Raw genomic sequence first — 109,378 nt, 5'->3', positions numbered from 1 at the left:
TGGCACAGATGAATATTATTGGCTGGCAGTGAAAAACAAATTAAACTAACTGGTATCCAGTGCAAAGTCAATGCTAATTAAACAGTGGTGAATTAGCCTGGGCCTTTCACATTTCTTTGCCTCACTGGCAAATCAGTGCAGAGAATCTTGAATCTCCATAGTGGAACCCTGTGGCTCAGCCTGTGGTTTTGACTTTTCTTTAATTAGTCAGTATTGGCAGTTGTTCAGATGTTGAGCTTACTGGGAGGAAAGTTTTACTGCCTGCCTACGCCTCTCCTGTGCCAAAGAAGTGAGCCTAGTAACTTCACTCTCACTTCCTGTGCGGCCTACCCTGCCAAAAACCTCCCATTATTGATCAAGAAAGCAGAAAGAAATCTACTTTTGTCAGCCCTAAAACACCACACTACGTATTTGTACACTGTTCTGTTTGGGAGATGTAATTTTTGTAACAGGGTGTTTTCTACTGTGCTGAACATTTATAAATTTTAGAATCATTTGACAAAAGTTTACAGACAATCATCTTTTTTATTTGAAGGAAGACAGAATCTTAAGATCAGGAGAGCATGATTCCACTGACTGACTTAATTAATGCTATAATTGCGATTGGGTGAGAGGTTAGTAATAAACCAGAAGAAGCTAATATTTTAGTTGAGCTGTTGTTTGAAAAACTGTTTTCTTTTTATTTATGCTTCTAGGGAGAATCTTGAAAGATGGTAGCAAGATCAGAAGACCTTTATCCAGTAAGATGGGATGAAATATGCTCTCTTTGCAACCTTTCCTGCTGACACTCAACTAGCAGCTCCTCTTTGCAGTCTTCCTGGAGGGTCCTTACAAGAGCAGTATTTATTGCAATGGTACTGGAAATTGTATGGATTATGTACTGAGTGAGTACCTGAAGTATGCCCTTAGGATCAAGTTAGTAAATTCTTGTCTTTATCAAAACAGTTAAGCTATACACAAAACCGTTAACTTTTTATTGACTCTTTATAGCTATTTTCATGTGAATTGATTCATAATTCTACAACTGGAAAGGGCGTAACACACTGCTCACAAAACATCATCTGTCTCTTTTTCTGCTGTGATCACACACATCCAGTCACGCAGACATGCTTATTGTCTGTGGTCCAGTCTAATACAGGTCCAGACTGGATTGTACTAAAACATCTTCTACAGTGGAAGAGTTGTACTTTTTAACCATAACCTAGTTACTGGCTATATGTCTGAATGTTTATGGAGGATTGATTCCATATGACCTTTATTACACAAATTACTTTGTTGTGGAAAAATGGCAATAGTGGACCATCAGGATTTATTTTTATTTAATATTTATATTTCCAAATTTATTTAACTTTTATATTAACTTCAATCATTTAACATTGAAAAACTAAATTATTTAATATTTTTATTTTATCAACATATGATATAATTACAATCTTGGTTAAGAAGGACTATCTGATTCCTGTTTATTGCGTTCATGTTCATCTTTATGAGCAAGTAAAAAAAAGTTTCTGAGAAACAAAGTTGATTCTTTTCTGAAAATAAGACACTTTCTTGTTCAGAAGGATGCAATTTAAAGCTAATAAAATCTGTGAAAATTATCTATGTTATTAGCAGCTTTTCAGCAATCACATAAAACAGAGGTCAAACTGGCAAGGCAAGCAATGTCTTTATTTCATTTATAAGAAATGTTGTCAATGTTATTGTTGCATCGAACAAGCACAGCATATCAAGCCAGAGCCTAGCTCTTCAAAGGTGCCGCCCTCGATTCAGATCGTCCTCTTGGGAGGACACATTGCAGAGAGTTTGGCAGCAAACACAGAGGATTCAAGGCCTTCAGGTGTGAGAAAAAAGAGCAATTGGGAAACCACATTGTTATCCCCCATAACACAGGTTTTAAACACTACTTTAGCTCAACTGTGCTTGTCCAGTTGGCATTTACACTCTACTGTGCTTGTGTATTTACACTTCTTTCAAACTTTGTATGCATTGCTAGATAACCTGGATAAAGGTTTTAACCTAACAACAATATAACAACAATAATAATAATAATATGTGATTTATATATGTATACATATTTTACATGGCTACACAGGACTAACTGTTAAACAAATAACACTAAACAATCCATTTCCTTATTAGTATAAATGGTCTGTGTAGTTGATTTGCTTTATCATTCTGAAGCATTTTATAGTCATTATGAAACAGAAAAGTGTCCAAAGCCTGACAGAAAGCATTTGAGAAATACTAAGCATCATGGTCCTTATCCATGAGTGACATCACTATTAGGACACTATGGCTAGCCCCTTTATTCTCTCAGAGAATGCCTGGTCTTTGTTTCTTCAAGCTATAGATATATATAAGATCACTTTATTGGCCCTATACAATTTCTTGTATTAGGCATTTGTCTTTTCGCATACCCCAGCTTGCTCTCCATGAGACACACAGACGGGGAGAGAAGCTGGGGGTCAGAGCGCAGGGTCTGCCATTCATACAGCACCCCATTCATACAGCAGTTGGGGTAAAGGGCCTTGCTCAGGGGCCCAACAGAGTAGGATTCCTCTGCCGGCCGCGAGATATGAACCAGCAACCTTCCAGCCACAGGCACAGATCCTGAGCCACCGCACCGCCCAGCTTATAGCATGTAAGTATGAAAACAGAAGAAAATGTTGAGTTAATTAGGATCCATTGAAACAGTAATGGCCAAGGACCCTCACTGAGAGCTCATGGATGCCTCACAAAAGCATGAACAACAGAACGCCTCCTGTTCTGTCATTACATCTTCCCTCATCAGTGGAAATCCTTGAATGATATATTGGTTGCCCTAAGGTACTGCTTATATTTTTTATGAATTTTCAACAAGTCTGCATTTGTCTGTTAATCATCCTTGACCAGCTATTAATCCACATTTTCGGGAATTTCTTCAATTGCAAGAACTGTATAGGTGGCATTCCTCTGAATTTTCCAATTAAGATTTTAAATTTTAGAATGCACAAGGAGTTGCAAGGGGAATATACACAGTACCGATTTAGTAAAAGCCTTTGAGAAGAAGAAGGTTTGGAGTCTGGGTTGGAAAGTGCTCAGGGAAGGTGACCCTATGATCATCTTGGAGACAGAGCTCCAGAGCTCTGGGGTGTAGCAAGAGAAGACCCTGTAAGTCAGTCGACACGAAATCAGATAGGAAGCGAATGCAAGGACATGGTAGTAACGTGATCACTTGGTCGAGATGTTACAGTCTTGGGATACTGTGATTTGTAATCTCTAACTAACACCCAGAGCCCTCCCACTCTTATTGAAATGCATTACTTATAGCAACGTGAATCCAAAAATATTATTTTAACATCAAAGCTTTATTAATGACTGATCCACAAGAATACCTAGCCATTTATGGCAATTACTGAAGAGGTCAATAAAAGATACAAGATAGGTGTATGGGCCCCGTAGGCAGACCTTTGGACTGCTCTGCATTTAAAAAAAGTTTTAAAAAAACTTCATCTTTGACTTTTCATGCTCAATGTGTTTATATTCATTTAAGAGAAACTTTCCATAGCTGGGAAATAATCCTGAAGATACCACAGCTGTCAGACCTTGTTTGGTCATAAGAAAGTGTTTTTTAGGAGCTGAATATTACATTTCTACACTGTACTTTGGGAGCAGGTTTTGGATGAGGAACTGCAATTTAAACAACAATAGAAAGATTTGTGTTGATTTATGTTCACTTGATCTTAAAATTACAATTTTGGCTTGTAAGGCTCCAATTATTGGTAATCTTTGTTTCTCCTCCTCATGCCTTCATTTGTCAGGAAACGTACATATTTTACGGTATCACTGGCTGCAACAAAAACCTTTCAGCATCTACATGCGTGTCATCTTAGAACTTAAAAAATAAGAATGTTTAAAAACGAGAGGATGACATTCCGTCCATCTAGCCTGATTGGTGGTTAGTCATTAATTGATACAAGGATCTTATCCAGCCATTTCTTGAAAGAAACTAGGGTATTGGGTTTAACAATATGGCTGGGTAGCTTGTTCCATACTCCCAAAACTCGTACGATAAAGAAGCACCTCCCGTTTATGTTATTAAAAACACTTTCTCCTTTCACTTGTGACCTCTGAAGAAATCCACTGGGTTGATTGTAAGTACCCTTGAGGATATTGAATATTGTTTATCAGGTCTCCTTGTAGTCTTCTCAGGTTCAGGACTAAAATAATTCAGTTCCTTCGGTCTGTCAATGTAGGACATTACCTTGAATGCTGGAATGTGTCTGGTTGCTCTTCTCTTGACTGATTCCAGCACAGGAATATATTCTATGAAGTGGTGACCAGAATTTTAAGCACTATTCAAAATGAATCCCTACTAGTGCATTATACCATTTTATCAGTACACTTTTGTAATTACAGTACACTTTTTGTAATACTAGCATTACCTTTTTGCTTTCCCACATTGTCAAGATTAGATGTAAATGTTTTGGTAACATAAACACCTTTTTTTTGTAGTAGCCTCTTAGCTTAGAATTTTATATTTATATTTTATAGTTTTCGTTTTTGCTATCTGTATGTAAAAAAATGCATGTGCGTATATCTAAACCTCATTTGCCAGGTCTTTGTCCAGTCTTGAATTTTATGTTTCTGGATGGCATTACTCTTAAACATTGTTTGCTAATTATAATTTGATATTATCTACAAATCATGACTAACTAAATAACTACAGGTCAACGAGCATTACATTAGATATTTTCCAGTACCTTAGTACTATGCCATTGTAAACAGCTGTTGGATGAGTTGTTTCCTTGAGTACAACCGGTACTGTAAGATAGCACTGGGCCCTGGGTATTTATTACTCTTGAGTGCTTAAACTACCCAAACACTTCTCCCTTTGCTTTGCTGTTCCTATCCAAATGTCTGGAAGTTTTCCATGTTTGTCCCCAATATATCTTATTACTGGCTGGGCTCCACAGCAACCCAGCACTGGATAAAGCAGTTAGAAAATGGATGAATGGTTCTCTTACCTATTTTTTCAGTCCATAGTCCATAGGCCTCATTGGCCAGTGCAGCTCTGACATTAAAAGCAGCTTTGGGGTTAGTCACAATCAGCCAGCACAAAGGCAGGTATGTGCTAGTACTGCAGTGGACACAACACTACATTGCTTTTTGTTTAAAAATATAGAGAATAATAGAAGTCCTAATTATAAAAATGAACCTTCAAGAAAAAAAAGAACAAGTAAAATAGTAATAACCGTAGAAAGAGAATATGCCGCAGGCAGAAGATGCAGGACAAGACTGATGTGACAGCATCAAACTGGGACCTACAGAAGAGAAGGCAAAATGCTGTTCATCTGTCCTATCACGTCTCAGGTGAAATCACTCTAGCTAAGCAAAGACATTAAAGGCACAAAAGATCAGCAAAAGAACACTAATCAAATAGCAAAAAAAAATGAACTAACTTATCTTGTGTTTCACATAACAAAAAAAATATAGATGTTAAAGGCAGAATTTGTTTCAAATATAATACACAAACTAAGAATAGAAAACAAATATGAGAAATCTAATATTCCGATAATCATCTGCAGACCCATCCAAAAAAAAAGTTGTAGTTTGGATATAAATGTTAAAGATTATCAGAAGAAGTGCATTCTTGTGGGATGCAAAAGACAATGTTTTCATTTCTAGATTCACTTTCCATGCTTTATAAAATCAGTTGGGCCGGGTTCTCTCCTCATATCTGAGCTTTAAAATTCTTCGTCATCCAAGCTCATCCCACAAGTGCTCAATAGGGCTTAACACATCAATGAGATGAGTTAGTTCTCCAGCATACCAGGGACACAAGTTTTTTTTTTCTTTTGATAAGCAGGACATACTGGTTTCTTTCTGTGACTTTCTAGTTTTTCATCTGGTTTGACATTTAGTAGAGGTGTATAGCCTCATTACCTCTCCAAGTCAGAATGAGAAGCTTCTTCTAATATCTTCTACTCCTCTGATGTCTTTCTGCTGTCAACTTCCATGAAAAACAGAAGTAGAACATCTAAAAATAATTATCTATTTTGCTCTTGAAAATTTTCAGCATTACAAAGGAATGATTCACATACTAGTAATGAACCCAATGCGCATGCCCTCATCATTGAGATGATTTTTATTTGACCTACTCACCATTTATTGACACATGACAGCTAGACAGCAGTCAATAACATTCCACTGGGGCAGCCAAAAGTCCCTGAGGGTTGTATCAACTCATTAGCACTTACTGTACTAATCCAGTAAAACATGAACAACCTCTTAACCTTTTGAAAAAAGAAATGAAGTTTGTATGTTGTGCAGAAAGTTTAAATGATTTAAAAAAATCAGGATGAAGTCATTTTAGGTCATTCTTCTTCAGCTGTTTAAAAGGAAATGTAACTACAGTGCAGTATAACCAATTGGCCATATCCAAAACACACTATTGCATTGAGACATCTGTTCACTTTCAGTGTTAGTGAATATACAGTAAAATGTGTTCAAAAACCCTTCCATGGTAGACAAAGCTGACCTGAATATCATAAGAGACTTACAGCACCTTCCCTAGCCAGAACAATCCCCAGATATCATTGTTACTGAAAGCTGGTGCCACATGCAGAGTGCACAGGTCCATCGCACACACCATTGCCCTTATCACAATGTCAGCTAAAGGTAATCCTGCTAGAAGAATAGAATTGTGTTGCAAATATTTCATACCCTGTGAAATAACAGCCAAAGCTAATTTTTCAAACTATTTGTGTGGAACTCCTAATATTTAGGTCTGTGACTGAAAACACTCTCTGAGCAGGCAGGCAGGTAAATACTGGTCATTTTTAAGATCCTTATGTTTTGCATAAGGATCAACTGCAAATTTACTTTAAATTTTTTGATGAGAATACCCACTGGCCCACTTATAATCAGTCACAACTATGGAGAGGTGACAGTCAATCACAGATACTATCATTTGACAATACTATCACACAGTGGATGTGCTTATACAGTAAGTGACCGTGGCTCAGTCCTGTTTGTTTTGGCAAGAGAACTACAGTGAAAGCTGTCTGTGTTTCCGTGTGCTAAGAAAGGAAAGACAGTTTAGTCAACGAGAACAAGGCTTTCTTTCTATGAGTAGGATAAACTTTCTATTAATAGCCCATTTATCCCCACGAACTTTTAGAAGGCACATCGCACTGCATTAATGACAATTCAATCAAGAAACAATTCCATTAACTATTGCACTGACCTCCATCAAATGTAAAGTGAGAACAGGTACTCCTGAAGGCTTAATTGCACTGTTTGCGTAAGGATTTGACTCAGAAAGGTATTATACAGATACATTATAAAAGAAAGTAAAGAAGAGTCACAAATGGTAGATGATATGATGATCTTTTGAATGGGCTAGGTTGTTAATGTTAGCGTGTAACATTAATAAACAGATCCAGAAACCATTTTCTTCCCTAAAGGGATTGAATCTACTTCCCTCCCTTAAAAAAATTGTGGGGTACCCTTAGCTTTCCTAGGTCTAACAGCCCAGGAGCACCACCTAGCAGCTCAGCAGCAATTGGAGCCCATCCACCCATTTTCTATCCTCTCCTGCACTGCACTGTCGTGGGAGTTCAAGCCAATCTCAGCAAGTAACAGCCAAGCAAGGGCAGAGCACACCATAGATGGGATGAGGTAAGTATACATAATACATAGAAAACAGACCAGTACACAATGAAAACAGCATTTTAAATTGTGAAGAAAACAGAAATAGAAAACATTCATGGAGCATAGCTGCAAGGTGGTAATGAGGATACATTTTTTCTCCCCAAGGACAAGATGCCTGTCCATTGCAGGCCACAGAGAGAAAGCAACAATTAAAAATAACCATTCAAACCTGGAGCTCCCAGAGAACAATTATGTGAATATGGGAAGAACGTGCAAACTACACAGATGCTCTGGACCAGAATTAAACCTTACAGTCTTGAAACGTGAGGCAGAATGGCTGACCGATATTGACCACTAGGCCTATTAAAAATACTGCACTTTGTCAGAGCAAAATATCTTGTGTAGAAACAAATCATTAAAAGAGTTCAGTAGAACTGCAAACCGTTTTTATGGATATTTGCCTTTTCTTGTAACATTAGCTTAACACAAATAAACTGCTGACCCCAGACTAAGTCATCTGAAACTACCAAATCCACCCTTGCAAATATGCACACAAGACACTCTGAACTCTGAAATACAGGTCAGTTAATGGAATCAGAAGAGAGCCAAGAATTAGTCAAAAACGGGCTGTGAAACTCCTATCACACTGCAAAATAAATACTGTTGACTGAAGATGCTTTCCGTTCACCTTTCAAAGTGAACCCCAACTGACCGCAAACGGATATCAAAAACGTAATAAAAATGCTGATTTTGAACTTTGTCAATAACAAAAGCCCAACCATCATCCAATGCAAATGGAGAACCTTTAATCGGGGGATATACTTTTGTGAATAACATTGTAAGATGTTTCTCTGTACTATTACTTGCAAACACACCACTCTGCAGCAAAACTACAATTAACACAGAACAAACTCCCTGTGACAGAAGCTAGACTTCTTCCTTTCAGTCTGTCAAACAAACCTGTAAGTACATGAAAAATCCGGAAAGGAAACAGCACTACAGGGAATTGCAGAAGTTACAAGAGAGCAATGAAAAAATGTTTCAAAATCCTCAGGTCCCGCTTGGCCATGTATATTTTTCTGCTCACCTGCCTTCAAGATGTGCCATCTGCGTCGAAGGGGCTGACACTACCCCCTCCTCCCCAGGTCGAGAGGCCAGTGCTCCCGGAGGTTGTATGAGAAGGGTAATGCGTCATAGCTGATGTCCCTCCCCCTTACAGTCCGCAACAAGCCAGAGAACATTTCTTCAGAAAGTTTTTGCTTCCCCTACTTTGAACAAAACAGACCTCATATATGAAACCCACATCCTAGGCACATCCTAGACAGAGCTACAGGAGCTCGTGTCCCTGCATCAAAACCTTTCACAAACACTTCATTTACATCTGAAATGAGGGTTTTTTCATTAAGAATCCACAACAAGACTTCAGCACTGAAGCCTGCCAATAAACGATAGAGATGGCTTGCAGCTTGATTCAGGATTGTGCTTAACTAATGCAACATTGCAGAAAAAAATGAGCAAACTTTTTCTGTTACCTCACATCTAGTTATTTCAGAAATTTCTGAGTCTGAGCTATGATACTACATTTGAGATTTTTCCTCACAATTACTCTTTGCACAACACGACTGGAGAAATTTCTTATAGCTCAGCATTTCCAAAGATGCTGCTGCCTATGCAGAGAAGCTAACTTTTTTAAACGGCATATAATGATTTTTAACAGGAGCTGAAAGCAGTTCATACACTCCATTTTAAACTTCAAGGGAGGCAGTTTAAACTCACACGCTAAACCAAGCAAATGTAAAAATTTCAATTTGGAGAAGTATTGCATTTTTTTGGAAGTACCATCTCTTGCACAGCTCTACAGTTAACTTTTTGTATAACAGATACATCAATTTTCTAATCACTTTATCAAATACAATGTGGCAGGGGGGCCAGAGCCGATCCCAGCAAGTAACAGCTTACACCCTGGACAGGACACCAGTCCATTGCAGGGTAGGTAGAGACGACACACACTTACAGCACCACCAATTTTACAGAAGTTAATTAACCTAACCTAGTCTTTGGACTGGTGTGAGGAAACCGGACCACTAGGATGGAAACCACATGAACATGGGGAAACGATACAACAAAATTCTACATGCCAGGAACTGAACCCTGTGCAACAGCACTGCAAGGCAGCAACACAGTCCACTGTGAAGTCACTCCTCCCTTATAATTCGATACTGCACGCATAAAGAACGCAGCAAGTTATATATGTACAAGATAGGCAACATAATAGCTATATATATCCAATATGGATGAAGCTTTCCTAAATCAGTCTATGCGTGTCAATGATCAGAAGTTTTACATCTTGGCTTTACAGTATCATGAAAGATATAAACGAAAAGTCAGAAACAGGTACACATCTCTTTTCCATACATCTTGTGCTGGTGTTGTTACTCATGGCTGTGTCCCATCACTGAGAATATGATCACCATTGTACTAAGAAGTGCAGTGAAGTTAACAGTGACACATGAAACAGTTTGTAAAAACAAAACCCACGAGGCATCCCAGGTTGCAGCATACCCAGACATTGTGTACTCCCACTGGATGGTTTTGGAGGCACTGTGTATGGGGAAATACTTAAAAAAATGTTTAATGTGTTATCTTAATGTATTTCCTTAATATTGCAAATAATTCCCAGCATTTATAGAACTTTACAGCCCAAAGGATCCCAAAGCTCTCCTCACGTATGACCTGGAGGATGACTTATAGCAGACGTTTTAACAGTCAAGCAGGTGAACTTCATGGGGTAAATGAAGACAGAACATTGGTAGAGCAGATAATGCAAGCCCACTACACCAGGGTCAGCTCCCCATTAGGCTTACATCTAGTGCCGCAGGATTTTTAACGATCAAGTACTCTGAAACGTGGCTTAACTTCCTATTGAAATGACAGCTTCTACAGTGGAGTGTCCAGTTACCATACTGGGATACTGATCTGGAAATTCTGGTCCAGGGAGAAGTGGTCAATCAACACCACGTCAAACAGCAACCTAGTTTTTCTTACTAAACCAAGCTGACATTTTGCATGTGCAGTTAAAAAAAAATTCAATGCTTTTCCTTATAAAAAGTCATGAGAAAGATTTGCTTGGTTGCAATGCATATAAAACGTGAAATAGAACATTAACTGAACAGAAATGTCCCCTATGCCATACAGTTTCTTTTTCAAAGGGTGGTTTAGCAAAATCCACTAATTTACATTTATGCTACCTACAAGACATCTATCTTCTGTAACCACTTTGCTCCTACAAAGCCAGGACAGATTACCTTTGGTATAATGATTTTGACCAAAAAGGCAAAATGTATGGAGGTAACAATACCAGAACATATCTTTTTAGCATACATAAAGTAAAACCAACACTACAATTTTTTAACAATATTTAATGGTTTATATGCAATTTTACTCTAAGGCCCTCCCTCCTCCTCATACAACATACTGAAATTCAAGCCCCTCATGGATAAAAAACAGGGATATTAAGAAAACACATAACCTAAAAATAATAAAAACAAATTAATTCCAGTTTTCATTTCTGTTAAAATGTTAAAAACAACTAAAAAACAACATAAAAGTATAACCTGCTAAAATGCAATGACCCTCTCTTCCCTCCTTTGCCTTTTTTAGTCTTGAGTCCACAAACTCTTAAAATTAAAGTGGAACTACCACCAAGCAGTATCAGACTTTGGTAGGGTTAGGGAAGAGAAAACTGAGCATCCCTCTTATCAAGCTCAGACAGATAAGGATTATTATAGGAGAAAGTGAAAAACCAGCCTGTGGTCATCATAAAGTTATGATGTGGCTACAATATGACGAGGGCATGGTTTAGAAAAAGCTCAACTAACTTACATCCTGTCGGGGCCTTTGCTGCTTTCTGAGCACTTACACACTCTCACAGAACAAAAGCTTAGAAATGTCATCCAAGTACAGGTATCAGCTCTACAAGTGCTGTTTGGGTAGGGCCTTAGTTGTTGACAGTTCTGACTTATTTAAAAAATCTTCTAAATTCGGTTTGTAGCTCTGTATTTCATGTGTTTCTGTTTCACCCCAGTGCTTCGACATCTATCGATTTATCTTTCCTGTGCTTCTCACAGCAAGGCAGTCATGCTGCTTTCAGCACGGTATCCCAAGGAAAAGGCTCTCGGAAAGTAACACTGGGCCAGAAATTCTGCCTCCCGTTCTCACGGTCCTGGCCTTCTCTGTTCTTCCATTTCTTTCTCCGTTTTAAATCTCAAATTTGTACTAGGGACTTCTTCAGGTGTGCAGCTGCAGGTGCCAGCCAATCAGTTTGAGGCACTGCTATTGGACGAACTTGACGTGGATGGGATGGCGCTCCCTGGGGTGCCAGTAGTGGCCACAGACTTGCGGATATGAGGCATCAAGTAAGGATCACTCGCCAGCTGTAAGACATCTATCCTGTCCTCTTTTCTATATGCTAGACAGCGGCGGATGAATGCCTGTGTATTGAAAACAAAGGTTCCAGTCAGTAAAGCATGCATCAACTTCAGCTACAAGATCAGCTTTGGTTCTCATAACAAAAAGCCTTAAAATGAAGCCACTTGTTTACTTTGTCTGAGCATTTCTTAAAAATCAAGAGGAAATCTAAACAAAATATTTTTGCACAAATAGTTCAAAAGGGTTAACTCAAACATTCTTAAATCCACAAAGACGTACAGGCACATTAACCTCCCCTAGACTGTCACATTATGACTGTCTCCTGAAAAAGAGAATTGTACAATATGTCTGGATTAGCTCAAACGATCATGTTTAGTATGTACACTAATCAATCTTTAGAATTAATTCACATAAGACACTCTGCATCATCTTGATATAAAACCTAAAATCAAATATGGGTTGAACAGGTAAAAATAAAATCCAATGATCAATGTATGTTCAAGTTAAAAAAGCAAATATATAGTCAAATCAAGGGTTAAATGTTTTCTTAAAAATTAAACCAACATCTAACTTTCTAAATGCTGGGACAAATTGGGTGAGGCTAAATGTACCGGGGTTTTTTTTATTGGCAAATGCTTCACAGCAGCATTTTGTACAGATGTACCTGCCACAATGCTACCACCTACTGGTTAAATGCAGATGCAAAATATGCATGAAGATAACGCATCACAAAGAAGTGTAGTTATTCTCCTATATATTTTTAAGTGGGGGAATTAACCTGTATTTATTATTTTATAGCAAACATGCTGACAACTCCCCACTTGAAGATAAAGATGAGAGACTTATGGCCAGATAACGAGGAGAAACAGATCCTTTTTTTTACTGTGAGACAATCCGATCTGCATGAAGAAGAGAGCAGCCATATGCCTGCCTCACCCACAAGATTACCTTTGCTTCTGGGGAGATTACTGGTTTAGGTGGAAACTGTACTTCTGTGGCCTTCAGAATGGTGTTCTCCTGAAGAATGTCTTGTTGTGACTGGTTGTGACCAAAAGGCTGTTGAAGACAAACTGAATTAAGAACATGGCATTTTGTATATGTCCTATTACAGTGGCAAAGTCCTGTGGTAGTTAATGCCGATTCCTAGCAGCTGTTGGATCAGAGTAGACTCGCAGTCTAGCTTAACCGGCATCGCTAAAATGGTCCCTATATGTACGTATGAATGAATATGTATATGTGACGTACTGGAGTCCTGTCCAGGGACTACACCCGACCTGTATTCTGTGTTACTTTTTCAATCACACAACCCTTTTTAGCTCAGAACATTTGGAATTCCTGCAGAGATACTTCTTTGAAATATTCACAAACTAAAGACATTAACAGAGAAAGTGTGTAAATTACATTTCAAACAACAAACTGGTATCACAAAACATAAAGCAGATATAAATGACAAAAGATGCCTCCTATGGGAGGAAGCTGCAGTCAAAAGCTGAAAAGACTCCAGATGAACAGCCTACTGGGAGCTCTTACCTTCCTCCCATACAGACACTGGTAGAAGATGACACCCACTGACCAAACATCCACCTTGTTGGAGATCTTTGGAGGCTCTTTCCCCACCACAAAACACTCAGGGGGAAGATACCTGGATAGAAGACAGTAAAGAAAACTGTACCCAACGTCTGGTGCTTACAGAGGTTTAACTTTATGCACATCAGTAATGGCTCAGGTGACTGTCCATTTTAAAAGAAGATGTGGCAGAGTATTTTTCATTGAATTTAAACAATGCTCCATTTTTTACAAAAATTTTGGATCTGAAAAGCCTGACATTATGGTATTTCTAATCATCATTACAAGTTTCTCTAGTAAAAAAAAATACCAGTAGGTTCCAGCGCCTTGTGATGTCAGTTCCATGCCATCCACTGAGTTATAGCTGTCATCATCCATTATCTTGGACAAACCAAAATCTGTGATTTTAATCTCCCCACATGCCGTCCCGTTGACAAGGAGAATATTACCTGTCCAAATGAAAAATCTATGATTACTCACGTCAACACATGACACAATCCACTGCACTTCAAAGCTAGACCAAATTCAGAAGAAGACCTCTTCTGAAGAAGAAAAAGGTGGCATGCTTATATGATGCTACACATACCTGGTTTGAGGTCATAGTGAATGATGGGGGGCTTGATCTCATTGAGGTACTTTAGTGCGTTAACGATTTGCATGATGATGGAACGAGCCTCCTTCTCGGTCATTAGCTTGTGCTGTTTCAAGTAGAAATCCAAGTCGTTCCCCTCACAGTACTCCAAAACTGTACAAAACCTGCCAATGTAGAACCATAAGATTGCAACCATGTTTCTGAAATTTGTCACAAGTTTTTAAACAGGGGCAACAGGTATGACAGGTCGACTGTATGGTCTAAATATTTGGAACCTGGGTTTCACTGAACAGGGAATTTAGAAAGTAGACCTCAAAAAAAAAACCACAGAGTAAACTACTAGGATTACAGTGTTAACAAAAAAAGCAAAAGATCCTAAAATAATATAAATATCCAAAAATAGAAAATTAGAAATGATATCTCTAAAAATGCCAGTAAGTATTCAAAAAAATCAAACTTCATGGGAAAAAAAACAGTAACTGATTTCAGGAATTCAAAGAAATGGTTAAAGTAGGGAGCTGTGTCAGCATGCATAGGCTGTAGAGGAACAAGTAAAGGTTTATTCCATGCTGTAAAGAGACGAAAAGGAATAACGTTTCAGCTGTGGGGCCTTATGCAGGCATGGAAGGTGTTTACACTTCAAGAAGGCTCAACATCTTCTCTTTACAGCACTGCATAAACCTTAGTCGTTCTTTGTATTAATAGAAATGGGAGGAGAACACTTACGAGTCTGTGTCGAGTGAGAAATAGTCATAGAGCTTGACTATTCGAGGATGGTCCAGCTCTTTGTGGATTCTGTATTCCCTGCAGGCATGTCTGAAATCACAGGACACTGCATCAGGAGCACAACAGACCCTAAAGAAAGCTGCATTACAGTGTCCCAAGCACGCTTAAATACTTGCCAAAGATGTTTGCACATTCAAATACAATGCAGACACCTTTATTAGTTATTGTGTAATTACTTATTACAGGATATGGTAAAGAACTGTAAAGTTAATAACAACGAAGAAGCACAGGAGAAGAGTGAAATTGAAATAAAAACATTCCCACAAGAGAAAAAGAGCTCTAACATTTGTGTAAGTTAACTTATCAGTGAAATGCGGATGAACAAATAAGCATACTTATGGTAGTTTTCTTTCTTTTCGTCTCTCCAGTTCTTGTTTAACTGGTGAATTTTAACAGCAACATATCTCTGTTCTGTAAGGTCAAAGGCCTGGAAATCACAAAAAATAAAGAACGCTAAAGTTATTAAACCCAAAGTCCAGGTTTCAAAGTACTGATTGTCACACATAATAGGTCATTAAAGAACTAAGTGTAATTGGCTTTTTTCTACAAGCCTCCGTTTTCTCATGCTGCATCATGTCTTTATCCGGTGTGGTGTTGCCTTTTGTGTGGACTGTGAAAAGGCTTTTCATAAAAAGAAAAAGGGCTGATGAGCTGTCTGGCAAAACACTGAAAAGCAAACTAACAATTACAGAAGAAAAAAAACATTTTCAAAACATAGTTCCAAAATACATCAGCAGTTTCATAAAACCATCTGCAAGATACATAGCAGGATATTCAATGACATTCCAAAAGACTTCAATTAAACATAAAAATCATTTGTATCATATTTATTTTCCCCATCTAGTCAGTCTGAGACAAAGGACCATCCTTACCTTATAGACCTCACTGAACCCGCCTCTTCCTAGCAAATGTAGTAACAGGTATCTGTCATTTAATGTCGGGTGATCTTTGAACCTGGAATAACAGTGTGACAGTGAAGCAGGTGCGAGACTCTCAAAGCACAAGATCTGCACTTATTCAGCAGAGGTCTTCATTATCCTACCAAATTAACACTGCTCTCCTGTCTTGTTCTGTTGACAAGCTGCAGGAACCACCAAACCTACTGCTTGTCATCCACATGAAAAGTGTGTTTGAGTTACAGCACTAGAGTACAGGCGTGATCTGAGTCAATTACAATGACCCTTGGGTCCTCAGAAACAGGAGGTGCGACAAAAGACAGCTCTCTTGTCATCCTACGATATGTAAATCCAAAATCAAACCAATGCCACTACAAATAGTAATGATCTGAGCTAATTAAAAAAAAATGCATTCAAAGAATTTAGTACAGAAGTTACCAAGTATTTCTGTTTTCACAATTATTAATATTAAACTGACTATATTTCACTTTTCTTAAACTGGGTAGCTTATGTTAACCATGTAGACAAGGTTTATCAATGAACCTCCAGCCAGATGCAGTGTAACCCCTGGCTGACGTGTGGTCCAGTCTATGTTGGAGCTTTGGTGAAGCCAAAATAAGTGTGGATTAGACTGGCCATTTGTGTTAGATGGGCCAGACGGCACCCAGTTGTTTGCAATCATATATTGTTATGACCTACGGTTCTAGTCAGTGGGTTGTCTAACTGGCAAAGGGCTCCATGTTTCAGATAAGCTTTCTGGATAAAGATCTCAGTGACTTACTGAGAATTATCTTCATTGTGTATCCTTTTGAGCTCCCGAATGTGCAGGTTTCGTACTCTCTCTAACCGTTCCAGCTCTGCCTGTATCTCAGCTTCTTCCTGTGAGAAACACACAGCTCCTGTAATTGCAGCTCAAAAACTCTAGCAGCCTTCCTTGTACAAAGCTCTGTACAAAGGACTTTTATCAGACAAAGCCTTATGCAAAAACATCTACTAACAGCAATCTAATTGTTTTACCATCGGGAAAATCAGATTTATAACTACTGTTACATGATGCCCTAGTTTTAATTCAGCAGCAGGTCATAACATCTTTTAAAAAGCTCAGAAGAAAACACATCCAAAAACATACCTTTATGTAACTTGTCTGATTTCCCTTACTGTCTAAAGAATGATGTCACGTGACAACACCTGGTTTATTTGTACAAAATTGTTGAAAATCTAATTGTATAAAACAAAAACATCTAATATCTCATGAATATTCTTGATTTTGAGCGAGAATACGACTGTTGAAAAAACGCATTCCATCAATAAATTAAACATTGAAATTGACTTTACCTTTTTGAGGTGTCCAAGCCTCAACTTAAAAATCTCCTCTTGCTCATGGTATTCGGCAAGTGTTAACCTGAAAAGAAAAACTGAGCATTAAGACCATCCCTGCAAGCACGTCATGATTCTTTTATGCACAATGCTGAAGAGGCTTGATTTCGACTTCCACTTATGGCCAACTTCTCACATATTGGTCACGTCTAGAGAAAGGTCAGCTCTAGGATAAAGGGAATATTGTCTAAGGGACGTATAGTTTTCAAAAGAAAACATACGTTTCACTCTCAGCACCATTGGCCTTGTTTTTGCGTTTATTCTGCTCCAGGTTGGGTGGTGGTGTCTGGCCCATGGCCGGAGGTTTCCGTTTTGCCAACATCTTCCGCTGCCTCTCGATTTCTTCACGCTGGGTGTTTATTCGCTCCTGTTGTCTGAAGGAGAGAGTAAGTCACTTAAACTCACAGTTTAATGAACCTTTTAATATTCCTCTAATCATTGAACAGTTACATATTGAGAATTCAGATAATGTAGGTTCAATGTGTCATTTTTGTTTTTTTAAGACAACTTAACTGTCTTGGAATTAAGTTGTAAGTACTTTGAGATTCTCAACTGGGAAGAGAGGTCATGTGCAAGTTGCTGTATTGTTAACACCTCAGTCATATGGTCCTTGTTCTAAACTCTTACTTGATGAGGTTCTGAAAGGCGTATCCATCAGTCCACTGCTCTGTGAAAGAGGCTCCGTGCCGCACTGTGGTGAAATGCCCAAGTCTCAAACGGTCCTGCATGCTCTTGTCTCGACATGCCATTTTTTCCTGTTTGGACTGAAAAAAGGGGTTAGAGACATGCCTTTTTAAACCTGACTCTTGATACTAATTCAAGTTGGATATGCATACAGGAAGAGAAAATTAGTTTTTTGTGGTTTTACTGGTAAGAATTAGAATCAGATAAACATCTGAATAACGTAGTCGTCTAGATTCACTCACCTTCTCAATTAGTAGCTTTTTGCTCATGGTCACACACTTGTTTAACCGTTCCTTGTACTTTTCCAGCATCTTCTGTTGCTCATCAATCTGCCGTCGTAGATCACAGTTTGCCTGAAATGGTATCAAGGTCTTAGTTGTACAGACCATATGAACCAAAACTGTGGATTGCAGTGTGCAATTGAGCTTCCTGAAACTGTACTACTTTGTGGCTCTTTAAGAAGGCTGCTGCATGCTCAAGACAGAGATCAAACCATGAGAAATGCAAAGTAATGAAATGACCTGTTCATAATGGTATAGCTCTAACACATCTACACTTCCAAGAAAGTTTGTGAATCCCCAATATAACTATGGGAATTATAGTTTCTTACTGGATTTTCAGTGAAGACTTGAGATTAAAGACCTTCCATATGTGTATGTGAATGTAATACCATACTAATAAAAACATACATCTCACCCCGGATAAGGAGTAGTATTTAGAATCTTACCCGCAATAAGTCATCTATTCTTCCCTCTTTTTTCTCCAGATCAGAGTTCTTGTTGTTTTCCAAAGCTTTAAGCTTTTCGATTGTGAGGTCCGACTGCAAAAAGCCACAATCTGAATTTTAAACTTTTCTCAACAGTGCTCAGTGCTGACCTGGATTATGATATAAATACAGCTACAGCAAATACAGAGAAACAGGACAAAAGACTAGAAACTATCAGAGTAACGTTCAAAGATTTTGACAGTGATTGCCAGCAAAAGCCAGAAGTGTGCAGCAGCCCTGTACCTGTGTTGCTTTATGCAGAGTGGAGATGGGCTTCTGGGAGCTGGAGGAATGGTCAGTGTTGGCAGAGCCTGTAGATGATGGACTGCCCTGCTGGACCTGCACAACAGAAATAATAGGGTTATTCCATGTTGAAAAGAGGAGAAAGGAAATACAAAGTTTCGGCTGTGGAGCCTTCTTTCTAGATCCAATATAATTCTAACTGTTCACTACCTCAAGCTAAATTGTGTTGTGATAACTTGGTATGTTGGGTTTTCACCGTCAATATTTCTAATCTTGCTAGATTATGTGAGTGTATGTTCAAATCTGAGCACAATCCTTACAGGCAATTAGAGAAAAAGCTCAGAATTGCTTCTCCAAATATATGACTAGAACTTGACTATATATTAAACTGACAAGAGAATATTCACAAACGTTGAAGAGCATTACACAAGTAAAGAAACTGCGTCACATCCAATTTGTCATGTCACTCATCATGATCAAGTTGAGAACACCAGCATTAAACCTTGGAATACACACATGGAGCTGAACTATGACCAGATGAGCTAGCAACTGCATGCACTTCTTGTGACTGAAACACTTTCTCCATAGCAATGCTAAAATCTCATGTTGTCCAATAAAACTGGTTAAGATGCAAACATCGTATTTAGGTTAGGCTAGGATTAGGTAAGGTGCAGTCCAAATGAATATTTCCTCATCTGAACATATTTGAGTTGTTGATTTTATATAATAACAAATATTTAAGGCTAACATTTGTAAGTCACTAAATCTTACTCATTACATACAATAACATAACTATGCTGATGTTTCAATTTTACTTACAATACAGTATTTCGCTTTCTTTCTATGTTTAACACAACAATCTTTCCATGAAGCACAATGGAGTACCACTAGGTACAGTATAAAATGCTGAATGACTGCAGAAACATTTTTTTTCATACTACAAAAGGCAGGAGAATGTTTTTGGGGGTTTAAGTATAAGTTATAATTGTATACATGTAAATACAGCTTGAAAAAAAAAACTTCTAAAAACAATGTTCTAAAATGCAAGAATATTCGGCAGGGAGTCGGGTGCTCACCGAGGCGGGGGGGTTAGATAAGGAATGTTGAGGAGAAGAGCGTGCCACTGGTGGGACACTCCTACCGGGGCTGGTACCAGGGCCACTGCCACCCGCAAACTAGCAAAGAAACAGAGGCAGGGAAAATAAACAGATTGCAATCACACAACAAACACGTTTTTCCTTTTCTCAAAGTTAAGGATACATTGGTTATGAAAATTGGCAGCATTCCTTACCTCAAAGTAATCGCTAATTTTATGCCCTCTTGTTCCACATTTCCCTAAAAGCCAAAGGAAGTATTTAGTTAGCCAATCATGTCTGCACATACAGTACGTGATACAAAAGACAAATCATACCATATCGTGTTTAGATCACAACAAAAGGAAATAATTAGTGTAGGACATCCATAGGATGAGTAAACCCTCCATCAACATGCCACTTAATTTGCGTGGAATTCAGGCATAATAAATGCAACAGAGAAACTTGATTGATTTGGATTGACCATATTTTAATAAATTTAGAATCCCCACATATTTTTTTGTTATACGCACTCAAGGTGGAATACCCATTTGTGTGATATTTATGCCTTGGCTAACAGTTGTGAACTCTGTGACCCACCCTTCTTCGAGACACTTGTCTTTTAACACATCATAGGCACCACAGCCCTGTCCCGGAGGTTCAGCCCTGACAGGAGAAGGGGCACGACCCTCACCGACAGCACCACATGCTTGCAAGCGCCCAGAATGCTGAAACAGTCGCCATGTTGTCAATGGAGCTGGCTGACTAATCCCACATAACCTTCAGTGTCTCCTCTTGGGAAATCAAAGTTATAGTTGGCTGTGGTCAACTATAAGCTCAGAGCCATATTTTAACAATCAGGAGAAGATGATGTCACCTTGACTGGTGTCATATGGATCTCCTTTTCTTTTCCGATTCCTCTGATCATTGGATTTTTTCTCAGGTGTCTGTATTGAAGAAGATGCAACATTAGTGCATGTCAAGGCGTTGCTAGTTCAAGCCAATTATGATCCAGTATAATTCTAACTGTTCACTATTTCAAGCTAAATTGTGTTGTGATAAATTGTTATGTTGGGTTTTCACCGTCAATATTTCTAATCTTGCTGGATTATGTAAGTGTATGTTCAAACCTGAGCACAATCCTTACAGGCAATCAGAGAAAAGGCTCAGAATTACTTCTCCAAATATATGACTAGAACTTGACTATATATTTAACTGACAAGAGAATATTCACAAACGTTGAAGTGGCAGGGTGTAAAAAACACCACAGTGTACACAGCTTTGGGTGTGGTTTTTCCTACCATTCAGGTATAGAAAAAAAAACTGGGGCTTTCAAATAATAGTATAAAAGGGGAAAAGAACTGGTGAATTGAATTAAAACAAATTAATTCCTGAAGTTTCAAGGTCATTCACACAGAATCATAATCCATAATCCTCTGCAATAGTTTCTTCAATTATTCAATGTTCTTTAGCTTAAGTTTTATTTGTCACTGCCATGTCTTTTCATTTCTTCTTTACTGACCTCTAGCTCCTTGTCACTGAGAGATCCCACGCTGCACAAACTCTGGTTGGAAGACTCATTATTACCTGATCCCTGCAATACATCAAGATTGCACCTAAGCCACTTGAACACCATGGTAAGTGGTAGAAGAGCTGGACCAAAAGTTATACAAAAATTCAGCTACACCAGTCTATAGAACTAACATGGCTAAAGAATATATATTCAGGTTCAAACATTGATATCTTCCTTATACTGCTGGAAGAATTGTGTTATGTTTTTTTCAGAAATAGAGGACAAAAACACACATGGGCAAAAAGGGACAATGTTACCTAACCTAATGTTTCATTAAATCTTCTAATCAAGAACCACCTCCATTCTACAAAAGCAAAGCATGTATATTCAAACTTTCCTGTAGCACCTGCTCTGAGTTTTAGCTTAGCCTACTGTTCACTGCCTGTAAACTGATAATCCTGATACACTCACAAACACCAACACATTTCTAGCTCTTTTGCCCTGTAACATTACATTCAAATGTTCCGGTTTCAGCAAATTTATAAACTTATGGTAAATGTTATTTAACTGTCACTTGCTCACAAGAATACACTTTTAATTTTACCATAGCTTAACTATTTGACTTGCTGTAAAAATGATCAATACAAAAACTTTAATCAAAATAATTGAGTGATACACTGATAAAAATCCTAAATTAATAATTTCTTTTACCTCTCTTCTTGAACAAATACCAATGGTAAGTTACACCAAAAAAGAAATATCTATTGTACATGAAATGTTCTTCATTGTAGCTGCTGAATTCCAGTTAGAGCATTACAGCAGATTTTTACACAGATTAGTCAGTCAGTGAGGTAATAATGTGAAATAGTCAAATTTAAGTGGACTGCTCCTGCTAACCTCAGAACCTTACAAAAACAATACATTTTTATAATTTCAAAACTAAAATACTGGACTGGCGAAACTGTTAACAGTGAGTAGATTGTAAGAAGGAGACCCAAAGAAGAATTATGTTTGGAGGGATATCTGCCACTCAAAGTTTTCTCTGCTTCTGAAAATAGGGTGAGAAGCAAAATTAAGGCACCTAAGCCATCCAACACATATATAATTTAACGGTTTGATTAAATAGTCATTTGAGTGACTCTCACACTGGTGCAAGGCGTAGTTCAGAAGAAGATGGTTTTATTTTTGGTCACTGGCACTCTAGAACAATGCTGAGGCTTTTGTTTGTAGAATGAGGATACATGGGTGTACTTTTGCACTTATTTGGAAAAAAAATCTGAAAAGATGTAATAACTTGACACTTGCCAGCCGTGTGAAACAAACCATAACTAATCACTTTCTTTTCTAGATACATATTTTAGAGATAATTCAACTTTAGTATCTTGTAATTTTGGCATTTCCAATATAACAAAATAAAAAAAAAGTAGATTCACCATAACCACAATATTTTTACACTACATTGTGATTATTTTTACTCCATAGACCTTCTACCTCATCAGTTCCATTTATGAATAAAGTGGCCTAAAGTGTTTGTTATATTTTAGGCACCTTTACAGTCTTCTGAGGTCTTTTAATTTAAAATAAAGGCTGCTGTGCCACACTGCAGACTTTATATTACAGAAACATACAACAGCTGTCATTCCACATTTTCTGAGCAAACCTGAATCTAAACATGCATTACATGTAGCACACTGAAAAAACATTTACAGTACTGGAGCTGATGAAACACAGGGTAGGAAATATCACACATGTACACTGACACCTGAGATACAGTAAATATGCTTGAAGAAATTCACTCTTTTCATTAAAGACCTCTGAAAACAGTGCATCTTTTAGATCAATCAATTGATGGAGAGAAACATTCCAGAAAAGTGTGTAGATTCTGCAGTTATCTCTTGCAAACCCCTGTAATTTGTGCTTCAGCACAAATTTGATCATTTCCTTTATTCTCCATGATACAATCTAAAAACAAAAGCTAAAAAAATACCAGATGCAACAACATGGGGGGAAATACTGCTTGCATCACATCTTCCAATAGTTTAAAAATGAATCAAACCAAGTAAAGTCTCAGGATGTTTTAAGGTTCTATGTCAGTAAACTAAAATGATTTTTTCTACACTGCTCCACAGCAGGCAGCCAGTGTGACCACAGTAATAAGTGCAAATGCTCCAGCACTCTCATGAGTCACTATGATGCAAACACGCCATAGTGATGCTGGATGATATCTTCAGGGATCAAGATACCCCACTTCAAAAACATCAATGATTCAATCTACACCAATACACTTCCATGAAGCTGAAACGAATCACGTGGCAACATTTTAGTTTCCACCATTTTCTTCAGAGCAGCCCTGCATTCAACACTAGATGAGCCTGGCACTCAGCCCAAAGTGCTAGCTTCAAAGTGGCATTCCTATTTGTACTTTATACAGAGAAAAGAAAGGCTTCTCTCATCAGAATAATTCCCAAACTTGTATGCAAAAACAAAGTATTAATTCGATTTTATAAAAAATGCATGGCTGGACATCACAGCTGATTTATTAATTTCAAGATTTGAAATTAACATAAGATATGATTGCTAGATTTTAAGCAAATTCCTCCTTGGACTATTTCAACACGTCTCAATATACCAACTACGAAATAATCACAAGCATTTTTATAGATGGATGTGTTAATGTTTTACATGGAAGCTGTGCTAGCTTATGGATAAATACTACACCATGCAAAGAGGCATTACAAAAAACATCCATAAATATTTTAAATTTGTTAATTTTTTTGATTGACTTCGATTACAGTTAGACATTTTCAGGTGCTCTTACTGTTTATAAAACAATGAATTCCGCTTCCAAATATTGGATTATCAGCACAATTAAATGTCATTTACACAGTGTCTCTCACCAAAAATAAGAACCGCATCAGCAGTTAATGCCCTAGTAGCCTCAACTGACAGAAGCCATAAAGACTGCAAATTATTCTTATGTGGAATATGGTAAGAGAAGAGTGGGTTTGGAAATGGGTAGAAAATTAACAAAACAAAGCTGAATTTTGGTAAGCAGGTTTCTATTCATACAGTGAAGCAATGCCTTGAGCTCTATCTGGTCTAAACCTCAAAGCACCAGATTTCAACTGAAGGCACCCAAGTCAAAGCCGTCTCCGTCACAGGGCTACTCAACTATGGCACTTAAGGGCAACGGAATCTCTAGCCTCTTGTTTTTTTCTTTTCACTTAGGTTGGACTATTTTACATTTGTGCATCACACATGTCATTTAAGTGATTTAAAACAAATTATGCTGTACAGCATTACCAACCTTGGTGACCCCAACCCCTGTGAACCTGGCTTCCAACAGCTCCTGCCGCCTAGGGTCCAGGCTGTGCAATTCTTCCATCATTTCTACAGAGGGAGAGTAACAGGTGGACATATAATGGCTACATAAGAAAAATGGAACATCAGGATCAAGGTCCATCAGCGCATCCTCAAGAGAAACAAGATAAATTACGAAAAAGCACTTTTAAGTGGTTTGGAGAGTGAGCATCCCCATTTGTTATGATCACTAAAGCAACGTGTGATGTTGCACCCCACAGAACAATATGCATCTAAAATAACTAAAAACAGTTTATCAAAGGTAAATCATAAAGACAACAGAGGTGTATACGATAGAATGCAAATACAAAAACACAAAGGTTTCTTGAGAATTGTGACTCATTTTTTCCTCCATCAAATCCTATACTCACTCCCACAGGTTTCCAAAACATCATTTACCGTAAAAAAAAAAAATCCTCTAAAACCACCTGGTTCTGGCACTGTGAAAAAAACACTTCAGTATAAATGCTACCTTGATGATATACAGCTTTTTCACCAGAGGAAAAAACCCCCATAAGTGTCAGAGATTCAAAAAACAACAGCTTCCCAGGTCACATGAAATGATAAACCATGAAACAACATACAGCAATTAAAATAATAGAAAAGATCATTAGCTAATAATTTTGTTTTAAAAAATAAATGATAATTCCAATAGCACTGTGTCATTGACTCAAACTGCAGTGAAAATAAATGACCATTTTCACTTATTTTTGAAAAAATCATGTTTAACAGTTTCTCCCATGTGCATCAATCCATATGCACAGAATGTAGTTCTAAATATTATTGAGTGGTTTAAGATTATTTTATTTTGATTTCACACCAAAGATTCAAAGCCATTGAAATTCCTTCACTATTAAGCACACTCTTCAGAAATTGCACTTCGGAAGGTCTTGCAAACAAGTTAAAGCGTCATACTTTAAATACAAGTCACCTTTCCAAAATGCGAGGCCTTTATAGCATAAGTGTAGATTTTAATACAACAGTAAAATATTATACAATACGTTCTCATTCGTCAAAGTACAATATAGCATCTACAACTGCGTGAATGACTCAAAATTCTTAATTGATGTGTCGTATACCTCATTTTGGGTTATCTCAAGCACACGATTTGTATTTATGGAACTTAGACACACATTAAGAAAAAGTCTAATGTACAAACAGAGATTATAGGAAACGGATAAATTCCAACTCATTTGAATTATTTTAAAAACATTTCAAAGTACTACGCGTACCAGGGCTGATGATGCTATTATATGTTTTTCCCCCAGAAAACAACAAACACATCCCCATCCCAGCTTAGGGCGATGCTGTAAATCCCCACTTCATGTACCTGCGGCGGTGTAGTTTTTCTCGGGCCCCGGGGGTCAGGGTAACTCGCTGGGAGTCGACTCCGAGCCTCCTGCGGCCCTCCTCAGCTACCCCCGACACTCCCAACGAGGCCTCGTCCCAATCCCCGTCCTTTGCCTTTGCAGGGCTCGAAAACACAGCACAGGTTGCTCGGTACAGCCGCCGCGGCCCTGATCCTGAGAGGTGGCGGGACTCTCGCTGCGGCCTAGAAATCCTCGGGCTTTCCCGACCCCGCTTTACCGCTAACCCTGCGCGGGCAGCTCCGGGGTATTTACTTTTCCTTCTGAGGAAAACCCGACTGCTCTCTTTACTCACACTATACAAAATAAACTCCGTCCTCTCACCTATTTCATTAGGGATGGGCTGCAGAAAACGATTAGGTTTTTTGTTGTTTTTCGAGGTGAGTCTGAGCCTGTATCACAGAGCAACCGCTATAAAGTATGTATAGCAAACACGCAAGATACAACCCATCTATCGAGGGTCCCGTGTTCCGCTGCGGAAGTGATCGTGTTCCGATAAATTCAGGTCAATCCGGATTGATTCGGTTCGGTTATCTTTTTTAACAATGTAAACAATAATCGGTAAATCTCATTCTTTCTCGTGAGATCGTGCTCCCGTTTTTTCCCACCCCGCCTATAGCCTCTGATCTGCACCAATGAAAGAGCTGAGACACAAATTTGGCCCAACATAACTGGGACAGTATAGCCCGATTAGAACTTAATAGCGGACACGTTATGTATACATATTGCACACCTTGCCTCATATTTATAATGAAGTAAACACGTTATCTATAGATATGTTTACATAATTTGATCTTTTAAGACTTACATTCTTAAAATATTTATCTGTGGACACATGCATTTATTTTTTACAAGTAATAGGTTTATTCCATGCTGAAAAAAAGAAGAGAGAAAAAACACAACGTTTCGGCCGTGGAGCCTTCTTCAGGTGTTGACACACATTTCCAAATGCCAGTTCAGAATTTTTTTTAATTAGATGTCTAAAATGATGCAATGTGAATATATTGTTTTAATAATAAGTGGATCTTTTATTAAATTGTTTATGCAGTTATAAATACTGCTCCTCCCCAATTGAATAATGACATTTAGCATCTTTGGAGATTTCTGGAACCACGTATAGCAGAATATGTTTCATGTGTGCCAACTATAGCCCTTTTGTATTTTAAATATGGTTCTTATTATTCTAGGAATAAGTGAAAATATTTAACTGGATATACCTGAGAATTAACTTTGAGGACTACAAGGTTTCTTCCTCCCGCAGCGACTTTCCATGGGAATATCCTCATCTAAAAAGTCTGCAAATAATCACATTCTGTCAATTTATGAAAGTGCTTCCTCATAAAAATGACAAAAGACAAAAAAATGTAAATCATTTGGTTCACACACTTGTATTTTTCTGTTAGGAGCCATAAATTGCATGAAGGACATGAGGGAAGAATTAAATATATTCCATTACACTGCAGATTTGTCTGTCAAGTACAAGTCCTTTACTCTACAATTTGTAAAAATGTCAGTTCATTTCTCTGCACTTATCTTGATGAAATTGTGGTAGGAGGGAGAAAAACAAAGAAAACGAAATGTGCTGTGGATTACCGAATGATTTTAACAGTTTCCATGGGGCTCATTTCATAATCCAGGTTTATGCTATCTGTGGTGGCTAAACCTTGAAAGGAGATTGCTTGAGCTCCATCACCCAGACATCACACATTTGAGTCTGCATCAAGTCAATTGCCAACTCCTATTCCCCAAGCAGCAGTGAACAGCTGGATAAGTGGACATTGGAAGTAGTGGGATTCATTGGCAGGTCTCTCTCAGCTCTTCACAATCCCTACAGCCTCCTCGTCGCTTGCAGACTATGGATCCTCTAGGCAGTGCTAGTTCAGGGCTGTGTCTCCACTGATGTTAAAAGGCTAGTGGGTTAAAGTTGAGTGTGCCTACACTTACTATGCATGATCGCGGGCTTTGTAGCTGTGGGCTCAGACAAGATTAAACATAAAAACTAGTAAGGTACATAACAAAAAATAGTCAGTTTTAAATGTAAAGAAAAGAATAAACAAATAGCATAAAGGAAGTCTCTTTTATATAATTTTTATTCCAAAATAATAATTATTTTAAAAACAACACTAAAATTGTTGATGGTAAACCAATGGCAGCATGGTCACACAATATCAGTACAGACTACCTGTGCTGTCACTTGAATTGTGCATGTTATCTCATTTGTAACTTCCAATATTCAAATTCATCATGACAAAAAATCATTGAACCATCTTCTAATCACTTTAAAAAGCAGGTAATGGTTTATCCCATGTGGAAAAGAAACAGACAACGTTTCAGCTGTGGAGCCTTCTTCACTGAAGACTCCATGGCCAAAACATTGTGTCTCTTTTCCTTTCAGGGTGCAATAAAGCTTTACATGTTCCTTTGCAGCTTACGCATACTGTCATGGCTACCTACTTGAACATTTTAAAAAGCATCTGTTTTTTTGCAAGAGACAGACAGTTTGTTCCAAAGGATAAATAATTGACTCCATGAACTTAAAAGCAACTTTTTTATACCCTAATTCAGAAACAGCACCTTGTGCCTAAAGTAAAGGCATCAGTGTACAAGAACAGCAACATTGTGAAAACATTCCCCATATACTATCCCCATAGTACAGGCCCAGTTCTAATCCAGCTATTCCAGTCAACCTGACCTCACTGCTTAGCCCTGAGTGCCATTATTCAATGGCGATGGCTTGGAGTATTTGCACTGGATCCAGACACGGTACATGGTCAGCTGTTTGCCACGGTTGACTTGCAAGCGGCGGTCCACCAGGTTCTGCACTTTCTCCAACCCTGCACTGGTGAAAATAGCATCCAGCTCATCTGGAACATACAAGCACACAGGAGCAACAAGTCAATGGCACCTTGAAACGAAAAACAACCATCCCGTTTCTAGAACAGCCTGCACATTTGCAATCTAGAACCTCAGTTGAACAGCCCAACAAGCTCAATTGTTCTGGAATTCCATTATTTGAATTAATGTTCAGGTGACTTCAGAGTCCAGCAGACTTTGCAGTATTGTGAGAGAAGACAAAATGTTTAGAACTGAAAAAAACCTGCCTTGACTATTTCGTAATATATAAGGAGCCTTCTCTCTCACTACCTCTACTTGTCTCTTACTAGTTGCCTAGATAAGAAATGCAGTGGACCTGCAGTTAATAAGACTGTTCTGCACTCCTTGTTTGGTAAAAGTCCTTTCTGTACATTAAAAGTTATTTCTCTGTACATCAAGGTGTCGACCTTAGACACTCACATTACCATATGTATATAAGGGTGGCATGGTAACACAAAGCATTGCTGCTTTGCTGTGCTCAATTTCAGTTGTGCTATCTGTTGCTTGCCAAAATAGGCTCCGGCTTCAAATGCAACCCTGTATTGGATAAAGCGATGAGAAAATGGATGGATATATACAGATTGTGGAAAGCTACCTGTTAAGAAATAATTATTTCATTTAAAATTAATACTCATTCATACAAATGTTCTTTTTTTCGCTTTGATACAAAGATTTGCAAAATATGAAATTAAAAAGCAACATTATGCATCACTAATATTTATTAGTTATCTCTTGCATGTCTTTCTTCTACTTATTTGTGCCATTAGGAAGACACTCTATACCTTGTGTGAAGAAGTACACTCGAGTTCCATCTCCTCTGACATAGAAGTTATCAGACAAACACCTTCCTACAATAAAGACAAAACAGCATTTGCACAATATTAAAAATATTCTCACAGGTGAAAAACATCATATAAATGGATTTATTTCATGTACCACACTGGGTGCTTTTTATAAGATCTCTTTTCCATGAAGAAATGTATACATTGGCAAAACTAAAAGGCAATTTAAACAAAGCTCAGCATAAAACCGGAGTTCCATTACATCCCATAACCTGACTTACCAGTGTCGTCTCACTTTATAAAGTGAGACTATTAGACTAATATATATAGACTATTACAGATATAAACTTTTTTAGACTAATCATGCAATTTTAGACATGTGGCTATTGAAAAAGACAACATCTTGTAGAATGGTAGTGATATTAATAGTAATTGTAAAGATGGAAGCATTTCGGATTTTTCATCTGTAATGCCTTATGGTTAAAACACAGAATTAGACTAAAAGTAATGTACTGTGTACTAAATGCATGGTGCCTATGTTTGATGTTACATAACATTTTATAATCTCCTTGAATAAACAAAAATTGCTAATAATAAGGTTAATTGGATTATTCTAAATATATTGGGTCACACGTATTTTCCCTTACATATGTCTAATTGGTTTAATTAAAATATATTTAAGAAAGGAAGGATTAATTTTTAAAGCAAGGCTTACTCTCCTATGTAATTCATGTAACAAACAAATGTTTGATTACTTAAAATCTTTTTTTAGCCACACATGCATGCCCTGATAAAGGACAGAAATGTTGACAGCAGCTCATAACTTTATTTTAGTGAAAATAGAGTGTGCATCCATCTCATCTTATTTCTCTTCCTTCAAAAGGTAAGGGAAACAAGCCTATACGTTTTGGCTTGTGTGAATCAGACTGCATTCTTGAGACATAACCTCAACTGGAAATATGAGAATTTGAGAGGCAGCCCCCCTGTCAGAATTAGAAAACCCTGAGATCAAACATCATTTGCAAGTGTGTGCTTGGGTCACATGATGCACTGGTCAAATCAACAAACGAAACCTAAAACCAGCCATGTGTAAATTAAAAAGTCAGAATCAGTAGTCTCTTTCTTTTAAAACACCAATTTAAAGACAGCCATTTACCACTTTAGCTACCTCAGTATCAAACCCCTAAACAAACCTGAGAGAACTAAAGTTAAAAGACAGATGCTCTGTAAAGGATATCTTTGAGGCACCTGCTTATTTTAACACAGGCACTCTTAAGACCACGCCTTCTAATTTGGAATTAGACTGACAAATAGTCAACAACAAAAACACTCAGACTCACAGGCAAACATCCAGAAAAAGAGACTCTACAACTAAACCAGCCTTTGCAGGTTTTAGATAACTGGATTCCAGGAGGGTTTAGTGTCTGGTTTGTTTCTACTTGACATATCAAATAAACACTTAACCTATTTTTTTCCCCAACACTTACAGGATGTTTCTTTCTTCTCTTTGACAGACAATAACCCAAAACATTCACTTAATTAAAAGTGCTGCTACCTATAAACTGCTTTGGGGTCATGTTTGAAATATTATAATTAAATCAAAATCAGGCTGTCCAGGAATTCAGTTTAAAACCTCTGGTGTAGAGGTCCCTAAGAGTAGCTGAACATTAACTCAACATTCCCCAATTCAGGGACCAGAGGGCAAAGGTGTAAACGATAAGGAAAAATGTTTAGAGTAATGGAGAAAATGAATTATTTCTTTGAGGATAGTGCGTGTCTGTAACATGCTGCCAAGTATTGTCATTGAAGCTAATTCCAAGGCATCCTTAAAGAAACGGCAGGACGTAATCCTCAGATCAATAACAAAAGAAACACGATGGGTCAAATCACCTCCTCATGTTGGCAAACTCTTGGCAAACATGCTACGGGTTTTATTAGAGTAATCTCACAGTGACTTCAAACATCTCACAGAGAGCACAATCAGTTCAACACTCAAACAATGCAACTGTTGTATTTTACAAGTAAAGTTTGACTCAATCATGGATTTGTACAAAGGGACTAAGATACTGAAACAAAATCCACAGATGTATATTTTGTAAAAAAGCTGAAAGATAAGTACCTTTCTTGAAGCGTAGTTGAGCCATATCGTATCGCCCATAGTCCCGCAACATGATCATTCCTCCTGGCTTTAGAAGTTCACAGAGTCTGGATATGGACTTCTGCATTCTGGGAGAACAGAAAGGGGAAAAACAAACCTGGGTTTTAAACATTCAGACAACCCCCTTCGAAGAGATACAGGCAACAGACAACTGTATTGTACAATTTCTGACTACATTATATTACCCAAATACCGTATCTACCTTAATTACGATGGATTTCTTATTTTAACTCACACACATGGTGCACTAGTAAATGTAGTGGGTTTCATTGTTTGTACTGTTTGTAGAGGAACCAACTACAAGGAGCCTGCAATGTGAACTGGGACTAAGTTAATCAAACCTCCAAGATCTGCATCATAAAAACATATACTGATCCAAATTACTAAAGTCTAAAAAGGTAAAAGTAGAGTGGCATAAAAATGGAAATTTAATAAAACCCAATAAAGCATAACAGCTGACTAGGTCGGATGAGCAGACTTTCAGATAAGAAATGCAGTGGACCTGCAGTTAATAAGACTGTTCTGCACTCCTTGTTTGGTAAAAGTCCTTTCTGTACATTAAAAGTTATTTCTCTGTACATCAAGGTGTCGACCTTAGACACTCACATTACCATATGTATATAAGGGTGGCATGGTAACACAAAGCATTGCTGCTTTGCTGTGCTCAATTTCAGTTGTGCTATCTGTTGCTTGCCAAAATAGGCTCCGGCTTCAAATGCAACCCTGTATTGGATAAAGCGATGAGAAAATGGATGGATATATACAGATTGTGGAAAGCTACCTGTTAAGAAATAATTATTTCATTTAAAATTAATACTCATTCATACAAATGTTCTTTTTTTCGCTTTGATACAAAGATTTGCAAAATATGAAATTAAAAAGCAACATTATGCATCACTAATATTTATTAGTTATCTCTTGCATGTCTTTCTTCTACTTATTTGGGTTTTAAACATTCAGACAACCCCCTTCGAAGAGATACAGGCAACAGACAACTGTATTGTACAATTTCTGACTACATTATATTACCCAAATACCGTATCTACCTTAATTACGATGGATTTCAAAGAGCATGTCTCAAACATGCTCTTTGAGACAGATGGCAAGAATTGCCCAAACCAACTCACTTGTCAGGGTGAACTGCAGACAGAACGAAAATGAGTACAATGATATCCAGACTCTCTTTTGGCATGGGGAACCTGGCAGCCTCATCACACAGGTCATGCACGAAGGCGAGGCAGCGTGTGGGGTTGTACTCCTCATTAGCCTATGGTGAGGAAGCAAGTCCTTGTTGAATTATTTCAGGAGGGGACATTTTCTACATTGAAAGTCCAGCCTTTGAAAGTGGGCAGGTTTCTCCAGTGTTTCTCACCTTAACCAGCTCCACAGCAGTAGTGGAAAAATCACAGCAATACACGAACAGCCCAGGGTCACTGCAGAAAAAATGGCAACAAAAAACAGGAAACAAAATGCACTGTGAAGATAAAACACCACCAACGAGCAACCCAATGTGGTGCAGAGAGGAAAAGTAATGAGAAGAAAAGTAAACAAAGTGTGTAAAAGCTTTCGTTTAGTTATTATATATGTGGGAATTGAATTAAGTGGAAAAAAATAAATGACTATTAAAACTGTGAGTTCTTTGTCTGTTTTATGAGGGATTGGAATTCATTAAACAAAGGGTGTGAAAGATCCTCTTAAATGGAATATGCGTTACACAAGACTCATAACTGATAGAAAGGGTGGGGTACGGCCACAAGATCAGCACCAATGACATTGTGACAGGTTGTCAATACTCCTGTTTGTCCTTACTCCTCAGATTCTGATTCTCAAACCAGCAATTTAAGGTACAAGTTAAAGCAGATTCCATAACATACAGATAAAACAATCAATCAATATTTATAAATATCAATATTAATCAACAATGAATTACAAAATTGTTTGAGCCCACTTAAGAAGTTTGCCTCCAAATGTAACTTGCAATCCAAAACATAGACATAATCAATCAGCCAATCTAGATCATGTGACTGCTAGTGGCTAAATGATCTACTGTAAGAGTCTCATCCATCTGTTTTTTGAAAGACGCCAGTGTATCAGATTTAACAATATGCCTGAATAGCATTTTACAGACTCTCCCTGGGTAACTTTGTAGCTACAAATTGATGTTTCTTAGTCAATCAATCTTCTTGACACGCATAATGGACAACAGAAAAAACTCATCTGACTGTATAAAGCTCTATTACATATTCTCATTTTTTTAGTATCAGTCCACGACAGAATAATACAAGAATCTTAGCTTTTTCATTCAACAAAAATGACTGTGCTTGTGGTTTGAACACCCTGAAATCAAGCAAAGATTGTCATAAAAGGACATAATATAAAAAATTTCAGTTTTCTTCACTATTCATCCGTTCCTGCTTTGTCTCAAAGTTTAACATACAGTTTATCTGATTAATGCATAGAGTCAAAAAGGAAAAGTGGACTGACTTACCTGTTTGTCTTTAAAATGGGAAATACTGTATTTCCTACGCCACAGCCAACCTGCACACAACCAGCCACAAACATCTTGTTACACACAGAACCTTAGCTTCTGCCCATATAATCCTGCAGTATCTGAAGACACCTGTCTATCTTTCTCTACCCACGGACTCCTTCTGTTTAAGATCGGGTTCAAACACGCCACAAAATCAAATATGAAGCAAGAAGTAATTCCAATACTGACTTGGTCAGTTTTCATATTGCGATGAAGATAAATGGTTTATTTATCAAAACTAACTGTTCTCATCAAGTTTAAAAAAAAATTCTGCCTAGGGAAAAATAGTACAGTTTTCCCATAATATCCCGGTATAATAAGTTTAATATTATATTAAATAATAAGTTATTATTAATAAGTTAATAAAGAAATCTGGAGGTCTGGAGACAAAGAAAGAAATGAGATGCATGACCTTTCATCCAATTTAGAATAAACTAACAGTAGAAAGAGATTTCAATGTTAATTTTTATTACTTCTAGAACATAAGAACAAAGTTGACAAATGAAAGGAGGCGATTTGGCCCATTTGGTAGTTTGAACTTAATTGATCCAGCCATTTCTTAAATTAAACCAAAGTATCAGCTTAAACCCAATTTGTTCCATATTTGCACAAACCTGGCACTACTGATAACTAAAACATCATAAAATGTCAAACTTCAATTTCAGCGGATTGGAGTGGATCATAAGAAATAAAATAGTTACCTCCAAAATACGGAAAGTGGCAGATGACCCTGGGAAATCGCTGCTATTCAGGCTCATGGAAGCAGAATCAGAGGAGCTCTGTTCACAGTTAGACTGGCACCTTACAGGATGACAGTGGATAAAGGTCTTTGGTAGGGATCTTCCACCTTGGCACTGTACTTGAGTGCCTGTCAACAGTCCTGAACAGTCCTGTTGTGGGCAGTTCTTTGTTGTGTGGGAACACTGTGCTTGTTTCGGAGCCAGTTCAGGGAATTCTGTAAAGAGCCAGTGGCGGTCCTTGAAGAAGCGGTTCTCGTGGATCTTGTAGAAATCATTCCAGTATTCATTTGCACAGCTTTCATAATCCTCTGCTGACAGAAATCAGTGAAATGAGTGCCCACAATAAAGGCTCTGAAGGTCTTCCTTTAGCATTGAGGCTACAGAGAGGACCATTTACAATTTCAAATTGATAAAGATGTGTGTAACATAGACAAAGTGGCAGAGGTCTATCACTTTTAAATAAGCTGCTATACTGTGCTGAATCTGGCAGTCAGGGGTAAGGGATTTTTTATTCTAAAGCACAATGAAAAAACAATGAATTTTAGCAGATCTAATTGGTGTTATCAACTGTTCTTATTACTGAGGTAACATATCTTTATTATATCACAGTGTCAAATTCCATTCCAGAGGCTCGACAGGCAAGTCTGAATGGAAGCAAATATAAATCAGCACAATAAACTGTTTTCTCATCCCTTTGAAGGCTCATGTTAACAGCAATGCAGTATACTTGTCAAGAAAACACCAGACCTAAAAGACAGTGCCATGCACTAATGAAAACAGAAAATAAAAAATGTATAGCAACAGGGAAATAAAAGAGTCTAGGACATCACACCACCACAGACTTCTCACAAACCTTGCTCCTCTGGGGGAAGTGGCTGGCTGTTCTCCAGGACCTTCTGTTTAGCGGTCTCTTCCTGTTGCTCTGTCCACTCCACGTTATCCCTGAGAAAGAGCAGAAAAGACACATTAGCTCTGTGTGACATTAACAGTCCAAATCTCCTCTGATTTCCCAAACTTTGGTAGCCTTTAAATACCACTTTGGTTTGCTTAACCTTCTACCATGAATAAGGTTACAGTTTTCATAAGTTTCCTTCTAAAGAAATATTTAATCTTGAAATTAACAAGAGTACAAGCGTTATTAGTTAAACTTTAGCTTAAACATAACTTTTTTTCAAAGGGCTTTACATTCAAAACAAATACTAGCTCCGAAAAGCTCAAGTTCAAGTAGTGCAGTTGTAAAAAGTTAGCAATTCATCATGATACGGTAATATGTATTTCCCCTATAAAACATCGATAACCTGCCAATCAAGCTGTAATATTTTTTAAGTATACCTATAAATAATGTACGATCACGTTCTGTACTCTGAAAAAGCAATGCGAGTTTGTATTTATCACGAATCACTATAAAGCGCAAATTTAACTGGGTATAAAAAAATCGTTATATGACTGAATGTTTCATCTAAGTGACACCACAACAAGTAAAGCAGCCAGACATTCGTCAAGTCGTCGCTGATCATCCAGCACTTGAACGGTTGTCGGTGAGAAAAGATGTACGTAATAAAACATAGAAACATGAAAATGAAATAAAGAAATAAAATGCAGAACATAAAAATCAAATTAATAATAAGATAAAAAGTCAGAAAAAAAGAAGGAGAGGACAAAGACGCAGCGCCCCCCTTGTACGTCAGGTAAGCGTGGTCGCATTCGACCCTACTGTATATCAACATGCACTTGAGAATACAAAGATAAAAATATTCAATATATCACGTCAAGTTCAGCATATTTTAGAAACGACACTATAGTAAGATGGTAGCAAAAAAGACAACAAACTTTTTTCACGCCAAAAATCGTAACTCCTTTCACAAATTCATACTGCCTCGCACAGGCTGCCAACTGTCCCTGAAACATTACTGTCACCTATGTTAAGTACAACCCATTAACACTCGTACCAGGCGTTGTGCTGGAAAACTCGACTGGGATCAGTCAGGTACCGTGTTCCGAACTGCGGCCTCTTCCAGTCCCCAGAAAGATTTGTCGGACTCAACCCCGACTTGGAACCACCAGAACACAATTCAACGTCTCCCAGAGCCGCCATGATGGTCCGGCTTCCGGAACTAGGAAGCGACAGCGGCGCGGAAACACGTCACTAGATGAAGGACTTTGCAGGGGCACGTTTTTTTATTTGAACAATAACAACAACAAAACAAAATCCAATACAAACAAGAGTATTTTTTATTTATTTATGCATAACAGAATAACAAAAATGACAATACAAACAAGAGTACATATAACAGTTCAAGACAAAAAGATCGTCAGGGGTACATATTACAAGATAAATTCGAGTTATGAAAAAAGATTAAACAAATTAAATAAAAATAATGTCCGCACCGCTTTCATATTTTTGCACTTTGAAATGTTGTGCAAATACCCTCTTACATCCATTTTACAATGCTCAAACAAAGGGTTCTTCCCAGACCACTTCATTTTATGTATATACTGTAATAACGTGCCATTATAATAATTAAATTTATTACAAACGATGTTTTAATATTGTTTTCGAAGGGGACAAACAAGAGTACACATAACATGTCAAAAGACATCATCAGGGGTACATATTACAATATTCATATTATGAAAACAGATTAAACAAAGACAAAGTCCACACCTGCTTTCGTATTTTTGCATTTTGAAATACTCTGCAAATAGGCCTTTACGTCTATTTTAAACTGTTCAAACGTAGGACTCCATTTCACTTTGTGTATAGAATAACATGCCAGTATAATAATGAAGTCAATTACAAACTATATTTTTGTATAATTTCCAATGGGATTGAAATTTAACATAACATATATTTATTTAAAACTAATATCAATAGGTTCCTCTTTTTAAATAAAAGTTTTCAAATCAATCCAAAAGGTTTTTACCAAAGGACATAACCAAAATAAATGTTAAATAGTTTCAGGGCTACTTTCACAAAAAACACAGCTATCATCTATATTAACTTTAAAGTACTGCACAACAAGGGTCTCTATTGGGTAAATATGATTGATTATTTTACATGAAACCTCCTTAACCTTATTAGTTATATTATTACATATCGTCCTATTTTTCCCCCAATTAAACCATTTTCCAAATAAGGAATTGCAATATACTCTAACTGAGTCCCAGTAGTAAGAAGCAGGGGAAGCAGGAGGCTGCCAGTCGCTCGCCTTTTGCCATCTGGCTCAGATCCCTCTCAGTGGCAGCACCCTCCACGACCAGCTGGCCATGTTCAGCCACCAGCGGTTTAAAGCCCTGACTGCCAAGATACAGCACAGCCTGCTGGGATGCAAGATACTTGCCACCATTGTCTTGAAGAAGGGAGGCAGCCTGGGGACTGTGGTCATCCTGGGCACCGGTGAGTGAGAGGGAGGGACACAACAGATGATGAACAAGTACAAAAACTGTCTTACACCTTGAACCCACTGCAATTTGCATACCGACAGAACAGACCAACTGAGGACACATTACCCTCTCACACCTACATAAGAAAGGAACGTTTATGAGAATGCTGTTTGTTGTTCAACACCATTGTACTCTCAAGGCTCTTCACCAAGCTCCAGGACATAAGCTCCCTTCTCTGCAACTGGATCCTGGATTTTCTGACGCGACGTCCGCAGGTGGTAAGGGCAGGCGCCAATTCATTCTACACCCTGACTCTGAACATCGGCGCCCCCCAAGGCTGTGTGCTCAGCGCTCTCCTCTACTCCTTATTCACCCACGATTGTGCGGTCAAAAGCAAAACAAACTCCATCATTAAGTTTGCCAACGACACAACGGTCATTGGCTTGATCACGAATGGTGACGAGACAGCGTACAGGGGGGAGGTTGCCCAGGCTGCATGGTGCCAGGACAACAACCTCTTTCTGAACACCAATAAGACTAAGGAGTTGATCGTGGACTACAGAACACATCAGAGAGCAGAACACACACCCATTTACATCAGCGGGTCTGCAGTGGAGAGAGTCAGCAGTTTTAAGTTCCAAGGTGTTAACATCAAAGAAGACCTAACCTGGTCCCACCACACCAACCACATAGCCAAGACAGCACGGAAATCCCTATTCTTTTTTCACAGACGTAAGAAGTTCGGCATGCTGTCACATATCCTGACCAACTTCTATAGGTGCACCACTGAAAGCATCCTAACTGACTGTATTACTGCCTGGTATGGGAGCTGCTCTGCCTTAGAGCGCAAAGTACTGCAGGGGGTGGTGAAATCAGCACAGCTCATCACTGGCTGCGTGCTACTGGACATCGAGGCAATCTATTCTGTTAGATGCCTCAAGAAGGCCAGGTTTATTCTCAAGGACCCCAGGCGCCCAAACCACAATCTGTTTTCTTTACTACCGTCTGGAAAATGATACCGCAGCATACAAAGACCAACAGATTTCAAAACAGCTTTTTTCCTCAGGCAATAAGACTGCTGAACAGCCAATCACAGCAGCCACTAGCGATTACACAAACGACCACTGACAGTCACTCCACTTTAAACTGATAAGGTGCACCCACATCTTTCCTGATACTTCACATTCTCAGGATATAAATGACAGTGCTAAATAACTCCTATTCCTACCATATCTCTTTGCGTTATTTATTGTGTAAATCTTGTCAATTGTAATTTATTGTATTCTTCTCTGTAACCTTAATTCTGTCAACTTCTGTCTTCCTCTCCTTGGCAAGTTTGTGGGAAAAGCATTTCTACCGTTGCATGCTGTATTGTTGTGCATTGATAAATAAGCCTTGATTGATTATGGAGTGTTAACTTGAGGATACACAGGAGCTAGACTGACTAGCTACACTGACTACCTAGACTAGCAGTGGCTCTCAAACTGTGTTCTGTGGTCCATGCTTTTATAAGTCTTTTCCTCTGTATCTGGTCTTCCTTTATATATTAAAAAAGTGAACTGATGGCTGTTGGAAAGTGTCTGTTCCATAAGTAATATCCCTATAAAAGATTTGATTAAATATCTTGGTTTATCTTGGAATATTTTAAGATTTTCAAAAATCCAAAAAAGAGATGTGATTTTTAAATTCTCTACCATAGTACAATAAAAAACAACTTTATTCATGGTTGTTATTTGTCGAATACAGGCAGAAGGAGGCCTAAATGCTTCAAGTTGTAGAGCATCTAATACTATCTTAAAGATAAAACTGATGCAGAATTATTTACAAAATTAAGAAAAGTAGGTGGTATATATTTCTCCTAATTTAATCTTTCAGGAAGTACAGGGTAAAGAGTTTTTACTTGAATGCAATTTGGATGCAGGGAAACTTCTCCTGAAACTTAACAGCTTCCATGAAGAAGTTCTCCTCACGTGGTCTCTTATGGATAAACATACCTACCCCCCCCATAGAGAGACCATTTAGAATGAAAGAGAAATACAGTAACTTTTATAAATAAACCCGTGCTTTGAAAACTGGGTTTAAAATAGTATAAGCGGGGTCAACAAATTAACTGGTATGGATGATGAAATGTAGAATCAAGCAGATTTTATGAATAGATATAATGTTTGTGATAAGTCTGATAACAATCCGTCGTAACCAGAGCTACTCCTAGAGAGGTATTGATGCTTTTAAGAAACTAACAGTAGCCCATCAGAAACTATGGAAGAATTTACAACCTTTATTAGACTACAAGGAAAACAATTTAGTTATACTTGTACTAATAAATACTTCAGATCCCTCTCGCAATCTCACAATATCTTGTCAAACTATTTTGGAGCACCTCTTTGGGGAAAGTGAGTGGAATCAAACATGACTATTGTCAAACAGATTTTGTATGAATAATAAGGTTAAGGCGTCATTACAAAATTGTACATTGAATCGACCCGGTAAAGATAAACAGTGTGCATAGATTTAAAAGTAATATAGATGATAATTGTCTTTCTCAAAGCAGCCCAGAAACCTTACGTTTGTTTTTGTTTTGTTCTGTTGTTAAAACACTCTGAACAGATCGGCAAAATGGTGTAAAGAAGGCTTCTAATTCTGACATTTCCTGTAGACAAATTGATGTTATTTTACTGCTCAATATTGCTGAACCGAATCTAAAATATAATGTATCATTGGCTTAATCATTATACTTGCTCGTTATTAGATGTAGAAATAGCCTAAAGATGAGAAATAATCGAAAATTGAATAATTAGACCGTATGTCGTAGTAGCAGATTGTACTTCTCGCCTAACTGATGTGGTCGAGCAACTCCACAATCGCCATACAATCCGTCCGTTCTCATGCTCTGACTTTCAGGTTGGGCAGTGGAATGGATTCCAGGGCAAACTCGTTCTTGTTTGATTATCCGTGTGAAATCTCGCCCAAAGACCGGTACTTGTATTTGTATTGTATTCTTTGTTCTTGTTAATGCTTACTTTAAAAAATGTAAAAAAACAATTCAAAAGTGACGCGTTGTTCTGACTTCCAGCTGCTTCCGCGTAGAGCCGGCGACCCCCATTGACCCCAGCGCCGTGATCTTTTCATAAAACGTTTTCATATTTTTTTTTTCATAATTTCTACTTAAGCTTTTGGAGAAGAGTATAGAGTGTCGGCGGGAGAAAACCCGGAGTGGATCAGCCTTTCCACCGGATCCGGACTTCCGGCTACGGAAAACCCGGAGTGGATCTTCCTTTCCGCCGAATCCGGACTTCCGGCTACGGAAAACCCGGAGTGGATCGGCCTTCCACTGGATCCGGACTGCCGGCTAAGGTAAACCCGGAGTGGATCGACCTTCCACTGGATCCGGACTGCCGGCTAAGGAAAACCCGGAGTGGATCGGCCTTCCACTGGATCCGGACTGCCGGCTAAGGAAAACCCGGAGTGGATCGGCCTTCCACTGGATCCGGACTGCCGGCTAAGGTAAACCCGGAGTGGATCGGCCTTCCACTGGATCCGGACTGCCGGCTAAGGAAAACCCGGAGTGGATCAGCCTTTCACTGGATCCGGACTGCCGGCTAAGGTAAACCCGGAGTGGATCGGCCTTCCACTGGATCCGGACTGTGAGCAGCTTTTGTCCAATCGGCGCTGAGATTTCAGCAGGAGGCGGGAGACAGGCTCTTGTCCAGTCACACAGCTTCAGTCCCGGGACTTTTCCGAATTCCGGCGGGCGGTGACACTTCCGAGAAATGTCCACTGGGTGGCGACAGAGATACACGAGTCCACGGAGCTGAGTCTCAAAGCGCTATCGGAAAGACTTGAAATCGGAAAGAAATACATTTGTTACATTTTAATCCCATTGAAAGGAAGATGAAAATATCGTTTGTATTTTTTAAAATTATTATACTTGCGCAACATAATTATTAACGGAATGGAGTGAGAGGAGACCATGTTTGGACAGTTAAAAACAGATGTTTTATTTCAGAATGTCTTTCTGAAATGTGTCTGTTTCTGTGTTGTAAGAACGTTAAAGCATGGACGGACCTTATCTGCATTTACCTTGTTGAATCTTTTTTTCCATAAAATGTACATGTATTATTGCATGTACCCTGACAATACGATTGCTACGTTACGTTTTCTTGTAGTTTTTGGTCTCATAAAGAATACAAAAGACGTGGGTATTATAGTCTGTAAAGACCAAGATGAAAGATGTAAACTGAATTTTACGCCTATTTTAGATAAAACTAAAAAAGATTTCAGTCTTGGTTAGTGAGGGACCTATCGTTGGCAGGTCGGGTTCTACTGTCGAAAGCAGAGGGTATATCTCTCTTTGTGTACGCCTCGCTTTCACTGAATGTGACTTCGCATCTTATTGATGAGTTTGACAAACATATACAACTTTATTTGGAAGAATAAACCTCATTATATTAGGAAACACCTTCTGAGTAAACCAAAAAACCAAGGTGGCTTGAATGTTATAGACTTTTATATGTCAAATATAACTTTTAAAATAAATTGGATTAGGAAATTTATTAATAATAAAAATAGTATTTGGAATTTTATTCCAAACATAATTTTTCAGAATGTTGGGAATCTTGACTTTTTGTTAAAATGTAACTTTGAGATAAAGAAAATCCCAATTAAGTTATCTAATTTTCATAAGCAAGTTCTATTATACTGGACTTTATTATACAAACACAACTTCTCACCACACACATATTATATTTGGAATAATAAAGACATTAAGTTTAAAAATAAAAGTTTATTTTTACATAGTTGGTTTAATAACAAATTTTATTTAGTGGCTCAACTGTTGAATGAAGATGGTAGATTGCTTACTTATGAATTCCTGGAGAGATTTCAGTTCCCTGTTACTCCTAAGGAATATGCAATAGTTTTTGATGCCATTCTGGAAGGTGTAGTGGGCTTATTAAAAGCAAATCAAAGTGTTAATAGGACTGACCTCCTTCTGGGTCCTACAACTGATTTATTCTTGGATGGCGTGGAAATAAAGGATAAGAAGTGTAACAATACTCATATTAGAAATCTTTGTAAACCCCATCTTATCCCTTCTTGTTTGTCTTTTTGGAATGCAATGTTTGAAAATATAAACTGGAAGTTAGTTTGGACAATTCCTGATAGATTTTGTATTACAAATAAAGTTAAAGAGATATTGTTTAAAATCATTCATAAGTTTTATCCAGTGAAATTAGTACTCTTTAAATTTAAGCATGAGCAGGATGATCTGTGTGTTTTTTGTTGGGCGGAAAAGGAATCTTTGGTGCATTTATTTGTTAGGTGTAGGTTTGTAAAGTTGTTTTGGACGGATTTACAGAGTTTTGTTTGCAGGGAGTTAAAGGTGTTTTTTAGATTGAAGGATTTTGACATTTTATTGTACTGTTTAGTAGAAAATTTGGAAAAAGAGCATTTATTTATAGTCAATTTATTAATCATTCTTGGTAAATTTCACATCCATAAATCCAAATGGTCTAATAATACTCCCCTTTTTAGTTCTTTTGAGGTGGAGTTGAAACACTATTTAAATTCTATTAAAAATGTGAGAAATAATAAAGCACGGAAAACATATGATATATGTAAAAAAATACAAGTTAATCATATAACTTACTTATTTCCTCTGGCGGTTAACTGTTTATTTTTCTATTTGTGTTTGTTTACTTATACCTAATTTTGATCCTCGTAATTGTATTTGTATTTGTAAATTATTTACAAGTTTAATAAAAAATTCTTTAAAAAAATGTGTTTCGCTGATTTGATTGAACATTAGAATTGAATATATTAATACAATTTCAGCGTATTGATCGTGTCTTGTATTTCTATGTCTCTCTTATGTGTATGTTTTCTTTTATTTCACGTGTCTGCGGCGCTGGTTAATCGACCCGGCACATAAAGCAAACCCACTGTCCTCGTGTTTCTTAGCTCCCGTCTTGTTTGCAAACTTTTCTCCTGTGTTTATTTTACTTTGTCAATAAAACGTGGTTGCCGTGGCAACGGAGCTGTAAAAGTTGTTGCGATCTGATCTCCAGGGGGTAAGTAAGTACCCCAGGAAACCGGACCTTAAAGATAAGTAGACCTTATCTTTATTTGCTTGTATAATGTACCCCGGTGATCTGTGATGTACTCTTGTGTGCATTGAATAGCATTTTTACTATTTGTTAAAGCAGAGAAAACACAATAATGTCGAATTAATCAGGAACGTGAGGTGGCTCGCCAGTAAACAAACTCTCCAGCGACATCTGGATTTCAATAACTCTCTGCCCTGCAATACGGTTTTCCAGGAGTCCGCAGTGCTTAACGAGCAGAGAGCGGAACCACAGCATCCTGAGCCGTGGCTCCACACCGACCTCGGGCGACGGACCGGCTGTCGCGCTAATCACGCATCAGATCCGGATACGTCTCCGTTAAGTGACGTTGAATGAGCGGCGCAGGGCTTGTCCAATCACCGCCGTTGGCTAGAATAGGCGGGATTTCCTTTTAGTTTGGGTGAGTGACACCGTTCTTAGCCAATCACCACGGCCTTCCGTGTTCTTCCACGGAAATACCGCCCTCAAGTTGAGTGACTCGGCTCTGAACCAATCAGCACCGAGATTTCGGCAGGAGGCGGGGCAGATACGACTTTCGTCCAATCACAATTTCAATTCCGGGACATTACCTAATTACGGCGGGCGGTGACACTTCCGAGAAATGTCCACTGGGCGGCGACAGAGATACACGACTCTATGGCGGTGAGTCTCAAAGCGCTGTCGAAGACTTGTTGTGCAGATATTGATTTTTTTTTCAGAAGTGTAAATATATTATACTATGTACCCCTGATGACATTATTGATTTGCTATATATACTCTTGTTTTGTGTCGTATCTATTTTTATTGCTACATGAGTTAAAAAAGAACTGCACTTCTGAGAAATGTCCACTGGGCGGCGACAGAGATACACGAGTCTATGGCGGCGAATCTTAAAGCGCCTCCGTACAGATCCTCGTTGTGCTGAGATTGAAAATCAAAACAGATGGTAACTGTGACTTTTGTGACAGCAACTCTGAAAGCTAAAGTAAAGAAGGAAACTAATATTGACATTACTTTTAAAGAAGTAAAATAATGCTACATTTAAACCCATTGAAAGTAATATGAAAATATCATTTGTATTAAAAAAAATATTATACTTCCACGATATAATAATTAACGAAATGCTGTGAGAGGAGACCCATGTTTGAACACTTTAAAACGGATGTAAATGCGTCTGTACAGACAATTTGAAACATGTACGGACCTCATCTGCTTTTGTTTACTATTAAACAAGATTACTTGTTTAATCTTTTTGCATAAAATGTACATGTATTATTGTATGTACCCCTGACTATACTCTGTTATATGTATTCTTGTTTTTATGGCATGTATTGTTGTTATAATTAAAAAGAAAAAAGACGCGAATCGATTACGTCAAAAGGAAGTCGCCCACAGGGCTTGTGGGAAATGTAGTCTCCGTAGTGCTCTATAGCGCACTACAGAACACGTGCGCTGCCCACGCGTTCCGCAGATTTGATTGAGCATCAGAATTAATTATACAATTTCAGCGTATTTGTCGTGTCGCGGATTTCTATGGCAGGAGCTGTTTCTTGCTCTCCGGAGTGAAGCTGCTCTGGGAAGAGACGAGCAAATCTTCAGACTCTTTGTAAATGCGACATCATGACAGCTGTGCCGACCTGCTCTTTATTGACCTGTTGAACCTGTTTGAGTAAAGAGCAGGAGTATTGTGTACCCCTGATTGTGTTATGTGTACTCGAGTGTGTATTTTTCTTTCTGTTTTCTGTTCTGTTTATTTCACAAGACGGACCCGGGCAGCAGCATGTGTCTGCAGCGCTCATCCTGCCTGCATGTTTGCAAACTTTTCTCCTGTGTTTATTTTACTTTGTTAAATAAAACGTGGTTGCTGGGGAAACGGTGCTGCAGAAGTTGTTGCGATCTGACCTCCGGGAGGGAGACAGCTGGCAAAGCCGAAACTTTAGTCTAAAAGGCGCTGGCTGGAGTATTTTGTGGACATTTTGCGGAAGAAAAGGAAGAAGCGGTGAGTCGCAGGCTGTGTGACAGGACTGTCGGGGAAATGTAAGCTCTGGGCTGAGCGAGTCCGTCGGCGCCTCCTCCTGCAGGAGTGAGGAGTCTCCGGTCTCCGGTCGCGTCCTGATCTGCATGTGGAGGTGAAAGGCTGAGAGACGGCGCACATGCTCTGCACATGTTCTCATGTGTCTGGTTTCCTGGAGTGCTGTCTGTGTGGAGTTTGCATGCTCTGCTCATGTTCTCAAGGGTTTCCTGCCGCTTCTGCAGTCCAGTGTTGGTGAGTCTGTCGGGTTGATTGTGTTGTGGTGTGAGTGTGCCCTAAAGGGGGTTTTAATAGTATGGGGTTTGTTTGTTCACTTGTATGCAGACCACTGGAGAGACTGGTTGTTTTTTGCCAGGCAGAGTAATGGCTGCATATTCAATTCCAGCTACTGATGTTGCCAAACCAGCAAGTGGGATTGAGTGTGAGTGGGTGTGGCACTCCAGTTGAGTGGGGGACAATAGCTCATCCCCAGGATGTGAATTATTTGGAGGAGTTGTGAGACTGCCATGGACAAGGTCATTGGAGATCCTTTGTGTTTCAGACCTGCTGTAAAATGTGTTATCTGGTAGAGAGTGATCAAGATGTATCTGAGGGGATTTTCTTTTGGAATTGGTAACAGTTTGGAGACCTTTCCAGACAGATAAACAGTCTTCGGACTGCTGTGCTATGTGTTGTTTGTCTTGTGAAGTTTCTGTTTTACACCTATTGTTTTAACTTCAATAAAACTGGCCTTTTGGTTTCTATGAGTGCTGACTTGCTATGGTGTATTTTTTCTCTCTGTGAACAACACGTCCTACGGCCAACACTACCCACACAGGAGGTGTGTGTGTGACAGCTCCTCAGCTGCAGCAGGAGTCCAAGTGTGCACAGGTTTCTTGTTGGGGTTTGTTGTTTGAAGTTTCTGTTTGTATGTAGGAAGCAATTGTGCCATCGCGTGGTCCGAGTTATAGCACGGGACGAGAGCTCCCGAAGAGCAATGCCTCCTGCCCGATTCGACGTCTAAAATCATCACAGAACGGAGAGGAGCCTCTGACACAGCCCCCAGTACTGGGTGTGTAGAAAGAATCCTATTGTACAGTTTTGGTGTGAAATGGCCTCCAGTTCTTGTAACATGATGGGTTTCTCTGGACTGCAGTCCCAGTGCACTCCGCTTTGGATTTGCAGTGGTGTTTTCTACAATGGGAAAACCCTTTGTTTGTACAGAATGGAAATGGCAGTCTGCATGTTTTAATAATCTAATGTGATCATGTACTACAGCTTAAACACTGAGCCAGGTGACGTTTGATTCTAAAAGATTTCTCTATCATTTCAGCGGCGCCTCGTCTGCGGCAGCCCGGCAGCTCCTCCTCCCTTCCAGCTGAGACTCTTCCCTCTCCAGAGGTGGGTTAGTGCTCTCAGGTCATCTTCTCTCACACAGCTGCGGGGCAGAAACGCTACTTCCACTGGGCAGAGAGCAGACGGGCAGTGGGAAGGGCAGCCCTGTGTTTGGGGATCAGGGCTGTCCCTGCTGAGGGATGCTTTCAGAGCCAAAGCAACTGGCTGCGTTATGAACTTTATGGTGTGATCCAAATAAGACATAAAAAGACAGAGAATGAGAAAGAAATAGTATTGCATGTATCTAATCAAAATAGTCTCTTTCAGACAAAACAAATATTGAACAAAAACTTAGTTGCAACACTACACTTTCTTCTAGGCTGACATTACCGATAGTTTGTGCTGTCTTCCTTTCAGTCTGCAGGGTGTGCATCGTTTTCCTCAGCTTCCTACACGAGGAATCAGTTTCTCCTGCCCTGGTTTCACTCCTTTATATCTCACAATCTTCTGCAGCTCCTGGAGGCTGACGGCATGTTTGCTGTTTCTGAAAAATTGCTGACTGGCTCATCAGCACAATTGCTGATTCAAAATCCTTTACTCACATGTTGCCTTAGCCTCTGTATCAGAGAGATGTGTGCTTTTCTGGGTTGGGTAGATCGATAGTGTGCTTTTGCTCAGTTGCTCTGCTCAATGCGTGCTCTTTTAACTCCGGCTGGGTACGAGCACCTCACTCTCCACACGGCTTTCCAAGGCTCTGTCATCGTGTGTGAGGATATTGTGTAGCTCCTGAAACAGTTCCCCCATTTGAGCCCTGGATTTACTGGGTACTTGAATACCTGAATCTTGCCGTCAGTCCTGATCACCTTGTTTGTGTTCTGCAAGGACAAGGCACCTCCCCAGCACTGAACACAGACTGATACTGGCGGGTTGATTGTGTTGTGGAAAAATGGGCTGTGGTGTGAGTTTGTGTCTGTGGGGGTGAGGCGTCCCCTGCAGCGCGAACAAACATGCAGACTCCACACAGACAGCACCCCTGGAATCAAACCCAGGGCTCCGGTGCTATGAGGCAGCGATGCTAACCACTGTGCCGCAGTGTTGCCCCCTTTGAAAATGTCTGACTTCCGTTTAATTTGAGGTCACAAGCTTATAAATGGTCTCACAACGTTTGTCTCATCTCAGGTTTCTCTGACCAGTCCCAAGGACCTGTAGTCACTGACAGCTTCTGCAGTCTGACGGTTCATTTCAGCAGGCTGGAGGGATGGCGCAATTATCCTCAAATCAGTGAGTATTGTTTTGCTCTTGTAACATGAAACATCAAAGAGAAGTCAACAGACTATTCCGTGAAACTGTTCAGACTGGCCCGTGGTGATTTTCTGGGTCCTTTAGTAAGCTGACCGGGACTGTGTCATCGACACACTTTGTGAGAAGCCAGTCTATGTGTTTGCTCTTGTGATCATTCGTGAACGAATGTAAGAGAGTGTAAGAGAGGGAGAAGATTCGGCCCTGGAGTGATCCAGTTTTCTATTTAACAACCTCAAACTGCAGGAGAGAAATGCTTCATTTCTAAGATGGAAATATAATCAGAAAGTATAATTAGCCATTTGTGTATATCATGTCAAAAAATGTTATATATATAAAAAGAATTTAGTAGAGACATTTGCTTAATAAGGCAGTAGAATAAATGTTGTGATGCTGGTGTGATGGTGCTCTCCAACAAACTGATACAAATGGACAGAGAGACAAAGTGAGAAAGAAAATGTATACATAACAGACATATATGCAGAATACAATACAGTGCTGTAAAGTACAGTACCCTAGAGTGAAGATGGAAATCATTCATTCTGGTGCAGAAGAAGTGAATCTGCTCTCAATTGTTTTCCTGTACAATTGGAACACGTTGTGAATTCTACATAATTCACAGGAAACAAAATAAACAACTCATTCACTCCCCTGCTGTCCGTGACCCAGAGCTCAGTAATCATTTCACTACTGAAGATCATGCAGTTTTTAATGCTTTTCATTTTAACATCCTACTTGTTAATATTTCCTCTTAGATGAGAATATTCTCTTCGGCGTGTCTTTACAACTCTTCTCTTATTGCTCCTCTTGTCAGTAATCCGGTGTGAAAGCTCTCTCTGTCGGAATCAATGTCTTACCTCTCCGTCTTGTGTTTCAGGTCTCCTCTGGCTGCTGACCCTGCCGTCAGGACAGAACACATCCCGCACTGACCACACTGCTGGGTTTACTGTACGTGACAATAAAGAGCTTGAGCAACACATCTAATGTGATCTCTGCACGCTTCCCGAGGAGGGTCCAGCAACGTTCTATATAGTGCACATCACCATCGGGATGAAAAACAAAAATCCCCAGTGGGAGTCCAGTCTTTCCCTGCTACGCAAATTGCTTTTCGTTAGGTGAGGTCGCAAGTTCTTATTGGAGAATGTTGTAGAGTTTCTTAATGCAATAGGGCGAGTAAGACTGAAGTTCCCCCCGTGTTGGCCGATCAGTGGAACGAAACTGAAAAAAGCTCCTTGAAACTGTGATTCATACACTTATACACTGGCTCAGCATGGTGCTCACCTGCTGTCCTTGGGTGTCTGCTGAAATTTGATTTTTTTTCAAGAGCACTGTGACCCAGAGCTCAATAATCATTTCAGCTACTGAAGATCATTCAGTTTTTAATGCTTTTCATTTTAACATCCTACTTGTTAGTATTTCCTTTTAGGTGAGAATACTCTGGTACTTTTCTGGGTCTTAGTTGAGTGAGCTTTATTAGAATAATTGAACAATACTTTCACCTCCACATAACACTCATAGATTTTTCAAGGGTTAAATATGGGAGCCACGTTTCTTACATGTTTCCTTTTGTAAGTTGATTCACAAAGCTTTCACCGCCTCCACTCCAGTAAATCACTTTGTTTAGCAAGTGATCAGGTGGAACAGTTTAATTTCTTCCTGCAAATAATGCCTTTTCCTTTTTCATGCCATTCAAGTCTCCGTCCTAGTTAGAGTCATTGTGATGTAGAACGGCAGTGGTCCAGTTGAAAGGTTCAAGGTTTCACTGTGTTTTAGAGTGCAGATAAAGAAGATAATAGGAGAGGAAACTGGAAAAGCCGTGACTCTGTCATTCCATTCAATTCAATTTATTTTCATATAGCACCTTTCACAACAAGGTTGCCCCAAGGCGCTTAACAATGCAGGTAAATATACATTTTGTGAATACAGAACTGAAGACAATGGAGGAAAGGACTCAAAGACTCAGTAAGGAGAATAAAATCCTCTAGGGGTCCAAGGTCAACTGGCTGCCCAACCCCTTTGGGCATGCTAACATTATATCATTAAAAAAAAAGAAAGAAATGAATGCGGGTATTAATCCATCCATCCATCCATCACGTTATCTGTATGTCAGTACCCCATGCAGGTCTCTGCAGACCAGCAGAATCCTCCTAAACGACAGCTGTATCCATGATGCCCCTCTTGGATCCATGTCACTGATGCAGCATTCAACTCACATGGTGCCCAGCCCATGACAGACAGTATTTTTCCTCTGCAGCATCCCTGCGAGGCAGGACAGGTGCCTGACCTCTGAGAGCCTTGTAAGTAAGTAGAAGGAGTTTGAAGTCCGCCCTGTACCCGAGAGGAAGCATGGGGGTTATGTGGTCATTCTTTCTGCTCCAAGTAACAATTCTAGCTGCTGCATTCTGTAAGTATTCAAACTCTTTGCTGTGACAAATTAACGTACTTTAGGCAGACAAAACGACCTTAAAAAGCCACATGATTTTTAAGTAGTCTGTCTGTGTGTAGTAACAGTGGTTCACATTATTTCAGAACGTATACTCCCGTCTCTGTAACTTTCCTCAGTCAGCTAGTGAACATTCTGTATTTACACCACGAATGCACTACTTTGTCTCACGCGCGGTCACACTGGCCGTCCACAGGCACGGGCAGGAGCAGGGAACACGAGGCCGCTCTGTAGTGCCCCTGTGGCTCTCCAGCAGAGGGGAGCACTTTGCTCAACAGCCCTGAGCCAAAGGACCCAGTGATAAAGCTGAAAATCTGGCAAGTCCCCCAGTCTCCCTGGGGCGCTGAAGAGGATTTCATCTGATGCTGAGGTTCCTGTAACTCAACACAAAATTGAACACGGCGAGTTATGAGTTTGTGAAGAAGTGACAGCGGAACAATGTCAAACAGGAAGTTAACCTACAGGAAAGAATGAATTGAATCTCTGATATTCAAGCACGCAGTGTGACGTCCACTGTCTATTCAAATCTACTCTGCAAGTCTTACAATTCTTTTTCATACACCGTCTCCTGGTTATTGTTTTGTGAGTGCTTGAACTGTTTCTCAGTAGAAATAAGACCGATAACTCACTGCTTCAGGATGCACACTATCGTCGATGAAACCTGTGGTGTAAGCAAGCGAAAAGAGACAGATCCTTCTAAAACACAGAGGCCATCGGGATGGCAGAAACACTCTGCAACAGGTAGGAGCTGTGGAGCCGTGATTCCCCCGAGCCAGAGCCCTCGTCCTCCCTCGACAGCGAACTGAGCTCCAGCGACTGGAGCAGCTACCTGCCGTCGTGGGACCTCCTGCAGATTGGGAACGGGTAAGGCAATTCGACACGAGCCCACTCCTCTTCCCACTGCTTACACCCCTATAACAAATAGTTTCAGGGTATTCAAGTACAGGATAAAGAGATGACAGGTGTTCCCAATTGGCTGAGGATACAACTCTCTCTCTGAGAAAGCACACAGAGGTGGACAAAGCAATTAAATGCGTTTACAAGTCATTTCCTCTGTTTCTGGTCTTTCTTTACATATCAGAAAAGTGAACTGGTGGCTGTTGGAAAGTGTCTGCTCCGTACGTAATATACATGTAAAAGATGTGATTAAATATCTTGGTATTAAGATTTTCAAAAAGGTGATTTTGTGATTTGATGTTCTCTACCTTAGTAAAATAAAATAAAAAAACTTTATTCATGGTTGCTATTTGTCAAACACAGGCAGAAGGAGGCCTAAATGCTACAGGGTTTAGAGCATCTAATACCGATACCGACAGTATTATTTACAAAATTAAGCAAAGTAGGTGATGTATGTTTCCCTAATTTAATCATTCAGGAACTAGGTATTGATGCTTTTAAGAAACTAACAGTAGCCCATCAGAAACTATGGAAGAATTTACAACCTTTATTAGACTACAAGGAAAACAATTTAGTTATACTTGTACTAATAAATACTTCAGATCCCTCTCGCAATCTCACAATATCTTGTCAAACTATTTTGGAGCACCTCTTTGGGGAAAGTGAGTGGAATCAAACATGACTATTGTCAAACAGATTTTGTATGAATAATAAGGTTAAGGCGTCAGTACAAAATTGTACATTGAATCGACCCGGTAAAGATACACAGTGTGCATAGATTTAAAAGTAATATAGATGATAATTGTCTATCTCAAAGCAGCCCAGAAAGCTTACGTTTTTGTTTTGTTCTGTTGTTAAAACACTCTGAACAGATCGGCAAAATGGTGTAAAGAAGGCTTCTAATTCTGACATTTCCTGTAGACAAATTGATGTTATTTTACTGCTCAATACTGCTGAACCGAATCTAAAATATAATGCATCATTGGCTTAATCATTATACTTGCTCGTTATTAGATGTAGAAATAGCCTAAAGATGAGAAATAATCGAAAATTGAATAATTAGACCGTATGTCGTAGTAGCAGATTGTACTTCTCGCCTACTTGATGTGGTCGAGCAACACCACAATCGCCATACAATCCGTCCGTTCTCATGCTCTGACTTTCAGGTTGGGCAGTGGAATGGATTCCAGGGCAAACTCGTTCTTGTTTGATTATCCGTGTGAAATCTCGCCCAATATAACAGGTAAGCTCATGCACTGAAATGATGCGCTTCCAAATTAAAGCGACACGCATTTGAATAATTCAAAATACACACGAGGGAACGTCTCCAAACCATGTCTAAGTATCACAACATGAAAGCTGTGCGAAACTTATCTTTATTTGACTGTATAATGTACTCCGGTGATCTGTAACGTAGTCTTGCGTGCATCGTAAAGGATCCGGACTTCCGGCTACGGAAAAGCCGGAGTGGATCAGCCTTTCCACCGGACCCGGACTTCCGGCTACAAAAAACCCGGAGTGGATCGGCCTTTCCACCGGACCCGGACTTCCGGCTACGGAAAACCCGGAGTGGATCGGCCTTTCCACCGGACCCGGACTTCCGGCTAAGGAAAACCCGGAGTGGATCGGCCTTCCACTGGATCCGGACTGCCGGCTAAGGTAAACCCGGAGTGGATCGGCCGTTCCACTGGATCCGGACTGCCGGCTACGGAAAACCCGGAGTGGATCGGCCTTCCACTGGATCCGGACTGTGAGCAGCTTTTGTCCAATCGGCGCTGAGATTTCAGCAGGAGGCGGGAGACAGGCTCTTGTCCAGTCACACAGCTTCAGTCCCGGGACTTTTCCGAATTCCGGCGGGCGGTGACACTTCCGAGAAATGTCCACTGGGTGGCGACAGAGATACACGGAGCTGAGTCTCAAAGCGCTATCGGAAAGACTTGAAATCGGAAAGAAATACATTTGTTACGTTTTAATCCCATTGAAAAGGAAGATGAAAATATCGTTTGTATTTTAAAACATTATTATACTTGCGCAACATAATTATTAAGGGAATGGTGTGAGAGGAGACCGTGTTTGAACAGTTTAAGACGGATGTAAAGACATTTTATTTCAGAATGTCTTTCTGAAATGTGTCTGTTTCTGTGTTTGTAAGAACGTTGAAGCATGGACGGGCCTTATCTGCATTTACCTTGTTGAATCTTTTTTTCCATAAAATGTACATGTATTATTGCATGTACCCTGACAATACGACTGCTACGTTACGTTTTCTTGTAGTTTTTGGTCTCATAAAAAATACAAAAGTATGAGTCGATGACGTCAAAATGGTGTCGCCCACAGGGCTTATGGGTAATGTAGTCTCTGTAGTTCACTGGGCTGCCCTGCCCATGTGTTTCGCTGATTTCATTGAACATTAGAATGAATTATATTAATACAATTTCAGCGTATTTATCGTGTCTTGTATTTCTTTGTCTCTCTTATGTGTTCCCTTGTGTGTATGTTTTCTTGTATTTCACTTGTCTGCGGCGCTGGTTAATCGACCCGGCACATAAAGCAAACCCACTGTCCTCGTGTTTCTTAGCTCCCGTCTTGTTTGCAAACTTTTCTCCTGTGTTTATTTTACTTTGTCAATAAAACGTGGTTGCCGGGGAAACGGTGCTGCAGAAGTTGTTGCGAGCTGACCTCTAGGAGGTAAACAGTCGGCTTTTGTAATCTAATCAGCGAGCAAAGCAGAAACGTTAGTCTAAAAAGCGCTGGCTGGAGTATTTTGTGGACATTATGCAGAAGAAAAGGAAGAAACGGTGAGTCGCAGGCTGTCGGTAAATATCAGCGCTGGACACCAGCCTCACACCGCTGGGCTCACTGCACCATGAGCGAGTCCGTCGGCGCCTCCTCCTGCTGGGGTGTGTTTCTGCAGGAGTGAGGAGTCTCCGGTCTCCGGTCGCGTCATGATCTGCAAGTGGAGGTGAGAGACGGCGGCGCAGTGGGTGGCAGCGCTGGGAGCCTGGATTTAGTTCCTGGGGTGCTGTCTGTGTGGAGTTTGCATGCTCTGCCTGTGTTCTCATGGGTCCTGTTCATGGGGTGCTGTCTGTGTGGAGTTTGCATGCTCTCCTTATGTTCTCGTGGGTCCGGTTTCCTTGGGTGCTGTGTGTGTGGAGTTTGCATGCTCTGCTCATGTTCTCGTGGCTCCAGTTTTCTGGGGTGCAAAATTCTGTTTATTTCACAAGACGGACCCGGGCAGCAGCATGTGTCTGCAGCGCTCATCCTGCCTGCATGTTTGCAAACTTTTCTCCTGTGTTTATTTTACTTTGTTAAATAAAACGTGGTTGCTGGGGAAACGGTGCTGCAGAAGTTGTTGCGATCTGACCTCCGGGAGGGAGACAGCTGGCAAAGCCGAAACTTTAGTCTAAAAGGCGCTGGCTGGAGTATTTTGTGGACATTTTGCGGAAGAAAAGGAAGAAGCGGTGAGTCGCAGGCTGTGTGACAGGACTGTCGGGGAAATGTAAGCTCTGGGCTGAGCGAGTCCGTCGGCGCCTCCTCCTGCAGGAGTGAGGAGTCTCCGGTCTCCGGTCGCGTCCTGATCTGCATGTGGAGGTGAAAGGCTGAGAGACGGCGCACATGCTCTGCACATGTTCTCATGTGTCTGGTTTCCTGGAGTGCTGTCTGTGTGGAGTTTGCATGCTCTGCTCATGTTCTCAAGGGTTTCCTGCCGCTTCTGCAGTCCAGTGTTGGTGAGTCTGTCAGGTTGATTGTGTTGTGGTGTGAGTGTGCCCTAAAGGGGTTTTAATAGTATGGGGTTTGTGTGTTCACTTGTATGCAGACCACTGGAGAGACCGGTTGTTTTTTGCCAGGCAGACTAATGGCTGCATATTCAATTCCAGCTACTGATGTTGCCAAACCAGCAAGTGGGACAGTGTTTGAAAACCCTTTCAATGAAAGGTTTGTAGAACAGTGTTGCTATTGTTCTGTTTAATTCGAGGTCACCAAGCTTATAAATGGTCTCACAACGTTTGTCTCTTTTCGGGTTTCTCCGACCCGGAGAGTGAACAAAGAAGTGATAAGGGCCCATAACACCTAAGCTCGGCACAGTGTCCAGGTGTGAATGTGATGGGATGTGTGGCGGTTTGGTAGGAAGCCAGTCTGACTCTAATGCGGGACATTGTGCTCAGTAAGGAGGGCCGGTTATCAGATATTCAAGTTACGACAGAGTTCCTTCCCCAGGTTACTGTTCACACTGAAGCTCCGGTACCTGTTGGGGTCGAGTCTGTCTCCATTCTTACAGACGGGCGTGATCAGTCCTTGATTCCAGGCCTCAGGGAAACAGCCGGCCGTCAGGACGAGGTTGGGGAGTTTGAGCAGGCTTTGCTGCAGGCCTGAGCTGCAGTTGGATCAAGCGTTGTTGACTGTGTCTTGGCTACAGGCCTTTTGTGGTCTGAGAGTTGTCTGTTTGTGTATGTGCTTATCTTCTTTAGGGTGTGCATGTAGTGTCTAACCATCTCACAGTATCTGAGGCGCAGTTCAGAGTGGTGTGGTGTTGTTTTAGTTCTGGTAGTTCTCTTCAGTTGTTTCTGCACTCTGTATCAAACCATTTGATATTGTTTCTGAGTGTGTTTCATATGAATGTAGTCATTTTGATTTTAAGGCTAGTTTCTCAAAAACATGGTTTAAATTTATGCCCGATTTGTTGGTTTGATTCAGAGCGTTTTGAAATGTAAGGGATCAAGTAATGGGTTTATTTGCTGCTGAAAAGAGAAGAAAGAAAAAAAAAAGAAATGAGACAATTAGCTTGTAATGAGTTTATAACAACAGTAATTAGATTCCTGCAAGCACTCTTTTCATTGTCCAACAACTGAAAGCTTTTAGGTATAAAGGAAGGGTCCTCTAATATTTGATGTGTGAGATTGTCGTTCTATTGGAGATGTTAGTGAGTCTGAGGATTCGTGTTAATATGACAATACTGCTACTACTATTAATAATACAGCATGGCAAGACTTCTTTCAGTCATTTCCCACCCCTCCACCTCAGTGAATCACACATGTTAAACTTCCATCTCGTGTTCCAGATCAGACATGAGCAATCCTATATTACAAATACTTACCACCAGACAATTTAACCAGACAATAATTTAAGCAATTATTAATTCAACAGAAGCAGCAGGACGAGTAAAGTGCCCCTCTGATGGCCGGTCAGTGGAATTAAACTGGAAAATTTCTTAGAACTGATTATTTTTACAATAATGTGCCAATGGCGCCGCTTGGTGGTCATTCAGCAAAAAATTTTTTTAATTAAAATACCGTTAGTAATGTTCGTATTAATAAGTTATTTTAATTTTAAAAATATTTAAGCATTTTCAACAGCAAATAATACATTGCATTGCAAACAAGAGTAATGAATGAATTGTACATGGATACAAAATACAAAATAAATACAATAAACCAAAAATTAAAATGACGTTCAAAAGGCGCGAGTCGATGACGTCAGAAGGAAGTCGCCCACGGGGCGTATGGGTAATGTAGTTTCTGTAGTTCTCTGGCCCGCACTGCCCACGTGTTTCGGTGATTTGATTGAACATCAGAATTAATTATATTGTACCATTTCAGCGTGTTTGTCGTGTCATGGATTTCTATGACTGTCTTATGGGTTCTCTTGTGTGTCATGTTTATTTTAGTGGGTGGCAGTGCTGGGGCCCTGAACTGTAATCATTCGTGTTTAGTATTTGTTACTGTGACCCTCCTGGGAGGAGGGGACCTTTGTAAGATTCCTGTCCTGGCAAGCAGCAGGTGAGAGTTTGCTGTCCGACTCAATTACACCTCCGCTACCTCATTTCACCTCTTTCACCAGCCTGTAAAGGGGGTTGTGATAGTATGGGGTCTTTCTCTTTAACAACCTCAAACCGCAGGAAAGAAATGCTTCATTTATAAGATTGAAATATAACCAGAAAGTATAAAAATAGCTATTTGTGTGTATCATGTCAGAAATATTTGTTTTTATTTTAAAAGAATTTAGAAGAGAAATATGATTAATAAGGCAGTAGAATCCATTTAAACTGTCATTTTCCTGTTTAGGTTGGAAAGTTAAATTTGATCAAGTCCACTTGAGTGCCTAAGCAACTGTTTGGGTAGTTTGGCTGGTGTGGTGGTGCTCTCCAAATACCTGATCCAAACGGACAGAGAGACAAAGTGAGAAAGAAAAGGTGTAAATAACAGACATATCATATGCAGAATACAGTAATGTGCTGTTCAGCACAGTGACCTAGAGTGAAGATGGAAATCAGTCATTCTAGTGCTCTCAATGGTTTTCCATTACAAACGGACCAGGGCTTCCTGAGACACAGGCAGTTGGAGTTATATAGAGTTAGAGGTTGTTTTCACGGCACCAGCCGACTAAAGCAGAGACCTCCTTCCACTCCAGAATTTTTTTTTTATTTGGGTGGGATCATCTGGAGTCTTGATTCCTTTCACGGAGTCAGCAGTAGATACACAGCTGTTAGCATAGGAGGAGTACAGAAGAGGTGACAGCAGTGCTGGGGACCCTCTGGCACAACCAGAGGTGTGAAATTGAAATTGTTTGGAAGGAATGGGAAGCTAAAGGCAGAGTCACAATCTCTGATTCATGTAATCAAAACAGTAAGTTCTTTCCTCGGGCAGCTTCGTTAGAACATTTTAAATAGATGTAAAAGTGTATTTACAGACTATATCAGCCCTTATCTTTATTTACCTGGTTTAATCTTTTTTTCAGAAGTGTAAATATATTATACTATGTACCCCTGATGGAATTATTGATGTGCTATAAATATACTCTTGTTTGTATTGTATCTATTTTTATTGCTACGATAAAAAGTTAAAAAGAACTGCACTTTCGAGAAATGTCCACTGGGCGGCGACAGAGATACACGAGTCTATGGCGGCGAGTCCAATAGCGCCTCCGTACAGATCCTCGTTGTGCAGAGATTGAAAATCAATACAGATGATAACTGTGACGTTTGTGACAGCAACTCTGAAAGATAACGTAAAGAAGGAAACTAATATTGACATTACTTTTAAAGAAGTTAAATAATACTACATTTTAAACCTATTGAAAGTAATATGAAAATATCGTTTGTATTTAAAAAAATATGATACTTCCACGATATAATAATTAACGAAATGCTGTGAGAGGAGACCCATGTTTAAACACTTTAAAACGGATGTAAATGCGTCTGTACAGACAATTTGAAACATGTACGGACCTCATCTGCTTTTGTTTACTATTAAACAAGATTACTTGTTTAATCTTTTTCCATAACATGTACATGTATTATCGTATGTACCCCTGACTATACTCTGTGTTATATGTATTCTTGTTTTTATGGCATGTATTGTTGTTATAATTAAAAATAAAAAGACGCGACTCGATTACGTCAAAAGGAAGTCGCCACAGGGCTTGTGGGAAATGTAGTCTCTATAGTGCTCTGGACTGCGCTCCACACGTGTTCCGCAGATTTGATTGAGCATCAGAATTAATTATACAATGTCAGTGTATTTACCGTGTCGCGGATTTCTATGTCTGTCTTACAAGACGGACTCGGCAGGAGCTGTTTCTTGCTCTCCGGAGTGAAGCTGCTCTGGGAAGAGACGAGCAAATCTTTAGACTCTTTGTAAATGAGACATCATGACAGCTGTGCCGACCTGCTCTTTATTGACCTGTTGAACCTGTTTGTGTAAAGAGCAGGAGTCTTGTGTACCCCTGATTGTGTTATGTGTACTCTAGTGTGTTTGCAGCGCTCGTCCTGCCTGGTTTATTAACTCGACACAGAAACAAAACCCACTGCCGTCGTGTCTGTGGGTTTCTGAGCTCTCTTGTCTTGTTTGCAAACTTTTCTCCTGTGTTTATTTTACTTTGTTAAATAAAACGTGGTTGCCGGGGCAACGGAGCTGCAGTAGTTGTTGCCCGAGCGGGTCTGACCTCCAGCAGGTCAACAGGCGGCTTTTTTAATCTAATCTGCGAGAAAAACAGAAACTTAAGAAACTGGAGTCTAAAAAGCGCTGGCTGGAGTATTTTGTGGAAGAAACGGTGACTCGCAGGCTGTGGGACAGGACTATCAGGGACACATCAGCGCTGGACACCAGCCTCACACCGCTGGGCTCACTGCGCCATGAGCGAGTCCCTCGGCGCCTCCTCCTGCTGGGGTGTGTTACTGCAGGAGTGAGGAGTCTCCGGTCTCCGGTCGCGTCATGATCTGCATGTGGAGGTGAGAGACGGCGGCGCAGTGGGTGGCAGCGCTGGGAGCCTGGATTTAGTTCCTGGGGTGCTGTCTGTGTGGAGTTTGCATGCTCTGCCTGTGTTCTCATGGGTCCTGTTCATGGGGTGCTGTCTGTGTGGAGTTTGCATGCTCTGCCTGTGTTCTCATGGGTCCTGTTCATGGGGTGCTGTCTGTGTGGAGTCTGCATGCTCTGCCCCGTTGTCATGGGTCTGGTTTCCTGGGCTGCTGTCTGTGTGGAGTCTGCATGCTCTGCCCCAGTTCTCATGGGTCTGGTTTCCTGGGGTGCTGTCTGTGTGGAGTCTGCATGCTCTGCCCCTGTAATCATGGGTCTGGTTTCCTGGGGTGCTGTTTGTGTGGTGTCTGCATGCTTTGCCCCTGTAATCATGGTTCTGGTGTCCTGGGGTGCTGTCTTTGTGGAGTCTGCATGCTCTGCCCCTGTTCTCATGGGTTCAGTTTCCTGGGATACTGTCTGTGTGGAGTCTGCATGCTCTGCCCCTGTTCTCATGGGTTCAGTTTCCTGGGGTGTTGTCTGTGTGGAGTCTGCATGCTCTGCCCCTGTAATCATGGGTCTGGTGTCCTGGGGTGCTGTCTGTGTGGAGTCTGCATGCTCTGCCCCTGTTCTCATGGGTCTGGTTTCCTGGGGTGCTGTGTGTGTGGAGTTTGCATGCTCTGCCCCTGTTCTCATGGGTCTGGTTTCCTGGGGTGCTGTCTGTGTGGAGTCTGCATGCTCTGCCCCTGTTCTCATGGGTTCAGTTTCCTGGGGTGCTGTCTGTGTGGAGCCTGCATGCTCTGCCCCCTGTTCTCATGGGTCTGGTTTCCTGGGGTGGAGTCTGCATGCTCTGCCCCTGTTCTCAGGGGTCTGGTTTCCTGGGGTGCTGTCTATGTGGAGTCTGCATGCTCTGCACCTTTTCGCATGGGACTGGTTCCTGGGGTGCTGTCTGTGTGGAGTCTGCATGCTCTGCCCCTGTTCTCATGGGTCTGGTTTCCTGGGGTGCTGTCTGTGTGGAGTCTACATGCTCTGCCCCTGTTTTCATGGGTCTGGTTTCCTGGGGTGCTGTCTGTATGGAGTCTGCATACTCTGCCCCTGTTCTCATTGGGTCTGGTTCCTGGGGTGCTGTCTGTGTGGAGTCTGCATGCTCTGCCCCTGTTCTCATGGGTCTGGTTTCCTGGGGTGCTGTCTGTGTGAAGTCTGCATGCTCTGCCCCTGTTCTCATGGGTCTGGTTCCTTGGGTGCTGTGTGTGTGGAGTTTGCAGGCATTGCCTGTGTTCTCATGGGTCTGGTTCCTGGGGTGCTGTCTGTGTGGAGCTGATTAAAACAGTGACCTCCTTCCTCTACAGATTTTGTTTTTATTCCGGTGGGATCATCTGCAGACTTGATTCCTTTCACAGCAGTAGATACACAGTTGTTAGCATAGGAGGAGTAAAGAAGAGGTGACAGCAGTGCTGGGGACCCTGGTATCTCTTCCACTGAGGACCCTCTGGCACAACCAGAGGTGTGAAATTGCCTCCATTCTTTGTAAAATTAAAGGTTTCTCTGGACTCCAGTCCCCTCCCGCTTCGCTTTGGATATGCTGTGCTGTTCTCTACAACAGAAGACCCTTTGTTTGGAAGGAATGGGAAGCTAAAAGCAGAGTCACAATCTCTGATGCATCTAATCAAAACAGTAAGTTCTTTAAAACAACTAAAAAAAACTGTCATAAAGTAAAAACGAATTTGCAAGTCAAGGTGCACCACTTAAACCCCCAGGAAAACAAAATCCCCACCTGATCGTATCCCAGTTGAGGAGAAAGCCAGGGCTGCAATGCCAACCAGTCCGTCAATCCAGGTGTCCCGACACACGAGTAAAAACCTTTCCTGTTCATCACCTGTCAGGTTTCAAGTCAGAAGGATGAGCGTCTCCAGGCCGGTCTCTGCAGCTGAGGCTCTGAGGAGCTCCTGACAGACATTAGTGGAGCTTCGCTTTCAACACCACTGTGGTCAGTAAAGGTTTAATATTCTTAAACACTGAGAGCTGGAGTTTCTCTGAATGTTATCTGATCACAGCAGCCATGTTTCATTCACACCAGAACTCACAACACACACTAACAGTGCAAGTTAACGTGACCGTAAAAATACGCATTGTATTACATAATATATTTGTAAAGCAGCCCGAAGGTGCTGATTTCACAGGCATCTGTCTAATGTGCTGTAGAGTGGGCCTGCTGGACAATGGGTGGACGAGTCGCCCCTTCCTGCAGATGCAGTACTTTGACACCAGAGGAGTGCAAACATTTGTAGAAAAGTCATTTTCAGATGCGTTGTGTTTTCTTGAGAGAGGGAGTCTTCATTATCCCCGAGGTGGACGTGTTTCACGGCAGCAGGCAATATATAGAAAAGCACACAAACTAACAACACACAGGGACATGCCCAAGAGTCATCTGTTGAGATCACACACTGTATTATTATTATTGAGAGACAGACTCACTGTTCCTCAGGCTGGGACAGGAGATCACACACTGGATTATTATTGAGAGATGGGCTCACTCTCTGTTCCTCAGGCTGGGACAGGAGATCACACACTGTATTATTATTAGTGAGAGACAGGCTCACTGTTCCTTAGGCTGGGACAGGAGATCACACACTGTATTATTATTATTGAGAGACAGGCTCACTGTCTGTTCCTCAGGCTGGGACAGGAGATCACACACTGTATTATTATTATTGAGAGACAGGCTCACTGTCTGTTCCTCAGGCTGGGACAGGAGATCACACACTGTATTATTATTATTATTGAGAGACAGGCTCAGTGTCTGTTCCTCAGGCTGGGACAGGAGATCACACACTGTATTATTATTATTATTATTGAGAGACAGGCTCACTGTCTGCTCCTCAGGCTGAGACAGGAGATCACACACTGTATTATTATTATTGAGAGACAGGCTCACTGTCTCTTCCTCAGGCTGGGACAGGAGATCACACACTGTATTATTATTGAGAGACAGGCTCACTGTCTGTTCCTCAGGCTGGGACAGGAGATCACACACTGTATTATTATTATTGAGAGACAGGCTCACTGTCTGTTCCTCAGGCTGGGACAGGAGATCACACACTGTATTATTATTATTGAGAGACAGGCTCACTGTCTGTTCCTCAGGCTGGGACAGGAGATCACACACTGTATTATTATTATTATTATTATTATTATTGAGAGACAGGCTCACTGTCTGTTCCTCAGGCTGGGACAGGAGATCACACACTGTATTATTATTATTATTATTATTATTGAGAGACAGGCTCACTGTCTGTTCCTCAGGCTGAGACAGGAGATCACACACTGTATTATTATTATTGAGAGACAGGCTCACTGTTCCTCAGGCTGGGACAGGAGATCACACACTGTATTATTTCTCTCCCAGCAGGACTCGACATTGTTCTGATTCTGACAGGTTTGCGTTATGATCTGTTTTATTGGTGAATAATGTTCGTCTTGTTCCAGAATATTTCTCACCGTGCGGCAGAAAGTGTATCTCTCTTTCCTTTTTTTCTTTCGGCAATGGGAGCACAGCCTGTCCTCTCTGGACATTCGGGTCTTTGTCAGCCAGTTGCTCTGGCCTGATTGTGTCTCTGAACCTGTACTTGACAGGGTCTGTATCTCTTTGCTGTTTCTTAGCCTGGTCAAATATCCAGCTAGTGTTTATTGTGTGGATTGGCTGTTTAGGATTCTGTAGCATTCCAGTTTGGAGGATGTTTTTTCTCTTTTCGATGGAGCATCTACAGGCTGTTTGTCCCATTTAGTGTAAACTTGCTCACTGAGGGGATCCCACACTTCACTGCAGTATAGGGTAAAGGGTTTCGATTGCACTTTTGAATATTCAGAGCCAATTGTATTTGGGGGACTGATGTTGTAGAGCCTCTTTTTACTGCCATGGAAAGCCCTGTGTGCCTTCTCCTTCAGTGACTTCACTGCCAGGAACACTCCCAGATGAACTGATTGTCCGTTAGAAGTATGTGTAGTAGGTTGTGTTTCAAAGTGTTGTTGTTCACTGTGAAGTTGTAACTGTTTTCCTGAGATCTGGATCTGTTCTGGGAACCAATGAGTCTGGTCTCACGCAGAAGGGCTATCAGTGTCCAGGTCTGACAGTCCTGCTCCAGCAGTGCCAGGCTCTGCTGTTCTGGGTCCAGATGGGCTGGCAGTGCCCAGGTGTGACAGTCCTGCTCCAGCAGTGCCAGGCTGTTCTGGGTCCAGATGGGCTGGCAGTGCCCAGGTGTGACAGTCCTGCTCCAGCAGTGCCAGGCTCTGCTGTTCTGGGTCCAGATTGACTGGCAGTGCCCAGGTGTGACAGTCCTGCTCCAGCAGTGCCAGGCTCTGCTGTTCTGGGTCCAGATGGGCTGGCAGTGCCCAGGTGTGACAGTGCTGCTCCAGCGGTGCCAGGCTCTGCTGTTCTGGGTCCAGATGGGCCATAAGAGCCCAGGTGTGAATGTTATGGGATGTGTGGCGGTTTGGTAGGAAGCCAGTCTGACTCTAATGCAGGACATTGTGCTCAGTAAGGAGGGCCGGTTATCAGATATTCAAGATACGACAGAGTTCCTTCCCCAGGTTACTGTTCACACTGAAGCCCCGGTACCTGTTGGGGTCGAGTCTGTCTCCATTCTTACAGACAGGCGTGATCAGTCCTTGATTCCCGGCCTCAGGGAAACAGCCGGCCGTCAGGACAAGGTTGAGGAGTTTGAGCAGGCTTTGCTGCAGGTCTGAACTGCAGTTGGGTCAGGCGTTGTTGACTGTGTCTTGGCCACAGTTCTTTCATGGTCTGAGAGTTGTCTGTTTGTGTATGTGCTTATCTTCTTTAGGGTGTGCATGTAGTGTCTAACCATCTCACAGTATCTGAGGCGCAGTTCAGAGTGGTGTGGTGTTGTTTTAGTTCTGGTAGTTCTCTTCAGTTGTTTCTGCACTCTGTATCAAACCATTTGATATTGTTTCTGAGTGTGTTTCATATGAATTTAGTCATTTTGATTTTAAGGCTAGTTTCTCAAAAACATGGTTTAAATTTATGAACGATTTGTTGGTTTGATACAGAGCGTTTTGAAATGTAAGGGATCAAGTAATGGGTTTATTCCCTGCTATAAAGAGACGAAAGAAAACAATGTTTTGGCTGTGGAGCCTTCTTTGAGTTTTGAAATGTAGTTTATTTTGTTTGAAGTTTGTCTTTAGGGCTCTTTGGCATTCGTGGCTGTTTGGAGTCCATCTACGCCTGGTGCAGGTCATGCAGCTGGCTGGGCTGTGTCAGTGTGTCCCTGTGCTGCTGTGTTCTCTTGATCCGAGTGGGGCCTGACAGTGAAGGCACTCTTACAGCACAGTCCACCACACTGATGCCCAGAGCTGAGCTGAGCTGACAGTGAACTTACTTGGAGTAGTTTTGTTTGCACCAGGTGGCAAAATCTTCTCTAGTTGGCCCATGACCCTACACATCTGCCTGCAAGAAACTAATAACAGTTGTCTGCAAATGTGTCTTACTTGACTGGTAATAACGTACAAATTGTATACTGAACAAAGAGAAAGAAAGACAATATAGATCCTTGGGAAGCATTTGTGCAAGAATGCAGCTTTAGACGAAGTATGGTTGACTCTTAGGCCCTGAGTTCTGTCTGTAAGGAAATCAGCAACCCAACTGACAAGATTAAGAGCAGCACCAAAATTAGACAGTGTGGTTGCCAGTAAATATGGTTGCAATACTATGATTTAATTATCTACTTTATAATTTAATTCATCTTTAGTGTCCTGAAGCTAATTTGTTGTTTTCATCAAAACCTTAAACATAAAACATACATGACAATAATAAAATACAACAACGGTACATTACCATAATGCATAATATCATAAGATTAAAATTAAATCAGACAATTAGCTTGTAAAAAGTTCATAGCAGTAATTGGATTCCTGCAAGCAATATTTTAATTGTTCAACATCTGAAAGCTTTTATGTATAAAAGAAGGATCTTCTAATATTTGTTGTGTGAGATTATTAAGATGTCGCTCTGTTGTATATTTTGAGAATATTGCAAATACCACCAGACAATGTAACATTTTCTCATAATTCATCCATCATGAAACTTAAAATAGTTTTCAAATCCACAGTGCACAGGCTTCATTTTCCATAATTCATCACATCTTCCCGTAAAGAAAAGCGCGATATAAGTGAAAGCAATTATTATGAATTCAATAGACGCAGTAGGAGAAGTGCCCCCTCTGTTGGCCGATCCGTGGAATTAAACTGGAAAAATACATTTTGATTCTTTCAGAAATAGTGCAATGGCGCCACCTTGTGGCCATTAAGCAAATTTTCACCTTCAAAACTTTTTAAATTGAAAATACCGTTAACAGAATGTAAGTTTAATAGTTTTTAGTTCTTAAATTTTATTTATTAATAGTTCATTTTAAAAAATATGTAAGCATTATAGAACACAATACAAACAAGAGTACAGATAACATTTCAAGACAAAAGCATCACAGGGGTACATATTATAAAATAAATACAAATTATAAAAAGGTGAAACAAATTGAAGTCTGCACCACTTTCATATTTTTACAATTTGAAACAGTCTGCAGATTCTCCTTTACATCCATATTAAAATGCTCAAACATAGGATTTTTCCCAGACTATTTCATTTTGTGTACATGATAATGTGCCATTCTAATAAAGTTACAAACGATATTTTTGTATTGTTTTCGATGGGGCTGAGATTGAACATGCCATCTATTTCTTCAAAGCAAATATAAATATTGGTCTATTTTTTAATATAATTTGCAACTTAGTCCAGAAAGGTTTTACCATGGGACATAACCAAAATAAATATAGAAAAGTTACTAATGTCACAATAAAACACATTTATCACTTATCTCAATTTTAAATCACTGGAAACAAGGGTCTCATCTGGGTAAGTATGATTAATTATTTTGTATGAAACCTCCTTAACCTTATTAGTTATACAATATTTATTCGGCAGCATCCACATTTGCTTTTCCAATCAACCCATTTTACAAATGAGGAATTCCAATATACTGTAACAGCGAGGATATTGTCATCTTGCAACAGAGATCTTAATTTATTACATCCACAAATATTCATATAATTGTTTAGTCTCCAAGTAACGCTCCTAGATTTTTTTCAAGACTAACTATGAGCTGGACTTTAGTTTGTAAAAATACTCTTCACCTTATTGTTAGAATTGAGGAGAAGCTTACGGGGATCTTTAAAACTTATAAACATGTAGCCCGTTAACTATGTTGAATTACAAAGTGTCTATTTCTGCTCATCATAAGCGTTTGCAATTTAATTTTCAGCAGAGTGTATTTGATGAAAAATGTAATCAAACAAAAACTGATTTGCAGCTCACAGTGCAGCTCTTAAAACACTCTTCACACTTTAAAAGCGTCAGAATCGAGGAGAAGCTCACAGGTGTACTTAAAACTTATACACATGTAGCCTGTCAACTATATTGAATTAACAGGATCTCTGGAACATCAGCATGTCATGCGATTGAGTTTATCTGGGAGAAGGATCTGGCTGAACAGCGGAATAGGGTCTGAAAAGATGTACTGTACACAGTGTCTATTTCTGTACATCATCAACTTAAGCAATTTAATTTTCTGCACAGAGTGCATTTGATGTGCGGGAAACAGTCTAATGCAGCCATCTGTAACAGACTTGTGCTTGTGTTGGAAAGAGGGGAGCTGTCTGTTTTTCATGTAGGATTTGGAAATGCTCCCGGTTAGTGCAATATCGGTTTATGGTATTAAAAACTTTCAAGTTTAAATGCAGTGGTCACCTCTTAGGATCCCAAGAGCTTTTGATCTCTTTAACTAGTTTCCAGGAAATTCAAGAAAAGATAATTACCTGAATTTGTGCAAAAAGTGGAAAAATATAAGGAAGAAGGAACATGGGATAAATTAAACTTTAACATCCACTTAGTGATTCATTGTCTCGTGTGGCTGGTATAAGAGACGCACTGAAATTGATTGCAAAAAGGATTTGTAAGTTGGTGATGAAACAGTACCAATTATTTTTCAAGTACATACATTTCTGAATTATGTGTAGTAAGATGCTACATATGTTCTATCAGTCGGTGGTAGCGAGTGCCATTTTCTACGCAGTGGTGTGCTGGGGCTCTGGGATTAGAGCAGTGGATTCTAAAAGGCTGAACAAGCTCATCAGAAGAGCAAGCTCTGTCATTGGGTCTGACCTGGACCCCTTGGAGGTAGTGGCTGAGAGGAGAACGATGTCCAAAATGGAGGCCATCATGGACAACTTCTCCCATCCACTCTATGACAGGCTTGCAGAAATGAAGAGCACGTTCAGCAATAGACTGATTCATCCACGGTGCAACAGGGAGCGCTACAGGAGGTCGTTCTTGCCTTCTGCCATAAGACTGTACAACACATCCACCTTGCGTCTGGGCAGAGGCAACATTGACAGTGATCTATTCTCTTTCTTTTTCCCCGTTTACAACCGTTTTTTGTGCAATATATGCCAGGGACCTGTGCATTACATCTATATTTATATTCATATGTGTGATACGATTTTTCTGTGTACTGTTCTGTTCTAGTTTGTTCTTTCTGTGTCCGGACTGTGAGTAACTCTTGTATTGTATGTATTGTACTATTATTATGTAATTCGTTACACTGTGGCTGTGTTGTCTGTGTTAAGCTGCTGTTGCACTGCAATTTCCCTCATGGGATCAATAAAGTATCTATCTATCTAAAGCCATCTGAGGTTCTCCTGAGGAACACGATTGTGCTGTTCCATTACTGTTCACAGTGTCATATTTATTTTTTTATTGTTCTTCTGCACACTTCAGGACTAATTCTGGTTGTACATAGTGCATGATTTAAAGTCCAGAACTTTGTTCATTGGTTGTGCTCTTTTGCATGTGAAACCTGCCTACTTGTGTCCATCTTTAATGAAACAAGAAGGCACAGCCAGGTCTTGACTGAGTTTTTATTGTGCTGATTTGTAGCCTCAGTCCTGCAGAACTAAGTAGAACAGTACAGGGGGAGAGCTGCTCCTTTCGGAATAACCTTCCCAGGATTTTACAGTGGCACAAGTAGGCAAACTTGTTTGAACAGGAAAAATTGTCTTTTTGGGTGGTGCAGGCAGGCCATGATGGTGATTATCCAAGTTACTCTTGGAAATACTATGATGCCTTTTTTCAGACCCTTTGAATGCCTGTTTGTGCCAAAATGCTTTCCCACTGGTGTGTAGTCCTGATGGTCCCAGGAGGTCAGTGAGCATAGTACCTTCTGTTCCAGAGATGATACCTTCAAGTTTAAAGACAAAACTGCAGTTAAAACTCTTATCTAACTTTCACACTCTTGATAATTCAATTGGACTTGTAAACATATTGTTCTTGTAACCTTGTATAACACACCTTAAGACTGAGTACCACCTACAGTGGTAGCATGTTTATTGGTTTTAAACATGTCTAGGGGATCAAGGCTGAGGAGAAGGAAGAGTTGAGGGGTGGATAAACACCAGATAAACTGGGAGTGTTTGTTACAGATTTCACAGGAATTTTACTGCATTATCTCCAAACAACAAGGCAAAAATGTCCGACAATATTCTGTCATCTTAATAGTTATAGATCCTTCAGCATGAGCTAATGCCTTCTGGTTTTACCATGGTATAGCAGGATGTGTGAATGAAGCATCCAGCTGTATTTTCATGGCTTTGCTCTAAAACCACAGCTACTGCCCAGGGTTTTCAGTAAAGTCTCACCCCAGTCACTTTGAGCAGAAGTGAAGCCTCTGGAACCTCAAATTTTGGACAATCACTTCAATTTTTTTAAATCAGTTTCTGCATAGTCCAAGTCTAGCAATTATAATTTGGACCTTATTAACAACAGTAATTTCTTTAGCCAGTCCTAATGCTCATTAAGAGATTTGTCTTATGGTTGAGTAGGCAGTGAGGATCATGATAGCTCACTCAATACTCTTCTTCCACTGTTCATTCTGGTTTACTTGTGAGTCTGTTGGTTGAGACCTGCTAATTTTATTGGATGGTTTACATTGACGTAAGAATGAAATGTGCCTGCACTAGAGGAGCCCTGGGGTCCTAGAGGATGAAGGCTGCCTCCCAACGTAGATTGGAAACTCAGGCAAGAGAACCAGCAGAAAATAGGCCAGAGCTCCAGGGCGAAGGCCAGGAACCACAGTGCAGACTGGAGTGCAGGTTTGGAACTGGGAGCTGTAGTGCAGAGTGAAGGCCTGGAGAAAGAGCAAACTGGAACAGGAGATGCAGTGTAGAGTGATATTGCCAAGTTAAAATTGAACCCAGGCTTGAATACGTGAGGAACTCTGTTGTACCTTAATTTTTACAGTCATCCACTTTTGTATATTTTGTTTGCTTTTTACATAAGCTATCGCACATAATATTTTTAATGCAAACACACTCTTTAATTGTATGTTTAAAATTCACAATATGTATAAATACATTACTTCTCTCTGAAAAAAGGTAACCTACTTACATCTAGCATTTTCAAATTTCATGGTGCAAAACCTACCGCTATCAGAAAACAACTTAAACTTGATAGGTTAGTCTAGTCATGAACATTCTGAGCAAAACCATTTCTCCTGTATTTTAAGGAAGGTTGTGTGGGACTGGGCAAAAGAGAACAGTGGAAGAAGGTACATTTTAATATGTACAGTGCCTTGCGAAAGTATTCGGCCCCCTTGAACTTTTCAACCTTTTGCCACATTTCAGGCTTCAAACATAAAGATATAAATTTTTTATTTTATGTGAAGAATCACCAACAAGTGGGACACAATTGTGAAGTGGAACGAAATCTATTGGATTTTTGAAACTTTTTTAACTAATAAAAAAATGAAAAGTGGGGCGTGCAAAATTATTCGGCCCCTTTACTTTCAGTGCAGCAAACTCACTCCAGAAGTTCAGCGAGGATCCCTGAATGATCCAATGTTGTCCTAAATGACTAATGGTGATAAATAGAATCCACCTGTGTGTAATCAAGTCTCTGTATAAATGCACCTGCTCTGTGATAGTCTCAAGGTTCTGTTGAAAGCGCAGAGAGCATCATGAAGACCAAGGAACACACCAGGCAGGTCCGTAATACTGTTGTGGAGAAGTTTAAAGCCGGATTTGGATACAAAAAGATTTCCCAAGCTTCAAACATCCCAAGGAGCACTGTGCAAGCGATCATCTTGAAATGGAAGGAGTATCAGACCACTGCAAATCTACCAAGACCTGGCCGTCCCTCTAAACTTTCAGCTCAGACAAGGAGAAGACTGATCAGAGATGCAGCCAAGAGGCCCATGATCACTCTGGATGAACTGCAGAGAACTACAGCTGAGGTGGGAGAGTCTGTCCATAGGACAACAATCAGTCTTACACTGCACAAATCTGGCCTTTATGGAAGAGTGGCAAGAAGAAAGCCATTTCTCAAAGATATCCATAAAAAGTCTCGTCTAAAGTTTGCCACAAGCCACCTGGGAGACACCCCAAACATGTGGAAGAAGGTGCTCTGGTCAGATGAAACCAAAATCGAACTTTTTGGCCACAATTCAAAACGATATGTTTGGCGTAAAAGCAACACAGCTCATCACCCTCAACACACCATCCCCACTGTCAAACATGGTGGTGGCAGCATCATGGTTTGGGCCTGCTTTTCTTCAGCAGGGACAGGGAAGATGGTTAAAATTGAGGGGAAGATGGATGCAGCCAAATACAGGACCATTCTGGATGAAAACCTGTTGGAGTCTGCAAAAGACCTGAAACTGGGACGGAGATTTATCTTCCAACAAGACAATGATCCCAAACATACAGCAAAATCTACAAAGGAATGGTTCACAAATAAACGTATCCAGGTGTTTGAATGGCCAAGTCAAAGTCCAGACCTGAATCCAATCGAGAATCTGTGGAAAGAGCTGAAAACTGCTGTTCACAAACGCTCTCCATCCAACCTCACTGAGCTCGAGCTGTTTTGCAAGGAAGAATGGGCAAGAATTTCAGTCTCTCGATGTGCAAAACTGATAGAGACATACCCCAAGCGACTTGCAGCTGTAATCGCAGCAAAAGGTGGCTCTACAAAGTATTAACGCAAGGGGGCCGAATAATTTTGCACGCCCCACTTTTCATTTTTTTATTAGTTAAAAAAGTTTCAAAAATCCAATAGATTTCGTTCCACTTCACAATTGTGTCCCACTTGTTGGTGATTCTTCACATAAAATAAAAAAATTATATCTTTATGTTTGAAGCCTGAAATGTGGCAAAAGGTTGAAAAGTTCAAGGGGGCCGAATACTTTCGCAAGGCACTGTAAGTGGAGTTGAGTATTTTTTCCCCCAACTGCTTTCTCATACTTTTTTGTACTCTGAAGACAAACATTTGAGGTAAAGCAGTTGCCACATTGTCAACGATTGGTTGAGCTCTGTGGGCTTTGCCCTAGCTTTTGAAATCACTTCCACAAAAAAAATCACTTTTCTTCCACCCAATAGGTACAGGAGATCTAAATTAAACTGCAGTAATTAAACTGGGTCTCAATTCCTCCTTACTGATGTCAGCCTTCATTGAGGTGCACATGTGAAGCTGCTACAGATCCAGAAGACGATATTGATCTTGGCCACCTTGTGGATTTTGTAAAGAGTAGTGAGATTCTGCTAAGGTCAGACTGGAAAGGCAATGGAAAAGCTTCATTTCTAAAACAGTCAGTTAACTATATAAACAAAACAAACATTTAACCAATGATAGTTACCATTTTAAAGGACTGATGGCTTGTTTCAGCATAGGCAGGCAGTTAAACTCCAGATTATATCCTGGAAAGACATGGGTGTGAACTTCTACTTGTGACACTTAATCTCATCTGGCACTGCCACCACATGCTGGTTGTAGTTGCAGGTAGTAGGTATGTATTACTAGTACCACAGCAGCTAAAAAATCATGTTTTAAACTAGTAAGTGCTTGAGGAGGAAGCTGTCCACGTTTTTTGGTTGTAAAGGAACAAGAAAGTTAATTGCAAAGTGAACAATAGATTGGTTTCCACTGCTGAGCCTTAAAACCGGAAGATAATTTTAATATTGCCTATAGAGCACTATTCCAGTAGGAATGTGTCCAGCGTTCACCTCCACTTCCCCCCCAGTTTAATTACAGTACTGTGCCCATGGATTAACACTTGCAGTGTTACATGTTGCACCCAAGTAAGATGGTAAGATTTATAACTTTTATAAACCTAGAATAGTACACTTGCCTATGGAAAAAAAGACAATAGTAACAGATTAAAAAACTACACCATTGATGAATCAATCACTTAAAATGCCATTATAGTTCAAAACTTGGCACAAACTAGTATGTGTTGTAAACCGTATGACACAGTTATAACCTGTGCAGTTCAATCTGTGATTCAGGGAAACTAGTACATTTACTCACCTTTTCCATGCTCTACACGAGATGCAAGTGTTACTAAAGAACAGTTTGCACCAGGAAGAAAGCTCTGCATCACGTTTTGCAAAAATGACAGGTAGAAGCACTGAAGATGAACCACCTCCCAGGGTTTGATGCTGTACATGAGGTAAGGAAAATGGATACTATTGATGGGCCATTTGAAGTTTAGTATTCAAAGCCATAGTCCATCCTTCTCAAGGGTAGAGGTACACCTATATCTGTATTTTATGGTTGTTTACACAATCTAATTAAGGAAAATAACATCAGTTATTTTGGTTATATAGCTTTTGAGCTGTAAGTAGTTAATCACATAAGCATATTACCCAGCCCTTTATTGAGAGAATCCAGGGCGTCTGCCTCCGTGACATGGCTAAGCACTGTTTGAGACTCCCACAATGGCAGGAGTACAGCACCTCCTGTTCTCCAGAGCACGCTTCACAGGGGTCCTCCTTCCCAAATCCAGGTCCATTGCAGCTGGGAAATGAAGGACAAGGGTTTTAAACAGCTCTGGTTAACACTGCTCATGAGGTGCCAATTCTTTAAAAACATGGGAAACCTGAAGAGTAAGTTTGTCGGGTCAAGATTGGGTATCTATGCTCTAGAGCAGCAGTTCCAAGTCTTGGTGACCTGCACACCAGTCAGTTTACTACAATTACAAGTTACTACAAGTGAACTAATCCAAGAGCCCCCACTCACAGTCAACTACAGTAATACAGCTGAAATGTGTTTTTTTCTTCTCTTTTCAGCATGGAATATGCCTATTACTTGTTCCTTTGCAGACTGCGCATGCTGATGCAGGTACCCACCTACAATATCAATTAGTCCACCAGAAATGGCTTCATGCAGCTTAGCTGCTTTCTGCCAGGTAATCAAGAAAAGTAAACTAGTTATATTTTACCTATGAAATATAATTATGCTATTATACGAATGCAAACTAAATGGTCATAATCAAGGGTTTGATGAAACACCCTTGTAAAAACTCATTTAAATCAATATTTAGCAACAATACAAACAGTTGCTGCTCCAGTCCAGGAGTGGTCGTCCCCTTTAACCCCAGAGAGTGAAAAGCCAACTGGTTCAGCCCTGTAAACTTAAAGCAAATCTCAAGAACATATTCTACCCCCCCAGAGCAGCCTGTACTTACTCCTGTTCTGAACCACTGAATGGAAACAGGAGCAAAGGGAGTCCTCTGTTTTATACCCTGAGCAGGGCTGGCACCTCCCCCATGGAATGTAGCAAAAACAGAGAATGGTAAAGCATCCACAGGTGACAGTCGTAGTGGCTGTGAAACAGGTTTAACCCACAGTTAAAAGGGGTGTTCCTTAATGTCTTTTTATAGGACCATACATGTGAATAAGGATTTAATTGCACTTGTGTATATAAGAAATAAACTGTCTTGAATAAAAAACAGCCTTGTAAACACACACATATGTAGGAGAGATGAGTTTCTAGGCATCTGCAGATATAAATGTGACATTTAAGAGCCCAACCATTACTTATTGTACTTCCACCATGTTCATTTGTCATATAAATTAACTGTTTTTATTTTTTCAGGAGTGTAGGAGTGTCATTTTTTGTGATTTTGTATTTTTTTTCTTGTGATTAATGATTGTTTTGACCGAATAAAAGTTAATGACAAGGTTGCAGTTATGTTTGGTTACACAATGAACTGTGTTGTGTTTATATATGTGACATACAGTATGGATATATATATATACACTTTGAACATTTTGAATTATGTTAAGGACACTTTAAGGATCTTGAATAATTTGCAGTTTGGCTTCAAGTCACCTTTTACTATTTATGAATGGAATTGCAGGGCTAAAAAAGGTGGTTTAATCACTAAGAAACTGCAACTAATTGAATAACAGGAGCAGGGTGCTATTTAACGAGTGTTCTTGGTAGTAATTTGGAAATTAATTTGGCTTTGGGATGAAGAGATCAATAGGTTAGCTGGCTAATGCTTGTTTGGTCGTTGGAAGCAGGTGTGTGTTGTATTAGAAGCGGTGGGGGTTTGGTAGTGGCCCTTTGAGGAGCCGTTGGGATTGGCCCCTGGTGAATTAGCTACAGCCGTGAGGTCATCATGAGGCTTATAACAAGGCAGTCCAGGAGGGTTGGTGTCTGGGCTCTCTTTGTCTCTTACTATAGCAGGTAAAAGAGAGGCTTTATGTTATTAGAGTGGTGGTTATTAGTTTTTAGTGTTATTACTGTATAAGGTAAGTGATTTTGCTATGCTTTTTTTTAATCAAGAGTTGTAGAATTGTAATGCTTTTCATAGATGTGTTTTTAAGAACTTCATGAAATGTAAATGCTTGAGAGTATGGGGGGGAAGTCCCTATCTGCTTTTGGTTTAGACATACTCTTAGTTTTCCAACATTTGTCTGATTTTAGTGTATGAAACTCTTGTTGGTAAATACTATAATCTCTTCTCTAGAGCTCATACCAGCAATAAGAAAGAGGCTTCATATCCTGACTTGGCACTTTCACTGAAACATCAGTGAAGACCCTACTCTGTTCAACATGCTGGTGTTCCAGTCTCTACTGGACTGCAGAAAACTGTGCTGCTGCTGCTTGTGGTCTTGAGGCTTCCCTCAGTGAACATGGTGAGCTTTTAAGGCTGGGAGAAGTTTGCATGGCACTTGCTCTGGTCCTCTTTCTGTGGGAGTGGAGTGGTCATCACTGTTTTGCTACCCTTGTCTCTTTCAGGTGCTATTCTGAGAGGCAGATGGCGACAATGAGCACATTCACTTGAGAGAGGATGCTGGTGGAGTTTCCAGCTGAGATTTTGTTGGAACAGTGTGTGTAAACCTTAGGCTTCTTGCACAGAACGGCTTTTTATAAGGCTGGTCAGCAGTGGTTCTGATTGTTTCTGTGAATTAAACTACACTGCAATGCTCAGAGCTTCTCATTCCCTGGCTATCTGAATGCACGGTGTGGAGTGAGGGCTTGGAGAATTGTTCAGAGGAAGCTCACTGGCTGGCTAAAAGGATACTGACTGTGTGACCTGTTGATGCCCACCTGTAAGTATTGAAGTCTTGTGGTTTTAACAGTGGAAGGTGAAGATGTGCTGCAAGCAGTCCTTGAATATTATGGATGCCCATAAATCTTAAGCAGTTGCAAAGGTAGTGTCTAGAAGGAGGTGAGTTTTACTCTTGTATCCTGTTTATGTAGAGTAGGTTAAAGATTAATTTACTGTGTACATGTGGCTTTTTAAAACCAGTATGTGAGTATTAATGAAGTGATTCCTTTTTCCCTTAAGAATTGGCCTACTGTTAGTTTTGGAAGCCTTCTGTTGATTTTCTATCATGTTTAATTTGAGGTGTAGGTTTTTTTTTCCCTCAACTTCTGTGCGCTGCACTATATACTGATATGTATAGTATGGAACCGAGAGTAAAAATTCTTAGTTTCCAAGTGCAGAGGATCATATCTAAATCTCCACTTCAGGTTCTGCTGTTGGAAGGGTTGACCAGGCCTTTGCTCCCAAAGGGATGACCTTTATTTGCCTTGAATGTGCAGATGTGGCAAACTATAGACTGGGTGCTTTCTCTTCTGTCAAGATCTGCTGGAGGAGTTAAGTGTTTCTAAACTGACAACAGGAGTGTTGGGGTACCCAGTCAGAGCTGCTCATTGAGTTTTCTGCCACCCAGGAGTACAGACTAGGGGAGATTGTGTGGGGCCAGCTCTGGGCTTGACATTACTTGAGCCTCTTTCAAAGGTAGGAGTGGCTTTCTGTTCAGACTGCCACTCTGCACACCAGCCTTGACATGGCTATTTCTAGGAGCACTTGAGCCACCTTGCTGGTTGAGCCATAGTTGACTGTTGCCGACAGGCAGGAGGGGACCCTGATTTTTAAAGCCTTTGTTTAGTTGTAGCTGCTGGGCTTCATTGGTTTTCTAGCTTAAAGGATAGTGGTAAATCAATACTGAATGATTTCCATAAATTATTTTGCTTATGGTACCACAGGAAAATAGAGACTTGGTAGTATGTAAGATTTATTTCATGGGTGCACACGTGTAACTAAATCTTACATTGACTGAAATTTTGAACTGAATTAAAGTTAAAAATGCAAAAACCTATGCTCCATTTAGTGTAAGGTGGACTTCATGATTTAGCCCAGTGAGGCTCTATGTTTCCAATTTCCTACACTAAAAGCAATGTTGTGAGGTTAAGTACAGAAAGCGGAGGGAGTGGAAGTGGTATGTATTCTCTTGTGAGAAGGGAGAGAGCAGTATGGAAACCTAGGAAGTAGTAAGCCAGTTTAAACAGGAGCACGTTTTTCCCTTGGCTCCTGCGTATTGACCTGTGACCATACAGGATACTATGGTAGTAAACTATTCCTATTTTTTCCATTGCTTTAGGAATGTTAAACTTCTGTAAACTGACTTGAAGATCTGAGTATTTGTGGGGAGGGGGAAGCTAAGGTGAAGAATTCTAGTCTCTTGCCTCAGAAGCTTGCAAGCTAATGTCAAGGAAGAGAAGCAAGGGTATCTATTTTCTGGGTGAGCAGGGCAAGGATTTGTTTTTGTTTTTTCCTTTTTCAACCAGTAAGGAGCCAGCAGTGAAGGTTAGGATCAGTGATCCATCAGGACTGGGGTGGAGTTGAATCCATCTGTTTTGAGATGGATGCACTGAATTTGAAACTGGACTTTTTGGATTCATTGTTTTTGTTTGGTTCTGCATGTTAATTCCAGTGAGCCGCTGACAACCATTAATGGATATTGCAAAAGGATCCAATTTCCCTGGATGTCTGCTGTGTTAAAGGAAGAATGTTGAGGAAGCAGAAGGCTGTGCCTATTTCAGCTATTGTCTGAATCTCTGACCTTGGCTGCTCTGTGATGGGCAGTTTGCAGGAAACGCTGGTCAGTAATCCAATCAGCCCAGCCAAGCATCTTCAATGCTGATCCAATTATTGCTCTTAACTCAAGTGCACTCTTGTGGCCAAGGTAAAGGGGAGTTTGAAGGTAAGTAGAAGGGAGGTGCAGGTCAAGATCTCTGTGAGGTTGGTCAACACTGGTGCTGATTGTTTAATTGGTTTTAATACAATGATTGGTGTTCCCCAATCCCTGGCAAGATGAATCTACAGTGTGAAGAAACAAGGTTGGTGAATCCTGTTCAGAGGGAGCTCACTGGCTGACTAAAAGGATACCAGCTTTGTGACTTGTTGTCCATTTGTGAGTATGGAAGTCCTGTGCTTTGAACAGTGGGGAAAGTGAAGAGGTGTTGCAAACTGTCCTTAGGCTTCCTGGATGCCCATGGATGTTGGAGCAGGTGGAAGGGTAGTGTCCACTGTCCCTGGAGCTGATGTGGGTTTCACTCCCCAACCCCCCCCCCCCCCTTCAATTTTTCCTTAACCTACTCCAGATCTGTGACCCCTTAATTTTGTATGTTATCCTTTCTTCTGAAGGATGAAAAGTCCCTTTTGGCATAGTCCAAGTTAAGCTCTTGGATATCTTTGTCTGCAAATGTCATGGTTTTTAATGTTAAACCTTTTTGGCTTTCTTTCTGGGTTTGTTCCCTGCTTGGTTGGAGCTCTCCCACACGGTCATGCACTTGACTGGCTGTCATTCTGACTCAAAGACTGAATTACTGCATTGTATGCGATTTATTTCATGGGTGCACACATGCAAGTAAATTGCTTTTGATACACTGCAGTACAACAGTGACCCTGCTTGCCAGCAGCCTCCTCCACTGCAGACATCTCTTGATGGGTGTAAGCACAGGAACTGCTCTCTTTATAGGAGAGGAACTGCACTGGATCCTTTCCCTGTGGAAAGAGACCTGGACTGGGGTTTTTCTCTGCTCTCTACACTGTTTCCTTGTTGGGTTTGTCCTGGTTTGGTGCTACATTGAATATTTTGGAAGCTCATTACAAACCTGGATCTGGGGTCGAGCTTCCTTACTGTTTCTAACAAGTGCAGAGAATGGTCTGAATCTTTTCTCCATTTCAGGCTCTCTGCTGTCAGAAGGGTTGACCAGGGCTTGGGTCCAGAAGGAAGACCTTTCATCACCAGGCATGTAGCACAGGTGGAGCTGGTACCTGGCATCTTTCTGTGAAGATCTGCTGGAGGTGTGGGGTGCTTGTTTCAAGACTGGAAGTCATATTTGGGGGTGAAGATAGTCAGGTGAGAGGATGAGATGAGTTTCCATCCAGGAGGAGAGACTTCATACATAAGGGTTTATTTGGTTACTTTCAAGTACATTGGTGCATACTATGTTCAATTGAGTACTGTGGGTACATTTTGATTAATCTGTTACATTGTATATTTGAGTCTGATACATTTGGGTTCATTCTGGTGCATATGGTAATTGGATACATATTTGTTAAAATGAGTGTTCTAGCTTGGCTTCAAGTTGTATTACACTGCTGTGGGAGATGAATTTTCCCTTTTTCTTTTCACAAACAACAAGTAATTCTTGGCATGTCCATGGGAGTTGGAACATTCTGTGCGGTACATCAAGAAACTCAACATTTTTCTCTTGGCTACTTTTACTTTTGAGAGTGTGACAACATGCAGTAGTCTGTTGTACTTATCTGTGATGGAGTCTGTTAGCAGAACCTGTATGTTGCTCTGTACCCATATAGTGGTAGGAGATGGGAGCTCTCAAGGTGAATGGATACCTCAGGCTTGAATCTCTTGGTTATATATGCATTTTATCATTTTAAAATTGGTTTGGATCAAGTGTACTGTGCTCCCTCCAAATAAGGACGTTTTCAGACATAAGACCTCTATCTTAAAGTCTCTTGCTCACCAGTTTCCATGCAAATTCTTGTGACCAGAAAGTGCTTTTGTATTTAAGTTGTATATGCAAATGAATCATTGTCTGTACTGGTTAATATTTCTGTTTTACTTCAAGTATGTTTCAGATATCATACCTTTCTCTAGTCTTCCCAAACTGAACACATGGTTATTTCTTCCTCCACTCTTTTTAAAAAGTTACTTTCTTTTGTTTGAGATAACCAATTGATACCTAATGGATAAGTAGTGGTGGGATAGTTCTCTATGGCTGATTGTAATGTCTTCTGATTAACAGATGAAGTGGTAAATGCTTGTTTAGTCATTGGAAGCAGTTGTGTTGAATTGGAAACAGTGGGGGTGTGGAGGTGGGACCTGATCACAAGTTGGGATTGGCTCCTGTTGATCTCCCTGAGGAGTTTTATAAGGCATCCCTGGAGCCAGTGTGTTCCCAGCTGCAGCAGGTGAAGGAGCTCCTGTGATTTGTGGTAGTTTTTGACTTTTAAAATGTTGGTAGTACTGTGGTAGGTAAGTGTACTGGCTTCTTTTGAGTTTTTAATCGAAATATTTCTAGGTTTGTTTGTAAGCCAGTGTAATCACATTTACTGCAGCCCTGAGCTTTTATTAGATGAAAATTAAGTGTTTTGTTTTAGTGATCTGTTAATCCTTTTACAGTGGTATATTAATAGGTTTGGAGTTTTGTGGTTTTGTTTCATTCAGTTTATTAGTATCCTGTACAACAGTCAATACACAGGAGCTGTGGTGGTAAAGGTGTTAACTTGGGTAAGTGGTTGTTGAATTTTCAGAGGTGTTTCTAGTCATTGTGGACGTGAGACTTGCTTTTATGAAGGGTTTGTTCTGTATGTGTACAGGCTGTAATCTCTGTTCATAGAATACATGGAGTGGCTGAAAGGTTTCATTGGTTGTGGCCTATCACTAGGTTGAGTGGTATTTGTGCTTTTGAGTTGCAAGTATTCTGAATGTTTAAGCTCTAAAATCTTTTCAGTCTGGGCTGCAGCTGTTTGGTGCTGAACATGATTAGTGCTTTGGTCTTTCTTACTACTGTGGATCTCGATCTTTTAGAACACATTTGTAGGCGTGTCTAGTCACTTTGCAATGTGGAGTTTAGTTTTACAAGTGGTTTGATTTGGATTTTATACAAGCTGTAATCTTCCTGGTCTGACGGAAGCCTTTAATCCTTTTACAGTGGTCTATAGGAAAAATAGCTGGTTCTGCAGTAAATGTAGTGGATGACATTTAGTGTTTTAATGAGACTTCTTTTTTTAAATGTACTTTTAGATGTATATTCAATCACATGAAAAAGGACTGTAAATGGAATTGTCAACAGCTTATTTCTGGGTTATAGGGGAATGGAATAAGCAAAGCTAGAGAATGTTGGCTTTGTTTTACAAATGTTCTTGCTTTTGATAAATGTTTTAACCTGTTTCAGTCAGTATCCTGTCATCTGCTTGTAGCAAGAGCATCTGTGTCTTGGATGAACAGTGCAAGGAATTTGGGTTTCCTTTATTCGGGCCAGTAAGAGGCCAATGTTTTAAGAATAGGCTCTGATCAGTCAAGGTTCAAGGTGGACTTGAGTCAATTTGTTTTGAGATGGATGCACTGAACTTTGTAAATTAAACTTTGCTGGTGACAACCATGGCGTATTACAACAAGATCTTCCCTGGAAGTCTGCTGTGTCAATGGAGGAACTATAGCTGAAAGGTGAGTTCAGTAATTGCATGACTGTCCATCACAGAGCTACCAAGGTCAGTTTGTAGGAGTGGCTATTGATCACTGCATGTGCTCCAGGTCTAAGAAGAGGTAACGAATTGGATGGATAAAGCTGAGGTGATGCATCTGCTCACTTTTTTTTTTTTCCCCCCCATCAGCTGAAATTGTCAGGACTCTGCATACTGTAGACTGTAAACCAGTCATCCCACTACCTGAAATTCCTGACCCTAACCTATAACCTGCAACTTCAATGCTGATCTGATTATTGATCCTAACCCAAACAGTGCACCCATGTGGCCAAGGTAATGGTGAGTTTGAAGGCAAGTAGAGGGGAGGTGCAAGTCAAACTTTGTGCATTTGGTCAGCAGTGATTTGCTTCTCAGTCCCTGGCCAGCCGTATGCACAGTGTGGAGTGACAGGCCCAGAGAATCCTGTTTGAGGAAGCTCATGGACGGACCGAAAGGATGCCAGCTGCGTGACCTGTTGATGCCTTACTGTGAGTATTGAAGTTCTGCACTTTAAATGGGAGAGCTAAGACATGCTGCAAGCTGTCCTTAAATTTCCTGGATGCATGCATCTTGGAGCAGTTGCAGTTATCTAGGAGGACACTGTACCAACTCTTCTCCTGTCTAACCTAATCCAAACCAAATTCTAAATCTCTCTAACCATTTGGTATCGGTGTGTGAGTTTCACATTTGGGTATCTTTCATGTTGCTTAGTCCAAATTTTATCAAATGACCCCATCATTTGCAAAAATGTTATAATGGAGGAAAAGGTACTTGTTGTAGGCTTAGTGTTAAACTCTTGGACCTCATTGCTAACATGCTATCCATTTAGAAATTAGGTGTAACTTTTTGATTTGTCTAGTCTGTCTTTTGGGTTTGCTCCTTGATTGGGTGAGGCACTGACGTGCACTTGACTGGCTGTCATTCTGGCTCTCAAAGACTAAATTAGTGCTTTTGTATGTGATTTATTTCATGGGTGCACACATGTAAATGAATCGCTTTGGATATACTTTAGTTCAATTGTGACCTGATGAATCGGACTCCTGGCTGGTTACAGCTCATAGGAGACAGTGTGTCAGCCAGGTTCTCTTGATGGGTGTTTGCACAGGAACTGCACTTGCTCCCCTGTGGCACGACAGTGGACTGGAGGATTTTCTTTGCTCTCTGCAGGGTGTTGTCCTGTTGGTTTGACTTGGACCTTGTTGGTAGTGAAAATGCAGGGTTGACTGTTTCTAAGAAAGGTAGAGGACTTGGGTTAAATCCTTCTCTCCATTTCAGGCTCTCTGCTGCCAGTAGGGATGAGAAGGCTTGTGCTCCTGAGGGAGGACCTTTCATCTCCAGGAGTGGAGCACAGATGGGGCCGGTCTCTTTCTGTGAAGGTCTACTGGAGGAGTAGGGAGCTTGTTTCAAGTCTGAATGTCATTGACATCAGACGATCCAGGTTTGACTACAATGTGTACACTAGCTACATGGGTAAAGTTTTCATTGGGTGCAGTACATACACCCGGATACTCTGGGTTCACGTACAATTGTGTAGACTGTTGTATGGTGTATATTGGGCAGCTGACTTTTGGCATGTGCATGGGACATGTAGCATAGTGTGTAAACTGCTGTTACTCTTGGCTATTTTTTTGGACTTGAAAGACGGTTATCAGGTTAGAGATGCAGGACAATCTGAAAGCCATGCCTTATCTTTAGTTTACTGCATGGAGAACTGAGTCTTTGATTTTGAAACCAATTTTAACTTGCAGTCTGTTAGTTGTCATCTTCAGTATTCAAGCCAGTGTTTTGATACAAGAATTTCTGGAGTAAGCAAGCCAGAACAATTGTTTGGGTCAGGGAGAGACCAGTATTTAAGGTTGGGGTTATGTTGAAGTGTATGCATTTGAGATGGCTCCACCAGGAATTTAAGGATTTGTGTAGTGATTAAATACTTTTTACACTGTATTCCAATGAGCAGGTGACTACTGTCAGACTAGGGAGTAGGGAGCATTACTGCTGGTGAACTTGGGCTGTGCCGAGTGAACAATGTGAGCTGAAGGTAAGAAAAGGGGAGATTCAGGTCAGTGTGAGGAGAGCTTTTAAAGTTGGGAGCAGTCTGCACAGCACATCCTGGTCCCCTCTGGGTGGAGGATGGGAGTGGTTAGTCTTGCTTCTTTTACAGTAGTTGAAGATGAGGATGGTCACTGGAGAAAGGATGTTATTGAGGTTTCTAGCTCCTGGTCTCAAGAGAAGAGTGGTATCCTGGTTATTTGTTCACAGAACAGCCTCTCAATGTGGCTAGACCACAGTGGTGCTGAGGGGTACGAGTGACTCTAGAATGTTTTTTTATTTAGAGTGGAATGCTCTGATTGGCGCTCCCCAGTCCCTGCCCACCTGAATGCAAACAGTGCTGATGGACATCTTGCTTGGAGATGAGAATCCATCGAACAGTATTGGCCGTCTGAATGGATATCGGGAGTGTTCTGTGAATATTGAACACGTGGGGAGGTTGTGGAGACCATTGTCCACTCATTGAGTTTTGGCACTTTGCATCTTGGGACTCTGGTTCTCTACCCTTTCCCAAATCAAAGACAATGGAAGTATCAAACTATAGTGTTTGATTAAAAGTATCTTGTTTAAGTGTCTTTTCTAGCAAATTCCAAATGCAATGCCTTTTCAGTTTTATACTAGGCTTAGTTTTGGGATTCACTGGGCAAGTTTAGCTTCCTGTTGAACTGTAGGCTTTTTTACGGTAGGCATTTGTTTTGGTGATGTTTCTTGCTTAAGCAATTGTAGCACCAGCAGCCTCCTCCTCTTGAGACTCCTTGGAGATGGGTTCAAACAGTGAAATACCATGTCGGGAGACCCAGTCAGATCGGCAAGTTCCTTACCACTCAAGAGTAGACACTGCAGAGGTTGTGTGGGGCAGCTGTGGGCTTGAACCACCTTCAAAAGTAGGAGAGGCTTTCTTTTCCAACTGCTGCTCTGCACACCAGCCTTTTGATGGCTGTTCCCAGGAGCACCTGAGCCACCTGGCTGGTTGAGCCAAAGTTGACTTTGGTCCAGGTAAGAGGAGACTCTGATTATGTAGCCTGCAGCTGCTGGGGTGCTTTGTTGGTTTTTTAGCCTTAATGGTAAAGTGTCACTGTAGCATAAGTACTGGTTAATCAGGGGATTGAAGTCAAATACTGAAAGTGTTGTGCAAGCACTGGGGAGGATTTGGCAAAATTGTTTATGGTATGACTGGAAAATTAGAGAATTCAGTATGTAAGATTTATTTCATGGGTGCACACATGTATCTAAATCTTACATTGGAAATTTTAAAGTGAATTGAGTAAACTAAAGGGGGAACTAAGCTGAGTATGGCGTCTTCCCGATTACCCACTGAGACTGTTCTGTGAATGTCCACCACAATCAATCCTGTCAGAGGTTTAGTGCACAAAGGAGTGAGTTTCCAGCTGATTTGGAAGTGGTTGTGTACTGTGCCTTGTGAGGGAGAGAGCTGCATGAAGACTGTCTGAGGACTTTCTTATACTGGATGTGTACTCTTACCAATGAGCACAAACTGTTATTGGTGTAAAACTGGCTGTGAAGCTTGGTTAAGTGGTTCTGTTGATCTTTCAGAAAGCCTTTTTAAAGGTGCTTCTAGTCATTGGGGAACGTGAGTCTTAGTTTGACCATGGGTTCATCGGTATGTGTTCAAAGTGTTATCTCCATGATAGTCGAGTGCATAATGCAGCTCGAAGACTTCAGTCCACTTGGTGCCCTATCAATCAGTTTCGAGTACTGCGTGCTTCTGTTTCAGTTTAAAGTGTTTAAGCTCTAAAGCCTTCTCACCTCCGTTAAGGCTGTAGCTGTTTGGTACTGAAGATGGAGTGTTTTGATTTCATACTGCTGTGGATCCTTGGTGTTTTGGATTTTTTTTGCAAAACCAGAAGCGGCTTGGCTCAAACGAAGTTTAAGGCAAAGGTTCTGCTGCACTAGGTATACACTTTTAGGGTCTCTTTAAAAAGACTGAATTTCAAGTACCATTTTATTTGGATATGCAACTTTGTATGCATAATCAATTCTGTTTTTTGGTAGTGGTGGTTGAATTTTAAGGATGGGTTGTGCTTGAATGTGCAATATGTCTACATGAACTACTGTAAATGGGTTTGGTAACATGTATCTTGGTCAGTTGGTTAAGCTAAAGGTTTTTAGTTTGGTTCTCAAATTTTCTACCTTTTGTCTTTTGACAGATTTGAATAGTTTTCATTTCTGGTTTCAGCCAGTATCCAGGCTAATCTCAAGTGAGGCAACAGCATCTAAGTCCAGCGTGAGAACTGGCCTGGGGTATTGCAACAAGATCCATGATGGTCCACCTCAGAAGAGAGGAGGCTAGCTTGGTCCTGAGTAAGGTGAGGTGATCCACCTGCTTCAAGTTCTCATCTACAGAAAGTCCCGAGCCTCTGAATAAGGTGGAAAGAGTGGTGGGTAAACCAATCATCCTACTGGCTGATGTTCTTGGGCCATAACCCTCATCTTCAGTGTGGATATGTTATTTGCTCTCACTCTAATCGGTACACTCTTGAGGCCTAGGTATAGGTGGGTTTGAAGGTAAGTAGAGGAGGTGGAAGTTTAGCTGTTTTTCCTGAGATGGGTCAGCAGTGATGCAGATCTGTGCATTTGATTATAGTTCAATCAGTGCTCTGCAGTTCCTGGCCAGCTGAATGCACAGTGCAGTGACAGGCTTGGAGAACCCTGCTCAGAGGAAGCTCACTGGATACCAGCTGTGTGACTGGTTGATGCCCATTGGTAAGTAATGAAGTCTGTGGTTTGAACAGTAGAAAGTGAAGAGGTGCTGCAAGCAGTCCTTGAAATTCCTGGATGCACATGGATCTTGGAGCAGGTGCAAGGGTGGTGTAATAGAGGACATGTCCCTGGAGAAGAGGTGAGTTTCACTTTCCCGTCTAACCTTATCCATAGCAAACTTGATGCTATATAACCATTTAGTGTTTAGTTTTTGGACCAATTCTGGTGGATAATGTCAGACTTTAACATGCTGAATACTTACACTACGTTTCTAGAGGTGAAGCTTTTTTCTGGGTAATGTTTCCTCCCTGCTTGGTGGGGGCATTTCTATACTAATGTGCACTTGACTGGCTGTCCATTCTGGCTTTGTAAGACAATTACTGCTTTGCATCTGATTTATTTCATGGGTGCACACATGTAAATAAATCAGTTTAGATGCACAGTAGTACAATATCACCAGTACAGTAGTAGCAGCCATATCACCCTGCAACTCACAACTGGCAACCCACTGAAGCTAAGCAGGTGTGAGCCTGGTCAATACCTGGATGGGAGACCTCCTGGGAAAAACTAAGGTTGCTGCTGGAAGAGGTGTTAGTGGGGCCAGCAGGGGGTGCTCACCCTGCAGTCCATGTGGGTCCTAATGCCCCAGTATAGTGACGGGGACACTATACTGTAAACAGGCGCCGTCCTTCGGATGAGACGTAAAACCGAGGTCCTGACTCTCTGTGGTCATTAAAAATCCCAGGGCGCTTCTCGAAAAGAGTAGGGGTGTAACCCCGGTGTCCTGGCCAAATTTCCAATTGGCCCTTACTAATCATGGCCTCCTAATAATCCCCCTCTATGAATTGGCTACATTACTCTGTTCTCCTCCCCACTGATAGCTGATGTGTGGTGAGCGTTCTGGCGCACTATGGCTGCCGTCGCATCATCCAGGTGGATGCTGCACATTGGTGGTGGTGGAGGGGAGTCCCCATTACCTGTAAAGCGCTTTGAGTGGAGTGTCCAGAAAAGCGCTATATAAGTGTAAGCTATTATTATTATTATTATTACAATGTTGTGGCACACCAACAGCCTCCTCTACTGTAGACTCCTTGCTGGTTACGACCAGGTACTCGTGATGGGTGTTGCCACAGGAACTGCTCTCCTCACAGGGGAGGAACCGCACTGGATCCCTCCCCTGTGGCAAGAGCCCTTGGCTGGGGGGTTTTCTCTTGGCTCTCTGCAGGGTGTTTTCCTGTTTTATCCTGGACAGATGCTGCACCATAAACACTTTACAAGTTTAGTACAAAACTGGAACTGGGAGTAAATGTTCTTGTGGTTTTCCAAGTGCAGAGGATCATGCCAAAACTGTCTACTAGGTTTTATGCTGCCGGAAGGGTTGACCAGACCTTTGCTCCCAGACGGATGACCTTTCATCACCAGGAGTGGAGTACAGATGGGGCTGGTCTCTGGGATCTTTAGCAAGATCTGTTGGAGGAATGGGGTGCTTGTTCAAAGGCTGAAAGTCAATGGTAACATCAGAGGATCTAGTCAGGTGAGTGGGTGTAGCGAGTCTTTCTACCCAGTAAGAGAGATGGTTCATCTTGAGAATACTGGTTACAAGGGGTACTTCATTTTTCATTGGGTACATTTGGGTACTCTGGCTATGTTGGTTCATTTGGCTACATAGAGTATATTGGGCAGGCAACCTTTGGCATGTGCATAGGAGTTGCAGCAATGGTGTAGTACATGGTAGATTCAACTTTTTCTTTTGCCTACTTAGTTTTGCACTTACAATGGACTTGAAAGACCCTAATATCTGGGTTGGAGGAATGTGGGACAATATGAAAGCCTTGTCTTTAGTTCATTTCATGGAGAACTGAGTATTTGATAGTCTGTAATTTTAACTGATCTTGGAAGAGAAGCAAGAACAATTTGGGTTTTGTATCTTTGGGTCAGTGAGATGAGTATTTGAGGTTGGGGTCAGTTGTGATCAGTCACAGTTAAAGGAAGGATTAAGCTGATGAATAAATTTTTTACACTACATGCATATTCCAGTGACCTGGTGACACCTGTCGGATGTAGTAATTCAAAAGGGTCACGAGCTTCCCTGGAAGTTGGCTGTCGGTAGTATAAAGGGAGATGAAGGCTGCCTTCTTACTGAACTTGATTTGTTTTCATTGGTTTCATTGTTTGCAGATGTATCGGTCCCTCACCTCATGTGAGTGTGATGCCAACCTACAAGATTGCCCAGCTCTGGGACAAGGAGCCTGCATTTGGTCAGCTGAAGTTAAGGTGATACTTCTGCAAGAACCTGTGACTCTACATGCGCATTCCAGCAGAATGGAAAAGTGTAAATACTGGTGATGAATAAACTTTTTATCCCACTGCCTGATTAGTTTACTCCTAACTCATTTTGCATTTTTAGTATAGGTTTTCAAATAGTTGTTTAAGATGTTATCCTTGTTTGATCTTTTTGGCATCAATGTCAAAAATGATTGAATGGGGGGGGGGTTCTGATTTTTCTTTGTTTTCCCAGATCTGTCTCCGTGGGGAGCAAGGAGTGCTACTGGTTGGGAAGTGGACTTGGGCTTCCCTCAGTGAACAAGGTGAGTTGAAGGTAAGTAGAGGAGAGATGCAGGTCAGTGTGAGGAGAGCTTTTAATGTTGTGTGGAGGAGGGAAATGGACATTTTGTGTTTTGTCCTTACAGTTGGTGCACTGAGAGGCAGCTGTCAGAGTTGGGATGGTTTTCAGCCCCTGGTATCAAGAGAAGAGTGTCAGTATCTTGGTCAATTGTTTACAGAACAGCCTCTCTCAATAAGGCTAGACCATGGTGGTGCTGAGTGGTATGAATGACTCGTTTTGTTTTTAGAGTGGAATGCCATGATGGGTGCTCCCCAGTCCCTTCCCACCTGAATGCAGACATGGAACAGTTTGGCTGTCTGAAAGGCATCAGGAGTGTGATCCAATTCCTTTCTGTGAGTATTGAAGTCCTGCAGATGGAACACCAGAAAGCAAGGAGGGGTTTGAAGCTGCCCTTGCTGAATCTGCTGGGTAGCTGTGGATGTAGGAACACATGCAAAGGTAGTCATGCAGGGCATTGGTGAGTTGTGTCCTTTTTAGTTTCTGTTCTTTGATTTGGGAAAGTGTAGAGATGTTCAAGTTGGTCATTATACTCGTATAGAGGTATATGGTGTAAAATGCTATATAACTATCCTCGGATGGTAAGTAGTACAAAAAAGAAGCAATGTGCAAAATCATGCATCAACTATGGATCTAAAGTTATGGGGAGTGAGGTTGAGGTAGATTTCAATGTGTGTTTGAGCTTAAAGAGAAGGTACAGTGAGGGTTCAGATCATGGGTGAGAGGCTGGCAGTTTAATAGTGTGGGGGTAAAAACCGAGTTTGGTAATCTGGGCCTGAGTGCTCCAGTACCAATTTCTGGCTGGTAGAAGGTCAAACGCTCTTCTTGCTTGGGTGTGTGGAGTCTTTGCTTGGAGCTTTCCTCAAGCACAGTCTGTCATAGATGGACTGGGCAGTTTTCACCACCTGCTGTAGGGCTTTGTGGTCGGCAACACTGCAGATGCAACCTGTTAGTGTACTGTCTGTTGTGCATCTGTATAAGTTGGTGAGGTTCTGGGGACATCTTGGCCTTCTTCAACTGTCTTTGGAAATACAGGCTCTGTTGTGCTTTCTTAATCAGATAAGTGGACAATGGACTTGGCACACACCCCTGGGGAACCCCAGTGTTCTGAGTTTGTGTGGTTTCCAAGCCTGACAGCCTGTGGTCTGCCTGTCAAAGTCCCAAATCCCATTGCAGAGGATGGTATTGAGACCCAGTGTACCGAGTTTCTTTTTTCTGGAATGATGTTAAAAGCGGAGCTGAAGTTGGTGAATGTTTTTCTTTTTTTTTTTTTAATCCAGATGGGATAGGGCAGTGTGTATGGCAATGAAGACTGTCATCTGTGGATCTGTTGGTATAGGTCTAGTGTCAGAATTGTTTCCTTAATGTGCCCCATGACTAGCCCTTGAAGCACTTTACCATGATGGTTGTCGGTGCCACCGTGTGGTAGTCATTAAGGCACGTTACTGTGGTTTTCTTTGGTATTGGGATGATGGTGGTTGTCTTGAAGCAGGTTGGGACTACAGCTTGGCCCCAAGACATGCTGAAAATGTCTGAATACACTCGGCAGTTGATTGGTTTAGGTTCTGAGCATGGAACTGGGAATGATATTGGGCCTTGTGCACGTTCACTTTTAGCAGAGATCTCCTCCACATTTGCAGACAGTGAGAGCACCTGGTCGGTCGTGGAGGGTGCAGTTCTGTTGAGTGGATTTGAACCGAGTGTAAAAAGTGAGCTTGTTGTGCAGGGAGGCATCATGGGCAGGTGCACAGATGTTCTTTCTTTCGTAGTCTATACCGTCCCACGTGTGTTGGGTCATGAGTGCTGAAGTGTTCCTCTAATTTGTTTAAGTGTTTTTTGCATGTTTAATACCTTTCTTTAGATTGATCCCGGCTGACTTGAGTTTTGATTTATTGCCTAATTTGAATGTTTCATACCTTGCTTTGATTAGGTTGTGAACCTCTATGGTTTCGGTTTAAAAAAAGTTCACTTCTTTTGAGTGTTCCACTTCCAGCACGTCTTGATGATGTAGCTAGTGACTAATGCATTTTCCTGTATGTCTGTGTGTGATCCCTGTGTGGCTGCCATTCTGACTGCTAGTTTTGCTTGCCTGCACAGTTTACTGTATGTGGGGAGGAGAGACTGATGTGAGCAGTGTATAGTACTTATAGTGCTTCCTTGTCATTTGAGCTGGGGTGGGGAATGTAGATGGTGATTAAATTGTAAATGCCCTCAGCAGATTATTGAAACTCTAGAGTGGCTGAGCAGTGTTTTGTGATGGTAGATGTGTTGTTGCACCACACGTTAATAAAAATGCATACGTCCTCGCCTCTGGTTTTACCGGACTCTGCAGTTCTGTCCATGTGGAAGGCAGAAAACCTGTCTAGGTGCATCGCCTAATTCGGTCAGTCATTTTGGTGAATACATGAGTCCAGAGTCACAGCTGAAATTGAAAACTAGTGTAAAGCTACTGGCTCTTTTATAATTCGGAAACAAGTTTATACAAAATGTTTAAATGCCTTTTCAATTTTGGATGTGGCTCATGTTTGTGACTGTGGCCAATTTAAGCTTCCTTAAGTTCAACAGACTAAAAGTGCAAAATGTAACTGTTGGTCTATTTTTCTTGGTAATAGTTGTCTTTCTTGGTGATTCATTGTTTCACTTCACTGGCTGTCTTTCTGGCTTTGAAAGATTTATTTCATGGGTGCGCATCGAAGTAAATCACTGCAATATAAGAGACTTGGCACACCAGCAGACTCCTTGTCATGTCAGCCAGGTTCTGTTGATGGGTGGTGGCACAGGCACTGCACCTGAGCCCTGAACTAGCGGTTATCCTGTTGGCTTGTCTTGAATGAACAAAGTTGGCTGTGGAAATGTTGTCTTGAATGTTTCCAAAAGTAGAGGATCAAGTCTTAATCTCCACCTGAGTAACTTGCAGATGTGGTACACTCTAGACTAGGATTGCAGCTGGGGTTCATTGTAAGGATTAAGTTGCCCTAAAACCAAAATGTTTTCATTAAAAGTAAGGTTGTCTGTTTTAGTGCAGAAAGGGGAGGGATGAGTTTCCACCTGTCTGGAAGTGGATGTGTGCTGTGCTTTGTGAAAAAGAAGGGCTGCTTGAAAACTAATGCTTTTGTTAGAGGACTCTCGTTTTTCTTTTAAACAACTGCAACTGCTACAGTTTTTTTTTTTGTTCCATGTACAAGTTTGGTACTGATGTATAATATACAAAATGGTGTGTAGTTTTGCCCTGAGTATCCTGTACAGCAGTCAAGACAGAGGAGATGTGGCTGTAAAAGTGTGTACTCGGGGAAAGTGGTTGTTGAACCTTTGTTTTCAGAGGAGTTTCTAGTCACTGGGGAATGTGAGGTTTGGTTTTATGAAGGGTTTGATCTGTATGTGTACAGGCTGTAATCTCCCTGCAGTTATAATGCATGTAGTGGCTCGAAGGTTTAAATCCATTGGTTGTGGCCCATCACTAGGTTTTGAGTTATTTTTGCTTTGGAGTTTCAGTTTTGAATGTTTAAGCTTGAAAACCTTTTCAGTCCAGGCTGCAGTTCTTTGGTACTGAATATGGTCAGTGTTTTCTCGTTCTACTGTGGATCTCAAGAGTATTGGGGCACCTTGAATTGTTCTTAATGTAAAACCAAAATTTTAATTTGGTCTTTAAAAGGCACATTACTGCATCTCTAGGTCTGCGTTAAGAAAGCCCGAATTTCAACCTCTACCTGATTGGATGTACGACTGAGAATTTGACTTAATACCAGGGTAATTTTATTTAAAAGAGGGATTTGTTTGACTGTCTTGTCTACATGGAATACAACAATAAATGGATTTGGTCATCCCTGTTTACCTGGGTTTTCGGACAGTAGAATCTAAGCTAGAAGCTTTTAGCTTAATTTTGAGGGAGGAGTTGAGCTGGTTGCTTATGTTTGCAGATGGATGCACCTGGGATCTGAAGTACTTGAATGCTTTGTTTTGTACTGTATGCGAGTTGGTGACAATTAAGATGGAGTTTTGAACTGAATCCAGAGATTCTTTGGATATCTTCTATTGAAAGAGCAGAACTACAAAGAAGCTGATAGTTGTCTTTTTGGTTACTGCCTGAATTGCTGAACTTGTTTGCTGTGTGATGGAGAGTTTGCAGGAGTCACTGTCTTTTAACACATGGGTACATGACACCATGCTGTTGATGGGGAGCTCAGTGGCTGGCTAAAAGGATGCATTTGGTTTGATTTGATGCAAGTACTGAAGTCCTGCGCTTTTAACAATGGAGAGTGAAGAGATGTTTTGCAGGTTATCCTTAAATTTCCTGGATGCCTATGGATCTTGGAGCAGTTGTGAAGCAAGTATCTAGGAGGATTGTGTTCCTGGAGCAGTGGTGAGTTTCACTTGTTTCTCTAATGTCCAAATCAAATGCATTTTTAATTTGTCCTTTGTGTGTAAGAAGTGTTTTTGAAGGTTGACAAGCTGCTTTTGGGTTAGGCCTAGCTTTGAGCTCTTGATGTGATGCTTTAATGTGCTAAACATTGAGTCATAGTGGTGTTTTTTTTCTGGCTTATTTTTCCTCCCTGTTTGGTTGAGCTATCTGTATACTCATGTGCATTTGACTGGCTGTCATTCTGGCTCTGGAAGATGGAATTAGTGCTTTGTATGAGATTTTATTTAACGAGTGCACATGTAACGAATCACTTTAGATACACAGCAGTATGATGGTGACTTGGCACACCAGCTGCTGTCTCCAGTGTTGAGTCCTTGCAGGAGATGGCATTGAGGTTCTCTTGATGGGGGTCGGCACAGGAACTGCTCTCCTCCCTGGGGAGGAGCTGCAGTGGATCCTGTGGCAAGAGCCCTGGACTAGGGGGTTTTCTCCGTAGGGCGTTTTGCTGTTGGTTAGTGCTGGATAGGTGTTGCACTGTATGTGGGGAGTGGAAATGCTGGCTTGACTGTTTCTAAGAAGTGCAGAGGACTTGGTCTAAATCCTTCTCTCCATTTCAGGCTCTGTGCTACCAGACGAGATGAGCAGGATTGTGCTTCAGAGGGAGGATCTTTAATGACCAAATGTGCAGCACAGATGGGGTTGGGCTCTGGGATGTTTGTGAAGATCTGCCAGAGGAGTGGGGTGCAAGTTAAAAGCAGCATCAGAGGATCGAGACAGGTGAGTTTCTTCCCCCTCCTAGGAGGCGTGATGGAGCATTTTGGGTATACTCTGGGTGTATGTTGGTTTGAGGTACATTTGTGCACTGCATATTGTTATATAAAGTCCAGTGAGTTTATTGGTTAGACAGCTGTTGGCATGGGAGTTGTGTAGTACATTTAGGATACTTTTCTTATGGTTTTTGCTCTTTTAATGGACATGAAAGATACTGTTATCAGAGAAATGTAAGAGAATATGAAACCCTTGCATTTTTAATGATTGAGATTTGGTTTTGTAACCTACATTAACTTCTTCAATTTCTTGTCTTTTGTGTCAAGCTGAAGACCTAGGCGGACAAGCAAATGGATCTATGTCCTTGGTAAGCAGGCAAAGAAAAAATGGGTTGAGGGAAGGGATAAGTTGGTAACTCTGTTTTGGGATGGAATTTGTGAACTTGTGTGCAGATGTTGAAATGCTTTAATGCAGATATTGGAGATGGACTTTTCCCCTGTGGTAGGAGCCCTGTACTGTGGGTTTTTGCTTTTACACATTTCTGGGTGGTTTTCTGTTGGGTTTGTTCTGGAATTGTGTAGCACTGAACATTGATCATTGAGGTCAAAATGGGTGTTGGGGGTGGGAATGTAGACTGGACTATTTCTGACTAGTGCAGAGGACTGTCTAGTTTTTTTTTTTTCTTTAGGTTCTCTGCTGTCCGGGGGGCTGACCAGGCCTTTGCTGCTGAGAGAGGACCTTTTAACAGGATGGGAGCCCAGATGCAGCGGACTGAGATCTGTCTGCGAAGATTTGCCAGAAGACTCGTGGGCCCGTTTTTGATTTCAGAAGACAACGGCCACAGAGGAGCATTGAAAATGCTGTACAAGTTCCTAATGACAAGTGAAGAATGAGGGGGAGGCCTTTTGTAGGGTGGAAAGAGGTCTAGGTGGTACATGAACCTATAAATGAATCTCTGCATGCTGGTCTTGTAATTGCTGTTTGGCTCTTGGATTGTAACTTTAGCACCTGAGCCACCTGGCAAGGAGGAGACAAAGTGACTTCCGGTGTGGGAATGGAGAAAGTATATTTTGTTACTTGGTAACCATTTTTGTAAATTATGGGCCATTTGAAAAGCAGAGTTTGAGAGTCTAAGGTCAAGCAATGATTTATTTGCATGGGTGCACACATGTACATAAATCTTGCATTGGCTTTAGAGTAAAACTGAATTGAGACCCTAAAGTAGAAATGAATAAAAGGAGTAGTTATGCTATCCACTCGTTTGGGGAAAAGAGGCATTGGTTTAGCCGAGTTGCTCTTTTCATACCTGCACAGAAAGCACTTTTGTCATGGGGGGGATTGTGTTCTGTTTTGTGGATTTGTAAGTACTTTGCTAGACAATGTTCTCCTGTATTGAATGTATTTTTGTTTGTATGGCATCATAATAAAACTTACTAAATGTACCAAATCTGTTCTTGTGTTTCTTGCATGTTGATTGTGGCTGTAGGTGCTGTTCATTATATTGAATACACACTGGCACTGGATCTGCTTTTCCCTGCATTGCTGTGCCATGACATTTTACACCCTAAATGAGTTTTTGGTTTCAGTTTTTTACTACTCGGGATTTAGGTTACACTCTGTGTACATTTGGTGTAGGTAGTGGAGGTTTTATGGTTCCAAGTATTGGTTTACTTTCACATAATTAAACTCAGTTTTTTGAGAATCTAGGTGAGTTTTAAAGTATATATTTAGGCATTGATGGTGTAAAGCACAGACCTGAAATACTGCTTTGGGTTTATGAAGAGTTTTAAATTTGCCACTGGGTGTTTTTTTTTAACTAGTTGTGTAAATATGAATATGCATATATATATGATGGTGTCCAGTGTGAAGGAAGAGTCCTTGTGAAGGGTGACCTCTTAGCTTCCAGCTCATGAGCCCCAGTTGGATGGGTCCTATAAAGGTAGTGTTTTGACCCTGTGTGGTTTGTTTTGACAAGTTCCATACTCCCTCCCCATTGGTTCATTAATTCATCCATCTTTGCCATTTTGACATCAATGAAACTTGACCAATCTGATCTCGGCTTATTCAGTATTTAACTCGGTGGTCTTCAGAATGTAGGGGTATTTATTGTGCTTTGGTTCTCTGTTTTTGTTTTGCTTTGTGTGCTTTTTCGTATAGCTTTGGCTTTGTGGAGATGTTTTGTACTTTGTTTATCCTTTATTTTGCAGTTTCCCTGATGTGTTATCAACCTCTGTGTTCTTTTGTGCTGTTTTTTGCTTATTTTTGTTTGTAGTTTACTTATGAATTTGTGTAAAGGGTTAGTTATGTTTATGGGGTATGTTTTGCAGATGTAGTTGGTTGTATGAGAGACTAGTGTAGTATAGGTGAGTGCCTTGTTGTATGGGTTTGGGTAGATGGTGAAGGGTAGCTGGGGTGTTGGATGCTGAAGACCTGAGTTTTGTTTTGGTAGAATGGTCACTTTCCCTCACTTTATTATCCAGCTTTTTGTTATCTTTGGCACTGCTCTTGTCTTTTTCTACATACCAGTATTTGTATTTAAATTTTTTTTAGACTAAAACTTGTCATGCTTCCTGAGTCCTTAACCAGAATCCTAAAAGTTACACCCCGAGACACTTGGGGTTGTAACAGGCACACTGGACACCCCCTGCTATGACTTGCAGTGCCACCTCTGATGGGGGGAGTTTTTACACCTACACGCTGGGGGGGTGTGCTTGTCTGGTTTGATTTCATTTCACAAGGGTAGGCACACTTTTGTAGTAAGTTTGTTTTACCTTTATTTTACGTACCCTGTTGACTAGGTAGTACCCTGCTAAACAGCATTAGTCTAGTGTGGAGGTAATGTTGACAAAGTGGTTTATCTTTTTACTCTTGTCTTTGGTTGTTGCTAATGGTCCTCTTCACAGCACCTCCCATGAGTCATACTGGAGACACTTTCATATTTTACAAGGCATGTTTAATTTTAGTTTTACTTTATGTATTTGTCTTTTAGTCTTCCATTCCCTTCCTGGTGAAAATGTCCAAGAAGCAGTTTAAGTTGTCCAGTATACAAGGTTTGTGTAATGAATTTGGGTGCTGCTATTAGTATTTTTGGCTTGAGGTACTTGTTGATGCCTTTAAGTGAAGTAATAACTTCACTTTATTAGCCCTTTACAAGTTCTTGCATTGGGAATTTCTATTCACATACCCCAGCTTGCTCTCAATGAAACACAGACACAGGTAAGAAGAGCATGGGGTCAGAGCACAGCGTCAGCCATTGTACAGCACCCCTGGAGCTGTTGGGGTTAAGGGCCTCGCTCAGGGGCCCAATGGAGGAGGATTCCTCTGCCAGCTGCAGGATTTGAATCGGCAACCTTTCAGCCACAGATCCTTAGCCACAGAGCCACCACTGCACCCAAATAAGTGTATTGGATGTAGTGCTACAGATTAAGCAATTTTGTAGTGTAGGGAGTGAGATTGCAATGTGCCCTTTTTATTAACCTTGTCAAATGGTTATATTTGCAGTAGTTGTAGATTAAAGGGGTTGTTATACTTGGATGGAGTTTGAGAGGTTGCAGTTTAGGGAAGCCAACTGCTAGCAGTAAAATAAATTAATTTTTTACTTTAGGTTTAGTGTAAGAACACATTTACAATTTTCATCCTTTTAAAGTCATTAGATTATTTAGTTTGTGAGGTATTGGTTTTATAGAGGGTTGGATTTTCAGTGGTTTAACTTTACAGGTCACTGCATTGCTGAAGACGGGATGGGATGCCAGTCCATTTCTCCTGTCTCATTGTTCCAGAATGCAATTAATCTACCTTTGTGTCTTGAAGTTGTGCAGGAAACAACTTGGAAGAAACGCACAAACTGGGGAGAAAATGACATGAGTAGTCCAAAGCTCAATCAGAGGCACTTGTTCTATAAAGCGTAATGTGTAGAAAAATAAACTGGTGACACAAGTACCATGTGTAAGGAGTGTTTATTTTCATGAGCTCTGCATGAAGGCGTCCTTTGGAACCATGGTGATGGCTTGGAGAGAAGCAAGAATGTGCACATTGACATTTAATACACAATGGTATGTATCATTCATAGGGTGAATAAAAATACTGTTTAACATGAGTTATCATGTAATAAACTTGAGTTGGTAACTCACTTCATTTTTAAAAGAACCCAAAAAAGTGTGTATAGGTCAGGTTGTCCAGATCCTGCCTCTTAAAGTTCAACTGCTTGTAGACATGTAATTAAATGTAATTTATTAAAAACACAATGATGACATACTGAGTTTAAAAAAAAATGCCACTCCAGTATTCATATATCAAGGTTTTGTTGATTTATTACTTTTCTATTTTTGGTACAGTAGCTTAACTGCTCAGTTTATTCTACTAGAGCTCAGGGGTCTTTCTCCAATCCCAGAAGTTAGTGATTTGGGTCATTCCAGTACAGAATGTAATGACCTTTAAAATTAGAATCTATTTCATTAATTATATCCTGGTTTTTCCAAGTACCATGTTAATCATAAAAATGCCAACTTTGTAGGATTTAAATTGTAAGTGCATTGTTTAGCTAAAGAGACACCTTCATTTGTGGTTTTGTTTTTAACACTTTTTTTCTTAAAACCTTTAATAATTTAGCACATTATGAAATAAATCCTCTTAATTTATATGGACATGGACATGTTTGGAAGTTTCCACCAATTTAGTCAGTAGAAACTTTAACGTGTGAGTAGGTTATTGCAAAAAAGGTAGTAGATTTGGTTAATAAATATAAAATAAATAACAACATACTTTTCTCAACAAAAGGTTTGAAGTAGGAGCCAAGTGTATTTAATCTAAGTACCCCTTTTATAAAATAAACTTTGTAAGAAACATGGGACTAACCAGCAAACAAAAGATTGGTCCCAACACAAGGAAGGACATAGTACTCACCACGCTCCTCAGCTCCTGGACTCTTGAATGAAAACAGAGGCACAGGAAGTCTGCTCTTTTATCCTCTGAGCTGGGCTGGCTCCTCCCCCTCAGAATGTACCAAGTCCAGTGAGGGGTGAAACCTTCACAACTGACTGCTATAGTGGCTGGCTGAATTAAATCAACAAACTCAATATAATACATCTATTCATTTGAAGATGGATAATGAATTTCTCATTTTTGGGGCTAAATAAAGTGCGACTGATTGAATCATATGTGGGAAGCTATTCATTGATGATTATTGTTTGCACTTTTGAGCCTCTTTGTGTTTTTTGATCAAGAGATTTATACAGATGTAGGCATTCAAGTGCATGTTTAAACCTGGTTAATATGGAATCTTAATATTGAATTTTAAAACCAAAGGGTAATTTTGGTAGCTGAGCATAAAAATAACAGGAGCATAAATCTTTGAACATCATATCATCATAAATTATATTGATTTAGAAATATAAACATTATACTTAGTCTAAGACTGATAGAGGTAGCTTAAATAAAAAGTACACAGAAGGATTGCACTTTACAAACATTTTATGCATCAAAGACTCACTTTATGTGGTTAAGTTTTGATGTACTCTTTCTGACTATGTTAAATTGAAAACATTATTAAGATTAAAATATTATGGATTCTTTTAAAAAGCATATTAATCTTCTCTATGAATCCTTGCATTATTCCAGTAAAATACATGTACTTTTTAGAATCCACCGAATGAGGTAAGATTAATTTACTAGCCATATACAATTATAAAAGAATTTGTCTTTTTCACATAACCCAAACTTGCTGTCCATGAGATACAGAGAGGTCTGGGGCCATTATACAGCACCCCTGGAGCAATTGGCCTTGCTTAGGGGCCCAATGGAGAAAAAGCCCTCTGATAGCTGTGGGATTTGAACCAGCAACCTTCCATCCACAGGTGCAGATCCTTAGCCACAGAGCCACCACACTTTCCTCTTGGGATTATGAAATGGAAATATGTAGTAAAAGAAATTAGTAATCACATTAATGGATCAAAATATTAAAGATTTATGTAACTGATTGTATAACTTTAGTCTGTTTTCTTTGTAAATGTTTATTTTGTGACTCATTCAGTCCTGATTACTTTTGGAACAGTTTGACCTGTCTGTTTCAGCAGAGGTTCCAAGTGCTCTGTTGGTGCAGTGGGTTTAGCTGAGTGGTCCTCTCACCCGCTGGGAGGTCTGGGTTCAATTCCTGCTTAGGGCTGAAGTTTTTTTTTTCTAATAAACAGTCTACTTTTTAAAAACATGAAATAGTAAATATGTATAGTATATTATGATTTTTATATAACTAGATAGTAAAAAAATCTTTAGGAATGAAAAACAGGTAGAGCACGCTACATTATGAGATGTGCTGTTGGGTGCTGGATAGCTCAATGGGTTAGAGTATGGTATTAATGAGCTCAAAGTTGTGGGTTCAATTCCTGCATGGGCCATGAAATCCCATTTTCCGTGGTGTGGTGGCTCTATGGCTAAGGATCTGAGAGTGGCTGGTAGGTTGCTGGTTTGTATCCCACAGCTGGCACAGGAATCCTATTTCATTGGGCTCCTGAGTGAGGCCCTTTACCCCAAATGCTCCAGGGGTGCTGTACAAATGGCTGACCCTGCAGTCTGACCCCAAGCTTCTCTCCCTGTATGTGTGTCTCATACATGGGGTTTGTGGAAAGACAAATTCCTAATATCATAAAAATATATATGGCCAATAAAGTGTTATTATCTATTGTCCTTTACCTCTATAGGGACACAAAAAGTTTTAAAAGTTAAAAGTCCAGATGTTTCCAAAACATCAATTTGTGATATTTTTGGCTGCTTAGTTACGTGATTCCATATTAATATAATCAAGTGGTATTAATTCAATGCCATTATTTATAACAGCAAGTGGTATTTACTATGTATTCTTTGAAAAGGATAAAAATAATTTCACATGTATATAAACTATATAGTGTTAGAAGCAGCATGTTTAAACTTTTGTATATCCCACTGTAATTCACCAATTTAATGATTTCGATGCCTAAAAAGATGTATGAAGAAGGTGGAATACTGTTGTGTACATTATTTATATATTATGTTTTGTTTTTACTTTCTGCTATAAAATTATATATTTGGATTTTCTCTTTGTCGGTGTAAACCTGAAAGAGGCACATTATGTTCACACCCTACAGTATAATAATAAACTATTTGTATATATCCAACTAAGCAATCTTGTTTTTATTCTATCTACTTACTTTTAAGTACTTTGATATTTGACATGCTGTCATACACAGTATACAATTCAATTTCTATAACTGGCAAAGAATTGTTCCTTACCTTTGACTTGGATTTAAACTCTGGCATTTTCTGGTGACTGTCCAAATATTCCACAAAGAAGTGCAGTCCCACAACTGAGTGTTTGTAAAAAGTTGCAGCACCTAGCAGATGCTGAACCTTTTAAGTACTCCTGCATTATCACCTGTGTCTTCTGAATGGCTGGATCTGTAGATGGGCTGGCTAATACTTGTTTAGTCATCGGAATCAGGTGTGTCGCATTATGAACAATAGGGCTTTGCTAATTGACCATTTCGAGGACATGTGGGGATAGGTTCTTGATGAATTAGCCACACCTCTGAGTTAATGATGAGGGGTTTAATAACACAGCCTTGGAGAGTAGTAGTCAGTCTGCTTCTGGCTCCTGGATGGGTAGGAGCTCCTGGCTTGCAGCTGTGTTAGCCCAAAGAGTGCTATGGAAGGTGAGTGGTTTTGATGTGCTTGTTGGGTTTGGGTGGTAATTTGAAGAAGGTTGTAGGTTTAAGTTTTTGATGGTTGAAGGTTTTAAAGGTGTTTAGAATATTTTTGTACTGTGAGTTTGGGAATGGTTTTTGTAGGTGATGGGTGGAAAGGTAACATATTCAGTTGAAACTTGACTGTCTAAAGACTGTCCAAATGTTCCACAAAGTAGTACAGTCCCACAAGTAAGTGTTTGTAAAAAATAAAATAAAAAAATTGTTACCCAGCAGATCCTGGACCTCTAAGTAGTCCCCACATTATCACCTGTGCATTTTGAATGGCTGGATCTGTAGATGGCCTGGCTAATACTTGTTTAGTCATTGGAAACAGGTGTGTGTCACATTATGAACAATAGGGCTTTGCAAATTGACCATTTTGAGGACATGTTGTGGTAGGTTCCTGGTGAATTAGCAACACCTCTGAGTTAATGAGGGTTTTAAAAACGCAGCCTTGGGTCTAGTAGTCAGTCTGTTTCTGGTTCCTGTAAGGGTAGGAGGTCATGGCTTGCAGCTGTGTTAGCCCAAAGACTGAGAAAGGTGGGTGTTTTTTATGCTTTTCTTTTGGGGGGGAATTTGAAGTAGGTTGAAGGGTTTTAGAATATTTGTGCAATGTGGGTTTGGGAAGGTTTGTGGTACTTGTTGAGTTTAAATGTAGTATAATCAGTTGAAACTAGAGTTTTTTTCTGAAGATATGGAAGAAAAGTTACTTTAGTTTATTTTAATGTGTTCTGAAATCTGATGTTTATGCTTGTGAGGGTTATGTTCTTTGAATTGAAATTTTTTCCGCCATGGGTTGTGTTCTATAAGGTGGTAGGATTTAAACTTATGTTCTGCTTATGTTCATTTTGACTTTTTGAATTAAGTCAGTCTTAATTTTCAATGTGAATAGCCTGTTTTGGTTGTGTGTTATGTTGGAACTTTGCAATTTTCATGTTTTGGAATTTCTATTGCTTTGTATTTTTGAGTCATGCACTACAATGTAGAACTGAAGTTGGAGCATTTATTTGCTCTATGATTGTGGAGGCAGTTTGGTTTTTTCTTGATGGAAGTGTGCACAATTACATTAGTTTAGCAAGGGGATTGTGCAGGAAGGGAGGTGTTAGTTTTGGGGGTCGGTTTGTTTCGATTTGTACAGATGCAGCCATTCAAAATGAGCTGGGTACGCTGTGGTACAACGCGGTGGGCGTGTTGCATCAAAACGTGCAATTTCGTGTCCTACTGCAATTGACCGTATGCAAATTAGATTGTTAATAGTACCCGGATTCACCTTGTAAAACCACCAGGTGGAGATCATAAAGCTTAACCTTGCATGTCCAGCATTTGAGCTGTCACCAGAAATTGCCAGTTTTGAATCCCGATCACTGCTGAGGGACAATCTTTATTCAATTATGACTTGAAGTTGTATACTTTTTAGACTTTAAACTGTGTATTACAGCATCTTAATCATCCAACATTAAAAAGGGTATATTTGATGAAAGCAAGATTGCTCAATTGGACAAAAGCACACAACCCACCTTTAACATAAATATTTTCTGCATCAGTCTTTACTGAAGATATTACTAATAGAATTAATAATGAATGTAGTTGTTTTTCTTTGTTTCGCTGTGCCTTTTTTTTTCAGTTCTATTCTATTTGCGGGATGCTACTCCTGACTTCCCAGCCTGTGAGCGGGTCAGTCTGTGTCATGCCGTCCTGACATACACTTCTGAATATCTGGCTTTCCTCGGGTTGTCTCTCCTGGCTTCCGTGATTGAATGTTGAGCTGGGTTTCCTTTTCTTATTGCCGGATATCACTCCGGACATCCATGTCTGTGAGCAGGCTCCTTGCCTGGCTCTCCCTGGGTTGTTCATTCCGATATCAGTGATGGAATGTTGAACATGTTTTTTGCTTGGTGTTGATTTTTCACTTCCCAGTTTCCCCTTCTTTATGGTCTCCCAGGTTTAATTGTGTTGTGGTTTGTGCTTGTTTTTTTTTTGTTTTTTTTGGCAAGTCTCCAGAGCTCTACCTGACCCCCCCCCCCCCCCTTCCTCTACCCAATAAAGTTTTAATACCCTGGAGGAGGGGGCAGCTCTCAGCTGTGGACTCCTGGAGGTTTCCTTTCTGTTAAATGATGTTTTTCCTCCCCCAAGTGCTATGCAGCTCACTTATTTGTATGGACGTTAGGAGCCACCCATTAAGGGGGGGGCGTACTGTCACGCCCTCTGCAGGGTGCTCCTACTGTCTTGTCCTTAGTTTCCTGTGCTTTGCTCTCCTTCTGGTGTCTCTCTCTCCCAGGGGCTATATATTTCTGGGTAACTTATTCTCCTTCGCTCAGCATTGATGCTCGGATATCTTGAGACCCGCCTAGCACCAGGTCGCTGCTCCGTCCGTGGCCTGAAGGCATAGGTGTCACGCCCAGTACACCTAGAGGGCGCTCTACTTTCCTCCTGTTCCTAGTTCTCTGTGATTATTCTTGTCTTGTTGTGTAGCCTATTTATTTCCTGCTTCTGCTCTGCTACTCACTCAGCATTGACATTTGGATGTCCTGAAATCTGCCTAGCACCAGGTCGCCCCACATCCACTAACTGAGGGCATAGGTTTCTATATGGCATTTCCTGAACAGCTGAGCCCAGGTCTTTTTGCTTTCCTGCCATTCCATGGTTCGTCCTTTCCGACATCCGTGACAAGGTTTCTATAAGGCAATCCAGAACTCTTTGCACTGCTGAGCCCGGGCTAACTCCCTGTTCTGCCTCTTCGCATGGGGTCTTTTTCTGCTCTCCTGCCATTCCATGGTTTGTCCCTTCCAACATGGTGACACCCAGTGTGAGATATTGCCATTTTGATCTGTGCTTGATCTTTGATATGAGCTTTAATAGAGAACGTCTCTAATATAACTATCAAGTGGTATTAAATGCAACTGTTTTGTATAGATGACACTTTTCTAAAAGTTATTTAAATAAAAATGATTACGTTGGCATGCCTGTAGCTTTTTCACGAAACCTCCTTGAGTTACGAAAACACTGGCTGTGTACAAAGTACATTGTGACTGTTTTCACAGCCTTCACTGTCATTTTTAAGCCATTTTTTTTTTACCACGCTCGATTATTCTTCTGTCCATATCTTTGGAAGGGAAGTGCAGAAAGCCTTCAAACAAATGCATTTTAAAGACCATGATTTGTGAAAGTGTTCACAGCCTCCACATAAAACTATCAGTGAGCTAATTCTTTTTTGAAAACCTCTGGTTTTTCATTAATGCCTAATTATGCACTAACTGGAACCTGGGGGGGCCGCTGTGTACACGCATTCACAACGCGAGAAATACTGCTCAATACAGCTTTGTGTGAAAAACTCCTATATCGCCATAGGAAGCAGAACAGCGCAGCCTCTAATTACCAAGACTGTAAGCACGGGAATTAAGCTTTGTTTGATTTCTGAAACCCTTTATTTATGTCCTGTTTTCATTCAGGTAAGGGTCAACTATATACACAATACTGCTGACAGCAGGAAAATTCCAATTGTTAATTGGCAGCTTATTAGCAGCTGCAAGTCATTCTTTGTGTTGTAAAACTATTTTTTGAAGATGACACTACAGGTAATACTGGAATTGGGGGCTTCTTCATGACTCTATAGCATTTACACACCACACAGCCCCCCTCACCTTATACAACCTTGCTTTGGGTTGAGAAACTGTTTTTTTTTTCTTTTTTTTTTAAAGAACACTGCAGGTAATACACTTGGATGGTGAGTGTTTCCAGTAATTTCTGGGTTTCCTGTGTTTTATTTCAGTTTCACATTGGTTCTGAAAGTTAAGTTTTGTAAGACATACTGCTTTTTGGGAGTATTGAAACAGTTACTTGGCTTTTTTTGTGAGGGGAGTTATCCTGAGAAAAGATGTACTTTTCATTACTGTTTTCAAATATAGCTATTATGCTGTGCAGTGTGGGGTAGCTGTTTACTTATCAATAGTGCCTGGAATCTAAAACCATTAAAAGGGTTCTGAACAACAGGAGGCCATTCACTCAATCTAGCTAATGTAATACTTAATTTTAATCTGAGGACCTTTTCCTGTTCTTTCTTTTTAAAGAAGCACTAGTTAAATGATCAAAAACAGTTGGACAGATGTTGAAGTTGACCCTCAACTGGCTAAATGTCACTGAAGTCACTAGGGACTTGTGGGGGGGGGAGGTATTAAGACCCTATGCGGTGCTGAGAGAATAGGTGTCCAGAAATCCATAGGACAAAAGACAGAATACGAGGTTGAATGGGCAGGGTAGGTCGCGTTTCCAGTAGTTAGGTCGGTACGGTGTCCAAATCAAAAAGCTGCGAGACAAACAAAGACTAAGCTGGAGACAGAGCAGTCGGGTATCCAGTAGTCAGGTCTGTGAGGTATCCAAATCCAAAAGCCGTGAGAAAAAAATGAAGACGTTGCTGAAGACAAAACAGGGTCGGTATCCAGAAGTCAGTTCAGTAAGGTAAGTGCACAAGAGAAAGGCTAAGACATCTCAACAGTGAGCGAGGGTTTAAATGGGAAAGAGGGTGTGAGCAGTGCTAATTGCTTAACTAGGGTGTTGATGTGGAGAGGTGCACGCGGGAGTGCGGTTCGTGACGGTACCCCCCCCCCCTGCTCACGGGCGGCTCTGGATGCTGTAGACTGGCGGAAGATCCTGATGAGGGACTTATCCAGGATGTCCCGTTCTGGAATCCACAATCTGTCCTTGGGACTTTATCCTTCCCAGTCTACTAGGTACTGGCACTGCCCCCTGTGCCAGCGAGAATCCAGAATCTTATTCACTGTAAAGGTGGAAGTGCCATCGATGAGATGGCCGAGGTTGGGGTCTAGAGAGGGGAGACGGTGATAAGGCTTAAGAAGAGAAACGTGGAAGGTTGGTAGGATTCGAAGGGTAGGGGGGAGAGCAAGACAAAAGCTAACCGGGGTGATCCTGGAAACAACCCAGAAAGGGACGACAAAATGGGGTCCCAACTTGACAGAGGGTTGGCATAATGGAATGTTCTTGGTTGATAACCAGACAAGCTGTCCCCTTTGGACCCTGGGAAAGGGTCTTTGGTGCTTGTCGGCTGCCCTCTTATAGTGATGTGAGGCCCGGACCATTTTCCAGAGTTTTAAGAGAGAAGACATATTGACAGACAGAGGGAATATCCGAGTCAGTCGGGGCTGCTATTCAGGAGGAGAGAGGGTTGATACCCCAAGGAGCAGAGGAAGGGTGAGACGCCGGTGGAGGAGGAGTAGAGGGAGTTATGGGCATATTCTGCCCAAGGTAGCAGAGAGGTCCAGATATCCTGGGATGGGGAAACATAAGCTCGCAGGTAGGTTAAAAGCTCCTGGCTCAGACGCTCGGTCTGGCCGTTAGCGTCGGGATGGTAGCCGGTAGGCAGGGAGTTGGAGGTCCCTAGAGCCTTGCAGAAAGGTTTCCAAAAGTGGAACGTAAAGTGATAGCCTCTGTCAGAGACTATATCAGTCGGTATGTCTTGATCCTGGCACAAGTGGAACAAGCCTTAACATAGTTGGTGACATCGGTCTTGAGGGAGGGCCACCAGAAGCGAGAGGAAGATGACCTCGCTGGTGCATCGAACCCCTGGATGTCAGGCAACGTGAGAGTCATGGCCCAAGCGGAGAATGTCGGAGCGGACCTGGTCAGCAATGAAAAGCTTATCCGGAGGGCACTGGGGGGGAGTACGGACTGGTTGGACAGTGAGCGTCGTACGAGGTTCTCAATGTTGCAGCGGATGGCGTCAATCTTACGGGGAGGGATAATGGTTTTAAGGGGTTACTCAGTCGGAAGGATCATGCAGGCAGGAAAGGGCGTCAGCCTGGACATTCCTAGCGCCAGCAGTGTAAGTGATGAGAGAGTCAAATCGGGTGAAGAACAGGGACCACCAGGCTTGTCGGGAATTGAGTCGCCTTGCCAACTGGAGGTAGGTCAGATTCTTGTGATGGGTGAGGATGGTGAAGGGATGCAGGGCCCCCTCCAGCCAGTGTCTCCACTCTTCGAGAGCGAGTTTAATGGAGAGTAGCTCCCTGTCACCCAGAGAATTCCTCTTGGTGGGAGACAATCTTCGGGAGAAAGGCACAGTGGTGAAGAGTGCCCCTGTCCCCATGATGCTGGGACAGGATAGCTCCGACTCTGTGAGAGGAGGCATCTACTTCCAGGACAAAAGGCAGAGAGG

The 109,378-nt window shown here is 40.7% G+C and overlaps 2 protein-coding genes and 5 long non-coding RNA genes across 10 annotated transcripts; 4 read left to right on the top strand and 3 right to left on the bottom strand.

Annotated features, from left to right (window-relative positions):
* Nucleotides 1–6,349: 6,349 nt before the first annotated feature.
* tlk2 (tousled-like kinase 2) lies at nt 6,350–26,925 on the bottom strand. The gene is made up of 21 exons (XM_088623250.1): nt 26,250–26,925; nt 24,867–24,949; nt 21,569–21,640; nt 20,924–20,993; nt 20,265–20,308; nt 20,050–20,148; nt 18,974–19,069; nt 18,692–18,784; nt 18,207–18,317; nt 17,908–18,044; nt 17,502–17,654; nt 17,239–17,305; nt 16,685–16,782; nt 15,880–15,961; nt 15,343–15,434; nt 14,948–15,037; nt 14,216–14,385; nt 13,940–14,078; nt 13,594–13,705; nt 13,012–13,119; nt 6,350–12,125 (listed from the first exon to the last, which is right to left on the bottom strand). The coding sequence occupies exons 2-21, from the start codon at nt 24,945–24,947 to the stop codon at nt 11,952–11,954; spliced, it is 2,088 nt and encodes a 695-aa protein (XP_088479376.1). The 5' UTR covers nt 24,948–24,949; nt 26,250–26,925; the 3' UTR covers nt 6,350–11,951.
* Nucleotides 26,926–28,358: 1,433 nt separating this feature from the next.
* mettl2a (methyltransferase 2A, methylcytidine) lies at nt 28,359–37,505 on the bottom strand. Of its 2 annotated transcripts, none has more exons than XM_088623251.1 (9): nt 37,320–37,505; nt 36,224–36,312; nt 35,332–35,681; nt 34,589–34,638; nt 33,473–33,533; nt 33,228–33,367; nt 32,062–32,168; nt 29,943–30,008; nt 28,359–29,150 (listed from the first exon to the last, which is right to left on the bottom strand). In XM_088623251.1, the coding sequence occupies exons 1-9, from the start codon at nt 37,463–37,465 to the stop codon at nt 28,987–28,989; spliced, it is 1,173 nt and encodes a 390-aa protein (XP_088479377.1). In that variant the 5' UTR covers nt 37,466–37,505; the 3' UTR covers nt 28,359–28,986. The 2 variants fall into 2 exon arrangements, with proteins under 2 accessions (XP_088479377.1, XP_088479378.1); XM_088623252.1 differs by having other exon boundaries at nt 35,332–35,678; nt 37,320–37,504.
* Nucleotides 37,506–44,691: 7,186 nt separating this feature from the next.
* LOC148638492 (uncharacterized) lies at nt 44,692–45,631 on the top strand. Its single transcript, XR_015930992.1, has 2 exons — nt 44,692–44,822; nt 45,072–45,631. It is a non-coding gene; the product is annotated as an uncharacterized LOC148638492 (long non-coding RNA).
* A 16,840-nt stretch (nt 45,632–62,471) lies between these two features.
* Nucleotides 62,472–78,373, top strand: LOC148638490 (uncharacterized). 2 transcript variants are annotated; one of them, XR_015930964.1, is made up of 4 exons: nt 62,472–62,742; nt 62,952–63,055; nt 75,250–77,106; nt 77,210–78,373. It is a non-coding gene; the product is annotated as an uncharacterized LOC148638490 (long non-coding RNA). The 2 variants fall into 2 exon arrangements; XR_015930963.1 differs by lacking the exons at nt 75,250–77,106; nt 77,210–78,373 and adding an exon at nt 69,385–69,802.
* On the bottom strand, nt 70,265–74,561 carry LOC148638491 (uncharacterized). The gene is made up of 3 exons (XR_015930991.1): nt 74,489–74,561; nt 73,818–73,878; nt 70,265–70,370 (listed from the first exon to the last, which is right to left on the bottom strand). It is a non-coding gene; the product is annotated as an uncharacterized LOC148638491 (long non-coding RNA).
* A 10,414-nt stretch (nt 78,374–88,787) lies between the features above and the next one.
* Nucleotides 88,788–90,502, top strand: LOC148638489 (uncharacterized). 2 transcript variants are annotated; one of them, XR_015930962.1, is made up of 4 exons: nt 88,788–89,280; nt 89,925–90,078; nt 90,265–90,345; nt 90,437–90,502. It is a non-coding gene; the product is annotated as an uncharacterized LOC148638489 (long non-coding RNA). The 2 variants fall into 2 exon arrangements; XR_015930961.1 differs by having other exon boundaries at nt 88,789–89,280; nt 89,925–90,020.
* Nucleotides 90,503–90,604: 102 nt separating this feature from the next.
* On the top strand, nt 90,605–95,522 carry LOC148638488 (uncharacterized). The gene is made up of 3 exons (XR_015930970.1): nt 90,605–93,215; nt 93,247–94,729; nt 95,347–95,522. It is a non-coding gene; the product is annotated as an uncharacterized LOC148638488 (long non-coding RNA).
* The last annotated feature ends 13,856 nt before the right edge of the window (nt 95,523–109,378 follow it).

Source organism: Lepisosteus platostomus, chromosome 28 (assembly GCF_059453375.1).
Source record: "Lepisosteus platostomus isolate fLepPlt1 chromosome 28, fLepPlt1.hap1, whole genome shotgun sequence".
In the NCBI taxonomy this organism is placed as follows: domain Eukaryota; kingdom Metazoa; phylum Chordata; class Actinopteri; order Semionotiformes; family Lepisosteidae; genus Lepisosteus; species Lepisosteus platostomus.
This window is presented reverse-complemented; position numbering and strand designations above follow the sequence as displayed.

Excerpts from the sequence above, each read along its gene's own strand:
- mettl2a (XM_088623251.1), bottom strand. The coding sequence starts at position 37,465 with ATGGCGGCTCTGGGAGACGTTGAATTGTGTTCTGGTGGTTCCAAGTCG. Across the intron at positions 36,313-37,319 it reads GTTTTCCAGCACAACGCCTG|GGATAACGTGGAGTGGACAG; the intron begins GTACGAGTGTTA and ends GCTCTTTCTCAG. Across the intron at positions 35,682-36,223 it reads ACTTCCCCCAGAGGAGCAAG|CAGAGGATTATGAAAGCTGT; the intron begins GTTTGTGAGAAG and ends GATTTCTGTCAG.
- tlk2 (XM_088623250.1), bottom strand. The coding sequence starts at position 24,947 with ATGATGGAAGAATTGCACAGCCTGGACCCTAGGCGGCAGGAGCTGTTG. Across the intron at positions 20,994-21,568 it reads TCAGTGACAAGGAGCTAGAG|ACACCTGAGAAAAAATCCAA; the intron begins GTCAGTAAAGAA and ends TCTTCAATACAG. Across the intron at positions 20,309-20,923 it reads TCCATATGACACCAGTCAAG|GGAAATGTGGAACAAGAGGG; the intron begins GTGACATCATCT and ends TTTGGCTTTTAG.